The sequence below is a fragment of the Numenius arquata genome, chromosome Z (assembly GCF_964106895.1).
Source record: "Numenius arquata chromosome Z, bNumArq3.hap1.1, whole genome shotgun sequence".
NCBI lineage: Eukaryota > Metazoa > Chordata > Aves > Charadriiformes > Scolopacidae > Numenius > Numenius arquata.
This window is the reverse complement of record NC_133616.1, coordinates 13803747-13925642: the sequence shown is the minus strand read 5'-3', so window position 1 is coordinate 13925642 and position 121896 is coordinate 13803747. Positions and strand designations below refer to the sequence as shown.

Sequence of the window (121896 nt, the reverse complement as noted above, 5' to 3'; positions counted from 1 at the left end):
GCCAGAGCATGCTATGTTGGTGGTTTTTTTTCCAAACAAAGATGAAGACATATTTTCTGTCCCAGATTGGGTAAGCCTAAGGCCTTGCTCCTGCAAACACTTACACACATAGATTGTTCAACTGGGTTGTAATGTTGAAATTAAGGGGGTAAATCCAGATTGGAGGTACATACATACATATGTAAATGTTTGCAAGTCAGTGGGAGCTGACTAGGCTAAGTTTTTGTCAAGATCAGCTGAGGCTAATGGCAAAAACTGTGTCTTGATAAAATAACTTTCTCAGAAATATTTCAGCTCAGCTGATAGAAGTGCTGATTTGGGGTATTTTTTTTTTCTTTATATATCTTCCCCCTTTTTATCTTTTCAATTAATATCCTTCTTTTTATTGTTCTGCTAGTATTTGAACAACAATATAAGACTAGAGGGAAAAAAAATCAGATAAAAAAGCAAAAATCCTGTTAATTTACTTAGCTGGATGCAGTTATTAAGTTAAAAGTATTGATTGTGTTTATAATGTTAGGAATTTTGCAATGGGTATTTAAAAAAATAAAACCATTTCCAGGCTCTGTTATCTGTTTTTACTTTCCAGTTCATAAAAAAGAAAAAAAAAGGGGGAAAAAAAAAATAGGTTTACAGGGCTGAATAACATATACACTGATGTTTGTTTTTATTTAACTGATATTCTCTCTTTTTTATCCTTAGCACGTGTCTAGCAGGATCGGTGTTGTTGCCTGTTAATTTTTTTTAAGTGGGAAGCCAACATATACCATGATCACTGCTAATTTGGAATATATTTTCATTAATTGTTTCCAGTGCTAGCATAAAGGGAGAAAACGAGGAATAAGTGGACTTGGTGAATTCAAGATATAACTGGCTGGAAAAAAATGTGTGTTTTCCACACTTGTAGTGTTGGACTCACGCTTTCTTTAGCCTACATCTTGGTTTCACTATCTAGTGGTTTCTCACTCTCATTTTCTTGTGAGATCAGTTGGTATGGTTTCTTCATTTCATTCTCCTCTATTACAGAATTTCCCATTTCAGCATCCCTGTTCTTCAGCTCATGCCGTGATAAATGTTCAACAATTCCTGCTCCAATGGAGTCTCCCAAGACATTGGTAGTGGTACGAAGACGATCCCTATGGAGAAATAGTAAGTCAGCCTTCATTTCATAACTTGTTCAGAGAAGCAAGCAGACTAGCTCTTAAAATGGCCTTAAAATAGCTACTAGATGATTCAGCAATTTTATGTATATTCATTTCTCCGAACCATTAATGTCATGATTTTTTTCTACAGAAATTAACAAATATACTATGATTTTGGAGTCACAAAATGTGTTAATACTCTTGGCAACTTCACAGCAAGAAACAGCTGTGTGATGAGGACAACAAAGCGAGCGTATGGCAGATACTTCTCGGAGGCATTTCTATACTTTGATGGTTTGGGTTTATATTACAGAATCACAGAATCATGGAATGGTAGGGGTTGGAAGGGACCTTCAGAGATCACCTAGTCCAAGCCCTGTGCCAAAGCAGGGTCACTGAGCAGGCTGGACAGGAATGCATCCAGGTGGGTTTTGACTATCTCCAGAGAAGCAGGCTCCACCACCTCTCTGGGCAGCCTTTTCCAGTGCTCTGCCACCCTCCAAGTAAGAAGTTTTTCCTCATGTTCAGATGGAATTTTCCTTGTTCCAACTTGTGTCCATTGCCTCTTTTCCTGTCACTGGGCACCACTGAAAAGAGTCTGGCCCCATCCTATTGAAATCCGCCCTGTAGATATTTATAAGCACTGATAAGGTCCCCTCTCAGTCTTCTCCAGGCTAAACAGACCCTGGTCTCAGCCTTTTCTCATTAAGAGACGTGCTCCATTCCCTTGGTCATCTGATCACCCTTATATCCTCTGAACATGTAGGCCAATGAGAATCTACCATGTTAGGGTAATTTCGCTCCTGAGCATGAACTACAGTCAGTTATTTAGAGTGGAATTCTGCTGAAATAATTCAATTTAAACTACAAGAATTCAGGCCTCTTAGAGGGCTCTGCCCAGAAGATATAGGAAGCAGCTTGGTGAGGAGTGGCTGGCACTATTACCTGATAAGTGTCCACCTATGTAAGGCTGTGGCTTGTGGTTAGATAATAATTTGAAAATACTATGTTCTGATAACAACATGGGAAACTTCTTGCTGGGATCACTTGAGAAGATCGAAGGGTAAAAGCCTTTGGAAACTATAACTAACAGGGGTTAGACAAAATACGGGTTGGAGGAAGCCTTCTGCCTTTGATTTAATTCCTGGATCTAAGGGATACCCCCATATTCCTAGAGACGTCAGTTAGTCTTCTACAGAGAAATGGAAGAACCGAGGGGCAATACATTGTGGTGGCTGGATAAGAGAGTTACACAACTGTTTCTCATTTCTGTGTCCATAGGTTATACACATGAACCTTTCCTAGATTAGATAGTCAGTGGAGCTGCAATGATCTGGGTCAGATCTGAACCAGCTCAGCCAGATTGATAGAAAGGTTTTCATTGCCATCCTACAAAAAATAGAAGACTAAAGCAATTCTTTGCTAATTTAATTCTAGTGTGTCTGAAAAATTTCCTAGTACCCTGAGGATCCAGGTTTCTAAGTAGCCTTTTTGCATGCAAGTGGAACCATCATTAAATAACACCCCTCACCATCTGCTCTAAGAAAATACATGAATCACAAGAAATTATGATTCTTTTTAACACTTCTTTCAAACTGCCTTACACAGCAAAAGAAGTACACCACTGATTGCAGTATTGCCACAATGTCCCTGCCTATTATACTTCTAAATATGGTCAAAGCCCCTAGTGACTCCATAAAAATACTTACAAGAACCAGTCCACTGCAATGATAAGGGTGATATCATCTGTAGGCAAACCTACTGATGTAAGTACAATGACCATGGTGACCAGTCCAGCTTGAGGAATGCCTGCAGCCCCAATACTGGCAGCTGTAGCTGTGATGCTGTGCAAAGAGATGGCGAGAGCAATTAATTGACTTCCACAATAAATTCTCATTATCTGGCAAACATTAAACACAGATATGAAGCAAGAAGGCATTTGCTCAGTAGTAGATAAAAAGATGAGCCCAGACGCTTATCTGGACACTGCATAGCTGCAGGACAATGTGGATCTTAATCCAAAATGTTTACACTAAACCTTTATCCAGAATCTTCAAAATGTGGTTTTGTTAGGTGGTAAGTCCTCTACTACATGCTAAGGGCCTGACAAAAACATTACAGCCCCCACCCTTTGAACAAACTCACTCCACGAACTCCAACACATTAAAAGAAAAGCTGAGAATGTAATTTTGTCCTGGCACATCTAACGCAAGAACTTTTATTCACTGTCCATCTCACTATAACTTCATGCCAGGTGAAATATCTATCCTCCAGCAGTTGGCATTCTGCCATCAGAAAGCTGAAAGTTGCCAGAAATCCTGAAGCATGCAGTCTAGTAACTTGATAGAAATATGCTTGTTCACACCTGCTTTAGGAATAATTTATTTTGTCAGGTTATTTGGCAGGGAGCAGCTCTAGTACTAATGAATGTGGAACTATTGCCTCTGAGTATGAAGGCAGAGTTTTGCCTCCTGTTGATGAATATTGAATTAAACTGGTGGCTTTTGTGGAGAGAAGCAGTTCTGTTTGAAAATCTACATTCCAGTTCACCGTATGTGAACTTTCAGTGTTCCTGAGCAATAAATATATATCTCTCTGTTCTACAGTGTCCCTCTCTCCCCTTGCTGACATTTCTTTCTTTGCATGTGTACCCGTTGCCCTTTTCTCTTCAACTGTTTCAGTAACATAATGAAATTAATGCAGACCAGTTATCATCGAGTGCTAGTTAGTGGGTTGTTTGCTGTTCTATTTCAAACATGAAGGCTTGTGTGCTTGAAAATATACCTATCTTCTCCACCTCTATCAGATGGTGTAATAAAAGGTATTACTGCTCCTTACACAGCTTGCTCTACTTGTATCCTGAGACCATCAGGACTAGGAAATCACTCCCTCTCCTAGCATTAGCACTGTGATGCTTTTATGCTACTGCTTTGTACATGCATTCTAAACTACCTGGACTGATTTTAAGTCTATAGCTCCTAACACCTGCATGAGTTCTTAGGAAAGAAAATTTAAAAGCCATTACATACAAAACCCATGTTTTTCTTTACTATATGCAGTCATAAATGTGTCATGTTACAGTTCTTAAAGGTTTACCTAATGGAAAATATGTGCTGGGGGGCCTCTTCTGTGCAGAAGATGTAAATCATTACAGTTATTCAGCTACTATAGCAGTTCTTGTTTTTAGGTCTAGATGCTTTTGTTTAATCCCACATATAACAGCAAGAAGGAGTCATTACAAAGGTGCTTTTATTAGATGTAGGTAATAATGGCTTCTGTACCTGATTGTGATTATCTGCCCAAAGTTCAGATCAAAGTTGTTAACCTGTGCAATGAAAATTGCAGCCAAAGCCTCATATAAAGCAGTTCCATCCATGTTAATTGTAGCACCAACTGGGAGTACAAATCTTGTAACTCGTTTGTCCACTCCGTTTATTTCTTCTAGACACTTAAATGTAACAGGTAGTGTTGCAGAACTGAAACAGACAAAAAAAGAAGGTAATAGATGACGTAAATTCTACAAAGTGGGAATGAGAAGAATGTCGCACATTGTGATGACAAGAGAGATTGTTCTAACCATCTTAATTTTTTTGTGAACTACAGAATATTTTTTTAAAAAATGCAAAGGCTGAATTTAAGCACTTGTAATGATGGAGGTTCTCCTAATTGGAAAAATTTTCCAATGCTTAATTACTGTTACTGTCTATGTAGTCCCTAGTCTGAAAGTGTCTAACCTCAATATTTTGTCAAAAGATTCTTGTGCTTATTTAAAAATTTCCCACTTCTCATGTTTACATCTTCAAGTTATGATTGAATCATCCCTAAGCATTGTTTTCCTGAAGTTATACAAATTGACCCATTCAACCCTTCAGTAAACAGCACGTCTTATCTTATTTATTTGCTGGCTTCCTTGGAAAGGGCATTTTGATGAATGATTACATTACTTTACCACTTCTAGGTTAACACCAGTAGGCAGCTAAGCACTACACAGACACTCGCTTTCTTGCCCCCACGCTCTGAGTGGGACAGGCAAAGAGGAAAGGAACAGTAAAAGCAAGAAAACACAGCAGTTGAGATTAAAAAAATATGTTTAGTAAGTGAAGGATAATGGAAGAAAAGAGAAAGAAAACAAATCAAAACAAGCAATGAAAAGGCAATCACTCACCACCTCCCACTGGTAGAACAATGCCAGCCGGTTCCCAAGTAAAAGATGGCTGGCCTCCCTCAAATTCCCTCTTTCCCTTTTTATTGCTGAGCATGATGTTACAGGGCATGGAATATTTCTTTGGTTAGTTTGGTTCAACCTATTCCACGCCCCTCAATCTACTCACAGCAGGGCCAGAGTGAGAACCATAGAACGTTTTGACGCTGTTCAAACACTGTCCAGCAATAGCTAGAACATCAGTGTGTGATCAGTGTTGGTCAGAAATGTAAAACACAGCACCATATGAGTTGCTACGAATAAAGTTAGTTCTGTCCCAATCAGGCCCTGCATACCACTGTTCCTCTGCCGCTACATCCAAATATGATATAAATGATAATTTCATTTAAAGGCCAACCCAACTGAACATTTTGCCATCATATGCCATAGAAGTGCCCATTCAGCCCACATGACACCACGTTCCTTTTCAGAGACATTGCCTCAGAAGGAAGGAAAAGGTGGCCATTCCATAAGAGCTGCCTGGGCTCTTTGTTCTTAAAGATGTATCTCTGTATCTAATCACACCAAAGCAAAGAGGTTTTTCAAGACCCACCAGTTCAGATTACTCTATCTCAGTGACCCCTTCATTGCTAACTACTTAACAGACTTTCATGTCTTTGAAAACTTTATCAGTACTGATAGAATGTAAAGAAGGGCTGTGGAAGACTGAAAATCCCTTTGATGACAGTGAACTTAAAGTTGAATTTTAAACAGTTTTTAAATCCACTTGCAGTATAGTATGCTCTCTTCCATCAATCTAGGTTTTTACTCAGAATCTTGAGCCATGCCAAGTGGTATGTCTTACAGAAGCTGGAACATAGCCTCTTAACATTATTACTATTATGCACCGAAGTTGGAGTTTCATTTACTTTTTTCTCTTAAACTATGTTGACTGGCATTAGTTTTATTACCTTCTTTTAATGACTACTCTTTTAATCATTATTAATCAAGTTCCCTTTTAGGCATTCCACAAATTTTCAAGGATTGACATCAAAATGTCAAATGTGAAATTAGTAGTTGTCCTTCTCTACCCATTAATATGCCATTATAATTTTTTAAGTCCTCAAGACCATTTCCAGTTGCACAAAACTTAATCAGATTCTACATTAATGGTCACAATAGCTTCTCATCCAGATCCCCAAAATAATCTCAAATACCAGGAGCTTAAATTTGGTAGTACAGGATGTATGACATGAAACATCTGTCTTTAAGAAATACTTTTAAAATCTATTAACATGTTTTATGAAAGGTCATATGACATAGAAATGTATATTTGACTACAATAATGTTTCCTTTCACCGGAGATGCAGTTTTTTTTATTCATATGACCTACCTGTGTTTTCATCAACAAAGAGCAAGTGGCATTCCTGTTACAGGTTGTATACCCATCACTGACTATCAGGTTTTTGAGCACAGGACATCAGCTACCAATAAGGGCTCTTAAGCCCCCTCAGAATTCCCTCTGAACTTTCCTGTTTGCTGCTCTGTTTTGCATGCACATTCTTTGTCAGCTGCATCCTTTATCAGCAAGCCATTACAAACTACTTAAAAATCTTAAACACCAATGCTAATCAAAGTCACAAGGGTTCCAGCCATACAGTCTGGATCACCACACTCATTTCATCTCTGTTCAGGGTTTTTTATAGAAAATAGAGTTCAAGTCAATATAATGATAATAATTATCTCTATTGGAGAGCAGCAGAACTGAAATAAAGTGCCCAAGTGAATACTTGAGTACAGAGTTAACCAATTACATTAGGAAAAATTATTTCTCAAACCAGTAATATTTTTAAAAAAATATGGCCTTAAAAATTGTCTTGTACCTGGAAGACGTTCCCAAAGCTGTGACTAATGCCTGGATTAAGCCTCCAATAAATACCCAAGGGTTCTTACGAGTGATCAGGAAGTAGAGAAGAGGTAGGACAATGACAGCATGAATTAGCAAACCGATGATAACAGTTACAGTATACATGGCAAGCTGACCACCAATCACACCCATATCTTCCATCTCAACAATTTTTCCAGCAATCAAGAACAGGATCCCCAGTGGAGCGTACCTGCAAATAAGGAATCACATCAGTATTGTTAAGAACAAAGTAGAAATTCGCTTCCCCATCCATACCTTTTGTGTGTAGATGCATGAATGTAGGATTTCACTTTTAGGATGAATGCAATTATTCAGAAGCAGTTCAAGAGCTTAACCCCTTAACTCTTAACAGTTCAACCTGGATTAAACCACAGCAGTGAATGTTTCTGATAGACTGTGTCGGATTCAGGATCTGGTAAGGAATTCAAGATGTATAGCGTGCCTTTCAGACACATAGGGAGACTCCCTTTGGAATTCAAGTGTCATTTAAAAGCTAGTTTAGCCAATTCCATTACAATTCTGTCTGTATGAATGAAGGCTCAACCAACATAGTTGTAGACTGTGCCAAGTGTCCCGTTCTATTATATCACCAGTATCGTTTCCCATGTTGTTGGGGAAGGAACCCACACAGAAGGCTGAAAATTTCAGTGATTTCAAGCTACTTCTGGACATGCCCTATTTAATCCAGTGGGGCAGTGGATAAACACTTTAGCATGAAGCCATTTGTATGACAGAGGTTTGCTGCATTGTGGGGCAGCAACACAGGTTGTATGGTCTGCTTTTTCCTATCGGTAAGCACAGCTACAGATGAAGAAAGATCCAGTGCTAAGCATAAAAATCTAACATAATTCTGCTGTAGTGGAACTTTTGGTACAGCCTTATTTCTATAAATGTCCACTTGTCTTTTCACACTAAGTTACAAAATTTGTCCAGCATATCTCAATTGCACTTTAAGCCGTGTAGAAATTTCTCAGAAGTAACAATTTGCACCCACTCTTTATCATCTTAAGCATGCTTGTAAAGAAGGAGAAAAGATTTTTGCTCTGCATAAATGTTTTCCTGGCAGAATAGAATTTTAGTTACTGGAAAAATAGACTTATTTTTAGTTATGTATCTAGTACTGCAATATATGTGTGTTTGTGATTGTTTGGTTCTTTTCTGTAGGAAAGAAGGCAAAAGAAAATTTATTTTCATAATTAACCTTCTGCCTGAGACATAATGAATCTTCATTGTTGAAAAGACTTCATACCTAATGTTTGAGGGAAAATGTATTGGTTTTATTTATCTATTGAACACAGAAAAGTAAGTAGCAAAATTATGTGTAAGCAGCACAGCTACAATGCAAGGACATATGTATACACTACACAACAGCAGGAATCAGTTGCATTGGAAACTAATGATAACAAGGTCTTGCTGTATAGAAATAAGATTATAGGAGAAGTTTGTCGGTCTCCTTTAGTAATGTCAGATTAGGATATAAGGAAACTTTGTCAGGATACTGTTGTGATTGCTTTCTTTTTGAAGACATAGAATGACTTGACAAGTTCTGCCATAGACTGATTTTTCTCATGTCAAAAGCTAAACATACTGGAAGAATAGATATGTTTGAGCAAATTATTGACATACAGAATTACAGTTCTTGGGTTCATTTATAAAAAAAGCTACAAGTTAGTTAAGATCTTATTGTCTGACTTCCTGCCAAACAGACTCTTGCTATCCAGTACCTGACTGTGATGAAAAAATATTGTTAGTAACTTAAAATGGAATTTATTGAAGAGGCACTTACCACATGATTAGAGCTACCAATCTCATGATAGCCTCATTAAGGCTATCAAAGAAGTCTTTTAATGCCTGACCTTGCTCCCTCATGCTTCCAATCACCAGGCCAAAGCTTATTGAGAAAACCACCAATCCAAGGGCATTCACTCCATTTACAGAACCTGGAACAGGAACTATTTCCTCTTTCATTCGAGTGAGGGCTTCCATTGCTTCGGACACATTGCTTATTATGGAAGCCACTGTGGATGTGTCATTGGATGGAATATTTACTTTAAACATTCTTTTTTCATAGTTAGTTTTGAACTGTTAAAACAAAAATAAAAGAAAGATAGGAATTCTGAGTTACAGCAAACAAAGGTAAAAATCACACATTAAATTACTAATTACTATTGTAGGACATTTGAATTCTTTGTGTAATATTTGTTGGTAAAATGCACTGTGATGAAAACCTGGCTTTCCTGAATGTAAAAAAAAAAAAATCCATATTAACCTCAAGAGCTAAATCTTCACCTTTAGCTTCTAGAACTTATTTTCTCAGAAATATGCCAAAATCAAAGATGCAGATTTGTCATGCTCATGAGTTTTGTGACAAAACAATTGATTCTTAGTTTGCATTTATATAAATTGCTGTTTTTCCCAACAACATATTTCCAGCTGTTAAATAAATGGGTCTTCTTTGGTTAGTTAAAATATTTTCATGTGCTCTGGAGTTTGCTTACCTTTCATCCTTTTGAATTAGAAAAAATTAGAATGAAGGTAACTTAACACCTTTTTTTTCCTTCGCTGTGGCAAAGCCATTAGTTTTCTATGCTTTTGAGTAACAAATCACCACTTTTTTTTTAATTAAGAAAAGGGTACTACCTTAAAAGGTTCCATTATGGAATGGGCAAATGAATTTCAAAATCTCAATATGCTCCTAAATGTCTGCTTTGAAAAACAGTCTTTCACCACCTAATGTTTTTCCAAAGACAAATGCGCATCCTGAATATTTCTGCCTGGGTTCAAAAAGCCCTGCAGCCCTGTACTGATTAAATTCTGCTGAACAAAAGGAATACTAAATATCATATGCATGCTTTTTATATATATATATGTAATGTTATATATAAACATTATAAAATGTTTCTAATATATCTCAGGATGCTAAATATCCTATTAAAGCAATGGGATGCTGGTATCAAGGTTATCCAGCAACTTTAGATTTTTATTCCTTTAGGCCTGCCAAAAAAAGACAAATATTAAGTACAGGAGCCGTAGTATTATTAGTAATATGTAGATTCTGTTGTGCACTCCACAAGCATTTGAGTGAAATGGAGTACTTACGACTAAGGTGGGAAACCTGAATATCTGTATCTACCAACACTGACCTAATTGTCTGTTATTTTCCATACATGAATAGTTTTGATGCACTCCTTCCACATATTTGCTGTATCCCCCTGAAGGCTTAAGTCTTTCTGAATTTCAAATAAAATTTTCTTACAGGAGATTTATGGAATGTTTCTGAATAAGATGTAGCAAAATGAATCTCCATGGAGGTCAGATATTCTTAAGTTTTAAATGAAATCTGCTAAAATGTATTAAGATTTGGACTGTGGAGACATAAGCTGTTCAAACACTTGGCTGACATGGAAAAACTGAGTTTCACTCTCTTACCCACTCACATCCAACTTGTAGTACTTTCTCCTCTGTGTCAGTTCTACTTTGATCTCTCAGTGAGACAATTCTACTTTTTAAACTGGCAGAAAACTTACCAAATAACAAAAGTGGCCATTTTGGGATAAAGGGTGTGGAGGTGAAGCTGACTGACCTGGACACGAAACACCGAGACTGGAACTATACAGCCAGGGAACAGGGTATGGGATTGCCTCTTAAAGTGACAGAGAGGTATCACAGTGGAAATGGAAATTTTCTAGAAGTTCTCAGTAAAGTGCTTTTTAATATAATAAAGTGCCTGGTGAAGAATGTTAAAATACTTCCTAACACTGTACATCAAACATTTCTGATTCTTCTTTTTTTTTTTTTAAGGTCTAAAGGTATGATAATTATGTTATATGTATATTTTTATTACTGTTTTTCAGTAGAAAAAAAAAAACTGAGATAAAAATTCCTTAAGGCAAATGTCTGAAGGGTGTAATTACACTGAACTTGTGGGCATACAGATTAGACAAACAAAAAAGCAAGCTGCTTAATGAGGACTGGAATTAAAGCCTAATTTCCTACTGAATTTCCTATTAATTTCCTACTTTCCCTAGACACTTCATAACTACCTTGGTCCTGATTCTCCTCCATTACCCTCGGGTCCTTCTCTCATTCCTACCAATTTGACTAGGTCAAAAGCAACACGTGATACGACTGTTAGACAGTGTTAGGTGTGTGCTGCCTGGGTGGTTGGCTGCTGCCTGTTGGAACAGGCCATGAGCTAATTCATAAACCACTTTTCTTTCAGTAGCAGCACAGTCTTCATTTGTCTTAGAACTGCCTAACCTCCAATTAGGTTGGAATTGGCCATTGGGCTCAAAAATTACAATGGGACTGAGAAGAAGTTGGGCGACTACAGGGGACAAAGCACAATCACATAAAGTTTCTTACCTTTAAAAACCCAGTTAGAAATCATTTTAGGTTGCAATAAGCATATTCCTTCTTTTTTTGGTGCTGATTCTGGAATTCTGTCCCAGCAGGAAGATGCCTTTAATTCTTTATTAGTTAAGTCTCTTTAGAGGTATAATATGAATTTTAGGACCTCACTTAGCAAAGTTCATTTCCATTTCAGCTACTAGACTGGTACACAGAGATGTAGATCTTCTCTGTTGACTTACTCTGTTGGTCAGACTTAAGTATTCAGAAATGTTACTAGGGAGAGTAGTCTTTCTAGAACCCCTTCCAGAGCAGTGGACAAATGCTCTATTTAGGGTGAGATTCAAGATGGGAATCTGCGCACAGGAATCAAAGCAACTTTATTTGCTCTGGGACAGTCACTTGAGCTAGCCTATTGCTAAATGAGGGTAGGGAAAACTCTGTGGATGTGTCTCTTTTCTTATGCCCAAAGTTGTCTATCAAAAGTCATGAGAAGGTTCCTGGTGAAGCAAAACAAATTAAGGAAAACCAAATATGGAAAATGCAAATGAGATATCTATGAAAGAAAAAGTGTAGGTTGAGCTTTATTTGTGTTGGTGCTTTTTCAGATGACACTAAATGGAAGTTTGCTTGGCCACCACAAAATAAATTTTCTGTGTGTAGAATGGTGAAAAAGCCAACTGTTTACAGGAAGTGACAGGATGAAGATCACCTTCAAGATGATAGAAAATGTCAAAGCTTTTGAAATAGATGAAGTAATAGCAGAGTTGACTATTACTGCTCCGCAGAGAAACTGGTAATAACAGAACATTTTGTGAGCTTTTATGAGATTTCTACTTTCAGGCGGATCTCTGTGGTGGGACTCAGAGTTATCAGCTGTTCATATAGCTCAAATTGACATTTTAATATCACACTGTGATTCTGCAGATCCATGCTTTTTTGTAATATTTAGCTCTGGAAGAATTTAGACAAAGAAAAACTGCTCATATAACAGATTGTAGGCTTAAGGGTCTCAGAAGAGCTGGTTTTGTTTTACTAGAAGTACACACACCTACACTGATAATCTGTGCTGGGCTGAACAACACCACTGAAGACCTGTCATTTCTGAGGGTGTTTGGTGCATTTTGTCTCCAGAGGTATTTTTGCCTGGTAAGATTTTAGATGCAAAATACTCCTAATTTTTCCTGAATTTCATGTGTAAAGAAGAAATTAGGAGCAAGGTAAGTATTATTTGGAACATATTAATACTAGTAGCTTTCTATGAACAACCTTATCTGCAAGTAAAATACAAAAATAATGCACTTTGGACTTTTTACAAGACATAGTCCTGATGAACAACCTTTAATTCTCTCATTATGAAATAGACAATATAATTACTTTATATCATAATATAATGAATCAGTTATTTACAATTTTATTAGTGTTTTATTTTTGTTAGTCGTACAAGATACACACAGTCACTTTACTTGAATATATTACATGACTTTTTAAGAAGTAACTTTATAACATGACAGTAGCACATTCCAGTGATTAATTTGCAGACAAGGTAATTGCATGGGTAACTGCTCTGAAAACTCATAATTTACTGTCAGAACTCTGAGACAGTAGCATTAGCACCTTCTGTGCTAAGTCTGTATTATGATGTAATTTTTAGTGAATGAGGTTTTTGAAAGCAAAAAGTTTACTTAAATGCTAAGTTAAAGACTAAAAAATGAATAGATGAAAATAAGGCAGTGATATCCCATATTCCTAATTAATTTCTTCTTTTCTTTCCGTATGGACATACACAAAAGCATTCTAAATTGTCTGCAGAAGAGCTGATGACACAGGTTAAAATATATCTTAACTAGCCAAAATTATCATGAGGAATAGACAGCATATATTAGTTAGTATTCCTGTCTGGATGTGCAATTAACACTTCCAATCCTCATGATAAGGTTGAGTTCAGGAAAGAATATTTAATTAAAAACAGCTCAGAAGAAATGCAGCTATTAATTAGATGCACCTTTCCAGTTCTTTAGGCTTCAGCTGGCATAAAATTCCACCTAGTCACAACAGAATGACCCTCCTCAAATTGTTAGACTGATTCTCTTTCTCTTGATGTCCTAAGTTCATTTGTGTCTCTTTTGTCTTTTGATATATCCCCAGAGCACAAGAAGTTAAAAAGCAGTATCTGATTAAGAAGCAGACTGCTGATTGCTTAGCCCCAGGCTAGGTAGCATTTTTGAGTATGGCAGAGAAAGACTAGTGAAGAGATAATGGCCAGAGCTGAAATATAAATCCAGTTTTCCTTAGCTATCCCTAGACTGAGGGTGAGTATAGTGGTACTTTTGAACAAAGTAATCTAATTTTTGGTAAGTGTGGAATATTTATCTGCAGCCAGTCTTTTCACACTCTCCTGTTACTGATAAAAACAGTAGAAGAGCCTACAAATGATCAGTACATAGTGAAGGCAGCGACATACATCATATGGAAATAACCAGCATCAGAAAGCATGCTGTCTGGATGTTTCCAGAGATCCCTGCCTGCCACTGATTTAATTGGAGGAGCTCCTGGTAGAGACAGGGTGCCAACAAGACTTTGGTCTTTCACAGGGAGAGAGTAAGTGGTTACTTCACAGAGTAAGTGAAGAACAGAATGAGACTAAAGTCCAACATTTTCCAGATTCTTCTTAACTTGCTAGGCAAGGGCGGCTTTTTGTCCCCCTAGGCTTTGCTGGGGCATGGGGCTGAATGCCACCAGTGAAGCTTGAAATGTTTCTGCTGATTCTCAGCTGAAAGGTCTGAATGAAACGACTTCCTTAGCTTTTCTGTGGGCTCTCTTTCTCTCCTACAGGGACTCCTCTTGGCTTCTAGGATCCACAATGGGGGTTCTTTTTTGGAGGGGAAGGGACATTTTCTTCCACCACTCTTCCTGCTTCCGAAGAAGATAATGTGAAAACAGGAGGAGGAGAAGAAGAAGCAAGACGAGGCAGCTTTTTTTGTCTCACAGACTTGCTGGGAAAAAACAACAGGAAAGGGAATCTAGAGAACCAGAAGACTGAATGAGAAACAGCCGAAAATTTAGAAAGATCCTTCCTAATTAATTCTTAAGATCCCAGTCTTCGTTCATGACTCTTCTCCTAGCAGCAATCATATAAAAGCTTTCCCAACTCCTTCTAGAAGCCCTTCCCACCTTGGTTACCTTCTACACACAGCTCCATTTCATTTTGCAGGAGAGCAATTCCATATCCAGAAAGCTAACTTCTCTAAAATTAATTATGCAAAGTACAGTTTTCCACATATTGGTGTTATGAAATTTGAGTAATAGTTGATATTTTGAGGCTAAAAACTTTGGAAATGATAGTTGGTCCTGTGTGTTAGTGGAGCTGCTTTGGGAAGTGCTTACTATTGACTGGGAAGTTAAGAGGTTCAAAACTTGCTGTGAGTACTAACATAGTCATTGGAGGACTTCTCTGCTGGCCATGGTGAGGAAGAAAGAAAAACCTTCCCGTGGGTTCCAATGCAGGAAAGAAACCTGCCTAAGGATGCTATAAGACAGAATCTGAGCACCTAACATATCAAAATATGTGATTTGAATGTGGAGTGTATATGCCAGTGATGATATCCAGGTGTGCAAAGTGGCAGATCAGTATTACGCCTTTGACTGCAGGTGACTGTGAGTAGTAGTCTGTTTAGTGTTTGAGAGAGCAAACACTGTGGTACAGAACCAGATTAATGCCAGATGGATCATCCTTCTTCATAAATCTTCCGAGAAACACATGAAAAACATGATGTAAGCTTTTGAAAAGAAAGTTATGGGGTCAGTCATATGGATACCTATGAATCTTACATGTGAACTGTTTTGCCTGTAAAATATTTTTAGTTTAACAAGTCTGCTACAACGAAGTAACTTACACCTAGGTTTTGGTACCTGATTCAAAAGGTAATAGTATCAGTACAACAGATTTAAAATCCTGGTGCTTCAGTAAGCATAGGTGCTGCTGAAAGTCAGAAAAAAACTTCATTAAATATTTCCTGTTTTTTGAACAATTTTTTGGCAATCTCTTTAAGCTGTAAAGCACATGAGAAATACAATATACTTAATGTAAACAGAATCTACAGGACATCTTTAATTAAGAACATAGATTTAGGACTGCTAGTCACTGAGTCATGTCCTGTTGCTGTTGGACACTTTATCAAAATAACTTTTCAAGCTGTATCTTAAACCTCATGAGTTTGTGCCCACAACTCCAAATTGAAGATTTTTCTGGGACCTCACCTTTTGGGTAATGAAAGTTAAAAACCTTTCTAATTCTCACTAGATTCAGTCATAGTCATTTCCATTTGTTCTTGGAACATTTTTCTTTATCTTATGCAGTTCTGTTCCCACTCTGGTTTTTGTACCTGAATAGTTTTTAAAGTAAGCTTCTTTTTGCCTTATTTTCTGTGTTCTTTTGATAATCCCAGTAACTCCTCTCTGCAGTGTGCTCCTTTTGCATGAATCTTCCTATGAATGTAATGACCAGAACATACTCAGTATTCCAGACAGTCACATTCCTCTGACTTTATTTCCTGTCTTGGAGTTATGTCAGCTAATATATCATAGAGCTGAATTTAGAGTTTTGTTTTTTTGTTTGTTTTTTGTTTGTTTTTTGTTTGTTTTTTTTTTCTCTTTTCTTTCTGATGGTGACTTCCCATCTCAAAGTAGAAATTACTCTTAATTTCTAAATGTTTATTTCATATGTGATCAACTCTGACAGTTCCGTGATTCCGTGATGAAGAGCTACAAGGAGATAACCAAACATGCTAGTGCCTGCAAGAGCCTATTCACTTTGTTGTTGTGTATTGCAGTGTGCCAGGGACATACTGCCTTCTTTTGATATTGTTATATATGTATCAATACAAAATGCTTTGACTTTCTTGTCATCTGTAAATTTCATTGTGTGCATCTCTTGGCAATTTAATTCATAAAAATACCAATTGAGGTATACCCAGTCCTTCGGCAATTTCCATTGCTATCTCCACAAATTTTATCATTTTTACAACAATCCTATCCCCTGCTCAACTGTTTCAATTCCCTCATATTAAAAACTGTTTTATGGAAGTCCAAAGAGATTACATCCATTGCACTTCTGTGGCACAGAAAAACCCACTATAATTGCTTTCACCAGTTATAGATAACAAATTCCCAACTCAAGAGATTTATTAAAAATACTGGCTGCTAGATCTGTAACTTTATGCCCTAATTCTTTCATTATTTTGAGATGAAGATGATATCATTCCCTGACTTTATTACATTAAATTCTTTGAATTTTGTTTCTTGTTTAGATATAGACTTTTGTTTTCCCATACTGCTCTTCTGCATCACTGTCCTGAGTTATCATCATCCTTGCTGAAAACAGAGGCATAGCATTTGTTGGGTTTGGACCTGGGTCTAGTATATCTTTAATCTTGATCAAATCTTTAATCTAAAAAGTCACTGCTTTTTATTTGTCTCTGTTTATATAACTAAAGAAAATGTTCCCATTTCTTTTCAATTCTTCTGCAAGATTTAGCTCAGCTGGACTTTGGAACATTTCTACTTTATCCTCTTCCTTCTTGACCTCCCCATTTCAGCTTTTTTTTACTGCTACAGCAATAACTGGTAAATAATATCGGCTCAAGATCATCTGTGGGGTCAGTATGAAGCAATCAGATTATGGAAATAGACACTGAAGGTTTCACTGAATCTATATTGTCCTCTTTTTAAAAAAGGAATGTAAAAGGTTACTATTATTTTCTACATGGAACAGTTAAGGTTAAGACCAGGTTAATGACAGAGGAATTTGGGAAGGAACATAGGAAGAGCATTCTTTCGCACTCCTGTCATAGGTGACAGGAAGTCCTCTAGTTTGATTTTGTTATTGATGTCCACAAAATTGTTGCCTATGTTTTGAATCTATGCACATTTCTCACATGAAATTCTTGAACATCTTCCAGTCTTTGTACAGATGGTGCATATCTCAGTATCTTCTAATTTAACATAAGATTATTTTTGAAAAGTAAATTCTGTAGTGATTTTAATGAAACTTGTTGTAGACTTAAGAATTTGACATTTTAGAAAAATTAGTTTTTGATTTGCTGTGCCAGGTGTGTTTTATTTGCTGCTCATAGCAAATACTGAGACAATATGATTGAAAACAAAGCACAGATTTCTTTGGTTTGGGTTTTTTTTTGACAGCTGGCAGCATACATAAGATTTGTTTCTGCTGTAAGTACAAGTACCTGATATTTCTAAAGAAAATGTTATAACGTTTCAATTTCTTTCAATTTCTTTGTTATGTTTTAGTTGGAAATAATGAACCATTTTTACCTGTTTAAAGCAAGCTTCCACCAGATTTGGAGGGAACATATTTCTGTGAAAAAGAAAGAAAAAAGCATAAGAAGTAATAAGACTCTAGTAATATCTTAAGTAGGGGCACAGTTAATAAAAGAACTGACCAGCTAATTTTCAAAGGAATCCTAAGACAAATATGTAGTCATGTATACAGTAGAGCTTTGCATACAGCATTGGCCTGGTCAGCTTTATCAGGACAAAATGTAGAAGGGTTGGATAGATCCTGGAAATTGCAATCTCTGTATCCAATAGTGTATAGTAGATCTGGTTATGGAGCAGAATATTAGCTAAATTACTAAATGAACAAAGCTCTGTGGGTCAGTGCTGACTTTTAATTTTGTATTTATTAATGCCTTCTGAATCCAGATTAATAAAGAAGTTGTGCATAAATACAATATTTAATGCATTTCTACTTCTTAAACAGCTTTTGCAGTCACGTACCCTAGTACATCATGGCATTTATCACTCGAGTCTTGTCGTGATTAAGAAATAAGTATTTTTAAGGCTTGAGTATTCTTTAATAATAACACATACACATATAATTACATATGTGTGTGTATACTTGTTACATATGGGGGTTGGTTTGTTTGCTTTCCAGAGTGGTGGCATTTCTGAGGGAATTAGAAGCAGCCTAACTGAATAAATTTTGAGGAATCTGAGTGCAAACCTCTTCATGGGTCTTTCTGAAGTCCCCCTTCCTGGCAGCATGACTCTTGGAGGCCTTTCTCCATGTCTCTGGCTTCTCCAAATGGGTTAGTGGAACACAAAATTTTGGTGGCTTTACCTGTGGAAAAGCTCCCGAGTTCAAAACCTCAGCTTCCCTACTCCCTGGAATACATCTGTGACACATTAGCTCTATAAAAGAGACATTGCAGAGTCTCTGAGCAAGGAGAAAACAAGATTTTATATCTGTGCCCCTCTATTTCAAGCATTTTACTTGCCTGTTCCTGGAATTTGTTTCCCATCCATACAGTTTAACAAGTTGAGTAGATGCACCCAGATTGGTGGCTACAATTCAAAATTAAGATTACTGGCTAAATCAAGGATTCAAGTGAAGTGAGAAAACTGTCAGAAGTTGGAAGTAAAGGAAAGCAGAGGAATTTGGTAATAAGGATTGTGCTATGGAAGGAGGGGAAAAGACCCATGCAGATAGCAGAACAGAAGTCTTTCTTTTGTGCATGAAAGAATCTTTCTTTTAATATTAAAAGCAGTTTCTTCCCTTGCAACAGCTTGATTTGGAAATAAATCCATGTAGACTTTTGTAGCATTGTAGGGGTTAGAGATATTGGTATCACATAGTTGAAAGAACTAATTTATGCAGTAACTGTCAAAAATTCTCTACTTTTGTTCTTGTGTGAATCTAAATATTATTGTTGTTGCTATTGGTACAGAAGATGTGCAATATCATAGCCATACCTGATTAAATCAAGAAAGGCATCTGCTGCTGTCACTTGTACAATTTTGCCTTCTCTGTGCATGTTTTCTTTAGTACCTTTCCCAGGGTGGATGATGACCACAATGATTATACCAATCAGTACAGCAATGATCGTAGTACTCATGTAGTAGACTACTGCTCGGACTCCCATCTTCCCTGATGCTTTACTATCCAGGGCAGCAATTCCTAGTAAATTTAAGCACAAGGACATTCACCTCACACAGTTGCAAGTAAAGAGTATAAATTGAGCATGATGAAAATTATTTTGTGGGAAGAGTTTTGACGAACAGTACATTTAAAGCTACCCAAGGTAAGTTGGCCCTCTTTTGCAGCTTGTGCTGCCACTGTCTTCCCATCCCACCCCTAATTGATGTTATTACATCATTTTCTATTACCAGAGTTACACAAGTTACTCTATTACAAGAGTTACAAGCTACAACCAAGTGTCTTGTTAACACTTGGCTAAAAGCAACGATTATTGCTCTGATGCAGTGTGGCACTCCCTGTATTCTGGTGAACTGATTCCTGGTTTTTGATTAGCATAGTTAGCGTAGTCTGAAAAATGCGCCTTAGAAATGTGCTGCACCTAATTTGTAATAGTAAGAAAGAAAACAGATACTCACAAGTAATGCTGACAATGTTTGCTACAATTAATGTGTATGAAGAGTTTTCTTCAACCCCTAATGGAATGACCTCAGTTTACCTCTGTCCCAAGCCATGGGAGTTTAAAACAGATTAAATGTTGTTAGTGCATTTCAGAAAATCCTTATTATTTTATGAATAAGCATTTAGAGTCTTTTATAAACTTTGCAAAACTTGCAGCATTAATCTTAATTCTTGGCTCGTCTTAATGCATCTGATCTAATGTGAATACTAGGGTGCTCACTATGGCATCTGTTAAAGTGTTTGTTCATCAGATTGCACCAACAGGGCTGCACTGTGTTTTTTAAATGAAGGTGCAGTTCTGCCAGGGAATGAACTCTGAATCTTTGAGAAGCTGCGTCTCATGAGAACTGTCAGAAATGGAAACGCTCTTTCTCTTTCCAAGCAGGTGCAGTTACTGTTCTCCTTAAAATGGCCCTTTGCTCCTCCTCCTTAAAATTTCAAGTAGCCCATAACTTCCCCATACTTCATCTGGAGGGCTACACCAACTGTCTCAAAACAGTGCTGATGCTTCTTGTTGGAATCAAGCTTTGAAAGTGCAGACTGAAGAAAGAGGTCAGAAAAAGATCTCTTTGCTTTATCACTCCCTCCTATGGAGCCCTATATGGCACTGTCTAACCCAGACTTCTGCAGACTACCCACACGTTTATCTAGATGCCATGTTTGAACATATAACATATAATGAAAGTTGACCCCCTTCTGCTCTGAGTACTTAGAGGAGAAAGCATTTAAAATGAGGCAAGAGGACTGCATGGATATAAATAATATGGAAACCTGTCATGACCTGACAAAAGTAAATCTTTTCTCAAATCAATGTAGATGGATCGTACTTCTGTCTATCTTCTAAAGGAGGAAATACACGCTACTGGAGTTGCAGTGAATGTACTGTATCACCTATGTAACTGAGATCAAGGCTGTGTTCCAGGCTCTGATCAAATCTTCACAGTATAAAACCAATCACATGCTTCATACTTACCCTTTCATTTCAGCTGGCATTTGCCTGTCCTTTCGGCAGAAGCTATTAGACTCAGTTAGATTTGTACCCACAAAATGAGTTGCAAAGGGAGATCACTAGATTTGTACCCTGAATTGCTTGATGTACACGTGCCATTATGGTAGAAAAGCAAAGTGTTACTGACACAGTAAGAAACGGAAAATGGGAATCCAGTATTTGAAGCACTTGATCCTTCATTTCTCTGTTCAGCTTTTCCATCAGTAAAACTGGATGATAATTCTTGTGGTAAATTTATATTTTTGTTTTGGAATTCTGTGACAAAAATGGTAAATGCTAACAAGTAATAAATAGTTTTCTTATCTTTGCAAAAAGGAAGTGAGTCCTATAGCCCTCTTGTCGGTGGATGGGGGATTGATTCTTTTTTAGAGTAATCAAAATAATGCAAATGTCAAATAATGAAAATATAATTAACCAATACATAAAAATAAAGTTAAAAATTTTTGGAGAATTTCAGATCTACTACTGAGTTGCACAATGTTTATATCAGACAGCATTTGTTACAAATTTTATTTTTAAAGTATCAGTATGCAACTTAAAAAGTTTAATTAAAAAATGAAAAATGAATGCATGCACGCTAGTCCAGTCAACTTTATGTACTCTAATTGCTGTTTTGTGTTCTTACTTGCTATTTCTAAAGTAGCAGCAATGGGCTGTATATTTTTTCATTTTAGCTAAGATCAGCTTTAAACTTGGTTTACATCCTGAGCATTAAAAGGTTAACCTATGGAGTTTGGTAGGAAGATGTGGAAATGCACAGATGTTAAATGAGTTAGTTGCCAGTATCCTGCCCTTGCCAGGTAATAGATTCAGGACCAGATGCTGAGCAGTCAATAGAGGGTTCACAGGCTTATGTGCTTACTGCTTTAACCAAGACTGATCTTTCTTTGTACTCCACACTTGGTGCTAGGTTGAGTCTTCTATGCTCCAGAAATCACTAGGAGTCAGCGTAGGGCATATCTTACCACTAAAGATTGCTATGTTGAAGGATTAGAGCTTGTGATCCTATTCTTTTTTGGATTGATTCTGGGATTGAGTGGTGAACCATGTGCGAGTGATATGTCAGGGAGCAAGAGTCATGCTCTTTTCTTTATAAACTGCTTTCCGGCTTGGTTTCCTATTATGTACTCTGGCTGTGACTACATTTTAGGTTGCTCAGCCTCACTCCTGCTCTTGCTTATCATATAAATGACTTCTCAGCTTGAAAGTAGGGCACAGCAATTCCTCTCTTCTTGAGCTCTAACTGCTCGTGGCATGTATAGCAACAACCATTCAAAGCAGAGGAATGACAGGCCTAAATATGAACAAAAGCTATATGAGGAGGAAGCAAGTTCTCACCTCAGAGAGCCCTTACTGGGGAGCTGCTGGGCAGCCTTCCCTCCCACTGCGGTTAATAGGAACTCAGAAGAGGGACACTCAGTACCATCCAGGGCTGAAACTTCAAAAGATTCCAGCATACGAACAAAGAGAAATATCTTAAAAATTATTTTAAATCTCTTTTTAAAACATGAGAAAATGAAGGGGTTTGTTTTCTTTACATTTTAAAATGTTGACAAGATTTCATAGAGCTGAATGGGTCTGGAAGGGTCCTTAATGGAGAAGCAATAAAGTTCGCTCCAAAGCTTTCATGTGTCACAGACCATTGTATCCTCAGTGTGTCCTTTCACAGCCAGCCAGCAAAACTCCCATTGTCCTGCGGGAGATGTATATGCCCCTTTCATCCTGCTCGCTGCTCTCTGCTCCACATGGCTGCTGGCTCCGGCACCTCTGCCTCCTCTCTTCCTCTCCCCTCCCGTTCCCCAGGGGGCCTGGGAAACTTTGCTGTGCCACCGGTCCCCATGCACAGGGATGCCTTGAAGTTGTCAAGGCAACCTGGAACAGAGCGCCTGTAATTTCTCCCAGCGTGTGCGCGCACACAACATGAATGGGAATGATTTTTTAAGTATTGATGGGGAGGGAGGGAAGCAAGGAGAGAGGAAAGGAAGAAAAGAAAGAAGGGGGCAGGCGTTAGCCTGTAAAACTGTAAACAAACCCAAGCCCTAAGCCCTGTCCTCTCCCTTCACCTACTTTTTCTCTCTCTTGAGAAATAAGTGAGAAACCAGTCACACTGTGAGTGAAACATAAAGACATTACAAGGAGTTCTCCAGAGTTTCAGGGCAAAAAGCAAAGCACTATGTGGTTCTTTAACAAGGGTGTTAGAGAAGAAATCAAAATATTTTAGGATGTGGGAAGGTAGCAAGAAAGTAAGTAGGATAATTGCAAGAGAAAGGGAAAGAGAGAGAAACGATGCAGGAAAAAGGATGAGAAATCTATTTAGGGCAACTTATTAAAAATGCTTGTTCACCTGGTGTGATCATGGTTCTGCAAATTAGCATGAACTAATAATGTAGCAGCTTTCCTGAATAGCTGCTATACTATGACTGGGTTTGTGTCAATTAATTTTTTTAATATTGTACTTATGATTCTAGATTATACTGAATTCTAGAATTTACAAATCCAGAGTTGCTTCTATTGTTTTTAATTTTCTTGACATTGAAAGCATGCTGTACATAATCTATGTGTAATCTTGGATTATACTAGGGCACACTAATGCAGAGAGATGGTACTGTACTCCTCAGTCAGATCAAAGGTAAAATATATTAAGCATGTTCTCTTTAGATAACATTTAAGCCAATAATAGCTTTGGGTCTGCTTGTTCAAAAATAAATTCCAAGGAATTATTTTAAAAGCCAAAGAGCAGAGCCTATGCTAAAAAATCCTATGACATCAGAACATTTTCTCCCTTTAATTAGTGCAACTGCATGAACTGATTTCTTGCAGAACAGTCCAATGTCTTCAAGTCATGTTATGAGCTATTTCAGTCTGAGATTTGAGTTTCATCACATACCTAAATTTTCCTGTTACAGTACTTAAGAGTTTCTGCCTGTGGGTTTTTAGAAAGAAGGAATATACATATTTACACAATTGGACAGAATATGCATATTTACTACAGGATAACCAGTCAGCAGATGGTATGACTGAGGCCCTATGTCTGTGTGTAAACCCATAGTTGGCAAAGCATTCTTGGTCTGATATTTGTCCTTAATGTTAATCACTAATATAATTTGCTGAATAAGGGCCCATAACTACCAGTTTTTAAATGGGATCTTTTTCTTTACACTCAACAATAAGTAGTATGCTACCAAAGAACTGGGCAAGTAGCCAAGATTCATTTTCTTTGGCTTTTCCTAAAAAGAAACCAGTCACTACTTGGGACCAATACTAGTATCTTCAGTGATTTTATCATTTGCTAGATCAAGTGAGACTCTGTCACTGGAGGGGGCGGGGCGTGCAATTGTGTATGTATACATGCATGTGTATAATTTCAGTTTAAAAACAGTGAAAAAGGTCAGCTACTGCTTTTCGTGTTGTAAGTCCCTGTTTCTGAAATCTTTTTGCTGCCCTTAAAAAACTTCTGGAAAAAATAAGTTTATGTATATGCTTTCGTGTACTAAAATTCCTGTGTTTGTAATAAGAAAATCTAACATTTTGCCCACAATTTTTTTTGAACATTTGGTTTATTTAAAATTATTTTTGATGCATAAAGAAGAAAATTTAGAGTATAGAATAGAACAGTTCAGTTGGAAGGGACATACAACAGTAATCTAGTCCAACTGCCTGAACACTTCAGGGCTTATCAAAAGTTAAAGCCGGTTATTAAGGACATTGCCCAAATGTCGCTTAAATACTGACAGGCTTGGGATCTTGACCACCTCTCTAGGAAGTGTGTTCCAGTGTGTAAAGTAAAGAAAAAAAAATTTATTCACCCTCTTAGTAAAGAAATGTCCAGTCTAAACCTCCCCTGGTGCAGCTTTGAACCATTCCCACCTGTCCTGTCAGTGGGTACCAGGGAGAAGAGCTCAGCACCTCCCTCTCCACGTCGCCTTCTCAGGAAGCTGGAGGGAGCAATGAGGTTGCCCCTCAGCCTCCATTCCTCCAAACTAGACAACCCCAGAGTTCTCAGCTGCTCCTCACAGGGCAGTAGTAATCCTGCGGAGTATGAGAGGAACTGCAGTTTCAGAGCCCTGGTGCAGGCACTTGTCTGAGTCGTCACTGGTGCGAGGCTACTCTCTGTGGGCATATTACTGAACACCTCTAAGTCAGAATCGTCCTGAGATGTAGCGATATGTTGTTGCAAATATATGAAACGATGAACCAGTTTGGAGTGAGTGTGTAGAACAAACTGTGTGTTCTGGTCCTCACAGACATTGACCACTGGAAATAAAAAGGAAAGGATTTCTGTGATTATGAATTATTTCCTTACTATTAGAAATTAGTATTAGAATTGAGTTAACGGAACTCCCTTGCTAATGTAGATTTTTAGATAAATTTCCTTTAGATGTTTTGGACTCAGTCTTTAAAAACAAAACATTATGAATAGGGCATCTTTTTATTGCATATTATTTTCCTGTTCATTTTTTACAGTCTCTTCAATTGGAAATTGCAGTTGCTTGTTAAGGACTCCTATGGTGGAACAGCAATAACGGCAACTGTTGACTCAGGAGTGCTGCCCTAATTTTGTTTCTTTAAGCCTGTCTCTCATTCTCCTAATGAAGCAGTCTTAAATGGGCTACTCCCGACCCCCTACATCCACCAAGCACTGTGTGATGAGTAAACTCTCAGTGTGAGACCATGAGAACAACCCCTTTTGTGTATGTTGATGAGGATTTGTGGAAATAACACTGTGCAAGGTCATGGTAAAATATGCTGACAGAAAAATTCTAAGGAAAAGCAATAGTTAGGTAAAGACACTGCCTGAGTTTAATTAACATGATTAAGCTCTAGAGCTTTATTCTGATAGCTGCTGAGCATGTCCTAAGTGGTGCTGAACACTCCCTAAAAACAAAAGTTAAATAATGTTTAAAGCTTTAGCAACTGAATCCTTCACAAGATCAGGTCCAAACTCTAGATTAATATTTTTAACAGCAGTAGCAGTGAAATAATAGAATTGCTAAGAAAAGAGCTAAATAACATTTTCAAAGAACTATATGCAATGGTGAAGTTAATTAATATTAAATCAATACAGCTAATGACTTCCTGAAGCCACGTAAAATACATGTCTGAAATGCAGGTCTGTATTGCCTAGCTGCCCCCAAATCACAGTTTAACTTGTCCTTATTTGAATATGGAAATTTAAATAATTAAATTAGATACTTAATTCATTTTTCCAAGTCCATTAAGAACACTGGGCAAATATATCACTGGAAAATTAGTAATTGTATGTGATCCAAAATTACGTGACTGTGATTAAGCCAAGCAGACTAATGAAACCCATGGCTGGGATATAGGAATGCAGTTCAGAAAGCCAATTAAATGGCTAAGAATGGCTCCTAAAGGACTACACCTGTCCTGCAGTTTTGTAATCCTGCCCAATCCCTTGCCACCAGAAAACTATTAACTTTTGGTTTTGTAGGGTTAGTTTTTCTGTCAGTTTATCTTTTTGAATTCTCTCAGAATCATGTCATGTGAACACCAGAAGTTGTACAAGGGAAACAGAAGGAGAGCCTGTCTGGGGGCGGAAAACTAGCGTTTTGGGAGCAGTTTGACATTACTTCAAGTTGGCTGTACTGTTAAACTGCATCCTTTGCTCTTCGGTAGCAGTGCTGCTAAAGCAAGTTAAGTGTTCCTTATTTCCACCTGCTTATCTTTAAGCTGGCTCTGTTCTCAGCAGGTGGCTGAGCAAACACCATCCACCATTCGATGACAAGGAGAGAACAAGGGTGTGTAAAAGAGCACCTGGGCTCAGGAGAACTCTCGAGGGCCACAGTTACCCAAAACAGCACGGCCTTCAAAAAAGATCAGCGCAAAAACATACCTTTACAAAGATACACACGTGTTCCTGTTATGTGTAAGAAAGAAGCTCACAACATGAGTGAATCAGAGAAATCACAGACTTTAACAGAAAGGTGAGACTTAACATGTGGAAGAGTCCACATAAGCACTTAAATAAAGCAATGTACCTTTCTTTTGGATTCTCCACTACTACAGTGAGAAGAAAGGTTGTATATGATGAAAGAAGGCCTTTTCTAGAGGATGTTAACCTAACCCTGCCATACACACTTATTTCTGTTATTCATAGAGTGCTTTGAAACACACCTGAATGTGAATGCTGGATACCTCTCAGTGATTCTGAAAGCTTTTGCACAAAAAGTGATACAAACTGAACATTGTACTCTTTCTGTTGGTCCCATATTTCTTGATAGAAACAGCATGAAAATATGATAGTAAATAGGTGTAATATGTGCTAGCTATATTTCCTCCATCCCTTTCTATATATATTATGTATTCTCTTAACTATTCTTAAGGGAATATATTTTGTAACTGACCATGTTTTTTCATCCTTCATCCTCTTGGCTGCAAACATATACCATTCTAGTCACAGTTTAGTCATTAGAAGGAAAACACTTGTGAAACCATAGTAAGGTAATGTCAGAACATCACTCGCTCATGTAAATGGTAGAGGCCCAAATAATCTCTAGTGGCTTTACAGGGATTTTTACCTTTCAGTTAACCATGAATAACGAAAGACCATTTTGTTATTATTCATCACTGATACTGCTCTTTCAGTGGAATAACTTCACTTTTTGAAACTCTGCTTCATTTCAGTGCATCAGGATTAGTTGTTATCTTACAAAAAAATATGACAATAATCTATGCTGGAAAGTATTTCCTGGTCCATCAAGTATAACACTCTGATACAGCAGACAATATATTATACAGTGTTGGTAAGAAATTTATTGAGCTTGAGGTTCAAATCAGTTGTTATTTTCACCCTAACTATATTCTTGGTAGGGTATCCACAGCCTTGCTCACTTCTTTGCTTGTTTCCATGCTCAAATAACTTGATTTTCTGCCTTTAGAATTCTTCTTTTTATCAGGTCAGTTCAACCAGCTGGGGCAGGGAAGAACTCCATAAACCTTCCCAGATTGTGCTTGTTGTTGCTAAATAATTTATAGACACCGAAGTATGACACCTCACAGTAAAGTGAAATTGTAAATACAGTACACTTAGATGCTGCATTTATTGAGTGTCAGTGATATTTGTGTTACTACAGGAAACCTCTTGCAGGAATATGCTCTCCTTTCTGAAAAGTATAATTCATTTATTTTGGGGGTTTATGAGATAACAGAATGCATTTGGAAAACTAGTAGGAAAGTACATTTCCTGAAACTCACATCTGCCTGAGAAGGACCCTGCTGTGGGGCTGTTTAGATACCCATTTAACTCTTCGCATTATTCCATCTTTTGCTCACAGTATTGGAATGTGCCAAACAATATGCTTTTTGAAGGGAAACTAGGGAGTAATTTATCTTCTTTATGTGTGCTAAGCAGAGCAGGAGGGAGAGGCAAGCAGGGATTCACAGCAAGCCATGGAGCAGTGATTAGTAACAGCTGACAGTCTCAAACCAAGACTCCCTTTCTTTGGTTACCTCATTGTAATAACAGAGTACAAAGGACTGACTGTCTTCAAGCCAAGAATTGGAGACCCAGGAACAGAGAAAATAGCAGCTCACAATTTTTTTGGTAATAAAACACTGCTGCTACCTGCACAGTGCAATTCTAAAAAGGCATCCTTTTACGTCCAGACATTTGGACTAAGCTTTCCTAGAAATGGGATTCTTCTCTTGGGCATAAAGCAGTTTATTCTCTGTTTCAGTAGTGAAAGAAATGAGCACATTTGCTTAAGAAAAAGTATAAGGTAAAATGATAAATTATTTCAGTTTAATTAGGAAAAAAGTTCATTGTAGTAGCTGATAAGCCAAAGCACATTAAGTTACCTTGAATCCAACAAGACATGTTGTTACAGACTGAAATAAATGTGCCAGTAATTGTAAGACTTCTACTGAAGCATCTACTCCCCAAGGATTAAAAAACTAATTTTCACTTATTCTGAACACATTGCCAAAAATATCTACTTTAAACATGAAACACATCACATCCTGGCAAGATACCATTGATGAAGATACCTTTGCCTTCTGGACAGCGTTAAGCACATTACTTAATGCTCATAAAAATCCAGAATGCAATTCCTTAAAATATATGTGGAAGCTTTTAATCTGTTAAAATGCTGGTCTGAGTTTTGGCAGACTGTGCCTGGAGCCTTTCAAAGACACGTTTTTGTATGTGCAGCACTTATTAAACAACATTCCAAAAATGTATAGTGCTTCTGTTAATTGACTGGCTGTATACCCCGCGATGAAGCTGTAAACTATTTACTATGCTAAATCACTCCTGATCTACTTTATTTGCTACTGAAAAAAATAATATGACATACTTGAGAATACAGATGTGAGATTCAAGATATCTGTAAAGGAACACTAGATATTAATGCAGTCTAATGTAACAATGTGTTTGCTTTTACATCTTCAATATGTAACAGATGTCTGAAGAGGCAGTTCCGTTGAATTGTTAGAAAAATGAAGTGAACATAATTCTAGTCAGAGATGTGCAAGATTTAAAGAATGGAAAATTAAGGTTGCTTGGCTAAAAAAAGAGAGACATATCCCTATCTGTGTGCAAAATGACATGGGATTTGGGGTATGGGATTGTACTGATTTGTAACTTGTCACAACTCTATGTTGGAGGCAAGACCTTCTCACTCAAAATGTGATCCAATATTGTTGGTCAGACTGTTCTTGGCTTCTTCACTAAAACTTCCAATAATAGAGTCTATTACAGTGATAGTGTCTTTTATTTCTATGATTGTCCACTAGGATCTGACACCAGTTAATTTTATAGAGTTCATGTAGCAACAGGAAAGAAGCTTTGCCCAGTTGGACGTGACTCAACTAAGATTTTATAATTTTGATTCGATTTGGTAATGGTTGCTAATGCCTCTGGTAACAACCTGGTCTTTCGATTTCTGCTTGGAATTTTATTTTTAGCACAATCTTTAAAACTCTGAGATCATCTTTCTTTGCTAATTCAGCAGTATTAAGGTAATTTGGAAAAGAATGTCGTGACATTGCCTTTAGAGATGTTTGACAAGACTTTATTCTTTTGAGTAATCTGGTTGCTCCAGTAACTGCCCACTCACTGAAGATGCTCCATATTTTTGTTGCTGTAGTAGCAACTCACTATCCTTGTACCAGGTTTACTAATAATCAAAATTTCTCTGTCCTTTTGTTTTTTTTTTTTTTTAAATTAGAAATCTTCTCAGTGACACAAAACTGATTGGTGCATCTGTGTCCAACTTAAAAGTAATAAATTTTCATTTTGCTTTCAAGCTAGCAGTTCATTCACCTACTCTGCTTTATCCATTGATCTTCCAGAGAACTTATCTGAGCTGCTCATGGAGCTGTGGCTTTCCTTTTTGTCTATGTTATACACACCCTCTGGTGTTTACATGTTCTTGTAATTCTTTAGTTTATTACATTCCTTCCCATGTGCCAGGCATTTTTTCAGTTTGTACTGTTTTGCAACAGTACATATGCTTTCATGGGATGTTCTTCATGGATTCATACTTTGTTCACTGACTTTTCTCCTCTTACACTTCAGGTATAATTTTAATTTCCACCAAGTTCTAGTGCTATCTGCATTCACATGAAGCACCATAAATCACTGCAATGATTTGCAATCACTGCAATGATCAGCTCCACGCTGATGGTGCTATCCTGCTCCTGGTATTGATATAAAATTAGCTCAGTTATCTACCTACGACAGTGAAGTCAGCAATGTCGATATAGCATCTTCTCAATCTGCAGAAGTTTGTCCTGGAAGACATTACACCCAATACTGTATTGACTTTGGTGCAGGACCTAGGTAGTGGGGCCTCAGTCTCCCTGATAGTTCAGGTAGAAGTAAGATGCACCACTACATAGTATTATCTCTCTGTGTCAAAAGGAAACGCATGGAACTCTTTCATGTCTCTAAGTCTATTTGCATTAGAAATTGCAGATCAGTAATTAAATTGACAATACAGAGTACTTTTAGATTCTCATTTTTCAAAGAATAACATTAACTTGGATTTGATAAGAAACATTCTGCATATAAAGTTTTATATGGCATAAAAGAATGAATCTTTTATTAATAAAGAATCTAGAAACAATATAAGACTTCCTTTATCGAGTATAGCAGAGTCTATTTAAAGAGTATGGGATCTGATGCAGACATAATTTGAAAAAAATTGTATAGACCTTTTTATGAACTAGCAGCCTTTTAAAACACCGCTTATAAACCATAAATTAATATCTTAATAATAAATAAGAACATCCTAATGCATTACATCATAAGTATTTTTCTATTTTTTTCATGGACCATAGGAGGAAATCGTTATTTAATTGGACCCTAAATACCCCTCAAGAATTTAATGGGTAACAATCAAATCAACTTTAGGAAAAAAATACCTCCTACTTGTGAATTTAAGGTACTCTACTCATATGCTGTATGAATATTAAGGAGTCATTACTTTAGCTGCAATTAGTCTATTACATATTAAATTGTCATTATAATTTGGTTTGGGGTTTTTTTCATAATTCAGTAATGATGTTAAGGGTGTTCTGAGAACTCATTATGAAAGTGTGGAATTGGAGTTTCATGTGAGCAGGCTTTTGTTTTCCTTCTTTTCTCTCCTTTGTTTCAGTGACCTCTTGAACTTTGGGTCACTGATTCAGTTACAGCCTTGCAACATCAAAGCTGTACATTTTTTGCTTTGTCTTCCTCCACCTTACAGACTTGTAGGAGGCAATGGAAAGAAGTTAAGGCTTCCTCTGGAATTCCTGACAGTAGCAATCAGTGCTTTTTAATGTTATTCAGCTCTTTTCTGGGATGTTACAATGCTAAGTAAGGCTGAAAAATAGATTTTGGCTTCCACAGTTCAAGTGTTGCACATTTGCCATCTGGGCATCATCTGCTTGCAGGCAGGACTGAGGATATGAATTTCTATGAGAGGTCTGAGGTACCAAAGAAAATATCAGCTGATTTTAAACTAAATAGATGAAAGAGAAGAGGTTTTTTTTTTTTAGATCACTGTTGTTATTGGACTGCGATGTTCTGCAGAACAGAAAAGAAACATATTTACTTTTTAACAAACTATTAAACATCCTGTATTGAATGTGAAAGCTTTATTTTCTCTAGGGATTCGGGCCCTTTGTATAGCTTCATTAGCCTTGAGACAGATATTAGCTAGGCTTAGTCTAACTTTGTTTTCAGGGTTTGGGGAGTTACGACATAGTGCAATTGGAAATATTGGACAAAGATGATTTTTGGTGGAAGAATGTATTCATTAATGAAATAGCCATTCATTAGGTGAGCGCTTGACAAAAACGTATTTTTTCTCTAGCTCTGAAAAGAAACTATATTCACTGGAAAATCTCTGATATTATCTAAGTATTCAGATCTAAGTTAGGAGTGGGCAGTGAAATGTCAGAATAAAGTAAGTATTTAGCTTTGCATATGAGTAGAGAGAAAATAAGAGAGCTGTTTATGGAGGAAAGAATTAGCATCTGTATATTAATTCTAGTGCAAATAGTGCACTTCTAGTACTATGCTGCACTTTTCTTTTTCTTATCTGCCACCTGTAAGGAGCTAGTGGTATAGTTGTCTGAGGATGAAATGGTGTAATTATCCAAAAAACCATCAATTCTTTTAAGTATATAATTATTACAAACCAAAGCCTGATCCTAAAAATGTACTTAACTGAGGCAACTAAATACATTTTTGTGTTAATGTACTTAGTCCAAAAAACTCTTCACAACTTGTGGTATGCTTGAAGCCCTTTGAACTCTTTAGTGAAGTAGAGAAGATGAATATTGCTTAAAGATTAATACCTGATCTGATAACTCTAGCCACTCAGGAATTACAAGTCATGCTATCCAAATACTGGAATACCCTAAAACCCAACATTTTTTCAAATAAGTGCTCTTTGTTGTGTGACTCTTTAGCTTTCAGAATATAGTCAGGATCTATTTTTGAGCTTTTCTTCACAACCAGGGAGGGGCAGGAATTTAACTTGCTTTGATACATTGCTTCCAGAGATAATGGGTCTTTAAGAATAACACTAAGATTTGGAAGCTTCCGTTGGAATGAGAGTTGAGCACTCGACTGTTTTCTTTACTTGTGTGTTTCTTACTCAATATTAGAACTGAATTCAGTTGTGTGGAACTGTAAAGAATTTCATCTTTTCACCTCCCACATGATAAATAATGAGACTTTTTTTTTGCACAAGTCTTTCTGTATCCTAGTAGCTTTTACTTCTCTTTGTAGATCAACATTGGTATATCTGGTTTTGATAGACTCCTGCAGAGAAAATGGACATGGAACTTTTGTATCTGGTCAGCTGAGGAAACAAAACTGAAGAGCTTGCCACCCCAGGTGTGTTTCTTGCTGTTTTGCTAGATACAATTGTCTTCACAGTAGCAGGAACTGAAAGTTTATGGTGTACTAAACTGCACAAACCTCCAAGGAATCTGTGCTTGTACTGATTGCACATGTCTGTCTTTCAGATGGAAATGACATGATTTACAATGATGAACTCTTGTCCAAGATCAGAATTTCTAAATATACAACTGTTGACCTGAGAAACACTGAGACAGGCGACTCAAGAAAGGCCAACCTTGAGAACAAGTAGGAGCCCGTAGAAATTTCTTTTTCTGCATTTCTGGAATGCAGATGGCACTTACTACCTTCCAGACACACATAGGTAGGTTTTTCAGTAAACTTTACTGTGGTATGTATCAGTGGCATCATTCAGTCAAACCCGAGAAGATCAAGCCCTAGAAAGAATCAAAGGAAAAGTGTCTTGTGTAAATGGGGAAAAGTGTTACTAGGGTGGCCCAAGTAGAACATCTGAGGCAGTGCATAGAAGTGGCAGAGTATGCTCAGATCTAGCCCAAACTGATGTTTTCTGAAATAAGTCATCATCACAAAACCCAGTAATTTCTGGGACTGATGGTATGTTACAGGAGTTTTACATCAAACTTCAGCAGTGTAACAGCACTCTGGACTCTCTTGAAGAAAAGCAGATCAGACTGTGAGCCTGGGAAAGTTCACACCAAGAGTTTCCACCCAATTAAAAAAGGCTGGCAATTCTGTAAGGAGATTCTAGATTTCAGCAAACATTCTGCTGTGTTCATGGCTGCCACAGGCACTCTTCTGGAGACAACATTGCAACAAAGAAAGAAGGGAAAGGTATTTTACCCTGTGCCAGCCATGCCTCTGCAAAAAGTTGTCAACTATGAAAAGGAATTATGACACAACTGAAAAGCAATTCCTAGCAACCAGGCAAGATCTTAAATATTTGCAGTTATTCCTTTGGAGATACTCTTCATGCTGTATACAACAGCATTGTTTATATTTTGTTGCATTCATTTCTCAAGGTCTGAAGTTGAGGATATAGAATATATTCAGAAACAGCCTGGAACAGAAAAAAAAATACGCACCAAAAAGAGTGTCTGGATGAAAGTAATCATAGCTGATGCAGGATCTGCTTTGTGACTCTAACATGCAGCTCAAATCCCTGGTGTTGCTGATCCATAGTTATATCTGTAGTCTCAACACATCATTAGAAATTTCTATCCTGTCTCTGTTTTCTCCTTCTTATCCTCTGTCATCAGCAAGAGCTGTGTAATGCAGCCAGATACCAGGATGAACAATTAGCTGGGCATCCTTCCTCCTCTTTCAGACAATCCAGTATCTTACAGGAACCCGGATCCAAGGCTTGGCTGCTGTAGCTCTTGTGGTGCACGGTGAATTTCCTCATTTTCCATTGCTCAGAACGCAGGTGGGGAATCCAGCTACCAAGAGATAAGCATTCAGTATCTCTGCCTCCAGTAATGGTGACAATGATGAGTGTGCCTTATAGAAGTTTATAATCCAAATACATGGCTGAAGGACAGCAGGTAGAAGATCCAGCAATTAATTTTTATAATTAAATGGAAATGGAAATAATATGTTATAAATCAACAACTGCCCATTATCAAAACATGGAAAAAAAATCAGGGGTGAAAACAAGGGTACAAGATCTAATCATAGCATAGCGGTTGGTCCTTCTGCAATGATCTGTGTAGCTGATGCCGTGATTCAGAAGCACTTTGTCAGATTTTACAGCATTGATGAAAGGATGATAACTGTTACTTCTGCTGTTGTGCAAGTACTCCCAGTGCTCCCGGTGTCCCAAAATGCAGCCTCAGGAACTCTCTCAACAGAATTCTTCTGGTCTTCATGAGTAGTTATATCAAAGACAAACTGACAAGGAAGCAAATATGATGGAGATGTGCTACATTCACGTGTAGGAAATGGGGATGCTGTTCATGATGTTCAGGCTGGAGATAAAGAGGTGAAAGAAGTAGGAAACTGAAAGCTGGTAAAACCTGAATGAAGCCTCTGTGTACCTAAATATCTCTGGGCATAACTCTTCTCTTCACAAGTTTTCAGGCTGGTTTTTGTCATACTTTGATGACTCTTACACTGTTATTTTTCAGCTTCCCAAAAGTGGCGTCACTAAGAGCTGCTGATATTGTTGTGCATAGTTCTTCTTTCTTGGCATATGGTTTGTCTTATCTCTTTTATTGTTAAGTCAGATTTCCTGTCAAGGGAGTGAATTTATATTTGATGAAAGTGAGATGATTCTCAGATCCTGGATAGTTTTTCCTTGGTTTTGAACTGGGTCTCAAAAGAGCTATGTCTGTCAGAAAGCTGAAAATGTTGATAGTAGTCATTGCCTTAGAGTAATTGATAGGTGAAATATTTACAGGTGAAGACAGAGAGACCCCTTCAATCTGATATGAAATTCTATTGACTGCAACAATAACATAAACCTATGGGAAATTACTTAGCCAACCCGTTTCTTTGTCTTCAGCTCTATCTGACAACAGACTGTTACTGAAAGACAATGATAAACAAAGAAAGATAATGTTCACTGCCCTTGCTTGCCCTTCCTGCATCTAGCCACCAGTGGTATTTGGGGCATTCCTAAATTCCTTGTTCCTCAAATTTAATAGTAAATCATGGCTACATCTCTGAACTCTAGTTTCATTTTGAAACTATTAACTTCTGGGTTGTGGTAGTCTACAGCGCAATTTAATTGTGTGCAGTGTGAAAAAGCACCTCGTTTTCTTTATTAGTTATTTAACTGGACACCCTCTATTTTCTTTATTATGAAAAATAATTATGAGAGATAATAATTAATCATTGCTCCATCTAAGATTCTACAAATGATTCATGATTTCTGCGGGCTTTTATTGTGATCTTCCATGGTTGCATCTTTTTCAAGCCAAAGAGTTGTAGTCTGTTGAATCCTTGCATTTCACTGGAAATCCATTCCACCAATAAGCTCTCTCACCTTCTCTGGATTGTTCACAGTGAGTCTCAGAACTCTTGCCTGTGTACTAATGGCCAAATGAGAGCTTGTGATTAGGTGTAGCATAGGTGTAGCGTGTTCCCCTTTCCCAGGTGTATTACTTTGCACTTGGCACCATTCTAATTCATCTGTCACATTATCACAGTTATTCATTACTGAAAACATTGTTCTTTACAGTTTCAACCTTCAATATCCTGAAAAAAATGCTTGCTCTCAGTGTCCTAATTTCCAAAATGTTGTGAAGACTTGGTTGTGCATTTTGGACATTTTGCTGTACAAAATACAAACCCAGGTCTTCTCCATTTACAATCTAATGTAGATAATTTTACATTTTGTAATTTTTATTTTTTTTTTTTACATTTTCAGATGTGCTGAAATTCATATTTGTTTGTATTAAATGCAAAAAATTGTTTTGAGCTATCCATAACATATTCAAAGTCCTTCTGCCTTTGAAATAGAAACATTAATAAAGAGACAGTGTAGATTTACAATGGTCCATCACTGCTCAGGCAAGATGCTTTAACTCTTACATGTTCTTCCAAATAGTTTTCGCTTTTTGTTTTTTCCAGTGACTTGCCTGTCAGCAAGCAAAGTCTTGATGCTATGCATTTGAACTAAGATATAAAAATCGCAACTAAGTCTTTGTGGATTGGAGGTTGTTACCTCTCCAGTAACAACTGTGGAGGTAACTCCAGTTGGAGTCCCATACAGAATGGAAATGTTATTCAATACTTTGTGAAAAAACTAAACATAGTGGTCTACTAAGAAAAGCTATGTTTTGCAATGAAATTTAAATCAACCTTTAATTGAGAGCTTCTAGCAAGCTTGAAGAGGTTTTTTTTAGTTTTGCTGTCTTTAATTTTTGCAGAATTTGTTCTCAAACACCCTTGCTGTTTGTGCATTATCGCTTGCAGAGACTAATACTTCAAAAACTACACTGCTGCATAATTTCTGCTTTTGGATGCTGTATATAGTGCTTAGGTTTTGTCTTTTAGTGTATAATCAAATTTTATCTTATACAGAGTGTCATTATATGCAGGAATTTAATCTCTGCTCTTACTGCATTTTAATTTCTAGTGTCATCTGTGTTCACTTAGAATTGTTCTCCCAGGCTCTTGCGAAGATAGATTGCTGTGTATTTCCTATTCCAAAATTGTTTCAGAAATGGTTCAGAAGTGAGATATATTTTATGATCCTTTCTGTAGCTCCTTCCTTTTAGTATTTGCATAGATGAATATATATATAGCACTTTCTGAGTAAAAGGTTCCACCCAAAGCTGTATTTATTGTTCAAATATGTATGAAATTTCATTATGATTTTCTAACATTCATGCCTTGCACAATGCTTTCTGACTTCCAACTGGGTATGGTTTCTTTCCTCCTGGAGCACTTTCTGTTCAGGAAATATATTGAGGAAATCGTAGTCAAATTGATTGCCAACATGCACTGAATCTGTGCATAGCTCTTTTTGTGTTTTGACTTGAAAATTGATGTTTCTAGATGCTAAATAGTTTCCAACCTACATTTTTTTCTTGATTTTCCAAAATGTAGCTGTGTGCTACTTAAAGTCATTTTTTTTTAACTTTTAAAAGCTTTTGTCCAAAATACGTCAGAATTACATGACATAATTATTAAACTTATTCTGTCCACTTTCCCTTAAAAACTGTGGAGGGAAACAGTATAAGAAGGTTCCAATTTTATCATCTCTGAGTGCCTGCCTGAATAATGATTATTAGAGGCTATATGCCAGAGTTGATAGACATTTGTTTTATACAGTAATACAGGTACTGAAGAGCAGGTGTTTAAAGTAATTATGTGTATAAAGTTTCATGTTTGTATATTTTTAGCTGCTGTTGGTCTGAATCTGGCATACGGATGCTAGCTTGAGATGAAATTGTTATAGGGCATGGATCAACACTAGTAAAATTTCTTGAATTGTTTCTTTACCAGTATAGGAAATCCATTTACAAAATGACTTGATCTTTACAAACTTAATAACTTGCATGGACAGATTTTAGCCAGTCTTGGTTTTGGAGACACACAAATCAAAGCATGAGTTCTCTTTTATTTGTGGAAAAAAGTATTTGGATGTTCAAATTAAATAGCACTGTCATCCAGTTATGCAAATTGCATATGTAAATACCTATCCTATATGAATGAGTAAAGTGATGTAGGCATGAAATTTACAAGTGCATAAAATTAAAGCTGCCAGTTTTTACCAAGTTCACATGCATATATAGTATTGGGTGGGGGAGAAAGAGGGCAGAGTTGCCTGACATAAAAGGTAAATTACATTTATGTATTTAAATAAAAAAAAAAAAAACCCACAACATTTTATGTATTAAAAGAAAGGCTTAAGTAAAAAAATAACACATTCCTAGGATATTCATGGACTGGTTACCCATAGCAGGCTTACTACTGTAGTAGATACCTACAGGGCTTCTCTGCAGAAAGCTTCCAATACAAATATGCAGTCAGCTCAAATACACTGGCAATCTAAAATGTGCTTCCCTCAGAGAGAACCTGTCAGTTCTCTTCTTTTACCTATAACTAGAGTCAACTTAGATCATTATAAAACTTTTCATTGATTTGATGGGCTTTGATTCTAAAATAATTTCTCTATGACATGCAAAAATCAGAGAATTTTGAGAGAATCACAATTTTTCCCATTTTTTAGAATTTGGAAAGTGGGTTCGTTGCTCTGGTAACCAGCTAAATGGAGCCAACATTGCCTAATTGTTCCTCACTTTTCCTGTATAAGCTGTATAAGGAATACTATATTTCCTAAACTGAAAGACAGAGGAGTAAGACTGACTTTTGTTAATATTTTTGGCTTCCATCTTTCCTGTGAGTACCCAAGATGTTGCACAGTCACTGGTTATAGGTCTGTTCTGCCAGAATGAATTAAAGGGAATTACTGTTAGATCCCTCCTTTTTCTTCCTGGGAGAAGGATAACGCTGGCTCCACAGCATTTGTTCCCCTCTCTGGAACCCTGCTGAATGAGAGACTTTCCATCTGTTGAAATTACCATAAACATTTGTGGCTGATATGAGACAGCACCTGGGACCTTGTGGTAAGTGATAGCCTTTTTTCCACAACAGATTTGTCAGTGAGTAGGCAGGAGAACCCTGTAACTACCTACAGACTTCATGCAGTGCAGCTCCTGCTTCCACCACCTTAGACATAGGATGGATTCCCAGCCTCTTTTTTAGACGGGTGATGCACAGATCTTTTTATGAGACCTTCCTATTTTGTGCTCTGATGTGAAGGGTTAGGATGAGCAAATTCAAAATTCTGGTCCTTTATGTTTACTGCTATATATTTAATATGTTAATAAAGGACATTACAATTGTCAAAATGAAAAATGCTAATAATTTACTAGAGGATAGGTGTTTTGATAAGATTTAATAGCATTTGCATTCAATTACACTTGATGGGTCATTTAGTGCCCTATTGCTAATATTGGAAAGGGAAATACGAAACTTAATTTCTTACATTTAACAACATGTAAGATATATTAACTGTATTATTTTCTAGAATTTTGTCTTTACAGAAGACTGGGTGTAGCTGCTATCTGGATGTGGGAGGCTGTGCCACAGTTCCCTGTCATACAACCCAGTTTAGGTCCATCACACCATATGCTAACTTCAGGATAATTTTTTTTTTAAAAAAACTTCATGGTTAATAATTCCTGTTAAACAGTTGGATCTAGTGAAAAATATATGATCCATTTATATGTATTTGATTATTGGTGATATCTCCACAGCTAGTTGCAAGCAGTCACTAGGTAACTTTGGGTGCAGTTTTTCTACAGCAACTGTCTCAGTGGTTGCCCCATATACCATTCTTGCTGCAATTATTTGCTTAAGTTTATTTCCATCTCTACAGTGATATAACTTAAATAGCTATATGCTTTGTGTCTGCTAAGCTGTGACAACTTAATCTACGTGTCTCCAATAAAATTCCCATCATATATTGTCATATTTTCTGCCTGGTAGCTACAAAAAAACTTCACCAGCACTACATCTGAAAGGAGAAAGAAAGCAGAGATACAAAAGGGAAGCATGATTTGCCTAAGGTTATACAACATGTCATAGCATTAATTTTCCACATTTTACATCCTTAAGTTGCTTTGGGCAAAATCTGGCTTTTCAGCAGTTGAATTTGTTCATATCCAGATGCTGCATTTTTCCTGACTTACGTAAGGGAGTGGCTTGGAGACTACTTCAAGTTCAGTTGTTTCTTTGAATATTATCTTTGCTTCATTATGGGTAATTTCAAGCGACTGTGTCTGCAACTTGGCTGTTAATTGTGATCTCTACTTGTGTTTTGGTTTATTACTTGAGTCACTTTGTGTGCCTTTATTTTTATCTCAGTGAGGAAATAGACCATGTTCCTTCCTACTTGTTTTTAACTTTGTCACCATTCATTGCACTCCTTTGAAAGCTGAAATCAAAAGCATCATATGGACATCTGAAGTTAGTTAAGAGGCATCCAAAAGTTTTCTGCACTTTGTCAACACTTTCTATAGTTTTTGTAGTGGTAAATACTATGAACATGTTGAAAAAGTCTGGGGACAAAACCTTGTGTCTCTGAGTCTGCCCACAGGAGAGTCACTTGTGTCTCCTGCAGTTGTCAATGTTGTAGTTGGTTATTGAAAGGTTGCATCAGAGGCAGGGAAGTTTCTGTATCTTCCAGAACCCATGAAAGACAGTCATGTCATTATTTGAGTTACAAAGGGGAGTGAATATAAACAAAGACATACTACAAACTACGTACTAAGATGTTTTTCTTCGTTGAGGTAAATCTTCTGTACTCAGTCTTCCAAAATATTTTATTATACAGCCTTTTCTTGCGTAAGAAGATTCACAGTCTTTTTCTTTGTGTTTGAAAATCTTACACACAAAATCCTGGTCTGTGATTAAGATTAATTTATATCATATTAATGTTAATTCCATTAACATTTTGGACAAGCATTATCACCTAATGCACAGTGTGTTGTACTGGTATTCATGATTGGGATCTTTGCTTGATTCCCTTATTGCTGGCCTGCTGTATAACCTGTGGACTTTGCTCTTTTGCTGTCTCTATATTCCCTTTATCTTTCCCCAGCTTGATTTATGCTAGTAGAAAGTTTTGTCTTACTCTTTCTGCAATGTGCAGCAAAAATTAGTTGCAGATCTTGACTGGGCTTCTTGTGCCTTGCTATAGTTTACCAAAGATATTTGAAAGAAATGCACAGAATTTTATTCTAGTTTACTTGAAATTGAAAGTAGAGGTCTCTCTACAACTAAATTCCAAGATTCCAAAATTTCGGTGAAGGAGAAGGAGCCTGTCTAATAAACTGACCTATGACCAGAACTGTGCAAAATATTTGCAAATTGTCCTTATAAAATTTATCTAGCTTTAATATTTACCAAAAATGTTATGCTCTAACTGCACTTTTTATAAAGACAGTTCATGAATAATTTTTGTGAATGTGATTTCAGAAAATATATAGTTTGATTAAGAAAAGGTACCTCATTCTGATGCCCTTATATTCAGTGAATAACCGAAACAGACAGATAAAATTTGTGGGTCTTAATGGCTAGAATTTCAACTTCATTATGATCTTGCTGTAACATCTCACAAAATGTTAACACATAGTGCTCTTAATGCTGGTGCAAATCTTGCATTTCATGATGAGTTGAATTGTTATCATATGTCTATATATTTATTTTATACACTTTTAGAGACAATGCATATTTTAAAATAATTATGTCAAGCAATTTGTTTACGTTAAATGCTTCAAGTTATAATGAAATAAGAAGGTACAAAATATTTTGAACTCCTATATTTGCAGCAAATTCAAAATAGAAATGGAGCAAAATAGTCAGCCCCGTGTTTATGTAAGAATGCAGGTCAGATGTGGCCATGAAATAATCCAAATGGGAATTTCATGTGTTTTTTGGTTACTTATGCTATCTCAAATATACTGTGCTTTAATTTTGCCTTTGACTTTGTGAGAGATAATGATGGGGAATGCTGACTTAGGAGTTGTCCCATTTGTAAGACTGTAGAGAATAAAGACCAGCATAGACTATGCAGTTGGAATTGTGTCTAAACCAGAAAAGATGAAGGATACAGATATTCATATAATCATATTTTCCTATAAACAGTAAAAGATGGTGAAAGGTATGCAAATAACCTCTATTTTCTCCCAAGAAGTTGTTAGTACATGCCTGGTAAAATACACATTAGAAGATAGAATCTCATGGAGAAAACTTTATACCTGCTTGAGCCATGTGTAATAATGGTAACTCATAAGGAAAATGTAAGTAAAAACCTCTGAATGTGATTCTGCATTGTTTCTTTCATGACAGTGCCAAAACAGGCTATAGAGAAATGTGACTGGGTTGACTTCACCTTTTATAGTTTATTTTCCCAAGAGTCTGTGAATAACCATCAAAACTGTTCACCTTTATAGTAGAAATCTTCAGTTTCTCGACTTATCTTTCACTTATGTAACAGCTCATAGTTTCTATCATTATGATTTTGTTTTTATTGTTCTAATTTCTTGACATTCACAAAATTTGCAAAGGAATGTAATCATGCCCAGCCTATTTCTAATACCTTAGAGGCCATATGTTCTGATATTTCCATAACCACTTATATTGAGCACACTCACATAATACAAATGGAAACCCAGAACATCATATCTGGGAGACACTGTCATGCCTGCAAACAGCAAAAATACTTATTCAGATCATTTACAACTGGAAGAAGTAATTATATTATCAGTGTGCAAGACCCTGGAGGAACCTTTTTGAGGTTAGTTAAGAGGCATCCACTTTTCTTTACCAAACGAAATACAAGAAATAAGAGATTGAGTTCATGGATATCAAGAGTGGTCTTAAGACTGACTTGAGAAGCATAAGAGTTTTATCCAATGAATTATCCTATAATGTGTAGAAAAAAGAAACATTATAGCATCTATAAAATTGCATGGTAGTACACGTGTAAAGGTTATAGTTCATTATTATTTGGATATTCAGTAATACTTGGAGTATGAGAGTTCTGCAGCAAATATGTGAGGGTATCTTTTTAAAACAGAGCAATTTGTCCACCAAATGAGGTGTACAAATTGTTCAGTATGGGAAACAGTTTTTCCACAGTTTTTAGCAACATACTGGAAAATGTATTTCAATCCCATTAAAAAAGACACAATCCAATTAAAAAAGACATTTTTTAAAAGAATGAAATCTGCCATTTGTGAATTGCGTAGAGTTTTCTCTGATTGTTCCCTGCCCAACTTTTAAAATGTTGTTATTCACCTTGAAAGTTACTGTCTCTATTTCAAAGGGAAACTCTAAGAATAATCCACTTAATGCTGCAAGGCACTTGTATGATAATAAGACAAATCTTAAAATCTTATAGATAGATAGGATTGCTCTTTGCCAAAAGCCTTTATATAATAAGGGGGGGGGGGGGGGGGGGAGGTTACCAAAAAGAAGGATATTGTTTGGATCCAGAGATGGAAGAGTCTTTTCAGAACAGAATTGGTTGGAAACTTGTTTTTCTGGTATTTCACAAAATCTCTACTGAGACCTGGGGATTCAGCAAATGAGCTTGTTTTACCACAAGGCCAGCTACTTGCAGCTCCCTGAGGTGGATTTGCTGATCTTTACCTGAGTGAAGTGCTTCTACTTAGAATTTTGAAAGTGAATTCAAATCCTTGTATAGGATGATCTACCTAATTTCCTGTTTTACCTTGAAGTCTCTCAGAGAACCCATAAGAATGCAGAGTTACAGGGAACTAAGCAGGTAATTTCTCCTGCAATAACTCATCCTACAAAATGGAGCAGCAGTGCCAGTCTCAGCTGACACTGAAGAAGGGTAAATGTCTCTCCTTTTCTACTTTTAATGGCTCTTCTATCAGTGTCCAGCCAATCTGGGGAGTTCTGCAGGTGAAAGGGACAAGAAGACAGCAAGGAGATATGACATGTAACAGAATTGTACACTAGGAATAAAATCTGTCATTGTTTCTACAAGATTTATAAATTTCTCTTTAGCTTCAGTGTGCATTAAGCTTTCAGTATACATATAATACGTGTGTACAGAGACAAGCTTTACTTTCTCCTTGAAAGATGTGAAGGCAAATGATTCTGTAACTGTGAATACCCTACTTTTCTGCTGAGATATTAACAGCTTATATACATACATACTATATTTGGAACCAGTGAAGATGGGGGTCTACGCTCATTTGCATTTGTAAGAGGAGATCTTACTATTAAAATATTTGAAAATCGGTGAAATTGAAAACAAGCTTATAGTCTGAGGATCCTCCAGCAATTAAGGTACTGCATTAGGTGTTTTGATCCTAGGACTGCACAGTGGGTAGTTTTGATCAGTTTCTCCAAGCTGTACCACTGATTTGCTGATAGACCAAAGTCCATACTTTCTTTTCTTCAGGTAAATACTAGGGTAAATATATGACAGGTACATCCTGAACACTCATAAAAAATCTGAGAGCTCTTTCATGAAACTTAGGTGGAATGACAAGGCAAATATCATCTCTAGCTTGAGGAACAACTTAGTAAAGAGGGCTTGAAGCTTGATAGAGTTGCTGACCAGAAGACAGGAAACCAGAACTGACGGAATGAAGTTTCTTACAAAGTATTCAATCTATCCCATCTATCACCTATTTTTTCTGATCTGTTGCTAAGAGGTTAGGAGGTAGACAAGGTTTACAGGTATGAGTTATTGCCCACAATCAATAGTTTAAACTTTCTTGGGTCTTGGAACTATTTTTCTGAGCTACCTTACTTTTGATAACAATAGAATATTGTGGAGGAGACATCCATTCAAAAGGAAGAGAAGTACAGAGAGTACAGAGTCAGCTTTATAGCAGCTACATATAGTAACTTGTACAGTTAGATTGTCTTGGAATTGGGAAAAGCCCCTTTTAGTTTCTCTGTATATTAATTCAAACTTTTTGTTACATTGTCTCTAAAACAGCAATAGCAAAAGTATCACTTTCTGCAGGTTATAACACTTCTAAGACATGGAAAGTTCATTTTTTTTTTTATGATTTGGTGTGTGCATCTTTTTCAAATTATTTAAAAGAACAAAAAAACTCTTTATCTTTTTACCTGTGACTAAACTGGATACAATTAGTGGCAGGACCAGCATTTGCAGCATTCTCATGAGTAGTTCTCCTGGAAATGAAAAGTACTTGACTTCCCGATAGCTCATCTTATATGATCGGAGAGAAAATCCAAGGATTACACCTGAAAAGAGGGAAAGGATATCATGAGTTACTCTTCTAAAGCAGTAGTAACATATGAACACGAGTATCTGTGTAGCACTTACATGATATATTTGATTGTAACATGCAGGTTTTTTTATGCATCAAATTGCACTCCTGATTTGCTTTCTCAAATCTCAACTACATTATGATCAGTCCTTCTGAAGCAATTAAATTATTTTTCAGATCTCTTTGCAACAGATTCAAAAGGTTATTCATGTTGCTATTGTTTAAAATCTGGATTAATGTGAAAAACTGCATCTTGAGCAGTAATGAAAAGGAAACACTGCAGCCACATGCTTTGACTTCTGGGATTTTAAGTGTAATCATGTATGCAATGCATACACATACTAGCTACCAACCTTCAGAAGTCTTGTCCATGCCTGTTTACTCTGTGGGGCCTGATCCTGTAGATCTGCTTCAGATGGGATGAGATAACCAGGACAGAGGTATTTGAGAATCTTCTTGTGGTTAGGTCTTTACACAGCAAAAAAGCATCAGGAGGTAACTAGCTTTACTCATGCCTGCCTTCAGAAATGCAGGCACTTGCAAAAAAGCAGTTAATCAGGGCTGGAAGGTCTCACTGGATGATTAAGTGGTGGGTTTCATTGCCTGAGGGAGTGGGGTAAGGGAGTGCCTGGATCCATTTATCTTGCTGAGAACAGATAAATGGTGCTTGAGATATATGTACAACTGGAAGCCAGAGATGACATGTGGCTAACATGTGACAAGCTAAGCTTCTCAGCTAAAACATTGTAGATTTTGTCCTGTACTTGACACCAACTGCTTTATTTGCTTATTTGGTTAATTATTTGGTTAATTTACCCAACTAGTTACAATTTACTGAATGCTAAATGGTTTGGTGACTATCTGATGTAGGTTTTCTATATCCTGCCAGGATCTGGAACAATCCTTAGCTGTACTCAACTATCCCTCCTTCCCATTCCTAACTTCATGTTCTTTCTCACTGTCTAATATTGGCATTTATGCTAATTGTGGCTGTACAGAAAGATGGACCAGAGAATAATCCTGCTGAAAAAAATTATTTATTTTATTGGGTTAATTTTCAACCAAGTCAATTGCTTGAAGTAATTTGTTTGCATTGCTGCACAAGTGTTGGTACCTTCACAAAGGAATAGGTAGAAAAGTGCCTTGGCAAAGAGTGGTACTGCCCTTTTTGGTAGACAGGCAGACTTAGGTTTCCTAAAATTTCTTGAAACTGCATCCTCAGTGATGTTAGGCAGCAGAGCATTCAAGCTCACTTCTAGGTCATGTTAGAACTTGGATACGTCCTGAAAATGCTGTAAAACTGAACACTTTGGAAACTGCTAGTTCCAATTATTAATCACTTTGTGGTTTGGGGTTTTTTAACCATATTTTATATTGCTATATCCATACAGCATATAATATCTTCATGCCAGATATTACTAGCTAAAATATGCTGTTATGCCTCCTACACCAGCTTATTGCCATCTGCTGATGTAAGAAACAGCTATTACTCTCATGTTAACTGTCTGTCTGATCATGCTGTTAGGGAGTTCAGCAGGCTGATTAAGTTAGAGGAGTCCAGAAATGTCTTGTGTAGGGCAGCGCTCTACACAATCTCAGTGCTATAGAATAGGAGAAAAGTGATTAGAGCACAATTGGAACCAAGCATGGAGTTCACACTATGAAAGAGAGCGGTGGGGCTAGAAGACATTTGTTTTAGTCCCGTTCATGTTCTATAGACTCAGGTAGTCAAAATGCATTTTACATAAATGATTTTTTTGGGCAAAGGTAGATCATGAACTGCATAGATGAAGGGCCTCTGAATTAATCTTGATTAAAAGACCTGCTTTAGAATTTCCCTTCTTTTCAATAAGGTTTTAAATTCCACTGCAGTGTTACTGATTATTTTCTTTTTATATGGGAAACACATTTTTCAGATATAAAGAATCCATCTGGACCCTTTGTTTCTGCACTTAATGAGCTCTGCATTTTGACAACTGGATAACAAGCAAATAGAGCTAGACTGGTTTCTTACTTAGGCCACAGTCCTAATTAGTTCCGCATGAATTAATCTCTGCACTAGTACAAAGCCTCACTGAAGTTAGTAAGGGTTTCTGAGGCTGCTATAAGAGTTAGTCCTTATGCTATACTGTAAGAGCTTGATTATCTGGTCCACTACTGTCCAAACAGTACAAAGTGACTTAAGAGAGAACCAGGGTCTGAGTAGATGGCAGTTTGAATGAATGTTATTGGTAGTGAGAGTAAGTTTCCAAAGCTCCATGCAAACTTGTTGAGCCAAAAATTATTGCTTTTTTTGTCCTAAAGTGCTCTGTGCATAATTACAGGGTTGCCCAGCACTGCAGTTTACAAAAAGAATTTCTGCGATGTGGAAAAAATGTGCCTTGGTAGCATATTCGGGTGAACTGGGTCAACACCCGATAGCTACTAATTCTTCAGCCTTGATCTTAACATTGCTATTAATTTATATGCAATTGTGCCTAAGCCGTAAGAACTTTTCTCTGACTCAGTTTCCCTACTTATAAAATAGATATAGTAGTAGTTGCTTCATAGATGTTCATATAGTGATCTTAACAGTGCAAGAAGGAATTTAAGGAAATGATTTCCTCAATGTAGTCTGTGATAATAAAAGCAGAACAGCATGATTTTACTAGTCTCTCTTGACTTAGGATATATCACAATGAAACTTTATTTTCTGACTTTAAATACCTAGATACTGGATATTACATTCTGTCGGACAAAGTTTTATTAACAAAAATTAGGAACTTGAATTGGAAAAGTCAAACTTGGCAAGGTAGCTTTGACTTCTTTGAATTCTCTTCTGAGAACCAACATTCACAGGCTTTAAATAGTGAGATAACAGCATACAACAATGATTTAAAGATAGACACAATGACAAAGTATCAAAATAAAGTTGGGAAGTAAGACCTGGTAGGAGGTACTAAACCTTTGGAGGGTGTGTGTCCACGTCTGTGTGTGTGGTAAGAGTTGTAGTACTTAGCACGCTCCACGATCAAGACTGAGAAGATTAAATATTGGAGTTGGCCTTTCTCAGTAAAAGTTTCAAGTTTCTGATTAATTCTGAAAATTGTTATGAAACAAAACCTTGTGTGAAACAAGCTCGCACAACCTGTCGTGCAGGTTTCTCTCTACCCTTTGTAACAGAAAAGAACAACTAATCAACGCTATCAGAGACTGACTTCTCAAACAGTAAATGGTGTACCATTTCTGCACTGCAGGGCAAAGTAGATTTCTCAACAGAATTTGTTAGGATTTTTCTGGACAAAAATCAGTACGGCTTTTTTAAGTTAAGGAGCTGAATTCTATATATGTGTATAGTTGTGTAACAGAACCATATTGCTGAATAACTTAACACGGTTCATAATGAAGAAGCAAATCAGATTAGAGTTATAAAAAGATTTTTGAGGTTTTGTTATTAGTGATATAGGCAAATTTATGGAAAACGATTGTAGGTAATCCTGGCAACAATCAGAATAATCCTTGAACTAAACCATTTTATTGCACTTTTATACCAATGTAAATGTTCAAAATAAAATTCAATCAGCATGAATACAGTGAAGAGAGGATATAAAACTTAAAAGGAGCAGAAAGTGAAAATAATTCTTACAGTGATAGGAATGGGATGGAAATTACAAAAATGGCAGATATGATATTGGATTGCTTACTCCTTAGAGAGGAAGACATTGACGAATGGCCTAGGGTTTTCACTTCTAGACTGCAGTACCAGAAAGAAATCAATCAAGTTTCCATGTCAGGCTTTAAAAACTATGGGTATACCTGTAATTGCTAAGAAACATACCACCTTCTATATAAAATTTCTTAAATGAATTAATGTCAGTGTGATGAAGTGAGCATTAAAATCAGGGTCTTAAATAGCAAGGCAAAAATTAATACTTTTATAATACTCAGGTTTTTAGAAATAGATTTGTTATGGAGATGGTTCTTTTTTGTTTGGTTGTTTTAAAAAAAAATAAAATGTTGTAGGATCTATCAGAGTGTCATCAATTTACATATAATTTCCTAAATTGAATTTGAAAGTGAACTTTATAAAATCCTCCATGAAGAAAATGAAATTCTTAAGTTCTTAGAAAATGCCTCAGTCTCATAATGGTAGAGAGCTCTTTTACATGATTCTTTGTGTTGCCTAGATGAAATAGGTTGCACACCTACATATGGGTTTAAAACACCACATCAGTAAAAAAAAAAAAGAACCGTAACTCTTAGAAGATGAGAGACGAGGCTTTACTCAGATCTAAATGCTCATTCAAGGTCTTTAGGAAAGCCTAAGTCTATCCTCCTCCTTGGGTTACTTAGAAGAATTAGATTTAAAAAATTAATAAAGAGGATTTTTTTTTTTTTCACTACTTCAGATAATTCATAATTTTATGAGAATAAGGAAGCTCCTAATTGGCATGATGTCTTTAAGTGAACTATAGCAGCAATTTTGTTTAATAAGTGAAATCTTATGAATTTTTATGAGCTTCTGGTCTCTATCTTACTTCAGAAACAGGACTAAGACCACACCATTACTTGGAGTTCAGATTTCTTTAAATGTCCATGCTCTCTACTGCATTTTCATGCAGAAAGCAGAAAAATCTAGCAGTTTTACTTTTTAATTGATCAAAAGTCACTCAGGCATATTTCAAGAGGAAATTACTAGGTGATATACGCATGACAGTGCAAGAACTGCCTTTTCCGTATTAATGTTTGCCAGTTCAAAAAGAACACACCCATAAGAGTTAAATACACTTCTGCTTTTTACCAGTAAATCTCAAAACACTGTCAAATGAGGTCTGTATCAATATCCTTGTCTTTAATAGATGAGGTACAGACTTACTTTTTCTTTTCCAGGGAAATAGAAAGAGCAAGAAATAGAAGACTTCCTAACAACTGGAAAAGAACATCTTAAACTAGGTAGAACCGTGCACTAAAGTAACAGCTGTTAATAGTGCTCTTCTAGAAAAACTTTGTAACCAGCAGGCAAATAACATTTTGTTCTATAACAGAAATTGGGCTAAAGCCAGTAACAGAATCAGGCTCTTACCAGTTTAATGGGACATTGTATATTTTTGTTAGCTGCACAGTCATTTCATTCTTATGTTCCTGCAGAGCTCTGGAATGAACGCTTTTGTTCTTTGGGCCATTTGTTTCTGCTTAATTTACCATTTTGTTCTGACACCTTTTTTTCTAACAACCAGTTTCAAATAAGGCTGCAACTGTATTTACTTGAGACAGACAGGTAAATAACTTTTCTAGTGATAAGAAATACTTCAAGTTGCCGACAAAATCACAATTGTTCTTAATCTCTTCCTTTGCTTGCCACAAGAACCACTGACTCACCGATTCACTTGTATGCTTTTGATTTTAATCTTTTTTTTTTCATAGTTTTATACTGAACTTTCTCCCCAGCCTCACCCGCCTTGCATATCACCTGCTCTTTCCTTACTTTCTGTTTTTCCTTATGTAGGTAGGGAGGTATGTACCCTTTGATACTGTTTTGTTAAACATAAATACTACATACTTAACTGAAATATTCAATACCTAAATACTGCAGCAGACTTTTTTTGTGATTGTTATGTTACTTTTACCAATTTTATCTCTTAGCTCTTATTATGCTATGCATTGTTTAGTAGCTAACTGCTTTTTTTTGCTCAATTCATTTAATTTAGGACTGCAGCAGAGTTACTGCTCTTAAGCATTTGAGAACTGCTTCTGGTATTATATAGACACTGTGCTGCCTTATTATATCTCTGACATTTTTCATCCTAAAGGTGTAAGGCTATGACCCTCCTTAAAGGTCCTTCACACAAAGTATATTTGATGCGATAACTTAAGAAGTGCTTTATGAGTCTTTATTCAAAAAAAGGAGAAATGCCCTTGGTTCAGGCTCTTTTGTCCAAGTCCTGCAGTACGAAAACGACTAAGGTAAGGAAGGGAATATATGGCATCAAACTGAGGGGATAATGCTGTGGAAAGCACAAAATTGCTACAGCTAGTAAGAGACTACAATTTTAACTGGTCTTTTTTATAGAATGGAATGGTATGGAATGGTATGGAATAGAATTAGAATAGAATAGAATAGAATAGAATAGAATAGAATAGAATAGAAAAATTCTCCATTGGAAGAGACCTACAACAATCATCTAGTCCAACTGCCTGAACACTTCAGGGCTGACAAAAAGTTACAGCATGTTATTAAGGGCATTTTCCAAATGCCTCTTAAGCACTGACAGGCTTGGGGCATTGGCCACCCCTCTCGGAAGCCTGTTCCAGTGTGTGACCACCCTCTCAATAAATAAATGCTTCCTAACGTCCAGACTAAATCTCCCCTGGTGCAGCTTTGAACCGTTCCCATGTGTCCTGTCACTGGGTACCAGGGAGAAGAGCTCAGCACCTCCTTCTCCACATCCCCTCCTCAGGAAGCTGTAGGGAGCAATGAGGTCACCCCTAGGCCTCCTTTTCTCCAAACTAGACAAACCCAAAGTCCTTACTTCAATGCACTTGTACTTGTCTGATACTGAGATGAGCTTATTTGGGTGCTAAACCAGGGAGGAACTATTTTTCGCTGGGTTCGATTTCTGCCAGATTAATTCCCTGGACAGGTTTACTGTTGTACTAGATGATGGTGGTGCTGGTGTGATGGCAAAGTAGGAAAGCAAACATTTGGGGTTGGAAATATGCAGCCAGAGACAAATGTAGGACTGGCTTAATCAGTAACAAAAACATACCCTTAAGCAACCAGTTAGTCTTCCTATGGCAATTCAGAATTGGAGCTAATACATAGCTTAAAATTCCTTAAATGCTCTTCTTCTGAGGCTGAATTTAGAGCAAATGTTTTCTGCATGAACTTGCTCCTCTGTTTCAGACATGAAGAAGACGAAGCATTGGTTGGCTTAACAAACTAGCTGTTACTCCTCTACAGCTCTCTAATCTGACATCAACCCAGCAGAGAATCTCACATGTATAGGTGTATATATTTTTGTGTGATATGTTCCTTCTCTTTTAACTGGATGATGCCAGTGCACTAGAGAGCCTAAGGCCCTGTGCTCTAAGTACCTCTTATAGGTGGCTATATTGAAGCAGAATATGGGCTAATTTGGACACAAATAGCTGCCTCTCCTTTGTTTGAGAGATATCATGAGAGGGGGCATAGGAGAAGTACCGTAGAAAAGCTAGATATCTTAGACGTCACTGGGATGCAGAGGATCCCAATAATATGATATATTGAGGTATGGGATGGTTCTAGCAGCAAAGTGATACCTTACAACTTGTTGACTTAATTCTGTTGGGAAGAATAAAACACGTATCTACTTATTTCAGGATGCACTGTACTTACTCTGAAAAAATGGACTACCCCTGGTAGTTCTGGATGGCACATACTGATTTGTGGCAGGCCCGACACTTGCTGGGAGTGGTAAAGTCACTGCTCACATGCTACAGAGTCTACCGTGCATGCACACTTGCCCTCTGGGGCTCTCCAAGACTTCCACATATCAAGCAATTTAGCTGAAACTCCTGCCTCAATTAAGCTGTGAAAGATCAGAAAACAACAGGCAAAAAAAGCCTCCAATTCCACCTAGACAGAATTCTGAGCCTGTAAAAAGAGACACATCCAAAGAAAAGCAAATATGTAGTGAAGTAAGAGTTACACTAACGTCAAAGAGTTGCTCCCTGCATCAGAAGAGAAGTCAGTGCTCTCAGCTATACTGAGGAAAGACAGAGCGGCAGCGCTGCATTTACTCTGCCTCTGGAACATGTGCCTCCTGAACCGGACCTGAAGATTTGCTTTATGCAGTGAGAGCTATTACCTTCCAAAAGAATCACACCAGACTTCTAACATCAATATTCAGTTACAATTTGCAGAGATCCAGAGGCACTTTGTAATATTCATGGTGAGTCTGAAGATGTAAGGAAGAACCGATGTAACTAAGGAATGAGTAAAATCACTTATGAGGTGCTGCCTAAACAAGGATGCTTCTTATACCAAACTGAGGATATAATGGCATCTGAGTGCTCTTCAAAAGTTTTTAAAAAAATCACTGAAATCTGTCCTTTGCTACTTCTTGGCTCCAGTGTTACACTCATACATTTTTTTCCCTTCTCTCTCTAGTTATTAGGTTCATTTGCCCTTCTATTCCAATTAGGAGGTAATTTTCTTCCTTTGAGAATGTGTCCAAAAGATTGTTTTCTTTTTATCCAACTTATGCTTCTCTACTTGCCTTCAAATTTTTTCTTATTTTTTTCCTTGCTTTCCCTGAATTGTTTCTATATTTATTTATCATCTTTGATTTCTCTTTTGTTGTTATTTGTAAGACAAGAAATTGCAGGACATTTGTGGAGGATTTGGAATGAAGAAGAGTTTTCATTGCTGGCCCTATCTTTATGGAATAGGGACATTATTTCTGATTTCATCCTCAAACAAAAGACTATTGAAAGACAAACTACTCCTAGTTTATGTATTCTTATTAGTTTCTGAGCTATAGAAAAAATATTTTTGATGCAAAAAATAACAAACAATTCCATCAACATTCAGGAATTCTCTCTTACTATGCATATAAAAAAGATCAGAAATTCACAATATGTGCCAGATTATATTTCATGAAGTATTATTTAGAATTACGGTACTACTCGGTGCTTTACAAAGTTACTCTAATAAGTATTTTTTTAATGCCTGGGTTTACTTTGCTGCTTCACCTTCTTGACTAATGCTAATATTTTTCCTTGCATAAAGAATAGTTCCTAACAGATAAGAAAGCTGCTCTCTTAAAGTTTACATAGTTCCTTTCTTACCTTTACATTTCTTTCTTTCCTGTTTTTCCTCAACTGGAAGCTAACATAGTCCTTAACAGCACTGAATTCTGTTTTCTCTACTACAGTTTCAGCTGCCCATCTGTATTATTTAGTATTTTTACAGTATAGTAACACTGAGGAATCACAGTCAATGAGACGGAGATCCCTCGGTGCCAAGAACTTTGTGCAAACATGTTCGGAAAACAGAGCTCTAGTCTGAAAAACTTCTAGTGTAGTTTAATGGAGAGCCTGAGGTTAGAGCTTGATAGTTGCCTTTATTTGTTTTGGTTTTTTTTTTTTTTTTTAATTCCACCTTAGACAAAACAGCCCATTGTAGGCTCGGGTTCCTTAATATGTAGTTTTACACATAATTTGTGGGACATTCAAATTATGCATTAATATCTCTATGGAGCTAGCCCAACTTTTCATTCCTACAAAACCACCTGTTAGCTTAGTGCTGATAGTCTAAATCTGTAACTGAGATGTTTGCTGCTGAGGATTAAGTATTTTGTTGAATCAAGATATGCCTACTCCAGAACCATTTGTGTCATGGAACATAAGTCACGTGGCAGACTTTGTAAAAGATTTTAAAGAATCTTTTTTATCCAGTATCTTGCTGACACACAGTAACAACCTGGACAGACTGAGAGGAAGCATTTCCTGTTGTAGAAGACAAGACTTTTGCCGTATCAGGTGTAAGCATTACCAGAATGCTTTATTTATGTTTGATTTATCATTCAGTGAATTCTTCTGATAAGGAAATCAGGTTCATGACTGAAATTCATGTAATCATGTTACCATCTTTTTAAAAAGATTCTACAATTCTTTCAGCCCCTAGCTGTCTGATTTTTTTTAGTTGAGCCACTTCATCTTTAAAAACCTCAATATGACCATGAAACTATTCATAACTAGAATCTTCCATCTGTTTAGTTTACTGATCAACAGCCTCTTTCAACACATGAATATCCAAAAGTGTTTTCTTTCAGTTCATTAAAAAGACTTAACTCACCTGAAGGATATGTTGTAGCATAGATTAATTTAGACGTAACCTCCATATGAATTATGATGCATCTCTTCTCACTGTTAGATGTTATTCAGAACGGCAAAATTTCCCTATCTATCCCTATCCCTTTGTCACAAAAATAGCAAAGGAAAACTGGCACCTGGAACAATACTTAATTGCATAGTAAGTACCTGAGTCCAAATTCTGACCTTCAAAGTCCCTCTAGATAAAAAAGCTTAGTTCTGGAATCTATAAAGTTAATGGGCACTTCTCCATTTGTTTTGTAAGACTCCTCATTTCTCACCATTTCACTTGTGTTTTTTTCAGAATTCCATGACCTAAACATCTATTTGCCTAATTCCAGGCTAAGCCCTGGGGATCTAGAAACTGAACACAACTGACACATGCATGCAGAGAATCACTTGGATTTGGGATGACCCATGTGCCTGTTCCTGCTCAAAGGATTACTTGACAACCTGGGGCTCCCTGTTACAGATGAGTGTTTTAGCCATTAGGTTAAAATATCATGCCACCTCTTGTTCCCTTGGCATATGTATTTTCCTTTAGAAGACTTGCATTTCCTTCTGCGTGATGACACAACTTGGAAAGGAGTGGTGGAATTGCATCCTCCTGTAACTTGCCGTTTGAAAGGAAAAGAGTAACGCAATTCCTCAAGCACTGCTGACACCATTCCCAAGGTGAGGGCTCTTGTGCTTCTGCATCTTGACTGGGTGAAAATATCTGGCTGGTCCTGACTCATTCAGAAAAGAGTGGGAGTAGGAATGCAAACCTGTTTGTTTGCTGGGTTTTTTTTTACCTCCTAGCAAGTTTTAGGCAGTTATATGTTTAGCTTGTGGACTTCTGGTGTTACCTCTTTGAGCGTCCTAGCTCCTGCTCATGCACTGAAAAGACACCCATCTCTTGAGATTTGGATTCCATATGCAGCTTGCTTTTCTTGACATCAAAATATAAGCAGTAACCTTATTTATCAACTGTCTTTGGTTAGTACTCCGAGGAATTGGGAGGATGGAAGGAGGATATACACAACTAATGTGACTACATGGATTATTTTGTGCAGTTATGGTTCCAGACACCTGATTTTTTTTTAACAAAATGTAAGAAAATAGAGTCAGTATCTTTCAGCTGCTGATGTAGAAGTCAATGCTACAGTAGAAATTAACACAATGCCTACATTTGTATATTATTTTTTAGCATCCTTATTAACATCCAGAAGGTCTAATTTCTTTATTTAACTCTCTTTAATTTTTGATTTCTTTGTATAGTTTTTCAAATGCACTTTATCTTGGTTCACATAAAAAGATAGGTATTTTATAAAAACATTTTTTCTTTGGTATCATAAGGTCCCCAGAAACTTTTACGTGCCTCGTTACTTCAAGAAATGAAGTGAGAAATTTAAGCCACATGAATGAAAGTTTCAGGAATTCGTAAACAACCGAGCATGCCATCGTCAGCTACACCTTCACTGTGGCCAACTCAAAAGCATTCCAGTGCAGATGACAACTCATTTTAGCTTTACAATAGCTAGGGTGCTAGTAAGGATCTAACAACATCAAACATTTACTCAGCATACAAATCATTGGCACCTTGCTTATGATTTTGTACTACTTTGCAGTCACCATAGTGATTACGGTGCACGCCTATTGAAAAGTGGAAAGGACTGGCAAGCCCTAATACTAGTTCATTTGATGCTGAAACATCTTTTTAGTTCCCTTTGATGCTCAACAGTAAATTTTTTTTTACAGTCTTTGAGAAGACCACTGTTTCTGTTGCAACATAGCTTTGATAGCGTGATCACCATATTTTACAGGCATTTGGGGAATTTTCCTGTAAAATCTCTGAGAAACCATGTAAACATCCTAAATGTCTCATGCAGTTACTATCTTGCATTCCACCCAGGACAGCCTTAAAATCTGCATTGTAAGAAGTGGTATTACATAAATAAGTTTAAATTTAATTTCTAGAACGAGTTTTGAGAATTTCACTTCCTTTTCACAAGCTGTAGGCAGAATGCAGTGATTGTATGTTTCTCTGGATTGTTTTATGACCACTCAGACATACTACTTTTGAGTACCACTTTGCAAGTCTACTGATTTGAAAATTTAGAGCAAATAAAATGGTAGTAAGGTTACATTGAGCATGTTTTTTATCTTTACTGAGCATATAAGCACAACTGCTGTCTCCGGAATGCACAATTGTTATTCACAAAGTAGACAAATTTATTGTTGTTACTCAGTGTCACATATGGCAGTCCAACAACCACTGCTGTTTCATTTCAGTATTACCAGAGTGTACACTAAGAAATTAAGACTGTGATAATAAATTAACATAAATTTATTTTGCAAGTAACCGCTACACTAGCGTACTGTTCATATTTCGCAGTCTGACTTTTATTACTAGCTACTTAATAGCAGAATTAAAGTTCTTTTTAGTTCTATTCTCCTTTTTGAAAAGGATCATCTCCTTTGAATTTTCAAGTGTTACTCTCAATCTTACAGTGTCTGTTTATGTTTTTTCCCCCAAATTATAACTATTTCTTAACTTATAAAAGAATTCAGGTCTTGCTTAGCATTTTTTTCAGAATATTACTAATTAGGATGGTTTTATCACTCAGTGACAAAACAATTGTGTTGGGTAGGTTCTTTAGGAGAGCACTGGGACAGAGGCAGTCTCTGAGTTCAGCATAAATAGAATTAATTTCTCCTTAGCTGTCCCCAAACTGTCTTGATTTTCTTGTATGTATCTTAATCTGTATGGTATCACATTTCTCTCTTCATGTTTTAACATAATCTTTCACCTAGGACTCACCTCCCACAGCTTTTTCTCCTATAGTGATGGATCTTTGCTTTGTTCTCATGCAAATTTTACCAAGGATGCCTTAGGCACTGTCATCGTGTTCATTGTCAGGGTGTAATGGGGTCAAATACCCTTCTCTGGGTATGTCAGCCTCCATCTTCAATGGATACAGAGGATCTGCCAGTAGCAGAAAAGATGTCACTTCAACACACAAGAGACGGTCTTTTCTGTGGGTGTTATCCAGGACTCTGTCTACCTATGAATTACACACTAGTACCTCTTAGGGCTCATTTTAAACTATTTTTCAGACAAGGAGTGTGTTGAGACAGGCGAATTAGCTACTCTGCGCAGATTTTCACTGCTCACATATTTTAGTAGGTGTGGGGATGTTATGCCTTCTGTATCATGAAGAATCATCTGCAGACTTTGCTTAACTCTTTGTTTTTTCAGGGACATGGGGACATTAGCAATGCCTTCACCTCTCCTTGTCTTCTTCCTGTACTTTTAACTAGTTTTTTTAATAAAGGCGTTGGAAAGTTTTGGAATCTTATATATGGTCAATGCTGTGGTAGAGCAGATGCTGTATGGGCCAATTTAATTTCACATCTATTGTGAGATTGCCCGCAGTTACAGAAGACTGGGTTCGGAGACAGAGCCAGCCCTGCGCTCCCTTTGGTGGACAGGTAACCAGAAAACAGAACAGGATCCATCCCCATCCCCCTTGAAAGTCCCACTGGACAACTGCAGCATATAACTTCGGCAGTGTAAAGAGGATTTAAGCAATGATCTGGAGCTATAATGGCTTCATAACTATGTAAAAACTGCTTTTTATAGTACTCGCTCCACAGCCTTCCTCTACTTCTCTGAGCTCCTCAATTAAAACAGTATTTCTCTGTGAACAGCTTCTGAGGATCTCTGCTCAGCAGCTCTGTGTGTCTCGATCTTTCCTTCTGTACAGCTTCAGAATCCACAGGAGATTCTTTGGCATTTAGGAGTCCTGCCAGAGTAAAGTCTGGACTCCTGTGGCATTTTTGGAAAATGGGAGGTAAGCAGCAGAGAATCAAGACAGTCTGATGAAGGAAGGGTATCTGAAAGGAAGGCATTTTGGGGACAGGATGATGGAGCTAAGTAGCGTGGGAGAGAGGGCACTGCCTGAGATTTTGCCAGTAATTTGGCTAGCACTTCAAAGTTCGTAAGACTTCCTGCAGATTTTCCATGAGCCACCATGACCCCAAACCTACCTTAAATTGCTCCTGGTCATCGTGACACTCTGAATTTACCAGTGGTCAGCTTCCCAAATTCGGCTCACATAATTGTTCCCATCTATTTGCTCTTGCCAAGATCCACAGCAGAAAACTAATATAATATTTCTAGGTGTACCAGAAGAATCTGAAAAACTGCATCACAACTCACTTATTGACCAAGTTTCTCAAACTTTCTTAAAGGACTTGGAAGCAGTTTAATTTTCACTAAAAATAACAACAGCTATGACAACGATGTTGTGCTAGACGGACCCTACATATGCAGAACATGAAGTCAGAAGGACCTTTCTTGAGGGTTTGGGGAAATGGAGAAGAGTGCTAAGTGATTCTCAACATGCATTATATCTTTTTGCATATTTCTCATTAGGTTTCTAAAGACTAATTGGTTTTGTATCGTAGCAGCTAATGAATTCAGTGCAGAATCATAAGTAACAGCAGAAGTTAGGGTAAATGTTGCCTATATTTCTTCTTTATCATGTGAATGCCAGAAAATGCCTCCCTGCAAAATATCGGTATGCAACACAAATGCATGTTGCAGCTACCCACTCCATGATGAAGTGCATGTTTTCACAGACACAAACTCAAGTGCCTGTTATAAACTACAGTCCTGAAAGTGGGCTAAGATATATGGTCCTATCCACTTAACCTTTACCAGCATCAATCCTCCTCATCAAAGAAATCGGAAATGCTCTATTAAATAGGCTTTTTCATGTCAGCCCCTTGACAAAGGAGGCCTGAAAGAAATGTTTCTGAAGAAATGTTGCTCTCTTTAAAGCTAAATTTCTGTTTTTCCTGAGTTTAGTCTGTATGAAAATTGCTGGACTGACAGCCCCAAAAACTGATGTTATCTGTCTGTTTAGATTACAGAGAGCATTAAGCATCATTTCTTGTAAACGATTTCAACCCTGGCCTGAGTATAGTTTGGTTTCCACCTACACTCGCATCCAAGTGTCTCTGAGGAAACAGACAGTGGTGCTAATTGGTGGGTTTGTTTTGCAATGTTGATTACTGTCTACAAGGAAAGGGATCAAGCCCACCACCTAATTTTCCACAGATCACCAAACAATTGAGAGACTATAACAATTTAATCCTTGACAAACTAGACAGATGGAGTTCAACTGCTGAGTGATTTCCAAACTCTTTATCCCTACTTCTGAATATTTCCGCAAGAGCAAAAAACTCTCCAAATGCCCAAATCTTACCTTTTTATGAGCTACCAACTGTAAACTTACCGTTCTAATCATATCTATACTGTAAAATTACACCACAAATAACAAATGTGAGAAAATTTTGGAGTATTCTGTCGTAGTAACGAGAAGACATTTTTCCACATATTGCACCAGATATGTCTATAGGTTCATGAGCAGAATTTGAGCAGCCGGCTCATCCTAGGCTGCACATTTTCATGAGTTCTCCAACTTGTTTTCCAGCCTTACTGGCGCTCTGCCTTTGCTGTAGGTGGTAGTGGAGCTGTGGGCAGACGTTTGTCACTAGTCATCTAAAGCTAATTGGAACATGCAATAACAGTAAAAACACTTGTCCAGCCTACATTTTTGTTCCCACATTGCCACATTTATAGGAGTGACACTGGAGCTAGATGACAGTGAAAAAATTGCAAGAGAACATTGGTCTTGTGCAGTATAGACAGGCGACAATCTAAGAATTTCATTCCTTTGAGGTTGGAAAGTGTTTCAAAACCTGTATAATTTGTTCTGCCTTTCCAGACCATTTCAGATAAAATGACCAAACTTTTTACCCCTGATATTAATGGGGTTTTTGCATTGAACAAATTCTTATTTAGGAATTAAAAGCACTTGTAATCAAATACTGTTGATGAACAGGAGAAACTCGCATTTCTGTTATAGCAACACTATTTATTTTACCAATACGAAAATTAATATAGTTGTCTCCCAGAAAAAAAACATTAAACCTGAAATTCATTTAAAAGAACCCTACACATGTGGTATCAAGCAACAATAATGCTAAAGCCCTAAAATTTTAGTTGTTAAAAAAGCTGTAGAAACATAGCAAGCAGATTTATATGGAACAGTGCTATCAAGCACATTAGGGCCTACATAGGTATAGGATATATACCCTTATCTGTAAATGCTAACATTTGGGTTTTCATGAGCAGATTTCACAGAAATTGGAAAATAAAAATGAAAGAAGTACAGTAAAGCCATAATGTTCTTGCTCACAGTATAAAGAATGGTATTTCATGAAACATTTGGTGTCATTTAGATAATCTGTAGTTAAAGGAAAATTACCAAAAGTGATCATGTAATTATGTAAGGGAAAACTTGTTTAAAAATTTGTATGTTTTTCTCAGAAGATTCTCTTTCTAATGTAAATCCAAATTGTTTAGCAATATTTTAAATTTACATTTTCGTGCATTCCAAATCTAAATGCTGTTTGATGTCCTAGATTCCTCTCCGTATACTTTAAAAAGGCATTTAATCAGGTGCTATCTTGCAGTCCTTTGAATAGGTAGCATTGTCATTGTTGCCCCAATTGCATCTGAAAGATGCATGTGTAAGATTGCAAGTGACTGAGAAAGTGTAAGCTTGTACTTAGGTTTGATTGTTTTGTTTTTATCAAAGGAAAGCTGAAAAGATTGGGGCCCTAATACACACCTTTGCATAGAAATGTCACTTCATTTCATTCATTGAGGATTTCTGTTTGTCATTCCAATTTTCAGAGATTAGGTAAATAAAAGTAACATCCTGAGCATTTTGCTGCATCTGGCTTTGGTATAAAAAGATTTCATTGAAAAAATTCAATTCAGTTATTTTATCTGATTCTTTACGAGAAGAATCCATAAACCAGCTGATTTTTTTCACCAAAACTCTCCTTAGGAATACTAGAATAATTCAACATCACTAAGCTTCAACATGCAGCTGTCAAAGCCAAAACTCTCCAAGCCAGAACATTCTTATCAATGCAGAAGAATTTGGCATCTCATTTGTAATGCAAATCACTCAGGCAAATCGTCATTGTCAAATGCACTGGAGAACAGAATATTCCTATTGAACAAATTACTCACCAAGAATCACAGCAACAACGGTGAAGAGCACAAAGGCATTCCTCAATAAATAACTTTTAACATCATCCTTTGTTATGCTCTGCACTTTTTTTTTAGCCAAAAGTGTACGTTTCCGGACTCCTTGTTGAATGCGTTCCATCCTACTTCCAGTTTTTGGATCTTCTCCGTTACCTTTAGTCATCTATCTTGAAGCAAGTTTTCTTTTACAATTAACTTCTGTCAATATCCCTTCAAAAAACAGAAGACTCCTTTCTGTGGGAGGTACTGGCGAAACCTGCAAGACAAGAAATACCAAATATTGTAATAAGATTTTAGAGGAATGATTAGCCTTATGTTTGCACGGAAGCAAATATTCTTCATGTTTCAGTAAAACTTACATTATTTGTACTATCGAAGTTGTTGCTTGCAGTTTTTAATAAATAGCCTCAATGACTGTTAAAGAACTCTTTGAAAGAAGGAATATATGGACTGATCAGATATGTGTACTGTGTCTTCAGAAATTAATCTGAATTGCTGTCCTGCTGTAAAACCCAGGAGTAATTTTTTTTTTTGCCGTTGCTAGAGATATACTAACGTAAAACTAGTACAATTCATAGAAGTGTAAGGTGCTATAATGTTTAAAACTATCTGTTAGGTTTGCTTTTCATCTGTTTAGCAGGCCAATTTTATCTGAAAAAAATTCTAGCTCACCTTCACATTAACCATTGGAAAGAAATATTTTGCTTACACTGGTATGTTTAAAATGTTCTGCATTTCAGATGGTTTTAAATGGTTGAATGCATTGACTGAATTCCTCTTTTTCACATGGCAAAATGCAGCAGGAATAGTTTATTTATCCCTCAACCACTATTTAGAAGATATGCTTTTGACAGTTTTATGTTGATAACATTCATCTTTGAAGTGTATAAAATATTCAGAGCACATCTGTATAACATCAGAAGTTATATCCCACTTAGCTTGTCGCTTCAGACTGTAATATAACTCCACATTGCAAAGTAATGCTTAGCTTGGCCTGACAGCAATTATGGGGATATAATCTGATTTTAAGAAATCACGCTCTGAATCAACTTTAAAATGGTTTAATATTAAAAATCCTTCATTAAGACTTTTTTTGTCTCTCTCTTTTTTTTTTTTTTTTAGCTGCTTGGAATGAATTCATTTAATAATGAAGCCACACAAAGGTATTTTTTCAGACCAAGAATCCCATTTTCTGAGGACTTAGTTAACACACTGGCATGTCTTTTTAAAGAAATTAGAAATTAATACATGGGTAGAGCTAATTGCTTCCACTGAAATCTCTCCATTATGCACAGTCCCACTCTAACATCTTAGCTTTAATAAATATAGTGCCTAAATACCTTTTTTTAGCAAGTACTTAGAATATAAATACACAGGGTTTTCAGGCAGCTTGTTTTAAAGCAAATACCATGTTGTAACAAATTAATTTTTATGCGATTTGATCGCTGCTTCTACCATATGTTTCAAGATTGGCACCTTAGTGCAATATTCTCTCCGAATTTTAATGGTATGCTATATGCTTTGCTTCTCTAGAGAGCGGAAACGTTCTGAGACTGAGCTGGATGTTTAAATTAGTAAGTATTTTAGCTTGGACATGACTACTGTGTGTGAGCAGGACTTTTTTTTCAGAATAATTAGTTGTAGTATTTTATAAAAAAAAAAAAAAAAAAAGATTCGTTTACAGTGCCTTTTCTTTCTAAGATGATTAATGCAGCTAATCTGTCCTTTATAACTTACATTTAGACCGAGAAACAACAGGGGTACAGCCAGAAGGATCGTTACATGAAGTAAAACACAGAGGCAGAGAGTGAAAAATTGAGGCTTCGTACTCAAAACCCACCAAACGAAAGGAGGGGCTCACCTTTTCAGACCTTCGGTACTCTAGGAACGGGGCGGTGGCAGGTACGGGGGGGGTTTCCCAGCAGATGCGACAGAGCTGCGGAGCTGAGCGAGCGGGAGGCAGAGAAAACTGACAATCTGCATGTGCTCCGGAATACAGCAACTTACTATCACTGTAACTTAAGGAAAGGGGAGGAGACTGCTCGCCCAACTCTGGGGAAAAAAAAAAAAAAAAAAAAAAACAACCCAACCAAAAAAAACCCAAAACACCCACATCAGAAGAGAGGGGAAAGCTGAGCTGCTGGAATATTGATTAGTCCTGTCACAGTGAAAGCAGGGTCACTTTCTTTGTTTTTCCTTTTAGACCACTTTCACGCTTTGTCAGTTCAGCTTCGTTAGAAATGCAAAATCAGAACCCAGGAAGAATTGAAGGATCACACACACACACAGAGCAGGGGAGGCTGCAGGCGCTTCTTCATTAAATATTCCAGACTGGAAATCTGAAAAGCCTGAACATAATTATATAACACTATTCCTGTGCTTTTTTAATTAAATGGTAAAATATGTGAGCATGCTAGTTTTGTTCTAAAAAGGGACATGATGTGAAGTTATCACGTATTTTCTAATTCGTAAAGACAGTTATTCATGGTGTACTCTTCCCAGGGTGGGGAACCAGACATATCTCTCAGAAGCAACTGGAGCATTATCAAGAATAGAGAAAAACATAATCAGCTATAATTCTTTGTATGTTTCTTGTAGATATTCAAAAACACGATGAGACTTGCCTCTTGTTTAGCAATTCAAACTCACTGGTACTAAGCGCCATTCAGCCTGTTTCAATAGCATGGAATGAATGCTGAAGGGACAAGCATAAAACATCCACTTTTGAGAAATAAGTGGCCTTTGGGTTTTTTAGCATTTTAAAGTTTGTACTATTGAAAAGATATTTGCACAGAAGAGTCAGGGGAATTCCCAAAGACTTATTTGACTTTTTGCAAGAACACTTTTGTTTCAAATGTTGGTAAAGTCAGTTTAAAATAGTAAATAATTTAATTTATTAATAATTAATATTTCACTGCACTTTTCATGAGATTTTAAAGTGTATTTTCTTATAAGCAGCAAATACTGTAAATGAAAATTATATAAATTTATGCTAAACATATAATTTAAGAAGTTTGTTTATAGATTATATGGCTTATAATGATATTTTTTTCCTGGAAAGTCATTTTAAGCGTAAAGAAATAATCTTATGTACGAGACACGCAAAAAATAGTTAGGTATGGAACCAAATTAAGAGCACTGTTACTTCCACAAAGTCACAGTAATGGTTTTGCTAAAGTGTTTTCTAATTTAAATATGCTTCAAATAATGATGTATAATGTAGGGAAAAATAATCTTACAGTATAATGCAAACTTTCTCATGATTAATGTCAGTTTGAGATTGAACTGTGTACCACGGAATCTTGATCTTAGTTCTTTAACTTAAGAAAGGAAGTAAGCATCTAAATTAAGCTCTTAGTTGACTTTAAAAAGTGAGAGTCAGTGTTGATAGGTTGTGTTGCAAAGACAGAAACACATGCTGTATTTTCTTATACCTGGCAGCTTCAATGTCTATCTCATTCTTGTTTTTCACAGTGCAGTTTTTAAATACTTCACCATTTTGCCTGGGGATGGGAACTGACCTCTTAACTGACCTTTGGCCTTTAGCGATCAGCTTGTTTGATCTTTCTTTTTGGAGTATGGCATGCTTTCTGTGAAACCTCCCAGATAAGGACTTCATTCTGCCCTCTCTTCATATGAATAGTAATGTTCCAGTTGCCTTAATGGGACAGGGGTCAGGCCCCAAACGAGGTGATCCAAAAGTATGTCATCATTTAATGCTTTCATTAAGCATAGAGTCTGTGAGAAACGAGGATAATCCTGTGAGAGAATTGGCTATTCAGTGAGACAAAATGAAAACAGACAATAAGCAGTCATACAGCTTAGCTTAACTTCAGCAGTGATACTTTTGTTAGCTCTCAGTGAGCAACATTCATTATCACGCACACCGTGCTTAGAAAAACAGAGTATTAAGACCTTTTTGGCATCATGTTCTTGCTCAAAATTTTCTTTGTGTCTTTTCTCCTCTCTCCTTCTTTTCCTGATATTGATTTATTGATTTTAACTTTGATGGTGAAATAAGGAAACTTTACTATATAAAGGGTATTATCTTTTGTATTACAATAAACATGTGTTGTAGAGATCCCTGGATAGCAATAAATGAGTCACAGTTCATAGTACAGTGTCACCCTGGAATACATGAAATTACATTGCCCTGGGATTTCTTTTTACATATACAAAAGATTTAACAGATTTAGCATACCGTACTTAATACTAGAACTAGGACAAATTTAAAATGTTGCTGGTTAAGTCCTTCTATCTATAATTTTCAGTAGTATTATTAGTTTCTAGGAAGAGCAACTTAAAACTTAAGAGTTACTACAAACATTCTAGACTTCAAATTGGATCAGCCAACACTAAGAATATTCCAGAAGCACTGGAATATTTTTTACAGTAACACGGAGGAGCAGCCATTGGTGTCACCACCAATTTTACACAGACAAAATTATTTCTAAATGCTCCATTTTCATAAAAATTAACAAGGAGTGATCTAATGCCTTGATGAGCCTGTCTGTGTAGTTATATTGGCTCAGCACCATAATTCATGCTCTGGGTTTCAGTTTCAGCCCTCCTTTGTCATTGCACCAGGCGGTTTGCAAAGCAGGGAAATTCAAGTGTAGGGTAAGGACTGGCTTTGACTTGAACCTCGTCCTCACAGGCCGTGTGGGTGCAGCCAGCTGAAACCACGCATCGTGGCAAACTCAAGCTCTGTTTGGCTAACACAATCAGCCAGTAAATGTACTTTGCATGTCAGCAAAGTATCTGAGTGCCTTTGTAAAACAAGTAAAGGTATTAGAGTGGAAGCTGCTGTTCAAACGTAAGTATTGTTACTTTCAGCTGACTAGAGCTATCAAACAAACACCAATTGTAGCAAATACAAGAAGTGGAAATGAAGCAACAAATTGTACAACCATTTCATTTCCCATAGAGTAATAAATCTAGTATGAGAGTGCAGGGATCCCAGCTGAAATAAGCTTTTTAACATCCAAAGTAACCCAGTCTTCACATTGATAAATCACCATTATAAATTAATCTGGCTGAATCGTTGAATGGTAGAAGCTCAGTGAAGTAATGTTGAAACCACAATGGCAAAACTGGAATAAAATTCTTGAGACTGAATATGTTTATTCATGGTAAATGGTATGTTGGTATGTCCCCAGTCTTCAATTAAGCTGGACGAAATAAGAATGTATATAACTCCCTTGCAAGCTCCAATTCAGCTTAGAACTGTTAATTACCATTATACCCTGTTGTACCAGTGAAGAAACTGAGTCTCTAAGAGGTCAAATTTAATCCATACAAGTTAGCAAATAGTTGGCAGAGCTAAAACACAGCCTTAGGCTCCTGAATATTTCCACAGGACCATGGTATGTTTTTTTCCTGAGATACTTGATTTGTTCTTGCTTTTTTGAGCATGTTAAATGAGTATGAGAAATTGAGGTTTGGTGTTTGTTTCTTTTCAAATCTGTTTATCATAGTGGGATTTGACAAATACCTCAGTTTTGACCAGCCAAATATGAAAAATATGGTTTATTTTTTATTAAGATCTGTTGCAATGAAAGTTAACACATTGCTTTATTGAAGACAGTGGGAAGATATAGTGTGCTATAATTTATATACTCACATTTGCTCATCAAAGAAGACATAGGCTATGTTCTGTTAGCAAATTTGAAAAGCTGCAGGAAAAGATCTGTAGATGTGTAGTTGGTATTCAGGACGTGACATTTGCAGTGTACGCGTTACTTTGGATTAGTTCTAGCCTTGTTTTGTGGCCGAAACAGCCATTAATGCTTCCACTGTGTGATCTGGTTTTGTTTCTCCTAAAGGATTCCAGTTCTCCCCTTCTAAGACCACTCCATGATATGAATCAAAGCATGTTCCTGTTGGTCTCTTTTAGCTGGAAACTTCCTCTGCTGGTTACGCTGAATTTATCTTTGATACATTACAAATTATTGGTCAAGCTCAGTTATCAATAAAATTATGTTGCAAAATGTTCTATTGATGTTAAAGATTAAATGATTATTATAAAATGCTACTATTGCATCAAAAGAACATTTCAGGAGCAAAGTGTTTTGCCTGAGACTAGGCAGAATGCTTAGTAGTAATGGCCAGTCTAACCAGCAGCGCTCAGGTTTTCAGTGATCTGTTTCTACATTTCTATTTAGTGTCCTATTACAGTCTTAACATTGCTTGCTCAAACCAGCCAACAAATCCTCTCAGTCATTTTTTTCCCCACATCTTGAGGGTTTGTGCCATGAGAATAATTGTGATTTTATGCTTTTGAGCTCTGTCAGTTGTCAGTCGGAAGTTTTACGACAAAACCGTGGCATTCCTTTTCTGCTCTGTGAAAATTCCCAGCAGAGAAACACGAACCTCTAGTATCTCCATTCAGCATCATGGGCTGTCTGGGCCCTAACACATACTGTATGTCTGACTGCAGCTGAATAGACAACCTTGTTTCCTTTCAACACAGGGAGTCAGATCACCCACTCACTCTCGGAAGAAGGGGGAAGGGAAATGAAGTTATACCAGCAGAGGATGTGGCTCATGAACTTTTCCCCTGACTGTCTTATCAAGAATGTGAATATCTGTATGTACAATGGAGCAATTCTCACCGAAGAATAGGCAAGGTTGTCTAGGAAGGATGGGAGATAGGATGGGATTGTGTCATTGTAAGAAATTTAATGGGATCGCATCGATAGCTGACAGCGTTTCAGATCCAAGCCCTGTATAGTATGGCTTCACTGGCGTTCCCACAGCTAGTGGCAATCACTTAAATGGGCGCCGAGGGACAGACAGGTTCATTTGAAAAGTTAATACAGCATTGTGGTGAGTTACAAAAGAGCGTGGCACTGGACCCAGAAACCTGCTACCCCCCTTTCTCTCAGGTCCCTCTCTGTTTCCTCTTCCTGATTTCTTTTTTTTTTTAAAACCTTTTCTCTGATCAGCTGTAAACTTCAGTAGCTTGTGAACCAACCGAGCTACTGAGTGTCCCCTGGGGAAGGGAAGCTCTGGCTGCAAGAATACACTGTCACAGGTACTCTAAATCGTGACCTCCAATCCCTGCTGGTCACTGTAGCAACTGAGAAACGATTCCACACAGGTCCTATTTGGGGATAATAGCACTGTTGGTGGGTCTCCCACTGGCTGAACTGTTTTCTGTCTACCAGACTGGTTGTTGAAGCAGCCCCTTTCTTGGATCTTGTGATGCTCTTTATACTGGATGTTCTTTACACAGGGTACAGGCTTATCACAATACATGTGCTACCCTGTACAACTGACATGGTCTCAGATTCCTTTTTACTTTTCCATCACTTTATTTTCTTGATATGATCTCCTTAAACAAAGAAAAGGCAGATAGGTGAGAAACAAGACAAAAGAGAAATGCACATTTCTGAATTAGAATCTGGTATTATCTGCATGAAACACATTTCATATAAAACATTGCTCTTCGTTTGACATCTTTGTCCATAGGTATTTTTATAAAGAAACAATGGTTCATCAGCTGTTTAATACATCCCAGTGTGCTGTTAGCATAGCAAGTAAGATAAACACAAAGAAAACCACTCATTTGTATGAAGTTCATTTAAGGAAACTCATTTATTTGGAGCAGTAAGCTAACGTGACTTTTTAAATACACATTTACTACTATGGAATCATAATTACTGCAATCAAGACACATAAAATCTTTTGTAAAAATAATTATAATTTAAAAGCACACAGCTCAAAGTTGCTGTTATAATAATGACTATAATAGCAACTGTTTAGCATTTGGACATTTTTTTGGCAGGAGGGCTTTGCATTGTTTATTGTGAGAAAGAAACAGGCTCTGAGAAAACATGCAAATTTTCAGCAAGGGAAAAAGCAGCATCAGGTTCGGAAAACAGAATGGCAGAAAGTCTTCTTTGCTTCTGTCTTTCCAGTTCACATAGGCTGAGATGATTTAAAGTCATTAGGTTCTTCTGGATGATCTCTGTTTAATATACCATGGAAGATCTCAAAATATCTCTGTTTCATAGTACCCCTGGCACCCAGACATTCAGGCTGTGTGGTAGTCAGCATTTATTTTCTTGCTGTGTTTTTCATTCTGAAATTCCATTCTCTGTTGGGATCCAGGGACCACAGAACTCATTGGTAATATGCAATTTACTTAAAAGAAAACAGGAATAGTCCTTTAACATTTATTGCTCATTGTTCTTCTTGAAACATACATGATCAAATGCCTGCCATCAGATCTATAGAAAAATTAAGCATTAGATAGTGGGGTGAACAAGTATATTTCAAAGAAAAGATGACATATCACTGGTGTGATATATTAGCTCAAATTACTCTGTTTAGAAGGACTAGATTCTTCACAGACTGTCTGAGAGAATATGAATATTACTGTTGTACAAAAGAAATTCAGAACATTGTAACTAAAATTGAAGAAAATTCAAGAAACAAAACCATGCTGAGTCTGCACTTTAAAACTGTCTTTTCTGTAAGAACATAAAGGATTGATACGCTGTACACTGTTTTTATTCAGATTTATTTGGTGTGCAATGAAAGCTTTTCTGACATACAGTATAAATGCATCTGTATAAAGAACACAAAATTTTCATTCAGAAATTGTTAAAAGGAAGATGTAAATCAAGTATTTCAGCCATAGTATAGTGTCCTATCCTTCATTTGCAGATTCACTATATAATACATACCAGGTTTGCTTTTTCATACGGTCACTTACTGCACCCCTTCTGCTCCCTTCTGAACTTCTATTGCAGGAGACCATTACTTTCCCCCCTTGTCCTCTTTTCCTTGGTAGAGCAACTGGTTCCCATGTTTTTGCACGTTCATTGCTCTCCTTCTCCATTGACTTCAATTAAGTCTGTCTCCCTTTTCACTCCTTAGCCTGAACTGCTTCCCTTTGAGTCACAGAAAAATGATTAAGGATGGGTCTTGTTTTCATTTGAATCAGTGAATCCAAGTTTTGAGGGAAGCTTAAATCTTGGCCCTGTTTGGTTCTTAGACACCTATTCCAAACCATCCCTTGTTTTATGCTCCTTCTATGTGTAGTCTGTACTACCCCTTTTCTCTTTGTTCTCTCATGTTCTCTCTTCCCTGTAGGCTTTCTTGCCTATTTTGTTCTTTTTCTTTACTTCACTCGATTTCCTTTTTCACCTTTAGCTCTTCCTTGTGTTCTGCTTATACCAAGTCTCAGTTGGATTGGGAAATGGGATTGGAGGTTCACTCATACTGATGTGTTCAGGGAGACATTTGTATCACAAATGCATAGCTGTGAGTGTTGCTATAGATCTGGATATGCACTTACACAGCAGCATGCTGAGAACTGGTTAGTTAGAAATGTCTTCCTCCAGAAACTAAACAATGATAGAGGGTAGGGACAGTGGAAAAGATTCCTCTTTTCAGCTGCAAGGATGTCAGCTCTTCCTCTCCAAACAGGGATGTCTCTTCCGCCTACAGACTGCATACAAAAAGGAAATTATTTTAATTAATTTGTTAAACCAAAGGGAATGTCGGAGGGAACAGCCAGATACCTTTCAAAACAAAAACGTTTAGGCCAAAATAGGGGGAAATAAGAGACAATACATTTAAAGTGCTGCTTTATACAAGTCTTTCACATGGCTCCAAAAATGTCTGTATTTCTTCCAGTTATGTCTACCACCTAGTGTTAACTTCAAAATGGTGATGTATTGGGTGCTTTACTTAGCTGCTCTGTGAATGGCTCCCATTCACCAGAAGTCCCCGCTCACTCCATATGCAGGCAAAACTCCCAGTGAAGACAATGGGAGCCCAGGTCTCCTGACTCAGATTTTGCTCAGGCAAAACCTTCATTGTCCAGTGATTGCTTTGCTCAATGAGCAGTGATTCAGAAGTGCTGAATAGGAACCCAGTCAGCTGTGCTTTGATATTAATTTCCTGATGATTCGTTAATGAATTCTGTAAAATCACTATAAAATTCTTTGTAAAATTAGCCAGGAATTTTGTTTAAGCCTAAACATTAAAAACACAACATTATGAGAATGCATGATCTTGGGAGAGCTATCCATAAAGCAGTATTTTCTCTGAGATCTGAATACTTCTTGAAAAGTGTTTGCTGTTCTTGACTTCCTCTAAGCCCAGGAATACGAAAGCATTTAATTCTTTGATCAGGTTCCTGGTAAATTATTGAAGAGAGAATTCCAGTGATTCAGTGACTCAAAATACGAGAATAAAATGAAAGCTGAATGAAACGAGATGATGACATTCAGCTGCTTTTGTCATGCTGTATTCAAACAGCTTAAAACAAGTTATGTGAACTTTGTATAATCACAAGCTATTAAATTCTACAATGGTTCAATAAAAAATGAAACTCAGAATTCCTCTTTGCACACAAAATGTAGTTAGAACAGTTGAAAGCTTGGTTGAACTGTTAAGAATAGTATTTTACTTTGATGGACCTATGTGAATACCATGAAAATCAAATATGCTTTCCCTCAGATTAAAATTTTTTATTTTGTGTTCCCCCATTTTATTAGCGATGTGTGAACAACTTCATTCTGTTTTCTCCTCTGATACCTAAAGGTTCTCTAAATGTAGTGCAAGAGAAGTGCAAAATGCTACTAATTTCACTTCCCACTAATTCCACTGATGTGAATGCTTGTGTAGGCTGTGTGTTTAATTTTTATTCTGTAAACATTTTGAATGGAGGCTGGTTTTTACACATTCACAATGTACTACAAATTATACTTTAAATAGATAAGAAGCATAACCCTTAATATGTTTAATTTGCATTACCAGAAACTCCAGGAACCATCTATAAGAACGAGTCCCATCTCCCACAGACGACTCACTGCTCTGTAAGATGTGGGAGCAGGGATCCAGAAAATGCAGTGCTCTGCCTACCACAGATCTTCCCTTGGATTACATTAAAAATGTAGATGTTTAGTACGAGCCCCTCCAAGCCTCAAAAGTGGCAGCATAGTGTAGGAGTCATGAAGCACACTGCTTATGTATCAGATGTGTATGCATTAGTGGGACATTTATTATATAGGAATCTCTAGATGATCCTGGGAAGGCATTTCACCCAGTATTCCAGGGTGGAGATCAGCCAAGTGTCAGATTTCCATCCATTGTAGATTATGGTAAAGCAAGATGAATATAGCAAAATGAATATAAATTTTCAGTTATTTTTTTCTTTATTTTTTTTTATTTTCATGATTTTTTATTACAGACATTATAAACAATAGTAATAATATTCCACTAAGTTATTTTTAAATTTTAAAAAATGAAGTTGCCATTTATGGCACTTTGGAATCTTCCACTCTTAGCCTAACACCATGTAGACTTCACAGCTATCCATTGTACAGCTGCCTATAAAACAGTCAGGTACACTTTGACATAGCAGATAATTTTTGAAGACAGAGTAACATTCAGATATAACGTAACATTCATTAGGTCTCATAATGTATGTAAATAAACATTATTGCCACAAAAGGAGGCCAACGTGAGAAAATGGCTTTTCTTTTTGTTGACATTTTGTGAAATTGAACTGCAGAAATGCTATTAAACATCATAGTGAACTATGTGCTTCTTGGTCTTTTGTTTTGTTCGGGTTTTTTTCAGATTTAAGCCTTGGAACTTCTAGCAGGTTACAGCAGTTTGAGTTTAATAAAATAATGACTTTTAGAGTAACTACTCTAATAAAACAATGACTTTAGAGTAACTATTATAAAAGAGTCGTTTTCTAAAAAGAAAACTGATATTAAATTTCTACATAAGATGATTAAAATCAAGTAGTAAGATGAAATCTCAACTTTCTGTGGAATATTGGCAATTATAGTCTATATATGATGCAATTTTTGTTCTTTACATGGAAAATGTTGTATGAACCAACCACACAGGTGTAATTCTGTCTGAATAATCATTAGCAGTCTCAAAAATTCAAAGTTGTCCATATAGGTCATTATTTTTAGAAGTTTCTGAACAAGAAGACATGAGACATATTCAACCAGGGGCCCAACTATTGAAACTATTTAAACTATTTGAATGTATATTATTCAACCCCTACACAGTATGAACTTTTCCTTTTTAAATGTAACATGAAATAAATTATTCTATTGAATTCCACCAGATACGAGATTTAATTAGAGTTGGGGTGTCGGAAAGTTAGAAGATTTTTAGGTAATTTTTAAGCATCATAAAAAATAGCAGAAGTTGTCTGTTCTTCATAGTATAGATAAATCAACATCTTCCTATGCTGTAATGTAAAGATCCTTTGTAGATAAAAGCTTATGATTTTAGTTGGCATTATTATAAGTCAATATCTTTGACTGTGTTGAAAGCCAAATGTCTTGAAAAGGTGTCACTGTGGAGGATCCTGTGAAACCTCTGTTTAGTAGCTGATTTTTATCTTGTTCAGAAGATATTCTTCAGTCCTAGATAACATGTTAAGGTATCCACCAATTGATTTGGCTATTTCTCAAGAAAAGATCTCTGAAAAAGATCATTACTGTGATGAATATTCTATAGGTGGTCATTTGATCACACATTACTTGCTAGGAACAGTCCACAGAAGAGAAGACTTTTCTGACATCTGTATTTGCCTTTTATGAGCCTGCAAAATTTGCTGTTTTGTATTTAGATCTATATGTGGCTTTTGAATGAATCCTTGACCAACAAATGAGATCATTGGAATATAACCTGGGCTACAAAGGCATCTACAAATTGTTTAGGAACCTACCTATTTCAAAACTCCTTGTTGCTTTTTAACTTGAACAAAATCACAAAAGGATCCAACAAGCACCAGAGCCAGGTAAGAATAAAAGACAGGAGAGCGCAGCTGGGAGTAGGAAGGTCGGCAGAGTTGAGCGAAGGTGACCCTTTGGAAGAGCTGTGGTCATTGATGGTCTCACCCATCTTATGAAATTAACTGGCATGGGACATGCAAGTATTTCCAGGGAAGCAAAGGAGCATGTTGAAGCATATGTTGTGTTTACTGACACTCACAACACTGTTTTTCCATTGTTTATTCATTGTTTATTTGTGTGTTAGTCCTTGACTACAATACTAAATGCTTTCATGTCGAAGACTTAGTCTTAACAGTTCTCAAATCTCATTCATGTAATTTTTGAAATGCCTTTTGGCTGAACTTCATTTCAAAAGCAGCTTTGGTTCTGTGCATAAAGCAAATTCAATGTATTTTCAGAAAACTATAAACAGTTATTATACGTATAAGTCCATTCATTATTTAATATGCCTAGGTAGTACAGGTTTTTATCATTTGGGTTGAAATGACAATGTTTGTAAATTACAAGTGCTGATTTGTTTTGGTCATAGACAAGATAATGCCTATGTTTGCTATGATAATAAAAGAGAATTTTAATGTCATGGATTTTGGTTTTGAAAAAGATGGTAGATGAAGGAATAGCCAGATTCTCCTTTATGAACCAACAGGAACTGCAGCCCAAAGTGACAGCTGAGGTGGAAGAGCCCATGAGAAGCTACATTGAATGGGCTGGTGTGTTACAAACACGAGGCTGCAGGACTGACAGGCTGTAGCTGCTGATGACAAGAGCAGAGAGCAAGAGAAAACACAAACAGCAGTGATGAGCACAATCCTATTAGGCAGCTGAGAGTCATACCTTCTTTGGAAAGCAGTTGTGACTAGAAATGTGTACTTTTATGAACTTTGAAATCACCTATTAACTCATGTGCTTAACACTTAGTGAAAAAGGATCTTGTGCATGTTTTTGAAAGTAAAGGGGTACCTGGCTATCATCTTTCTAGTCAACAATCTGCTTCTGCTCCTGAAACTGGCTAAACGCTGAGGGCTTTACATCTGTACTTGCCCCTCTTTCCCATTAGCAACAGATCAAATAGCTCTTGAGTGAGAGAAATACACAGTGAAACCTGGATGCTGCCACAGAGTGAGTACAAATGTTGTGACTCTATACCTAGGCTTGGATATCTAAATAAGTGATAGGTGTTAATCTAAAAACTATTCTTCTCATGCTAAGATCTTTGAAGTCTTTTTCTCTCTGGACAGAAAAGAGAGTTCTACCACAGGGCAGAGAAAGTAAACACAGTTTTACTTGGAATTAATGAAAGCAGCCAGACCTGAGTGGTTTACGTTCTGCCTACCTTGCTATCCTAATAATATCCTTCTCTTCCTGAATTTGACACAAACAGCCTGGCCTTTCCTAAACAAACAAAGTAAAAGAGCCTCCCCCTTACCAATAATGTTTTCTCCTTTTCTAACAATATACATAAGATAATTCCCTAGCTTATTTCTGTACTCATACATGTGACAGTCAGTACATGCACCGACGTTCAAATCACAGGAGTTCTGTGCAAACTGCACAACCGATCAGCAAATATATGAATAGGAAAGTTCTGGACTGATGGATTTGGGACAGAAAAGCCTTAAAAGGGGTCCTCAGAGAACAAATGCACCAGGAACACCTTTATATGCTATTTCTCTAGTTTTACTGCCACTATAGCTTATTGTGTTAGACTGACTTAATTGTGTCATCTGGAAAATGTTTTTACGGTATTTGCAGGCCATCAGTATAGTACTCTGCAGTATATTTGAACAGGAGTCTTGCAGACAGGAAAACATTAACTTCCTTCTCCCTGTAAGTACACCTGTATTTTCTCATTGCAAATTCTACCAAGATTAAAATAAGAATGTTATTAGAAAAGTTTAATCCTGCAATAGTTTTGCCATAGGTATTCTCAGAAAATTTTGGGGGAGACTGTTCCGAATGGCGACAGCACTGCTTTTAAACCACACATTCTTTTGGGTTTAGAAAAGCTTGCAAACTTCTCACTTTGAGCATGTTAATCCATCACTGACTATTCTACACACATATGAAACTTGAGGGACGCATCTCTTGGCCATATTTTTGCAACCTCATTAATGCAATTTTGCATTTCCTCCTTATTCCTGACTCTCCCTTTTGTTCACAAATGTGGTAATAAGAGAAATCTTCTTGGTATGAATGTACAATGACTTTGTATAGTTAATGTGGTTTTGCTTTCCTATTCTTCATTGTTTTCTTGATAAATCTGCACTTTGATCTTGAAGCTGCCTTACCCCTGGGACAGCTCTCATTCCAATGATGTTTGTGGACTCTTTGTGAATGAAGAGTAAAAAGTAGAGTCTCCCAGCATATGAGAATGTAAGTTGTGATTCAGATAAGTATAGAAATTTGCTGTTTTGTTTTCAGAAAAACATGCAGTCTCTGGGTAAACTCAGAGAAAAAAAAAGGCATTTCACTTAGCTTGCAGTAAGAGCTATGAATTCTTTCCCAGGGCTACTGTGAAGAAATTTCATACTGAACTTAATTAAAAGAGGGAAACTGGATTGAAACAGTTATCCCATTATCATGATTACGATATCTTCTATCAAAATTTAAAAATGGAACAATCAAAACAACTTTAGAAAAATACTTATTTTCCTCAGATCTGTTTCAAATTAAAGTTCTAATTTAATTATAACTGTGAAAAGAGAGAATACAAATGGTTAAAATTTCTTTTGTCATAAATGGTTTATGTGGAATTCTATTCCTATGGTATGCCTCTTCTCCGTAACCTGCTCAAAGGCAGGAAGCTGGTGACTGAAGAGGCTGGGAGAGCTGTTGTACTCACACACTGCATTGCAAGGGTACCCTTTGGATACAGTTCACTGAATGACAGTGATTTGAGATACACCATAGTGAGAAAATAGAAACTGAAAAGTGTGTAGGAAAAATATAGACATTCTTAAACTACATTTCTTCATGTATGATCTTTTTCAACTTGCAAAGTATTCTCATCAGCTGTTGTGCATTTAGAAATGCCTAATTTTGAAGGAGAATGGCAGTGGAACCCCCGCAAAGAACTTTTTATTCAGAGCATATGCACTAGAATAATAAATACGGCATGTACTGCTGGCATGATATAGTCTTGCCGCTTCTTATTTTTCATTCCATATTTGTATTTACAAAGGTTGATATGTTGGCACAGTGGGAATCTTATGTTTGCCCTGTAGCCATATACAGTTCTGTGTGATACAGGCAGCCACACTGGGAGCTCCCTGGTACCCTGCCAAAAACCTCAACCCTGCAATCAAAAGCAATATTTTCTTCATGGACAAGAGATAATTCAGTCTCTGCATGAATTCAGTTTGGGCCTAGCATGACGAGCAGTTTAGAAAACACCTTTTTTATTTGCATGGTGATTTCATAACTCCATAAGGACAGTGGAGTCAAAACGCTGGAAGGGATTTGTGTTCCATGTACTTACCACTATGACTATTGTACCTGCAGCTTTTGCACGTTCAAAAATCCATATTTGAATATGTGTACTGGGAGGTTTGGCTTCTGATTATCGGGCCAGTTCATACGAGGCTGAATGCAACTACAGGGGCCTGTGTGTGGTAAAACGTGAGCACAGATTCAGTGATTGTAAGGGATGGATTCATTGTGCACAGGCTGACATACGGGGAGAATAGGACAAGGAAAATTTTTAAAAGAAGAAGAAATGTACGTTTGTTTGTATACGGATTTCATGTCTGACAACAGATGTAGAAAAGCCTCAGCAGTCTGAGCCTGATGCCTTGTAGGGATAGCCTGATAATGGAGGGAGATCAAATCGTTTCAGAACCCAGATAGCAGTGTCCAGCTTCCCAGCGAGGGTTGGGCCTTTTGTGTCCCTTAAGCACAGAAAAGAGACAGAATCTGCCCTGGAGGACTTTCTGTCTGAAGACATAGAATAAAGGTAGGTTGTACCCAACAAATCAATTTGTTAGGGAATTGGTCCTGCTGTCAGAGTTGTATGGAATGCACTCAATTTCTTTTGTTCTTCTTCTAAGTCTGGACATTGAGAAGAAAGAAGCATTAAAAGGAATACAGGGATGGGAAAGAGCCACAGAATCTTTATAGCTGGAAATTTGCCAGGAGTTTGAGGCCTTACAGAGGGGTTTGGTGGAAATGAAGTAACTTGCAATTATTTATGGGAATTTTAAGAGGAAAGTTTTCCAAAGCACAATATCATCACAGAAAGAATTTTAATTGTGCTTAGGATTTTGGTGATGAAAGGGAAAAAGAAGAGAATGTAAAGTTCTTATAACAACAAGTAATATTTATGGTGTCATGACTTTGTGTATTTTATTTCCTGTAAATTAGCCTGGCCCCATGCTGCTTTGAACTGTTATGATTTATTTAGCAACTAGGCACACATGTAAGATTCCCACTGAATCCTGTGAATTTGACTCAGTTTGACTGAAGTATTTTAGGAGGTGCTTGCAGAGAAGCTCTGCTGGCAGGACAGAAAGCATGGTAGATGCTCGAAGGGGTGCAGCAGTGAGTTGCCAGGAAGGGCTGGAGTTGTAGCTGTTTGAGAGGTCACAGCTGCTGCCAGAAAAGATGTATATTCTTTGTGTCCTAAAAGGCTCATATTCTGCTGCTGTACAAGTACATATCTCCAGCAGAACACGGCAGGTCAGCAGAGAATGTGAGGAAAAAGCAACAGCAAAAGAGCAGAACACTCTCATTGCCTGCCCAGTGGTAGGAATGACATAATTGAGCTCAGCTGTAAACTGACTCATTTGTATGTCTTCCAGGCAGGGTTCAACATCTTCATATAGTCACACTGACTACAGCGCTGGGAGGATCTGGCTGGCATTTGTACTGTCCAAGAATTTCAGATCATGTGGCTGTACTGCTGGGGTTCAAAATTAATCAGTTTTCTGCATTCTGCTATGTTGTACAAATAGGAAATCAGACATCCTCCACAGTGTTTTCTGGAGTGACATTTTTCAGACACAGTTTACCAATTGCTGTACAAGAGACTCACCAGGTTTGGAGATAAATGGGGTGCGAATAATAAATCTGGAATTTAGGTGTCTCTTTTGTGCTATGGAGAACTTTTCTACAGTACTTTTGACACTGACTTTTATTTTCAGTAGTACAGTAACTTTTACATGACTGTTTATGGCACTGACTCTAACAAATGAATGTAAACCATCCTCACCTTTGTCAAGCAGTTAGAGCTGAGTGTCACGATTCTTTCTTTTTCGACACTGCTGTGACTTTTGGATAGCTGTAGAGCTTTTTTGGTTCCATTGGTAGGTTTGCACAGCATCTCCACCTGCATTAGCCTCCAGGGCTGACTGTAAATGCTTATATACGGCAACCAAGCAGACAAGGCATGCAAAAGCCTCAATAACAAACTCTGCTGACCTTTCTGGACAGTGCATCTTTGATCATTTTATCTTTATTTTCTCAACAGCTCTTTTTCTCTGAGTTGTTTTTTCTTGGCTCTTCTCTTGGCAGAACAGCTGCCTCTCTCTGGCCACTGGGTATAGCCTTATTTTATTTATTCTTGTCTTTTACTTTTGTGGAGCAGCCAGATACATGGGGATGGGTGTTATATAACAAATACAATAAATAAATAAAGCCCTATTTGCAACGTTCTTGCTGTCCACAGTGAAAGCTGTGGTCATGGAGAAAGGAGTTCATTACACAAAAATGCCCTGTTTGATCCTGTTGGGGCAAACGGCTAAAAAAATAGGAGGGGTAGTTTGAACACCGAGTTTGGAAGCCGAAAAGTGAAATTAGCAGAAAATCAGCTGGTTTAGTGACAACTGCTGGACTTTTTGAGTATTTTTGTTAAAAAAATAGAATTGATGTATAAAATGTCCCTTTAGGCCAAAAAAGTCACTGGATTTAGATTCAAATTCTTAATCCTTCCAAATTTAAAATGGTTGAAACTCAGGTTGCTGCTGGCACTGGCCACTGAGAAGCAATGCCAGAGCCTCAGTGTACTGCGGAAAGCTGATTGTGCAGAGCCAAAAGACTGATCAAGGATTCACGCACTGCAAGCAGTCACTGGGTTTATTTGAAACACTAGGATACTTTTTATAGCGTTTAGAACTTTAAAAGGGTTGGAAAGAAGAGGTCAGCAGGGTCTGTTTTTGCAGTAGGCTCTATAGCTCGAGAAGCGGCCTTTGCTAGTGTTGCCAGACTTTCCAGATGCTTATAAAGACTAAAGGCTATTTCTTTTCTACCTTCTACCTCTACAGTAATTCCCTTTCCTTTCCCCCTACCTTTTCCCATTTTGCCTTTCAGTTAATCCCTCTTCCTTTCTTCCCATGCCATTACTCCTCCTTGCTGCTTCTCATTACATCTCTCTCCTTGAACCATTTCTTCCTATTGCACTCTTTAGTCATTGGGATCAAATACTGTTTGTATTATTTTTCCCTTAGGGGCTAAGGACTAAGTTGCCATCTTGAATGGAGAATGTCTCCTAATCGGGACAGTAAAGTATAAGAGATGCATGGTGGTTTTGTTTGAAATTTGAATAAGAAAGGGCTGATGGTACATCATTTACATATACAATCAAAAGAGAACCTTTGTTTTTACTGGCCTTGTAACTCAGCGTGAGTGCGTATGTATCTTCAACTCTGTTTAGGAGTAACGTATTTTTACAGATATGTTTGTGTGCCCTTGCAGAAGGCCAACCACATTAACAAGATGACTTCTAGAGTGTAGCCAGTAAGGGAACTTGTTTTTCCCCTCTACTCGGCACTAGTGATACTTCATTCAGACTATTGCATGAAGTCTTGGGCTCCCCAGTGCACGGAAGATATTGACACGCTGGAGCAAGTCCAACAGAGACCTGTAAAGCTGCTCATGGAGCACATGACATGAGGAGAGAACTGGGATTGTTCTGCCTTTAAAAGAGAAGACAAAAGGGGGCAGATCTTGCTGGTGTCTTCAAGTATTTCAAATATGGGAGGGTGTAGAGCAGATGGATGCAGACTATTCTCAGAGGTGCACAGTGGAAGGACAAGAGGGCAATGGACACAACCTGGAACAAGGGAAATTCTGACTTCATAAGAGAGTATTTTTTTTTTACTGCAAAGGTGATAGTCTTTGGAACAGTGGACCTGACAGGTTGTGGACTCTCCATCAGTGGATATATTCAAAATCTGACTGGACGAGGCCCTGAGCAGCAAGGCCTTAAATCACACAGATCTGTCATTCTGTTGACAACCTGTTGACCTTGCACAGTGTCACTCTGTTGAGGGCGTTACCCTGAAAGACACAGTGGGATGCAACTTGTGCAGCAGCATACTACAGATAGAGACCGTAACCCAGCTCAAAAGAGTAACAGGGATCAAAACTGTCTTGAGATACTGAATTTATTTCTATTTTGCTAAAGTGAATGTAATGTTATTTAAACTTGGCCTGAGATGTGCATTGCCATAAAAGAGACTCAAATTCTTCTTCCACTCTCTTGCTCTGGAATTTCAGCAGGGCAGATTGAGGCATCAGTGTGTGGCCCATGGGAGATATATTTGTGCTGGAAGTGAATTTATCACACTGCCACACAGTCCTTTTGGAAAATGTAATAAGTGACACGCAAGGAATACACCAAGCAAAACAATCAGTATTAACACAGGAAGAAAAAATACTCAGATCTTGCAGGGCACAGGTGTTATCAATATAACTGCATCTCAGTCACTGTAACAGTTTCTATTCACAGTGCTAGTAAACTCAAACCAATGCAAATATGCAATATTGCATTGAGGAAGAAAAAAAGTGAGTCAGTTTGGTCCTGAAATAACACAAAAAAAATTATACAGAGATACAATCTATCCAGTGAAACCTGCCTTTACTGATTACCCCAGTTGTATAGATTTAAAGTGACCTGGAAGGTTTTTTCTCAATGAAAGCTTGTACAAAATTAAACTGAAGTACAAGGTGAGGATTGAAGTGGGTACTTACAGAGGTTTCTCTCCATTTACTTGTACAGAATATTAGAGGAGCATCACACGTGCAAGAAAATTCCTCTGGTACTGGTCATGATGCCATCATGAATGGCATCAGAAATTATTTTATAAATGTCTGGTTTTTTTCTCAAAGGAAAAAAATAAAATGCTCTTCTGCATCTTGATATTTTTATTGTCATAGTGCATCAGAGGCTCCTTAAATTTGCCTCCATAAGTGATGCAGTAACAAAAAACAAAAACCAAAAACAATTTAGTGTAACAAACATCATTGTTACACTAAATCCGGATAACATGAATACAGTCTTTAAGTGCCAGGAACATCTCCCCCAGATTTGGATTTCTATTTTTGCCTAGAACTTAATAATATAAATTATTGAACTGGTATCACAACATCTGTATTAATAAATGGAGCAGGGCCATGGTATGAGTTGCCACACTGAGCTGTAGATGTTCATTCTGCTTAACTGAAATGTGCTACCTGGTGGTGTTCTGGCTATGGACCAGCTGATGCTTATCCATATATTGTGGCTGGGCACAGGTCAGGATGCAAAACTTGCATAACAAAACTGTTATACTGGCCTGTATTAGGAAGGATGGACATTTAGCCATGTAGATGAGAGTTGTGCTGAGGCACTATATGGCCTTTATGCCATATTTTGCCTTTCTTCCTCTTCCCCAGGCTTCATGCAGTCTTTCAGAGCTTTTTTCCAGGTCTGGAAAAATAAAATAAAATCATGGTAAAATTCTAGGATGGTATTGAAAAACTGCACTGGTCAAAGCAATGAGTCAATGGAGGCAGCAGTTCGATAACATCAACCTGCACTGAGTCTGCCACTATACAGCAAATTATATTCTCTCTTCATCTCTCTTCTGTTGGTAGTTTATGAAAGACTTTTGCAGAGCCTGGAATGAGGGGGTGTGCTGGCTAGTTTCCTGCTGTCTGCACACTAACAAGTTCTGTACACATATAAGATCTATACTCTCCCATCTATTCATGAGCTACATGAAACTGTGCAGCTAGGTGTTTAATAAAATTCATGTTCAGCAGTTTAGCTGTTCAATTTCAAGCTGTAAATAACTTTGGCCAAGCACCGTGTAAGATTTCCGCCCCCTAAGGTAGGTCTGTGACTAAGCCTAGGACTTGGAAAGCTCAAGGCAAATTACCAGCTTCATCTGGAACCTACTAGAACATGGGCTGAATGTTCCTTTTGGGAAGAAATGCACCCAGTTTCTTGGTCAGAATGACCAAAGGATTGGAAGGGCTTTTTTGGTTACTAGTCTTGTATTTCAATCACAGATCCTCTGTGTGACACCTCCTGGAGAGTCCTACGTTTCACCACTAATATTTCCCACGTAGGGTTGAACACCCTGAAAATTCCTTGCTTTGCTTAAGCAACAAACCCAGTCCATGGTTGAGCCTTAGGGGTTTAGTACAATCCTCTAAGAAATACTTGGATCAAGTATAAGGCGGTAACACTGGATGAGTGCACGGCGAAGTCACTGTGTACTTGAGCTGTGCTTTGGTGTTTGTTCTGCTCTTACACACTTCCCTAAGGATCCTCTTTTTGGCCACCACTGGAACCAAAATACTGCACTGGAGAGATCGTCGGCCTGACCCAGTACATCTAGAGTTACTTTCTAACAATGAACTGGAATTAGAGGAGGGGGGAATTTTTCAGCTGTCTTGTGAAAGACAGAGGAAACTATGTAATATGTGAAATATCTGTATACAGTTTTGTGTCTCTGTTTCCTTTCCACTTTGGGGACTTGGGAAAACATCTATTCAATTTTAATATTCATATAGACTTCAGCCCTTGCTTCAGGCTTCTTTCTTAGATTATAGTGTTTTCTTTGTTATTGGTGCATATTTCCTTTCACTGTCAACTGGTAAGGCAGTCTAAAAATTTCCTTTTTTTTTTTTTTTTTCAGGTGGCATGTCATGCTTTGTTCTCAAAACTTTTAGATCTCAGCTTTTAAAACTACTATGAACTTTGGTTCTTTTCTCTATTCTTCCAAGTTAGAGACATCCGTCAGATCGTAACTATTAAGTGCTAACGACCTCTTTGGTTGGTTGGTTGGTAACTTCTTCCAGCATGTTCACTGGCTGGGTCCTTTTCAGCCATCTGTGCATGAAGGTTTGGAGTAATACATGCAATTCATAAACATCAGAATTGAGTTTGCCTAATTTATAGACATCAAATGTAAAAATTTTTTACGGAGACCGATCTAAACATATACAAAATTGATGCTCTGAACAAGTCAAGTTTCAACAGGGTTTAATTAGAAAAATTTTACCACTGTATTTCCTTTAAGGTTGCTGGACAATATTGCTCTTTAGGGGACGGGATTAGAGAGGATGTTCTGTATTTGTATTTCTGTAAAGTCATATTTTATCATCGAACAACTTAGGAATAGTCTGGTCTTGTGAATAAAAAAGGCCAGGAAACTAGTCATGCCAGCTACAGGAATAATTTAGTGCTAAGATATTCTAATTCAGTGGTATAGAAGGAATTCAAATTACTGGGGGAAATTTGCAGAAGATAAGAATGAGATTACTTACACCTACTTCGGTGCTGCATAAACCCTCAGGACAAATTCTTCCCTTCACTCAGGATTTCCATCTCAGGGCAAATATTAGCTTCATTCTCTCTACTGCAGAGCACACTTTTTTTTTTTCTTTTTCTTTTTTTCTTTCTGAGGACATAGACACAGGGATGTCTTGCTGTGGGTTCCAGGTTGCCTCAGGTGAGAGCTGAATAGCTGACAGTGCATCTGGAATGCAGAGTATGTCAAGTTTAGACAGGTAAAAAGTTCTGGCTTACAACATTTGATACTGCAGATGTTTCTTGTCACAAACATAAGCTTTTAAATTCTGCACAAATTACACTTTTAGTGCCAAAAGTCTACTTTTGATTTTGCCAAAGATGAGGACTAAAAAGGTTTAAATACATTTTACTAGCCCTCCCCAACATTGCTAGGGCTACAAGTCTTTTCCTGCAACTACACTTAGAGTAATGAGAGATACAAAAAAGAAAACCAGGCTTATTTAATTAATCTTTGAAACATACTGCTACTCTGCTTCTTCTGCTGAAGAGGTAAAATGAGAAACCATAGAAGCTGTGATTTTGGTATCTGCATAACATGATTAAAGCATTAGCAATGACTGCACACTATAATTTTACCTCCACATAAATTGTTTCAGTTGAGGAGTGTGTGTGAAAATGCAGGAAATGCCATTACTGGAACTCAATTACTAGAACTCACGTTCTCAATGAAGTTCAGAGAATCTTTAACAAATATCTCTTTCTCTGCTTTTCCTTTGGTCTGAAGCTTTCCTCTGGCAACATGAAAAACAGGTTCTTTTATTTTCCATTTGTTAGCACTTGGATGTCTATAAAGACTCCTAACAATAAGTAGGCAATGGGCTGAATGCCTTAAAACCTGGAGAAATGTTTTTAGGGCTAACTAATGTTGCATATTAAGTTGCAAAACTGAGGGAAAGGGAAAAAAGAGATGCTATTTTGTACTCACTATTCAGGGATTTGTGTATCCAAACTAAAGCAAGAGCCCAAAGAACAGGAAGATAAGGTCATAGCTGGACTGCATGGATTGGACAGAATCCAAAAAAAAAAATCTGTTTGAATGTATCTGTTCTGGTATTGGGACAGACTGTAATTCTAGACAGAATAAACATTAAAACATTATAGAAAGCACAATGCAAAGTGAATTATTTTTACAGAGGGAGCTTTGATCTTTACAGAATTAACTTAATATACATTTAAAAAATTTCATTTCTGGTTTCCACATGATTCTCTAGTTACCTCATTTACCATCTGATGAAAGTAGCATGCTTTAGTCAAATATTTTTAATGAGTCTAAGAAGATCAAAATACTCCAAAATAAACATAAAATAAACATTTCATGTACTTGTTTCACATTTGTATTTCAGGTGTGATGTAAGACCAAAATGAAAAAAACCGCAATCACTGAAAAACTCACAGGGGAGATTGAACATGACCAACGTTTTCTAATGACAGGGAAAATGCTCAAATCACTAGACTGCCATGTTACAGGCAAACCTACCACTCCCTACTTACATTCTTTTACATCGTTAGGAGAAAGCAATGATCTGTGTGCCAGTACTCCAATGCATGACTTTTCTTTTTGCTGTCCAACGTCTACCTCAGACATTTCTGACTGCTCCAGCAGTTAGTCCATCCTGTCTCCACTTTCTTCCCTGCGCCCTGTCCTCTCCTCATCTCTCTGATCCCCATTGCACTCCTCGGTGTTTTGCATAGTATCTAAGTGGGTGCGGAAACAGTGGTAAGATCTGAGCGGGATGCAATTCCACCCCCTCCCCCCCCACCCCCCCCAATGTTAGTTTAAGTCAGTTTAGCCTCCTGACCCATACTGCTGAAGTCTCGAGAAGCACCATTGCTAACACAAAGGAGGGAGTAGAAAAGTACCAACAGGGCCCAAGGGGAGATCTGTTCTGCTCGTTAGTAGTATTCAGCTACTAGATGCACTTAGCTGTACCGTTATACCATGTCCTTAAGCTGCACTTTCTTGATTTCTTTAAGCCTTTGCTCAACCTGCTGCCCAAAGTTTTACTTGCCAGAATGAATTCTGGCCAAGCTGAACAGTTGGATAGTTTTGGAGACTGATCTGGCTGAGAAATAACTTTGTAGCACTGATAACAAAATTGCAAGTTTTCAGGTCAATTATTTCCTTGATTTGGAAGCGGCTCCCAAGGCAAATGCGTAAGTGCCAGCGGTAACATGTGTCCCCGGGCTCTGAGCTCTGAACTGAAGTTTCACAACTTCATCTCTCAGACAGCCAAGGGATAGCATTCCAGACCAGTTTTTTCCTTAGCATTTCCTGCCACCTGGATTAGGTATCGCCTTCTCCATACACTGGCTGCTATCTAGATATGTCACTCCCTCCCAGTCACTATAGCAAATTTATCAACACCTTGGATTTTAACTGTCTTCCCTGTCTGCCGCTTATGCTGTCTTGGTTCTGCCACAGGTACTTTCCCAGTTTCACTTTTGTCCTCTGATGTGTTGTCTTCCTGGGGTCAATGTCACGTATTACCTAACAACACATCCCTTTATCTTATGAGAGCCTCTAAAAGGCAGAAAGTACCTGCATTAGGCAGGCATTTTCATGCATAAAGGCTTATGCTGGAAAGACAGAAACTTTCCTTCAAGAATGCTGGGGTGTATGTGTATAGTGGTGGGGTTACCCATCTAGTGCAGCTAGAATATATGCATGTAGTATGTTTTTGTTTAAGAAAGTTAGTGATGAACATAAAACATTTAAAGAATTTGACAGGAGCCAGCTATGAATGAGGTACAATGTCAAGCTGGGGAGAACAGCTAGAAGTAACTCTAAAAGAAGAGACGCAGGAGAGAGACTTTTTGCCTAAATTATCTCCTCACAAAAGAAGGTGGCAGAATAGGAGAGTCTGAGCAAGGATGTGCTCAGATGTCTGATAGAATAGGAGATGTCTGAGCAACGTGAACCATTCTTCTTTCAGGACCATAGGGGAAGAATTCTCCCTGGTAGGAAAAACTGAGAACAGCGCCTGTTCCCCCACCATGGCAGTTATCCAAGGACAGAGAGAAGACTCAACGGAGATTGCACGACTCTGTGCCCCCAACACCTCCAGCTGAGTTCCAGAGAGCACAACAGGCACGGGAGTCATTCTGGCTCATAGGTCTGCTCCACAAAGGATCCCCATTTTTACAGCTTTAGAAATTCTCAACAAGATGGAAGGAGATCATGTGGATTTTTTTTATTGCACTTTCTTTATTCTGCCCTCTTACTGCTTTCTCATATATATTGAGCAGGCAGAGGGAAGGCTCTAAGTCAGTCTCCTATAATGTATTACTATTTGGTTCATCTACTTTCAAATGACTTCTGCAAGAGACCATGACCATAGCAAAGTTACTTTCATGAAGTTTTTTCACTATAGTGTCCTTTCATGACTATACAATATGTCACTCTCCTTCATAATTCAGTGCCTTAAATCTCTCCTATATCACCATCCAGCTATTACTTACCCATCATATATTGGGCTGCAGATTTCATCCCAGCTCTCATGTGAATATCTTTATTCTTCTGTTGATCCTAACTAGATTCCACCAGCTTTTGAGCATCGAGTAGGTATTAGTGGCAGTAAAATTGTTTCACGTTCACACAGGTTTTAATTTAAATGATTTGTGTGTAATGACAATCTACATTCACGGATTTAAAATGCTTCTCTTTAGACTTCTGTATGGCATCTTATTCTTGCAACATTAGCACCTTTACATAAAATAAATAATGAAAGAAATGCCTGTTTGGGCAGTGTAATTTGATATCCTGGAGAAATACCGGGGAACTCAAGAGTACGGCATTTGTAAGCAATTCTGTGACTCCTTATATTTTATAATTCCATTGCTAACTATTGTTAGTTGTGGTTGTGAGTTGTAAAATTGCTTGCTTTCTTTAGTTTACAATTGTATCTTCTTTCCAGGACTGATGACTGAGACCTACTAAATAATACACTAACAAAACATATATTCTTAATATTTGCATGCTCTACTTCTAGTAATTGCTTTGTGGGACATTCCGGTGCTGCTTATTCTGTAAGTCAGACAAAGTTTTCTTGAAAATTATTATGAGAAGAAAAAATGTTTCCATTTCTTGGTGTTCTGTTTGGCAAAGTGAAAACTCCACTGTTGTTTGGGTTTTTTTTTTGGATCCAAGAGAGATCATACATTGCAAACTCTCTGAGAGAAACTTTCGGAGTTTAGGTACTTTCCCTGCTGTCACACTGATGTCAAAGAACCTCTAGCCTACTCACCTAAAGATCCCCCTTCCATGTGTAACAGCCTCCAGACTTGCCCATGCAGGTAGCTGAAGTATCCTGTTACCTCCTGGACACCCTTAAGATTTTCGCTGAGATACTGCGTGTTCTCAGAAGGGTCCTGTGTTCCAGTTTTCAAAGCTCGTAAGAATGCGGTGTCCTCAAGCTGCCTTCTTACTCAGACTTAATCTGCACCCTTCTCTTCTTCAGTTAGGGTTTCTGTGAACATAACTTAATAAGGACATTGATTCTTTTGGGGAGCATTTACCTCTTTTACATAATTTATAGAAAATCTAAAGCCAGCAGTGCCTATTCAGATTGAAAAGTCTTCTGTCCAAGCAACAGACATAAGCTGCTAAGAACTAGCAATATTTTTAATGAGAATAGTCTTTTCCGCCCTCTGAGCTGGAGTTTCATTTGAAACTTTAAGTTTCAAATGAAACTTAGAACTTTTATGAATATTTTTATTATATGAGCAAAAATAATATGTACAGGTTGTTTTAAGCCTTTTGAGACTGACCACAGTAGCGATGAAGCATTCCTGTAGTAGATTTGGGTTCCATGACTTTTAACTTCGGCTTTAAGATACCATGATGTCTCTCATGCAGCATTTCAGAACTAAAAGCTAACGCCTTGCATTCATGTTTTCCATGGCCAGGAGGATGCATAATGGGGTATCGGGCCTTTGCTGTTGACTGTAGTTCATTACACTGTATCCACTCAGCCAAGTGTCTGCTATTTTACTCAAACAAGTACTTAGGTACTTGCATGATCCATGTAACTGGTAAAAACAGTGATAATGGCTGATTTTAAACTAAGCTCTCTTAAAATAAGTTTTTGTCAGTCCAGTGAGTGTTGGAAAGAGCTCTGCAAAAAGAGAGCTTATGGTGTAAACTTGGACAGTCTGATTCTTTCTTTTTTCTCCATAATAACCCTGCCTTAGCTCACTGAGTGAGAAAGGGGAATGGAATCTGGTCCTTCAGCAAGTGAGCTGAAGATAAAAATGTTTTATCTTCCTGCAGTTTAGTGCAAGATGTGTTTTTTTTTCTTCCTTTTTTCCTTTTTTCCCTTTTCCCTTCCCTTCCCTTCCCTTCTTTTTCCTTTCTTTTCCCTCCTTTTCGCAGTGTATTAGGAGTTGCCATAGCAGTCATCGTTGCCATAGTCATTGTAAACAAATGAATAATGTGACCAAAACTTGGAAGCAGTAGAGCACACAAACAGCAGCCCTGTGGGCAGTTCCTGTCTCCACCAGCGAGTGAAGGAAGCGTTTGTTTTGTTTTGTTTTGTTTTTTTAAATGAGTATATAAAGTGGCACATAGAAATGAATAGGGTTTCCCTGGGGCATTGTGAGTAACAGGATTCAGCTACAGGTGACGGGTCTCACTTTATCGCAGTATAGTCAAAACTGCAGTCATTGTACAAAAAAACACATTTTCTGCTATTGCATTTTTCTGGAATGACCATTCAGGCCAGTTTGTAATATACCAGTGCACAGAGAAAAATAATACTTATTAGAACCTATTTCATGATTTTGGTCTTCGTTGTTGCTGTGTGACAGGGTAGCATAGGCTCATATGCTTCCATGAATGATTCTTGCATTTTTAGCTCTTCCTAGGGGTTCTGAAGTTCACATTCAGAAATTGCAATCTTTATCAATACAAAAGGTCTAACATTTTCTTGTTAGTTTAGCTGCATTTCATGCCCAGGATTTTATTATATCAAAGATATAATGTGGTACAATAGCCTTCGGTAGGAAACAATCAGTGTTCAGTTGAATCTGAAAAAAAAAAAAAATTACAACAGATCACAACTGAACCTGAAACCCGAAAATATTCATTCACGATGTATCTTCCCGCAGCTTCCTGACTTGCTGCGGCTGGTAGAGAGCTGTGTAGCTGCTTGGTTTGGATAGCCTCTGTGGAACAGAAAAGATGTGCGAACTCCGTTCCTCTTTGTGGGTTCTTGTGCTTGCTTTACCAGCAAACTGCAGACAAGTATGCCTGCACGGAAGTGTATTTTAAAAGGACAAATCATTATAGTATGACAAGAACAAGAGCTACCACTCTCAGAATTAAACTCCATCGAAAAAAAGGAAGCTGACTCTATCTTTTCCACTAATCTGGATATTAATATCGAGTGCTAGTGCTACATATGGAGATTGGTTCTGTCCCAGTTTTTTTCCTGCTGCTGAAATGAAAAACTTACATACAGAATTATTAAAAAAAATCAATCATAAGTCTGACATTACAGGGAGATTTGCAGAATACTGCAATGAAATTACAATTGAAAAAGTCAGGACATAAATGGGAGACATGGTCTGACTTGCTAGTACTAATGGTTTTATAAAAAGAAAACTGGAAGATTCAAACACAGGCAAAAATTTCCATGTCTTATTCTATCTAAGAGACTTTTGGGACATTAATGAATTTAATGCCTTGTAATCCCTTCTTACAAGAGCATGTAAAGGAGAGATTTACATTAGATATCAGGAAGAAATTCTTTACTGTGAGGGTGGTGAAGCACTGGCACAGGTTGCCCAGAGAAGATGTGGATGCCCCGTCCCTGGCAGTGTTCAAGGCCAGGCTGGATGGGACTTTGAGCAACCTAGTCTAGTGGGACATGTCCCTGCCCACAGCAAGGGGATGGGAACTGGATAATCTCTAAGGTCCTTTCCAACCCAAACAATTCTATGGTTCTATGATTCTGATTTTGAAACCAAGATTTCAGAAAAAGCCCACTTATTTAAAAGAGAAACTGCAAGGGGATAATCAACAAATATAGTATGGTGAAAAAGACATAGTTCTATAAAAATAATTTCAAAATAAGCAAACACAAAGTAACAAAGGATAACACTTGTCTTTTTTTTCCAGCTTTATGAGTTGGTCTAATAAAGACCAATTTCCTCTTCCTGTATACACCTTGCTTGCCCATTTTTTCATCCATTTATATCCGTGGTTTCAAGGCCTACTAGAATAACATAAAATTCTGTGAAAGTTTTCCATCAGAGAAATGGAAACCCACACATATGACTGCAAAGCCCAAAACCCACACATGTGACTGCACTTAATATAATATACAAAAATGCAATCTGTGACTACTGGGATAACTAACAGGCTTTAGGTGTAAATTTGCTGGAGGACACAAATTCTGCTAAGAATTGTCACCATTGTTCATTTACTAGAATGTTAATGCTGCAAAGTTTACTGGAGGACATCCCCACCCTTCTGTTGGTATTTGTTGTATGTCAGAGCACACAAGGAAGTTACATACCTGTCTCATTTTCCTCTTTAATTCTGCCTACCTTTTATGGTTTTTCATCATGTTTAGAAGCTGCAGGCAACCCAGCTTCACTGGCTGAATTCCTGCAGTAATTTTATGTAATATGTGTTGGTCTGCCATAGGGCAGCTTCAGACAGCGTGTCACTGTGCTCTGTTTAGGTTTCCATCCTTCACTAGCGCTGCCTACTCTTAAACTAGATGTCAGGGAGGTGCTATATTTCTAAGAAGCCTAGCGTGAAGCAAATGTCACAAAATATGCAGCAGATAATATATTGAAGATAGTTTTTAATATCTGTCATGTAGTACTCTTTACTTGGACTGGCACATGAAAGATGTTTTTGCTTTCTTCATTGGAAAAATTCTGAAAAAAAGACAGTAGTGAGAGGATTCATATCAGTATAATTTTTCCCCCAGTATATGTCCCAGAATATTCATGAAGCTTGCTAAAAGCATTACTGTAGAATAGCTGTCCATCCAGAAATGATTCAATGTGAGTTTGTGTACCAGTCACAAATAAAAATTGTTCTAGTGCAGAAATATTAGAAGAATGCAGAAAACCAGTTTGAAATTTGTAATTTTATGAATTACTGAGCAGTTAATATCAGAAACAACAAACAAATCTGTTAATGTCTTACCTTTCACAGATAGTTCTTAGCAAAACATGTTTGAATTGGATTGTGTTTTTTGCTGTACGTTCTTCACCTAGCTAGTCAGAAATATTGCCTTCTCAAATGGAAAAAATCTTCTTGATCTTCAGAAAAAAACAAGGCATGAACTGTTATGTTAATCAAAAGACTTTCATGAAATAAATCTAAATTTAACTGCAAACTGAATCTGCAATTAAATCTGAATCTGGGATGAGGTGTATGTTATTTATAGTTTCTCATTTATTTTAGAGAGGACAGTTTATATGCATTCAGACATTCAGTATGTTCAGCAGATTTATGGAATGGTACAAAAAATGCTTAAGGCAGCGCTAGTGGTTTTGACATCTTTAAAGGGATGGAATGGAGGAAATGTAGTGATTGAATTACAGTATTTTGATTTATATTTTGGTTTCAGAGGTGATTCTGAGGCAGCATACCTGCACAGTAGCCAACTGCATGAAACTTTTAACAAAGTCACAGTTGAAACTTCACAGAATTTATATCTTCCAGTTCCAGTAAAGGGTGTGGATTTGTTTTTGGTTTATTCACTAACTTGATAGGCTACACTTTCATGTGCCCTGTCCATGGCTTAGTGTCAACCTGGTGGAAAGAATTAGGCAAGAGAACGGACTGCAAATTACTTATGACCCAAGTGCTTACTGCATTTCTTTTGTTCAAACATGTAAAAGCAAGACACCAAAGCAAACAACCAAAACCCCAAAGAAAATATATTACAGAAGATGTTCACAACTTGAAGAATATTTTTAAAGTAATTACTATTTATAAATTAACATTCATATGGAGACATACTACAATTTTGATTTATATTTTGCTGTAGACGTCGATATTACTCATTTCACTGCTACAGCATGTAGTATTTTATTCTGTAGGTCAGACATCAAAACACAGAGTGCTTCTAGTGAAAAGTAGGTTGGACTAAATAAAGAGTTTTGATACCTGAACAAAGAAAAAACACGTAAAAAGAGTTTTCTTGGAATGTTGCAAGCATGTGCAGTTAAACCCATGTCTACTGAAAGGCAGCACGATCTATGGAAAACTGGAAATTTTTATTAGGCTTTAACTTTCAATTCTTAAGGCAAAGAGTGATGTCAGGGGAAATGTGTACAGTGAAAAAGTATATGTGTACTGCATGTATTATCCAGATTATGGTAAACATTTTCCTAAGGTTTCAAATTTTCAGGCGTGTCTTGTCAGACTGTCTAATGTCTTTCCTCACACATCCAGAATCCTGTCTCCTATTAGAGTCTGAAAGAATGCTGAGCTGTAAGCTCAGTTTGTCAAATACTCACTGTATAGTTGCTTGGACAGGTTATGATGTGAAAAGAGATATTAAAGTAAATGTATATTTACATTTGCCTGCATCTCAGTAGGGTGTCTAAATTAGCAAAACTTCTGCTTGTAAGCTAGTCTCCCAAAATGTAGATTTTACTCAATATTACTAACATTAATTATAATAAAAAATAATACTTAGTTCTCGTGCAGTGCTTCCCATCTGCAGATTTGAAAGTATTTCACAAAGTAACTGAGTATCTTTTACTCATTTTACAGATGGAGAAACCATAGTGAATGGAGGAGGAAGGACTTGGAGTTGAGTTGATTACTTCTTAGCATTTCTCTAGCATAGGTGGCTTAATTTATTTTATGTCACAAACTGGTTTTGCTGTGTAAACAGAAGAACAAGTTTCAAGTTAGCAAGTAACCTATCACAAATTTACAGGGAGTGAAGAATTATGGAAACGAGACATTCTCCTTTTAAATTTATGACTTCAGGAAATATAGAGTAACAGGGGCTCTACACTTACAGTGCTGGTAAGCTAACTTTGGTACTAAACTGAGTAAAAATTTAGATGTATGGATAGGGTAGTGAATGGGCAGGAATGAAGTAGAGATCTCTAAGACAGCTTAGCTGCCTTCTTGTTTCCTTGTAAACTGCATTTATCTGAGTTAGGCTGCAAACATTTTGGGGATTTCTGGACTGATAATGAACAGAAGTTAAATCCCATGACAGCAAAGACTTTGAATATGTCATCTAACTAAAATTTGAAAATTAAATTTTTGTTAAATAAAGAAGGTTTGCTTCAATTGCAGCCATTTAAACAGAATAATCAAAGAACCACCCAGATACAGAAGGCATTAGGTATCTGTGGCATTTTTAGGCCCTACAGCTGTTTTAACCCAAAACTTCATGGACTTTTTTCAGTGAAGCTTCTTGAGTTGTTCCTGCTAAGTAAAGACACCCCTGCAGAATTTCAGAGTCCTAGTACTGAGGTACAGGCTTTTAAATAGGAGAAACTGAGTATTTTATAGCTTTTAAACTATAACAGTCTTGCATGTCTATAAGCAGCATAGTTTATTCTGAAATAGAAGCTATAATTATAATACAAATAAGTGCATCATTTAGAATAAACTTAGATTTAATCTCTGCAGTCTAGATTTTATTTATTTCTCATTTATTTAGCAATATATAAAGTTATTCCTCAGTCTAGTGTTCTATTTAGATGATCAGTGTCTAATATGATTCTTTATACTTAAATAGACAGAGACAGATAGAATCAGTGTTTATGTTTCTGGGCTTCCTCTCTATTCCTAGCTTTTCAATCTGTGCATGAATGCATGACTCCCACTGAAATCTGCCAGCATTGGTTGGGTAAGCTAGAGAATAAATTTTCCACTGCAAAATTCTGTTACTCAATGAAAACCTTTCTATTTCTTTCTATGAGATATGGACCAACCCCAAACAAATAAATCACTTGGAGCATGCATATAGGTCTCGCTAACATAAATAGGAGCCAGATGCTTTCCTGTTATTTCACTTTCAAACACACTATTAAAATTACCATCTTTGTTGACTTGTCTTTATTGCTGGGCTTGAAAAAGGAGGTGTGAAAGATTACCCTTTAGTAAATAACTGGTAAGAACTTCAAAAGTGTATTTATAGATTCAGAAAAAATACACTTTCTGTTTTGTTTGACTCCTTAAACTAAAGAGCTTCACTCAAAGGCCCTTCACTCAGTCTGTTCAGCAGTGAAATGCACACGTCATAATGGAAGGAAGTGACTCCTGCTAAAGCAGCTGGGCGGCATATACCAAGTGCATTGTGTCTTTTGCTGACAACCACAGAGCAAATTTAAAAGCTCTTTGAGAGCAATAAACAGGCAGTATAGAAACAACATATACATGTTCTGATCCTGAACACTTCACAGAACTCCTGTGTATTTTTTGAGATACAATGTAGCTCAAAACTCTCAAAAGTTCCCACCATTTTTATAGATCATTAGAGTGTCGTTTCTTCGATTTTCAACAGACTGAGTGTCTACAGTTACCGCTCAAACAAAGCAATGAGATAGAAGCTCAGCATCAGGTTCTCACTATAAATATTTCAAGTGAGTTTTCTGAAAAATGAACTATTCACAGCTATTTGGGAAAGTTTTGAAAACACAGTCCTTCTGTGTGTTATTCTTTAGCAAAATAAAAGTCTTCCTCACCTCAGCTCACAAATCTTTGAAAAGCACTTAGTTCTCCTCCAGTGGGAAGTGCCACATAAATGTATATTACTCCAGATTACAAAGACTCTTCCACATAATTTAGACACATGAATCATTATCAAGTAATCCAAACACTAGCTGAGTTACCTCTAAGGTTTTCAGAGTGAAAGTAAGGAACACAGAACAGGAAAACAGCAACACTGCCAAAATATAAATATGTATATGTATATCTGCCAGAGTGACAATCTAACCTTTTTTTGCCAAATCTGTGGAACAGACTGACAGAGGGTACAATTCTTGACATATGATGTACAGATATGATATCTGGATGAGACCTTTAAAGTTAAGCACTCATAAAAGAAACGTATCTTCAGTCTTAGAAGGTTGAATCTGTATCCCTGTTCCAGGCTTTTTTCCTCATTTCTGTTTACACACAATACATTTTAAACATATGGGAAAGAATCCTAGTTTGGTGCTTACAACTTAACTCAGCTCTAGATACCGACAAAAGAATGATTGTGCCAAGCCTCTGTCATGTGATAGTATCAAATTTCCAAAGACAAATAACCAAGAATCTTGAAAACTTGAAGTTCAGTAAACTTTCAGTACTGTGTTTACATTTGTCAGGGTTTATAAATAATGATGGTTTAATTCTTCTTGCTTTGGGGAATAGCAGCAAGAATGAATAATAACTTTTTTCAAGCCTAACACTGGTTTTCCAATAACACAGTTTCAAGTGTCACCTTGCAGCTGCTCAACCTTTTCTCATTGGAGAAAATGCTGTAGGTGTTACATAGACTAAACAAATCCTATGTCAGTCTGTAATCTAAAGAGGTCTCCCAAATTATTCTCATAGGTTCAATAGTTGTACGTCATAACTTGAAAAAGTGTTTCTGCTGTTGCTACCACGTTAGCTTTTCAGCTTGTAGTAGTTTCTCTGTGGTATATATTATCTTACCTACTGTCTCAGCAATATTATAGCACACACTCTGCTGGCACCACTGGAATGAAGTATGAAATCAAGCCCTTGCCCTCAACTGAATAATGAAAATATTTACAGCACTACTCTTAAAAGTAGGGTTATTACCTTTGCGCCTTTGCCAGGGTTAAAAGGAAAAAAAAAAAAATAAAAAGAAAATCCAGCCTGTAATCCTACAATTTTTTCCCACTCTTTGCTGAGTTGCTGCATGGCATGAAACAACTACTGCGTGCCTCTTCACGGGGCAGGGTCTGAGGAGGGAGGTCTGCATTTTAGCAGTGGGTGAGTTCATTCAAATAAATTACAGAGATTCCAACGTGTTCGGGGAGGATTTCAGTCTGGGATTTAAACAGCAGAGTGTACTTGAGTTTACGTATTCCCCAGAGAATTTTAAATCTGCTGCGTATCACATGTAAAAACCCATCAAATCTTTACAGATTTCAACTGAGGTTTAATGTTTTTAAGAATTTCATTAAAATATCCTTCTGAAGTATTTTGTAACGTATTTATTATTTTACATGTAGCCCTTGCAACCAGGATTTTACTTTTTTGATGTGAGTTTGAGATACAATTTGGGTTTAGTATTTTTTATCACCATTAGATTTTATGTTCATATTCATATGAATATATTCAATATTTTATATATATATGAATATATATATATTTATATATAAATTTATATATATATGAATATATTCAATATTTTATGTCATATTCAACAGTTGACTACATGGCTGCTGTAGTTCTCGCTACATTTTTCTGACCTTGCAGCCCCTAATGTTAGAAATTGTACTTTTGTCATGGGAAACTGCACATCTAGTAAACATAGAAATATACAAAAATTCTGACAACTCTGCCTGGACAGTATTTTGAAGAGGAAAAATGAAGCCAGACCCTGGAAGAGCAGGCTTGCAGTGTTGCACTCTGTAGAGTGGATCTTGTTTCTGAGTTATGTGCCAACCCAGGTATTTCTGGTAGGTCAAGATGAACCTCAGTTTTTACTGAAAAATGATGGGTCTTGTTACTGGAGCACAGGAAAGAAAGGAGAGTTTGAGTAACTGCCTCCAACTGCAAGGGGTGCTTATTGTGACCCAGGATAAGTTACTTACAGTCTTTAAACCTAATGGTTTTCTTCATCTACAAAAAGGTGCTAATAAATCTCTTTCTAGATCTGTAAAATGCTCTGAGCTCTAGGGAGAGAAGCTAGCTATTTTTATTTCATGGTGTCTCTCAGCACTACAGATCCCAAAATACTTGGCAAGCCACGTAGTTTAAATTCACTTTCTTCAGGTGGAAATTACTTCCTAGAATATATGGACTAGACTGTACCAGAATAACATCCAGATCTGTGGTCAGGCTCGGTGGACTCCATGTTCCCTGCCAGCCCTCAGCTCCAACAGTTACCAGGACAAGATATACTACAAACTGAAGGCTTGTGGTGACTTCTGGTAAATAAGACAGATTTTCCAAAATTTAATTTGTCTGAATACTTGGATCGGTTTTTGCCGGAAGTGCAAAGTGGGGAGATTCTCAAATGCCTGGGCTTAAATTATTGCATCTTTTCAAAACACTTTCTTACACCATCATCCCATTTCTAGTACATATTATAAAGCCTTCCTGAGAAAATAATGATAAGCTTAAGCCATTAACATAACTAAAATACCACAGAAAGGTAATTTTCTGTGAGAAAGCCTGAGGGTTCTGAGGATAAATCTGATTCTCTGATAAAATAAACAGTTTTAAAAAATAACCGTACTTCATGAAAGTGCGTGTTTAGAGTCCCAGTTGCTGTTTGATTTTGTACTAGCAATTTAAAATACAATTAGCAGTAAAATAGCCAGTTGTTAAGGCCACCAATAAATTAAAGCCAGAAAACAATGGTAACTTGTGCTTAGTATGCAGATCATATAAACCCCAACTGCAGAGCTGAGCATTAGGATTCTGGACACCTGGTCTGCTCTGGCGGTGAATAAAGAGCAGGGCTGAATGTTGGGCTTCAGCCGTACACTTCTTGTAGTTAATCCTTTTTGTAACGGTCGATTTACATGTTAGAAGATCTAAAAGACAGGAAGTACAGTGTCTGGCTTTGAGTCTTGGTCCGAGAGCTTTCTGTTCACCTTCCTATGGCAGGAATTGCAATTTATTACCCGCAATTTTGTAGCTTGCTTGAAAGATTTTTGTATGTTACACAGTAACATAGCAAACTAAAAGCATGAATACAGTTCAGACCATCTGTATGTTGTATTTTCTACAGCTGAAAATAAGGCTGTCCGTAATATATATTAAATATCAAATATTATCTAAAAAGTGTAACAGCATTACTGAATATGACTCAAAAATGGAAAAAAATGTTCAAGCGCATGAGTGTTGAGGTGGATCTCAGGCCACCTCATCCATAATACGCTGCATACACTAATGCAGTTATGCTGTATTTCAAATTGCGGTAAGTATTAATTAGACCAGTTATAAAACTGCTTGAAACGTAGCGGTCAGTCAGCATGAGTCAGACAACAGGCAGTAATTTGCTAAAGTAATACAAACCCATGAATGTACCCTCTGTGTCAGAGGGTCCACACGCCTTAAACGAAGCCTGTGAGCAAAAAACTACAAACCCCGGTATCCCCAAGATTGTCAAATCACCCCCTCTACCAGCTGCCCTCGGCTGAGGCCTTGCCGACATGTGAAGAACCTTCCAGAAGGGCAGGCCGTGAGCACAGCAACAACCAATGGGCAGGCGAGGTGGGAATTCGAGCCAATCAGAACCAGGATTTCTCCGCCCCATCTGCGGTTGCCAGGGTGACTCAGCAGAGACCCCCGAGGCTCTAAGGGCCTGAGGGCTCATGGCAGGGGTGGAGGGCACACTGCAGCCTTGTCCCATTCGTGTGCACTGCCAGCTGGGACCACTGCGCTGGCCCGCCTGGGCTTTTCTTCTGGATCACACTGTACCCTGCTGAAGGGCAGGGAGGTCGTGTGAGAAGCTATTACCTTGACCAGCCCAGCTTCCCACCCGGGCTGCGCGGTGGCTGCAGCACAGCAGGCAAGTTGTGGCACTTGGTAACATTCAACAACATGTCTGTGGCTGAACGTGCTGTGGTATTTAGTCTCCACAATGTCAGTTCAGTCTCAACGGTCAGTCTGGTCTCAAACAGACTTGAACAGACCGGTGCTTCTTTTTCAGTGGCCACTCATTTTCTCCCCAGATTCTCTGTGCTTCTCTGGCACTTCCTGTCCCTCAGCAAGTTCTTTTGGCTGGGCAAGCAATTTAATTATTTAGATCAGCTTGAGTCTGCGTTTCTGTCAGGTATTCCCTGTGACTTTCAGCTTTTTCAACACAGTCAGATATGCAGATGTGATTTTGCTTGTAGCGCATTAGTGAAAAATAAATAAATAAATAAATGTTATGCTAGATGTTGAATGGTTGCTAGTAAGTGTATCTTTGATCTGCCGAAGTTTCAGACTTCACTCAAGCTGACAAGTATGTTAGCTGCCACCCACTCAGTCGAAATGTGGAAACAAGTTCTTTGACTGATGGGTTAAAACAGAGTGAGACATCATCGAAATACAAAACCCGCAGGATGATTTGGATTCATCTGTAAACAAGGCCACTCTGGTTTCCCCAATTAAGAAAGAAAAGTTTGCCAGAAATTTTGAAGCATAAATGCTGCTAACATATGATACAGACTCCAGCTTCCCTTGCTGTTTCTCAGTGACGATGAGCTTTGTGATGTGAGCTACTTATTGGGCATATGAAGGAAAATGGCTGAGTGCCCTTTCAGTATCTAAAGACTAAGTTTCTTGTAGATCACTATCTGAGATTTTGGATACTTGCTGTGTCCTGTACAACATCTGTGAAAGGGAAGGTGAGGACGAAGGTGTCTGTATGTAATAAAAATATCTAAAGAGCAGAGGAAAGGTGGAAACATGCACATACTGTGATACATTTCTGTATGCTGGCAGGAAAGACAATCTTGGACTTAGGAGCAAGGAATTGCTTGATGTAGTTTCATCTTACCACATTCAATACAATAAGACTTCTTATAAATTCTGTTTAAAAAATAAAAAACCCCAGCAACATTAGAAGTGTCTCATTCCACCATTTTTTTCTTTCAACAGTAATTCAAAAGAATCCAGACAGTGCCTATACTCTGGCCACAACGGATAATAGTATTTTCTCTGTTAATGAAGTGTAGTACACATGAATACTTCTGTCACTTTCACAGGAAAAAGATTGGACTAGCTTAGGCCACATTTTATTTTTTGATCAAGTTCATGACCAACAGCATTACAAGGATACAGCTTTTGTTTTTGTCACAAAAAAAAAAATCTAGTTCAGCCGTGTAGCACTGGCTACTTTTCAGAACCAATGTTTATTGCTCTTGATCTCTGTTAGTTTTCTTCATTCGTCATACTTTTCTTTAGAGATACCCAGAACCAAGATAATCAGTGTAATAAAACTTTTAACAGTAATTTGATATACTTGGGAATTTTCTTGTTTTCTTTTACTCTTTTGGACTGCTTCTACTACTTTTATCACCGCTTAAAGGTGAACAAAATTCTTAAAACTGCAAAAGAAATTGATGCTTAACTTTTTTCCAAATAGAATTCATTTAAATCTGTAAATTTTCAAATAATCACAATCAATAAGCTTAACCAAGACTTAAAACATAAGTAAACAAAGGGATAGAGGTAGGGAAAAATTAGAAAATAAAGTGTAATCTGGAAAAGTAATATCAGGTGAAACTTGTCCAACTTAGCAAGTAATTTCAGGGATTTCGAAAACAAAATACATATTTTTGTAAGTGTATTTTGTATTTTTGTTATTGTTTTGAAAAGCCTCACTTTTCTACATTTAACTAAAAAAAGGTGAAACACATGAAATCAAGGGGTAGCATTTTATTTTAGCCAACAAACCATTTTGATCCATCCAAACGGTCTCTTTTCTGTTTGTCTATTGAACCAAAGGATCAGTTGTTCACTCATTTCCACTGAATGACTTTATGCCATGTTGGTGTAAAGCTCTGCCAGACTGGTAAAGGAATAAAAATTACAGGAATCAAAAAAAATTTGGCAAAGATTTTCAAAATCAGTCAGTATTGGCCTTACCTTACCTTGCTTCCATTTGTGTCATACAAAGCTTTAGAGATCTGTCAGTGGAATCCTCCTTTGATTTATGCCTATACAGAAAATATTGTCATTGGTGTCTAGTTTCCATAAATTCAATCTATAAAGATGAACAAACTTTATTAGCAACAAGGCCAGAAGAGAGGTAACTCTTCACATAGATAGGCTGGTTTTCCAGATCGTATTGAAGGTTAGCTAGTAAAAATTGGAGGAAGGTGTGGTTTTAAGGAGGTCTAAATGTAAAATTCTTGCTGTCTTAGTATGCTATATAAATTGCTTTAAGCTAGAATCCTTTAGTAGTAAAACAAGCCTTTTGAGTACATACGCTATTAGCTTTTACAGCTTTCAAAGCAATTAATGAAAGGTTTCTAGTTCACTGTCTGTCTGCATTACTTACCTTTTGAAATAATGTCATTAGCTAATTTCTGCCTGTCGTCTATATTTATTGTCCTTGTATTTCAGGTCCTGTTTGTCTGCACAGACTAATATCATATTTTCACATTACAAATGCTGATAATTTTGACTTTTACGGTGAATTTGACTGTTTCTTAAAACATTGTAGTTGGTGTTTTGGTTTTTTTTTTTTGTTGTTGTTGGGGTTTTTTTGGTTTTTTGGGGGTTTTTTTTGGGTTTTTTTGGTTTTTTTTAAATTTGTGTGAATGCACTGCCCAAGCTAATTCCTGTGGAATTATTTTCTCCTATCAGATAATTCCGTGAAACCCACTTCCTTGAACTTGCAAGAAATGTGCTGTAACTTGTATAAACTTGCAGGAAAACACACAACCCTGTAGCTGTAATATATACAACAATAATTATAGGTAAGGCTGGTAGCACTTTCTTTTATGAAAGCTGACTGACATTTTTATTAAGAATTGACCTTTAGTTGCTTATGCGTTTTTCAAGCTTTTACTTACATTTCAGACTTGAGTATCTGTCACAAGTTGAATATTTGGGGGAATGTTTTTGTATGTAATGCTTCCATTCAGAAAAAAGAAACTTTTTCAAATGAAAAAATATACCTATCAATCTTTTCTTTGAAAAGCCCTGCCATGTCTTTACTATGGTATTTGCACTTTGGCAGCGTGTGCTTACAGCTATTCCCATGGGGCTCCGTCCCCACATAGCCAAGTTACGCTTTGAATTATCTCACTTGGAACATGCTCCAAGACTTCTTAAGAGTTCAGCACCTTAATCTGAAGATTGATGGAGAGGGCCTCAGTTCTTGATGCTGGCCAGCCTGTACATGTCACTCCAAAAACACAGCTGTGCATGCTGTGTAGTGGCCAAGGCAAAAAACCTCTCTTGGCATAGTTACTCCCAGCTGCTTGTGGGCCAGCTCAGTGCCAGGCAAGCAAATGCTAGGAGCAGCGGGGTCTGTCCTGCTCTCAGTTGTGCGGACAGTGCAGGGGCAGGAGACACCTGGCTGGACTGCAGCAGAGACAAGGACTGAAGCCAGGGTCAATGTGGGGAGCTGAGTGTTGATTTGTGAGGGTCAGCTGGGCAAGGGGAATGGAATAGTGAATTGGGGGGTGGGGAGTGGTACACATACATGACACAACACTCTGGGTAGGAAATTGATAAGAAATTAGACTGGAAAATGATGAGGTAGACAGAAACAAACAAGATTTAGGCTGCAGTTCCTCACGAGAGTGAGCAAATTTCCCTGGAAGTGTTAAAGGCCAGGCTGGATGGGGCTTTGAGCAACCTGGTCTGGTGGGAGGTGTCCCTGGCCATGGCATTGGGGTTGGAACTTGATGATCTTTAAGGTTCCTTCCAACCTATACCATGTTATGATTCTCTGAAACCAAGATGGAGATAATCTGTGCCACATCCCTTAATCCTACTCCTGTCCTGCTATCCCCCCTTCCCCTTCTTGCATTACATACATTATCCTATTCCTTACCTTAACACTGATGATGCTATGCTTAGCTGCCTTAGTGCACTATGTTCAGCAGAAACCTACCCAGCTTTTTCTACTCAGTTTGTCTTAAGCAACATTAGGAGACTAAAGTGACCATCCAAGGGGTCCAACAATTGCTAATTCCAACATGAAGTAAGTGGAAGGAGGATGGAGCCCATAGCACAGAGGCAGGGTAAGTAAAGTGCAGTCATTGAGAAAGTCTCCCTTTTCGTGGCAGTTTGTTCAGTGTATTTCATGGAACTGAGTTCACAGAGGGAATTGATGGATATCTGAAAATGGCTGATCAAAGGTATGGGTAATGGTGAAGGCATAGGCTGCAGGCAAGGGAGAGAAATCTGGGAAGATTTCTGATTTTTTCTCCAGAAATCTGACAAGACAACACAGAAGCAAGATGTGTTTGACTGGAACAAAAAGACAAATGCTAAGGTCTGAAAAAGTGATGGGATTTGACTGATACTTAGAAATTTTGCTGGCAATGGTGAATTACTAGTGCTAATTTAATTCCTTTTTGTTTTTATTACTGTATATTTAGGGACTATAAGTCAAAACATGGAGAAAGTGAAAAGGGGAGAACAAAAGACAACCCCATTCAATTTGTGGTAGACTAGGTAGGCAAGGGGAACGGGACTGAAATTAAGAAGATGATATCAGTATATCCTTAGAACTGTTTCCCTTCAAAGGGTGGATGCAATATAGATTGATTAACAGTTTTTGGAAGACCTGTGAGTATGAATACATGACGTTCTTCATAGCATTCATTTAGCACTCTTTAGCATAATACAATATGGAGACAAAATGAGAAAATGTGAAAAAGAGTACATTAAGAAACATTCATGTCCAGGTTTTCTGTGTTTCACTGTTCCTCTCTCAACAAGTACATACGCATCTTGCCAAGTAGCAGTTTGTCATGGTACTTCTCAGGGACTTATTAAGGGCAGCAACTGCTAATGATGTGAGTTACTCCTTTAGCACAGTTGTTGTGCCGTTAAGTCTAAAATTCTTGTTATCTTGGTGTAAAAAATGTAAAAGAACAAATGAGAACAAACTGACCGAAAAAAAGCCTAAGAAAGAAAAAGAAGAGAAAACCCATGATGAAACCAGGGGGGCTTTTTGTTGCTTGTTTGTTGTTTCTTATTTGCTTTCAGGCAAAACTTAGGAAATAATGTATGCCTCAGAGTAATTGCCTAGAATTAGTAAACATCTACTCAACCACTATATTGTATCTGTAAAGTGATACATCCCCCCTTCATTTCACATGAGTGTCATAAAAGTTAAATTAACAAGAATGAACAATTTAGGTACTGTAGCAATAAATGCCAGAGAAAAACACAGAAGGAAAGCAATAATTCCTGTTTTCAGACAGGATTTTAGTAGTATGTGCTGAATAATTTCTAGAACTACTACTAAGTGAGCAACATTTCCGTTATTTCAATGAGTAGAAAAAATATTTGTGATATGTAAAAAATGCAAGATAATGCTTATAAGTAACAACTTTTTATTGCAAATAAAATTCTTGCCATTGGTACCATCAAGAGGCAGAAAAAATACCAAGTTTGTCATGTCAGTGATAGTGTTAGGGACTGGTTGGCTTACCATTATTCCCACCCACAAAGCACTGTTTTGCAATGAATCACTGGTGATCTGGGATCATGTCTTGACTTGGTTACAGACGTGCTGCATGACACTATAGTTAACTCACATAGACTCTGTGGCCTTAGTTTTCGTCTAGTTTCTCATATAATTTCTCTTTTACATAATTTCAGACCATAAACCCAAGGCAAGAACGTCTTGCGCCTGTATGCGCTGCCATGAGATCAGGAGGCACCTGATGTTAATTATGGTCATACAGAAAGATTTGGGTGACCTTGTGACTGGAGTAATAGAAATGTGATAATATGAAGTGTAAGGTAATGTATTTCCAGATAGTTGAAAACATTTCTGGGAGCTAAACAGTTGGAAAAAGCTTTTTCCAGCAGATGAAAAAAGATTTAATGTGCTTTGATGGGTATCTGTGGTTATCCTGTATCTGTGGATATCTACTTGGACAAATGTGGTGAATCCAGTATTACAGGCTTGGTTGCAACAGAACTATACAGAGTGTAGATAGTCTTTTTTTGCTTAATGTCAGCTTACTTGAGTAAGCACTTCAAAAAGTGTTGGTTTTTTAGCCATATCTCTTTGCACACTCATAGCTTATTTCCTGTCTGTTATCTGATTTGGCTGTGTTGCCGCTTTTCCTCATCCCTCTTTAGGTATATGCTGCGTTCATGTTGTGTTTTTATAGGACTATATTTACATGTGTTTCTGTGTGTTTGTTTTCAGTCTTCTGTTTGAAGGTATATAACAATGTACATATGTGAGATGCTGAATCACTTCCACAGTGGATTAGCTTTTATTTTCCCCAAATAGATCTTGGTTTGTTATATTGTGTTTACACTTCTGGTTTGTCAGTGTCCTTGTCCTTTGCCACCTTTCATGTTTGGATTTCTTGCAAAATACAGTAACTCAGATGGTTCTCTTCCTCTGTAGGTTACTAACCTTTGGTGAAGGGCACTGTGCTCCCCTCTTTACATGAGGCTGTGCGGGGCATTTAAGCTTCACGATATTCATTTTATACTGCAGGAATTGCTTTCTGTTCTAGCTTTGGACACAAATAGCCACATTGCCATTATTCAGTAAAAACACTAATGAAGATATGCATTAGAAAGTAATGGGATGAGTATATTGTACAGACAAATGTAGAAATAATGAGATACTTGGTTTTGGTCAGTTATCGAGACATTTTTAACAAACGTACACATTCAAATATGCACTTGTGCAAATAATCCATGAATCAAATAGGCAGAACTGCTGTTGTCTAGATAAAGGTGTTATTTTCATTATATTACTTCAGTTTCATGTTAATCATGTCCACTGATACGTCAGTTACCAAATTAGCACACACACGCACACCCCCCCAAATTAGCTTAAAATACAGCTCTTCAGTCTTTGTGGTTTATATCCCTGTTTTTCACTCTGCAATTTTGTAAAAGACAAGTACTTTCGTTACCGTAGCAACCACAGAAACATGATACTGTATGTATGAAACATCTTTTAAGACAGTACACAGTGCCACGGGAACTGAGCTATCGACTCCTTGGGGGCAGCAAATGCTTGCAATACAAGCAATTCAAATGCATCATTCAAATAAATGATAAAGGTCTCAAACTAGTGATGCAAGACAAACAGAGGCTGAGGATCTGTGCTACTGTAGGACCATTCAGATATTTCCTCTTTTTGCTTGTGGGCTGGAAGTTTCAGGCATGCTAGTCAGGAGATGGAACACTACACTCCTTTTGCATACTGCAAAATATTTTCCTAAACCGACCAGTAATCCAGGCATTGTGACTATATTCCTTTCACAATATGTACCTTTCTAAAGTTTCCAATAGTCTTCTGTTTCCAATGTTATGCCTTTTAATTTACTTTTATTAAGCACATCTGATTTGGCCAGTGTTTGATGTGTTTTATGTATAATATCTTTATGTCTAAAGATGCATCTTAACTTTGTTCCAGTGACTATGTGGATGAATGGAGTAAGTATCTCAGAAACCTCTTTAGAAAAAGGTGATCATGTAAGCCATGTGTTCAGAAACTTTTCAGGTCTTTTTACTTAGGATTCATTTGTAATTCTCCCTTCTTTAATTGTAACTATTTTTCTACCTTAGGCTCAGTTGTGCAGCAAAAGTACATTGCTAAAATGGCACTGCAAGGAGCAGTACAATGAATCAACACTCCTCTGTGTAGTACACACTTTTTTACCTCTAAGTTGTGTAGACAGACATAGATTCATGTTCCCATAGCATGTTAGGTTTGACAGGTAGAATCACAGCAGAAGCAGACACTAGCTGGATGTCTGTTTTTATGATAGTGTCATGAATTAATTTAGGCCTCCCAGATATATAATCTGCATTTTTACAGACCAGGATTTGAGAGTAGTATAAGTTAACACAGCTAAGGCAACATCAAATATCTGAGGTGAACCAAAGATGAGCATTTTGCAGTGCAGTTTCCATCTGCTAAACTGGACCTAATCACATCAGTCATTCTTCGTTCCTGGACAGAAACGATCACGATATCAGAATATGGGAATGGCCACCCTGTGCCACATGAAATTGTCCATCAAACTCTTGTCTCCAGCAGTGGTCATAAATGAAAGCCAGGAAAATGGAAAGAGCAGGTTCCCTCTACCATCACTCAGTTCTTTTCAGCTCAGAGACTTGCTATGCCTGTTGTGGTGTCATGAGTGCAGTTGAAGAGAAATATCACTAGATAAGAATTCTGTTGATAAAACAAGTGTTTCTTTTCCTCAAAAATGTGCTTAGTGATTAAAGTAAGACTTGTGGTCTAAGGGAATAGTGTGTATATTCATTCACCAAAACAAGGGAAAAACTCTAAATAATAGAATATGAACTTCAATTGTACTTATTAAATCTGTAAATGCACACTAGAGCTATCTCTACAAACAACTAAAGTTACCTTTCCAGAGTGAATAGCTGCTCATACTGAATCAATTGATTTCACAGGAACTGTGATTTGACCTCAAAAAAACTATTTCCTTCCTTTTTACTTAAATTACTTGAATTGCCTTCTTTCATTGCCAGCCTTATCATCTGGTGTAAGACCTTTTGAACCGTGTGGCACAGAAATGTAACACTGCAGCATCCCAGTTACCTGTAAATAAATCTTACATCTATTATTTAATCCTTCTAGCCTCCTGAAGGTGGACCGGGGAGTGTTGATCCTCAGGGGACTGCTTGCATTGATGCTGAGACAGGGATAGGAGCCCCTTAGGGTCACTCTGAGGACAGAAACACGACCAGCACACTGGAACTAGTGCTGTTACTGTGATCCTCCTGGATTAAACTTCAAATGAGCCCTGCTATTCTCTTAAATTTCTGTTGACTAGGGATGGCTTCAGCTTGTTCTCATGTCTGAAGGAGAACAAGATCTCATTTTACAGGACCTACTTAGTAGCAGGTATGTGTTTTTACCCTTTTCTTAGACAATCAGTAAATCTGTCCCTAAAAAAACCAGTTCAGCATAAAGTAACTGTCATCCCTTTTGCAAATCGGAGACCCTCAAAATAAGGGAGAGAGCATAAGCCTTCAGATTGGTTGCAATTGCCAGGGTACTTGCAAGTGATTCACTATAAAAAGAGAACAGCACCCTGAGAAAGGAAGCACATTGAACTGGAGAAGAAAAGGCAGTAAAATCCCTCACAAAAATATGAATACTGCATTATGCAGATAACTGCATGATAAAAGTACCACTGGTCTAAACTGAAAAAATATATTATATCATATCCAATCAGAATTTAAGAGTCACCACAAAACCCAAGTTGCCTGGGTGTTACCTACAGAACAGGTTTATGATGGGGATACTTCATGAATATTTTTTAAATTACAAAAGATACCTTTGCCTACTTTATTAGCATTGCAACTGCCAGAATGGCACAAAGTTTCTGTCCTGTTATTGTCAATCTGGAAAACTTGTGTCTGTCTGCCTAAGCTTGCAGCTTATTGTATGTTACATAATTGTTATTAACAAATTTACCTCACATTTCTGTTAAAACTTCATAAAATCTTCTTTTTCAGTGCTCATAAGTTTTCCCAGCTCTAAGATGTGTTTTGTTTTGCACAGATGAGCTACTTGACTAGGTGTTTTGTTGGAATTATTTTAATGCTTTGTAAAACACCTTGAGAAGACTGAAGAAAAATGTGTTGTAAAAGCAGCTCATCTTGTCCTGTAAAGTGCTTTATATTTGCGTGAAACCTGAGTGTTCAGTGTCTTTGGCGAGTGGAGAAACGCAATTTAAAAAAAATATAAATTGAGATAGCCACAAATTTTCTATTATCATATTAAATATGAAGAATTTGGAAGACATATTTGTATAGGTATTACACTTCACTTGGGCTGAGGAAACATGACAGTTCTGAGATGGACATGAGTATGAAGGTATGAGTGGTATATAGTATGATATTTTCATTACAGTAATGAAAGTGTAAACACAACATCAATTTGTTTTCTACAACACTTTTTTGATGCCTGATGGGAACCATGGGAATGTGTCTAAGATTTGGAAATAGGTATAGATACATAAAAAAATTGGTCCATCAGCTGATGGCAGTTGCATGCACATGTAGAGAAAAACACCACTTTATTGTAATGTTTATGTTCTTGGCTATTATCATATTCCTCTTCTGTCTTATTTTGGTTATTTTTAATTTAGGTTATGTTTTCTAGATGAAATCTAGAAATATAGTGAATCTAAGCCTTTCTTAACAGGCAGCGCCCTAAACTGGGGACCGTCTTCTGCATACCCTGTTTTTTTCAGGACTGATCAGACTAGATGGATTACTTAACTTGTTTTGTGGTCTACATTCTGTTTACACAACCTAGTCTGAGCTTTGCTTCTTCTGTAACAGCAAGCCAATCCTGGGTCATGTTCAGCTTGTGATTTACCCCTAGTTTCTCCTTAGCCAGCTGTTCCATGTCTGGTATTTCATTGATTACTCCTGCTTTCATGTAGTACTTTTATGCATGCCTGCTGAGCTTCATTCAAATCATGGCACCACTCAATACTTCTATTTTGATAGCTAAACATAAATAAATACACTCCAGCAAATTATGCACCCATTCTATGTAAGGAGAGTCAAGAAAAAGCCTCCTGAAGCTATTCATGAGGTTGTCATATGGACAGTTGTCAAAAGCCTTATTAGTCTCGGGAAACACGGCATTATCTGCCGTGTCTTCAATTGCAAGTCCTGTTACTTTATAGTAAAGCACTTGGCATGATTCCACAGAATCATACAACATCTAGAGTTAGAAGATACCCATAAGGATCATCGAGTCCAACTCCCTGCTCCTTGCAGGACTACCTAAAACATTGTTATTGACAATGTCTGCAAGTTGTTTATTTGCTAGTGGGATCTTTCCAGTAACTGAAGATGTAATTCTTCTTTCCATCTCTTTCCTCTCCTGTTAAAGTTGGATATTGCATTTTCCTTCTGTAGAGTATTTTCATCTCTCACTTTTCTTTCACAATTACTCAGAAGACTGCTTATGCCCTGAGCTTGTCAGGTATTTTCATAGTGGATCAAACTAATATAAAAATTATTTTAAGCTTCTGTTAATTATAACATATTTAAAAATCCCCTAACTTGTTCGTTCTTTATTTTAAGCTAAAGTCATATGTTATATCATCAATTCAGCATGTTATCTTCTTGTTCACAAATGATCTCTTTAGTGATTTCTGAAGCCCTGTAACTTTTAATCTCTCCTATGGAGAAAAGCTCTATTATCCTTGCTCTTCCTATTGTTACTAATGTAATCGTTGCTTATATATTTTTTTTTTGTTACTCTTGGTCTTCCTTGCTAATTGCAGCTGTTGTACCTTGGCCCAAGATTTGTGCCTTCCGAAAAATATTTGTCCCAAGCAGTCTAACCTAATTTCCACTTTCTCTGTGTTCTCTTCCTGTGTTTGCGGCTAATAACAAGCTCATGCCTTAGCCAGATTGGTCTCTTTCTACATTTTCCATCCTTCCTTTGCACTGGGCCAGTTTGTGCTTGTGCCTCAATACCATTTCTTTGAGGAACTGCCAGGTCTCTTTAACTCCTTTTCCCCATGAATTTGCCTGCCACAAACTCTTAACTAATGTTCCCTGAGTTTACTGGAATCTACCTTCCTGAAGTTTATTTTTTTATTTTGCCTTCCTCTCTTTGGTTTCACTGCTCTTTACTGTTATTCTTATAACAGATTTCTGTGCGGTAAGGAGTTCCGACACTCCAGGGAAGAAGTGGAAGGTTCCGAATGTTTAGAAGTGCACAAAATCACACCAGTATCCAAGATTTGTCAAAGAACACTCCCAATTCTCTTAGAGCACTGCATGGTCACTTCAGTTTTATTTGCTAAGACCGTGTCATGGGAAAGTATTTAATACAACTTTTTAGTGTCTTTTATTTCTGTTTACAAGGTTACAGCCAGCACCATGTGACAAGCCTGCTCTCTGTGGATGACTGCAAACAATAGTTCAAGAACTATTGATTTAGAGTACAGCAGTTGCTCTATTGGAGCAGGTCCTTGATCCATTCAAAACTAGGTGGAAAAAAACCCTTAATGACTTAGAATGCAGTGCATGCATGTGAAGATTACTTGGGATAAAGTTGAAGAAAGAATTACAGGCAGGGCATAATTGCAGAAAATATTCTAAAGATTGACTCAGTCCTTAAAATTCAAGCACTTCATTTTCCAGACTGATCCAAACTTTATAACCGAAAGAGAACTAACATTCCCATTGACAGCACTTAACATTAGTAGAATAGGCAGGTTTTCTTTTCTAAGCTTTCAACCTTTTCTTAGAACTAGCTTTGTTTCATTTTCTCCCCAAGCATGTGACTTCTCTGAAAAATCCTTTTCTGCTCAGTCGTCTCCTGCATTAAAAATTCTTTATGTTTTGAAAAGGTTAATCCATGTTTTCTGACCTCAAGTTATAATTTCAGAAAAACCTGTAACTTTGCCTGTCCTGATTAACCAGTCCTTTCTCCTTTTAACTCCATGTTCATCTTTGTTACCTCTGAAGAAAACAACTTATATGTTAGGTTAGAGAATGAAATTATTTCTTCAATATGGAGTATTGTGTAAAAAATGGTGCACATACAATAGTGATCTTTTAAATATGAGTGTAAATATGTCGCCAGTGTTTCATAAATACCAGACTTTTTCTTAAGTATTCTTTTTCTCTAAATTCCTCCAACTCCTTTGCCATGACAGCCTTTTCTCAAAAACTCTTTATTTTGTGTGCAGTAAAAAAGTCTTATCAAATTCCTTTTCCGTGTACTGTAAATTTCCACTGCTTTAATGCAAAACCTCAGATGTTTCTGCAAGAGAATCAAGTTTTACATGCATGTTGGTGAGGTTTGTGCCAACTTCTTTAAGACATGTAGTTAATGTTGTAGCAGCAACTCTTTGAGTTGGTCCTTAACATTTCTGGGGAGGAAAAAAAGTAACAAGAATTATGGAAGTGATTAATTAAGAGGATTAAGAGGAATATGTTAGCTAATGTGTACAGAGTGCTTGAAGATGAAAAAGAACCATAAGAGTACCAGGCAAATATAGTGTTACTAGAAGTTAAAAGTCAGGAAAAAATGTATAAAACATCATGTAAACATATGAAGTAGGTGTTTGGCAAACTGGGATCCAGAGCTGTCCAACACAGGGTAGTCTTGTAACCTTCATGTTGCTGCTGCATCATGTATAGTGTCATGAAACCTCTCAGAACTACTGATAAAACGATCCTGCAAAAGATGTACGGTTAAAGTATATTGAAGTTTTAATCTATTTTGTCTACTTAGGTTACACTAGGATGAAAAAACCCTTATTTTGTAAAATACTGCATTTTATTTGAAGGGGAGGGGTGATTTTGGTTTAGTCAGCAGTCTGTGTGTACACTGGCAAAAATCAAGATCTGTGGTTCAGATCTTTCCAAGAAGGACCCCAATATGCCTTTACATATGAAGCAACAAGTCCCTGGCTCTATGTGGACTGAATAACTCCACATCCAGTATAGACATGCCTTTGGTCTTGTTGCATTTAACAATTCTGCAATAACCACCCCACAATGCCTTATGCCAACCTCTTAGCCAGATGTTTCAGCTCTGCTGGCTGAAATGTGGCTGCGCAGAAGCTCCCCTTAGAAGCGTTGAATAAAAAGTGCGTTTCTGCCAGTCCAATGTTGGTAGAGCAGCGAGGAGAGGGCAGTGACTGTGCAGGCCTTCCTTCCTGAGAAACTCTGGGAAAGAAATAACTTCAGTCTGTTATTAGATGACTTTTAGGCAATGGGTGGAAGGGTGGGATGAGAGGCAGTGTCACATCCCTGCCAGAGGTAACTGGGGTGACTGTGGAACAAGAAGTATTTCAGTGAGCGCTGGACCTAGTGAAGCCTGGTTTCCTGTATGCACCGGTTGAGTAACTGTTTCATTGAATCACGCTTTTAGCTCAACCCTTATCAAACATCAGAAAATGAGAGAAAAATACTAGGAATGACTATGCTGTGGGAGAAGGTTCAACTGAAATTTGTATTGTGTGAGATAGCAGAGATCCTAAACAGAGGATAATCCTTGCCTCACAAAGACTTGTATAAAGAGAGCGAGATCTCTTGTGAGCCTTGTTTCCTCAAGAAATGAGGCTAAATCTGGAGCAGCTGTTGAGATTGGCAGCCTCTGTAGGGAGCCTCATACCATTCCTTCGAAGGGGGCAAACACTGCACAGCTGCAATGGTGCAAGATACCATGTTTTTGAGCTCCATAGAGAAGAGGTGAAAGAGAAGGAAAAGAACTTCCTAACAAGGATGGGGCTAGGTCAAGGTAGATATCAATCAGTATTTAAGTCATTTAAGCTCTACCAAAAGAAGTAGAGTTAGTTCCAGGAAACAAACTAAAGCGAGGACAACTCTGGTAGATCTCATTTTTCTTCCTCATGCAGCATATTCCTTTTGTGCTTTGGCCTTTTACCAAACAATGTTTGAAAATGACTCCCTTAATTTCTCGTGCATATACAACAAATAATAGAGGGTTGGAGATGCTGTTTATTTTGTAGACACTCTTTTTCAAGCTCAGGGATCTGAATCTGCTGCCACATAATACCCAATTCCTTGGGCATTTCCTCTTGTCCTACCACCCATTACTTGGGAGAAGAGACCAACCCCCCCTCACTACAACCTCCTTTCTGGTAGTTGTAGAGAGTGATGAGGTCTCCCCTCAGCCACTTTTTCTCCAGGCTAAATAACCCCAGTTTCCCCAACCACTCCTTATAAGACTTGCTTTCTAGAGCCATCACTAGCTTTTTTGCCCTTCTCTGAACATGCTCCAGAACCTCAATGTTCCTCCTCTAGTGAGAGTCCCAAAACTGAACACACTACTCAAGGTGCGGCCTTGCCAATGCTGAGTACACTTCCCTAGTCCTGCTGGTCACACTATTTCTAGTACAAATCAGGGTGCTATTGGCCTTCTTGGCCACCTGGGCACACTGCTGGCTCATATTCAACTGGCTGTCAACCAACACCCCCAAGTCCTTTTCCACCAGGCAGGTTTCCAGCCACACCTCCCCAAGCCTGTAGTGTTGCATGGGGTTGTTGTGACCCAAGTGCAGGACCCAGCACGTGGCCTTGTTGAACCTCATACCACTGCCCTTGGCCCATCGATCCAGCCTGTCCAGATCCCTGTGTAGAGCCTTCGTACCCTCAAGCAGATCAACACTCCCGCCTGACTTGGTGTCACCTGCAAACTTACTGAGGGTGTACTTCATCCCCTCGTCCAGATCATTGATAAAGGTATTAAGGAGAACAGGCCCCAATACTGAGCCCTGGGAAACACCACTGGTGACCAGCCGCCAACCGGATTTAACTCCATTCACCACCACTCTTTGGGCCCAGCCATCCAGGCAGACTTTTACCCAGTGAAGAGTACACCTGTCCAAGCCATGAGCGGCCAGTTTCTCCAGGAGAATGCTGTGCGAAATGGTGTCAAAGGCTCTACTAAAGTCCGGGTAGACAACATCCACAGCCTTTCCCTTGTCCACTAAGTGGATCACCTTGTCATAGAAGGAGATCAGGGTAGTCAAGCAGGACTTGCCTTTCATAAACCCACATTGAATGGGCCTGATTGCCTGGTTGGTCCTGCATGTGAGGCGTGATGGCACTCAAGATGATCTGCTCCATAACCTTCCCCAGCAGCAAGGTCAGACTGACAGGCCTGTACTTCCCTGGATCCTCCTTTTAGCCCTTCTTGTAGATGGGTGTCACATTTGCTAACCTCCAGTCCACTGGGACCTCCCCACTTAGCTGGCAACTTGCTTTTTCCTGGGTCTAGGACAAGATTTACTATCTCTGGCTATTGGTCACATCCAGCAGCAAGTCAAAGTAACTTCTAATGGCAAAACTTTCAGAATAGGCATAGAATGTACTTAAACTGGAGGCAAAATAATTGCAAATGTGACCTGAGAAGAGGGATAGAGGTTCCTGAACAAAAAACTTGCCAAGGTAATGGATTGGGCAGTTTCTAACCAAAGAATCTACCTATTACTGCTTTTAGTATCTTCAAGAAAATGGAACCTTGACTGCATTTTTCTGTAAATAAGTCTGGAGACTAGCTGACTCAGATTCCCCATTCCTAATCCTAATGGAAACAACCCATCAGGGCCCTGAATTTTGACTAACTTTTCAGCCCAGTAGTGTGACAGTATGTAGTGGTGTGAAGATGATAGGGTCTGTCAAGGAAGCAGATAGTGTAATGAACATCCAAATCTGAATACTGAAATTATTCAGCCATACTGGATTGCCTGCTTCCCTTCAGCTGTAATTTTTTTTTTTTTAAAGCTTTAGATTAATTCAGGTTCACAGAATAATGGTCCCGTCCTGGAGCAAAAGATACAGACAGACACTACCCTACCAAGACTGGAGAGTTATCTGCCTGATTCATTGCAGAGTTTCCATCCCGTCTATAAACTCAACTAAATGCTCTTACCCAGTAGAGAACCTGAGCAAGACACAGAGGTCTGCAGTGAAGGCTACGTGCTTACAGAGCAAGAACCAGGGCATATGGCCAGGAAAAACTGTGATGCCCGTAGCACTGCTGTGCATCATGCCATTTCAGATACCAGAATAGTTTGGTTATCTCTGGAGATGCTGTGCTCTGGGCTAACAGTGAACCTGTGGAGGCACAGACATAACAGAAGAGCAACTTCAGGTTTCTTGTGCCTTCAGTCCTGTGTCTGAAATCAGTGAATGAGACCATTTGTTTAAGGCAGACTAAGTAAAGTTTCAGACCAAGACAGGTAGTTTTCAAGAACTCACAAGAAAGAAAGTATACAATCCTTACCTCTCCAAAACAGCGTTCTAACTAGAACTTCTGAAGTTCTAAATATTAGATACCAAAGCCTATAAAACAACTTCTGTGTTCCTGTGGGGTGAAAGATACTGCATAAATGAAACTGTTGCTGTTTAAAAGATATTGGTTTCTTTATGGATTCTTGTTACATGCAGACACCTCACAGTTTAATTTCAAAGATCCTCTTTTGAGCTAATTTTTGAGAATATATTTTATCTTCACTTTTCAGCTTTAAAAAATTTTCTTATCAAAAATAGTAAAAAGCAGGTATCAAACCTTCAGATTCTCATTGGGTATTTAGTAGTACAAACTTAAATAATCCATACTTACAATACCTTACATGTTCTCTACTTATTGAAAAAAAAAAAAATTATTTTTCATTGTTTTGTGCATGGACTAATACTTAACAGCCCTAAAAGCCTATTTCACTGTCAGTCTGCATGTAAAATGAGATGAAAGGCCAGTTTAAAAAACTTGGAAAAGTCATCTCCTATGGAAGAACTGGTTCCTTATCTTGACAGTTCAGTCAATCTTTTCAAAACAACGCACAGAAATCATGAATGATTGTTTTATTTTTTTTGTTCTGCTACGTGGGAACTTGCCTGAAATTGGAGAACCGTGTAGTCGTTTTTATTTAGTGGCACATAAGCACCACCTTCTGGTAAAAGCTAGTATTTCTCAGTGTTTATAGGGATGGAGGAGATCCTATTTGTTTATTACTGAAAGTCTGTATTTGAATGTATTACTCTATTGTATTGTCAGTTTTTACACTGTAGCAAAGTAAATAGCTTAAAGAAATGTCTTGATGATGATGATAATATACTTGTAATAACTATTATGTAATAACTATTATGCATCCAGTTCTGGGCTCCCCAGTTCAAGAGAGACAGGGAACTACTGGAGAGAGTCCAACGCAGGGCAACTAAGGTGATTAAGGGATTAGAGCACCTCCCTTACAAGGAAAGGCTCAAAGAGCTGGGGCTCTTTAGCCTGGAGAAGAGAAGGCTGAGGGGAGACCTTATCTATGTTTACAAGTACCTAAAGGGTGGGTTGAAGGATGATGGAGCTGGACTCTTTTCAGTGGTTCCCAGTGATAGGACGAGGGGCAACGGGCACAAGCTGGAACATAGGAAGTTCCATTTAAACATGAGGAGAAACTTCTTTCTGGTGAGGGTGACAGAGCACTGGAACAGGCTGCCCAGGGAGGTCGTGGAGTCCCCTTCTCTGGAGATTTTCAAGACCCACCTTGATGCAGTCCTCAGTAATGTGCTCTAGGCAATCCTTCTTCAGCAGGGGAGTTGGACTAGATGATCTCTAGAGGTCCTTTCCAACTTTGACAATTCCATGATTCCATGATTCTGTAATCTCATAGAGTAATAACAACATTACATTAATCCAATAAGCCTCATTCATGGACCCAGAGTCCACTGTGTGATTTTTTTTGTCAAAAATCTAACAATCTAAGACAAGTGACTTTAGTTACCATTGGACAAATGCAAAGGATATTTAGAAGCTGTGGGTCAGTATGATGAGCAAACCACAACTGAATTACCATGTTATTTTAGGGATTCCAGTGAAGACTGGTTTAGAGTGTTGCTTATAAGCATCAGGGATATTTCAGGAGGAGGTAGTTGATGGAATACTGAAGTCAGTATCTCAGTAAAAAGGGGAAATCGTAGATAGGGCTGTGGCCCCAAGTAGGTCTTAGAGATTGCAAAAGAGGACAACGGCTTGTATTTTCTAGAGAAGAAGAAAAAGTGTCAGTGAAAAACTGCCCAGAAGATTGATTAAGGGCCAAAACAACATGTTGAAAAAAGTTTTCTTCTGCATACATACGAGCAGGACAACACATCATCTGTCAAAGGTAGAAAAGCCCTAGCAGAAATGTGATAACAAAGCTTGAAGAGTTTTGCTATGCAAGTGAATAGGGATTTCTGCTTTTCAGAAAAAAAATCACTGGCAATCAAATGTAACCTCAGTGTAAGACTGTGGAACCTTCTTGAACAAAGTTTGAGCCCAAGGGGATGGCAAGGTTACATAGTAATTGAAGCATGCTGAGCTTTCCAAGAGCCAGGGGCTAGAGAGAGAGGAGTAGATGGGCTTTTCAACATCTTATCTTATTCCATCCCAGGGAAGGGCCAAAACAACTACTCATTATATTGCTCCAATCCACAGCTGGGCTCAGGTGGCAATTGCTATTGAGAGAAGGCTGCACTAGTCCTGAGTTTTCTACATAGTAAGGGAAGTGATATCATGAACATAACAAGCTGCTGTTTCTGTACTGCCAAATAACCAACACGGCAAAAAGGAAATATGCCATATTAGCATGAAGAGTATCAACAAGATAAAGGCAGGCCCATGTGTTTCTGTGATACATTTTCTGAGAAATATCTGGTTCACTCAGGGCAAGATGAAATAATAAGCAACTATAATTGTTGATGTCATAAAAATGCTGTGCTTTGCATGGCGTGACTTTGAACTGTGAGCAAGGAGAGTAATGCTGGCAAGACAAAACAGACTTCAGGAATTGAAGAAACTGCTGCACTACAGGGAGTAGCCTTAGAAGGCACCAGCCTTGAAAGAACTAAGTGACTTGTCAGACTTCTTCAAGATTATACTGATAGACAGCATTCTTATTAGAAAGCTTTCAGTTTGTTTTTTCAGATTTGTTCACAAAAAGCAGATGTTTTAAATTATTGGGTGTTGTTTATTCAGTTAATGTTTTGCAGGTGGTAATAATACTTCAGCCTTTGAAAAAAAAAGCATGTCAGAGAAAGCACGCGACTCTCTGTTTCCAAGTGTCCCACTAGGGAAACATGACAGAAAAACTCTAGATCAGTTCAGAGTATAATTTAATCAGTCATTGGCATTTTCTGTAGATTGTCATGTTATACTTTATTGATATACAAGTGTCCCAGTTTGAAGTAAAACCGAACCAATTTTCTGTTCTGTAACTTTACATCCTAGCTAGGCCTCCTCTAACTCTCTGAAATTAACGGCATATTGTGGAGAAAACTGCTCGTTCTCAGAATGATAAGCCCAGTGTTTGTGCTCCATGCCAAGGAATGGTATGCAGGGAGGCCCTTGCTTATACTTATTGCCATAACAACCAAGGTCAGCCAATTTTGTTATTTGCCCCCTTAGAGGGTTGGAAACGGAAAAAACGTAGAGGGGTCACATCAGTGGGGAGGAGTGGACAGGACAGGTGACCCAAACCTGACCAACTGGGGTATTCCATCCCATCTGCCCCATGCTCAGTATCAAGGCTGAGGGATCAAAGGGTCAGCCCCCTTCCTGTGATGG

General features: G+C 37.6%; 1 protein-coding gene across 4 annotated transcripts; it reads right to left on the bottom strand.

Annotated features, from left to right (window-relative positions):
• Window positions 1-931: 931 nt before the first annotated feature.
• SLC1A3 (solute carrier family 1 member 3) lies at window positions 932-62771 on the bottom strand. 4 transcript variants are annotated; one of them, XM_074166837.1, is made up of 9 exons: window positions 62591-62771; window positions 45497-45634; window positions 19334-19538; window positions 17894-17936; window positions 8997-9292; window positions 7167-7400; window positions 4424-4618; window positions 2852-2986; window positions 932-1136 (listed from the first exon to the last, which is right to left on the bottom strand). In XM_074166837.1, exons 1-9 carry the CDS (start codon window positions 62769-62771, stop codon window positions 932-934), a joined length of 1632 nt encoding a protein of 543 aa, XP_074022938.1. The 4 variants fall into 4 exon arrangements, with proteins under 4 accessions (XP_074022938.1, XP_074022939.1, XP_074022940.1 ...); XM_074166838.1 differs by lacking the exon at window positions 2852-2986; XM_074166839.1 differs by lacking the exon at window positions 45497-45634.
• Window positions 62772-121896: the final 59125 nt, after the last annotated feature.

Bases quoted from the DNA above. Each gene is read 5' to 3' on its own strand.
- SLC1A3 (XM_074166837.1), bottom strand. From the start codon at position 62,771: ATGACTAAAGGTAACGGAGAAGATCCAAAAACTGGAAGTAGGATGGAA. The intron at 45,635-62,590 runs GTGAGTAATTTG...CCCTCTTTTCAG, and splicing joins CGTTGTTGCTGTGATTCTTG to GTGTAATCCTTGGATTTTCT. The intron at 19,539-45,496 runs GTAAAAAGATAA...TAAATTTACTAG, and splicing joins TGTATCCAGTTTAGTCACAG to GAATTGCTGCCCTGGATAGT.